General features: G+C 38.1%; 1 protein-coding gene and 1 long non-coding RNA gene across 2 annotated transcripts; one reads left to right on the plus strand and one right to left on the minus strand.

Moving 5' to 3' along the window:
* Positions 1-38,050: 38,050 nt before the first annotated feature.
* On the minus strand, positions 38,051-61,568 carry FMO3 (flavin containing dimethylaniline monoxygenase 3). Its single transcript, XM_045547390.1, has 9 exons — positions 61,373-61,568; positions 60,273-60,410; positions 54,179-54,367; positions 48,295-48,457; positions 47,898-48,040; positions 45,331-45,530; positions 42,162-42,517; positions 40,479-40,551; positions 38,051-39,712 (listed from the first exon to the last, which is right to left on the minus strand). Exons 2-9 carry the CDS (start codon positions 60,402-60,404, stop codon positions 39,373-39,375), a joined length of 1,596 nt encoding a protein of 531 aa, XP_045403346.1. The 5' UTR covers positions 60,405-60,410; positions 61,373-61,568; the 3' UTR covers positions 38,051-39,372.
* LOC123635321 lies at positions 60,100-100,711 on the plus strand. The gene is made up of 3 exons (XR_006734096.1): positions 60,100-60,318; positions 94,180-94,298; positions 100,566-100,711. It is a non-coding gene; the product is annotated as an uncharacterized LOC123635321 (long non-coding RNA).
* The last annotated feature ends 2,083 nt before the right edge of the window (positions 100,712-102,794 follow it).

Below are 102,794 nucleotides of genomic sequence, written 5' to 3' on the forward strand. Positions count from 1 at the left end.
GGATATTTGCCAGCCCCACTCTCCTTTGAACTTCAATTTTTGCCTCATCAGCCCCTTGATATTTCTAAAAGTCCATTCTATCAGCAGCTGTTTTCTAAATGGCACATGCCTTAAACACAAATGAAGTCACATGTCTCATCTTCAGTGAGATTTCTTTCTTCCTTTCCTTCCTTCCTTCCTTCCTTCCTTCCTTCCTTCCTTCCTTCCTTCCTTCCTTCCTTCCTTCCTTCCTTCCTTCCTCTCTCTCTCTTTCTTTCTTTCTCTTCTTTCTCTTTCTTTCTTTTCTTTCTCTTTCTTCCTTCCTTCCTTCCTTCGTTCCTTCCTTCCCTCCCTTTCTTTTTCTTTTCTTTTCTTTTCCTATTGCTGTCCTGATAGCTCTCTGATACTTCAAGCAAATATATATATTTAAAATAATGTCTTATCTAGTTTTTATGGTTGTTCTCAGTAGAAAGTTTGGCCTAATACAAGCTAGCCGGTCATAGTTAGAAGACTTCAATAATTTTCAGCTATTTCTAATAGTTTTGTGAGTTTATATCTTATTTAGGTGAAGAAAAAAAATCAATTCCTCTGCTCTGGTCTTTTCATCTTGTCAACATTCTATTGCTGATGAAAATCTGCGCTCATAAAGAAAGCTCAGTGATTGGAGGCATCAGGAACTGCAAAGATGCTGGTAAAAGGACATACAGGCAGATTGGTTGGAAGTCTGTTTGAGAAAGAGCTCTTTCTCTTCTTTATCCTGCAAAACTACAAGACTGACCTTCCTCCATCCTGGATGGAGACTGGAGATTTGATCTTTGTAGCAATTGAACTGATTAACTTCCAGACCTGGAAATATGAAAAGGATTCCAAACCAAAGCAATTGACCATAAAATTTCAAAATTCCAGAGACAAAAAGATCCCACAACCTTTCAGAAAAGGAAATATAAGTCACATATAAAAGAAGAGAATAGAAATTACAATGGACTTTCAACAATAATACTGAAACTCAAAGACAATGGGGCAATGAGTTCAGAAGTCTAAGGTAATATATGATTTTAAGTTTGTCCTTTTATATACGGCTCAACTGTTAATCAAGTCTGAGGATGGAAGTAATATATTCTGGGCATATGAGAGATATGACACATGCTGCTTATTGGCTACCCAGAAGCCTCCAAGTTCCCTTTGCCCTTTTTACCTTGCACTATAGGCTGGGAAAGATTAATCGTTATTTCAGATGACCTTGCACTTAGAAGTCACCATACAATGTCCATTCTGGCCAATGAGATAAAAACAGAACTGTCTCAGTGGATCTCTAGAAAACCTTTTGATTTTCCTTCGTTTGTTCATTTGTTGATTCCTCCCTTCCTCCCTCCTTTCCTCCCTTTCTTGTTCCCTTGTTTTCTTCTATCCATATCTATCTAGCTTTCTTTCTTCCATGCAGTTTTTCTTGGGTCTGTCTCTACAAAGTCTTAAGACTAGATGAGAAGGGAGGGCACAGTGAGAGATCACACACTATGATTTAGTGATTTTTCTTTTATACTCACAGTTATTTACAGTTTTGGCATCTTCTGTCTTAAAGTTATACTGAAGGCACGTTTTGGTGTAGAAATTACTTCTTCTTTCCAGTTGTTTTAAATAATTTGATGAGGAGATCCTGGGAGTTGTGTTGCTATACAGCCATCACTGTTCTCAGATGCTCCAGACTTTTTGTTTACATGTGTGCTGGTGTATATGTATTCAATTAGATAATAAATTCTTGAGAGGAAAGATCTAGCTGTTTTCTTCTTATTAGCACATTTCCTTGCATGTACTAGGTGCTAAATGATTATCTCCTTCAGTATAAATTAATTTGGAATAAAGTTGTAACTTAATCCACTAGGATGACTTGAGGATTATTGATATGATCCTACGAGTTTTGAATTTATGATACTTTTTGAATTTGAGGTAAAGAGACTGACCAGTATTTATCTTTTAGGGTGTCAGTGAAAATTAAAGAAAAGTTTGAATAATGATTTATTTATAAATAAATGTAGTATGATTACTTTCAAGTGTGGCAAGGACCTTGGAGGCATTTTCTTCATCATGAGATAATCATTTATAATTGTCATATTTCTTATTTTTATGAATTTTGTGTTATAATACTACCTGATTACAGTTTGTTCTCTTATATAGGCTAAGTGTTCCCCATTGAAATATTATTCACTTTATTAGCTTTTTGTAGGTAAAAACAGATGTCATAGTTAGCAAGTAAATTTTAGCTTACACTGCATCTATGATATTGTGAATTCTACATAGAGATTTAGTGAGACTTATAAGGAACTATTATTTTTATAAAGCTTCCTAGAAAGTGAGATGCTGAATTTCTCATCACTCATTCTTCTTTTAGCCATCCTCACTATTAGGAGTTTCCTTATTATATTCAATCAAATCTTCCAAATTTCATTAAAACCTGGTATCAAATCAAAATTGGCCCATGGAGGCCTACAAGCCTCCTAAGTACAACCCAACTCAGCATGTAAGCAAACTGAAAACCTAACTGAGGAACAAATAGTTGAATCTCTGCCAGTCACAGGTGGCCAACTATTCAAACCATGTTCAAATAAGACAGATGTGAGCTGTAACCAACTGGGCTATCTCTGTACTTCGTTGCTGTCTTCCGTATGTGACTTCCTTTTCTCTGGCTATAAATATAACCTGCACATGTAGTGGGGTGGAGCATTCTCAGCCATTTTTGGTCCAAACTGCTGCCTGATTCTAGAATTGCAAAAAAAGGCAATTAAGATCTACAAAAATAGATTTGATATGATTTTGTCTTTTAACACCTTCAATATGACCAATATTTAAGAAAGAAAATGACTTGAATTTTTGCTGACTTTCTTCTCTGCAGACACATTCATAACTTTTAATCCTACTGTATTTTGTGTAATTTAAAGCTATAAGTCAAGGATAATTTCTGGTCTCTTTTTAAATATTTATATGTTAGGATTATAGCTCATATTTATTCTATGAGAATATTTCAGGGATAGAAGACTTTATTCATAGTAACTGGTGGGGTTGGAGGTGGTAAAGCCAGTCAACTGGGGTAATATTTGAATGGCATGTTATTTTTAAGTAAATGACGAATGTGTGTGTTTATTTTATAAATATTCGTTGAGTAAATATTATGTGCCACTTACTACACATACTTGAGCTACTGAACAAATTCCCAGTGAAAGTCTTTCAAGAACATATTTTTAAAAGCAAATAATATTTTATAACTAGTATATTAATTGTGGCACTGTGATTGCTTCCAAAATATTTAAGGTATCTTATACTATATAATAATTTAAGCATTCTCTTACAAGCATTCTGCTTCCAAAATATTTAAGATATTTTGTACTATATAATAGTTTAAGCATTCTGTTTATGGTATTAAATGTTCATGAAGTACTTTTATAGATAAAGGGATACTTCAGCCATATTCTTATCAAAATTGTCATAACTTCTGAATTATTAAAATAAGACATGTATTTTTGCAATGGCTTTTTAACTGGTCTTGTTTCTACTCTTTCCCACTTACAATGAATTCTGTACCTTAAATCCTGCCATTCAAGGCTGCCCTTGATTTCCTGTCACAGGACAAACAATTATAACAGAAGGAACAATAGAAAAGTAGTTGTATGGATAGTTCCCAGATGTTTTCAAAAGATGATCCTTTGTTGACTGGGACGACAGGTGTGTGAAGTAAAATAAAATCTTAACCCCCCAGCTAACTGGATGGACCCTCTCTTGGCCGAGGGGATCTCTGAAATACCCTAAAGCTGAGTTGCTGCCATGAGAAGGGAGGTCAGACAAGCCTCATCGTACCCCCTTCCCTTCTTGGAGATGTCCTTTGTAACTCATTAACAGGCCTAAGGCTATGCAAGACAAAGCTTAAACCACACCTGCAGGTCCTCAGTTTACTCAACAGATCATTTGAGTAAATGTCTGGTGGCTTGTCTCTGATTAATAGACATCCTTATCTTAAGTCAAAACATTCCAAGCTTTTAGACAAGACTTAATTTCTTTAATTGATTACAAATCAAAGAATCTTTAAACTCATCTATAACTTGTAATCCCCAGCTTTGAGATGTACAACCTTTTCTGACCAAAGCAATGTTTGGCCTCCAGAGTCTTCCTTGCAATTCCTGTCTCCATGAATGTATAATACCAAACCGTAACCCAGCCACCACCGTTGGCACCTTTTTTCAGGACCTCCTGAGGCCATGTTGTCTGGCCTGATCACGCATATTCGGCTGAGAACAAACCTCTTTGAATTATTTTACAGAGTTTGGATATTTTCCCATTAACAGGTGTGAGGGTGCTGGGTTGGAGAAGCCAGAGAGAACTGAATTATTCTAATGAGAAAAGAGCAGAAGGTTGGTAGTGATGGAGTTGAAAACACGTTACCCCCAAATATAACACCTTGGCATATGAGAAAACAGCATTCACAGGAATTTCTCCCTGTCTTCCCCTTGCCATTTCCCCCTGAAGTAGGCCACAAAAGAATTCTCTGATTTTCTTCTGAATAAGACCCTCATTTTGAGGTACCCTCCTTCATTCTGGAGGAAAGGAATGTCCTTATCTCTGAAGACACAGGGACAAAGAGAAGAATCTGAAAAAACAGGTCTTGCTAAATTCTAAATTATTCTAAATGCTAAATTATTACCATACCCCTTGTTAATCACAATGAGTAACTGAGGCAAGAGTCTAAATCAATCCAGGTTTATTGAGCCATAGCTTGAGGGCATGCCCTGGAAAAACATGAGTCACAGAAAACCCCTATGACTTGTGTTCTCCAAAGAGGTTTTTAGGAGACTTTGTATTTATAGATTTTCTTAAAAAGGAGGAAAGGCATGTAGAAAGAGGGGGGCTAGGTGGAGGAATGATTGATCTCATCCTGTCTTTGTTCTGTGTGTGGGAAGATGAGCATTATCTGTGTAAAATCTAACAGAGTTTAGTTTTTGGAGGGAGACTTGGATTGTAGACCTAAAATTACAATTGACATGTCTTTGTTTTATGGGAGGACATGTATCTTGAAAAGTTTGGAAGCAAACAAAGAACAATTTGTGAAGACCTTCATCCAGAGATGCCTAAGGCCTGTTGCCCTTCTGTGGGGGTGTGGCTAATGTATAATGCTTTGACACAAGGTTGTGACATAACAGCTATTCATTTGGAAAGGCAGTATTGCCAGACTCAGTCTCCAGGCTTAACTTTCCCTTTGGCATAATGAGTTTGGGGGTCCTGAGAATTTTATTTTTCTTTATACCCTTTTGTCCAATTGTACTTCTCCACAAGTGTCTAATCCTTTATCACCTTTAGCATAAAAATACACAATTTTTCCTGTTTCTTTGGGTCTTTATTTCTGAAGGCTCCTCTGCCATGTAAAACATATTAAATTTGTATGCTTTTCTCATGTTGATTTGTTATAGAGGCCTCAGCCATGAATTTTGCAATGAGTGAGAAATCTTTTCTCTGCTATATTGGGGAGAAGATGGGGGAGGCAGTTAGTCTGGAATCAGAGGATGGAGAAGCTCTGAGGAGAAGGGGTGGACAAAAGAGTAGGGGTGACGAATCATCAAAAAACTTTGAGAGGAAGCAGAGATGTAGAATGAGGACTTTTTATGAAGCTTTGTCTTTTGATGTCAATTGTATTTCTCTGTCTTCCCACAGAAAAAATCTGAATTATTTGCTAACATTACCTAGAATTGGATTTACTTAGGGAATGGCTGAGTCCTGCTTTACACTAGGAACAAGAACAGAGGTTCCCTGCAGGGTTAATTTATTTACTTTAAGCCCAATGTACTCCACACTGAAATCTGAGTTTGCATGTATGTGAACATAGGGAGCAGTACAAGAAGAATTTGGGTATCTTGCAGTTGGAACTTCCCTCTTCTATTCTCATAGATGTTTCTATTCTGAGATATTGAAGACCTAATAACTATAAATGGCTAAGAAGAGGGAGACAATAAGGGTTATTTGTAAGATTTTTAAGTCTTGTAGACCAGGATATACTAGGAACAAGACCCTTCTTGGTGTGTAGCTTGTTTGGAATGTGCTTTTAGAATTGGTGCCAGGATATCCAAGAAGAAGTAATATATGTAAGGGCCAAAGACTAGATTTGGGAGTCATAAGAACAGAGGCAAGAGTTATGGAGAGAGCAGAGGGCTCACAGAAAAATGAGCATTTGGACACATTAAGGTCAGACTTAGGAGGAGGCCTTGCCCTCAGGGTATGTAATTCAGGGATGGTGGGAAGGCTCTGGTCAGAAAAACGCATTCTCCATCTTCTGGTTGCTACTTGAAGTCCCACTCTTGGGTCTTTATCCATTTCATTTAGGTGAAGCCTTTGGTACTTCTGCTTTCTTCCTGTGTTGTAAGCACAGCACCTTACACAGTAGTTGCTACATTGATAAAATCCAGATACCCAGGGGATAAGGATGCCAGATAAAATATAAATATTTCATGGGCTGTATACCTGCACCAAAATATTATACATTGTTTATCTGAAATTTAAACTTAACTGGGTGTCCCGTATTTTTATTTGTTAAGTCTGACAACCCTGCCTAGAAAGGCTCAACAGTGTCAGTGGATGTCAGTCACTTAAAACGGAGTATAAATTAATTTGCCAGATGTTTTTCCCCCTGGATAGCAGATTTTTATGGGAAATGGCAGGTATGTGGGACAAGGATGGGCAAAAGAAGAGTGAGGACAATGGTTTCCAGGAAAATCCACTATGAAGAAAGAATAAAGGTACATAAGAAAGAGCTGGAGTTGTCCAAGGTGGCGGTGGTGGAGACGTGTGGGGTGATGAAAAGTGTCTGTGGCGAGGGGAACAGCACAGACTGGGGAAAAGAGGTGAGAATCAGTATACTATGAGTTTAGGAACTATGACCAGGCCAACACTGCCAGATTATTAAGAGAGAGAAAGGGAGAGGTAAGAACAAGGAAGATTGGAGCCAGATCATGGAGAGCCTTGTTTGCTATCCAGCTCAGATATTATCCAAAAAGTGATGAGAAGCCTTTCAAGGGTTTTGAGGAGGGGCATGCTGTGGCCAGACTTGCAGCAGAGCAGAGGGCACATAGAGGGTGTCAGGGCATTATCAAAACCTGTGGTCATTTCTTTCCAGACCTCAGCATCGATCTGGGTGATCCATTATGAAACATCAATTACATAAGGTACCTGGGGACTTTCATGTATCCATTATTCTTACCTTTCTCATGTACAAGGAAAAGTACCCTGCTACTATTGTTCTGGGACTCTCTGGCCCCAGAATATTTATCCACAGGCTGAGCATTGTGAGTTTACTATTTGCCCACAGCTTTGACGCAACTTTTGTTAGCTTACCCATGACTGTTCTGATTAAGCGCATGCCAGTGAGTACATAACTCACTAATCACAGCCCTTTATGGCAGTAACACAACAAATATTGTTATATAATGCACAAACACAGTCATCTGAACACAGGGAGTGGTAATAGGATACACAGGACAAAGTAGTGTCGTTGAGAAAGCAGGAAAATAATTCGCAATTGGGACTGGAATTCATAAACAAAATCTTTCATTTTCCCTTGTTTTCAGGAGGTTCCCCCATAAGGCAACTTGTAGGTGTTTTCTAGGCTGCCTGGCACTTCTTTTTGAAAAGTTAATTTTTTAGAAAATAAAATATGAGTCACATATGAAAACATCTTCCTTAAAATATTTAAACAATACAGAAGTATATAGAAAAAAAAGTAACAGTCCTTACCCCTCCCTCGCATTTGCAGTCCCAATCCAATCTTCAGAGAAAACCACTGATGACAATTGGCTTTCAGGCATTTCCTTCTGTGTCTAAATAGTATTTACATACATATAGCTACATACATGTACATTTATATAAATGAGAAAATATTTATGTGTTATTTTGTTACTTTCTTTTTTCATTAAATAACATATTTTAGAAAGAGTTCCATGTCAGTATGCATAGGTTGATGTCATATTTTACTGTACCTTATTTTACATTATGGTGGATATTTGAGTTGTTTCCAGTTTTTCATGGTTACAAACAAAACTAAAGGTTGTCCTTGTTCATCCATTTTTGTGCATTTATGCAAAAATTTTTATAGGAAATATTCCTGGAAATAATTATTCCTTTTTCAATATTCAATTAAGTAATTAAAACTCTAGTTTTTTTTAAAAAAATTAGTTGCTAAACATTAAAAATCCAGAAAACAACAGATGAAAATATAAATACCAGGCTTCTCCAGAAAATTTAGAAAATTTGACTGTCTGGGCCTGCAAATTTCTTTGTGGAAGTGAAGAATAATTTGTCCCTGTTTAATTTGTCAACAGAATGATTAATATGCAATCTGTCTGCTTCACTCATTTATGTGTTGGCCTATTCCGTGAAGGCATCTGGGTGTGGATGCTTAGTATGGGGCCAAACCCTAACAGAGCTTAAGGATTTTCTTAATTTAATACATTAAGAAGGCAGGTCTGTAATATGAGTCAGTCTCTTAATGGGTGCAAAGCTCAGAGGATTAGCAGGGTGAGGTAGTGATGAAGCTGTGACATGTTATCGATCCAGATGCTTGAAGGTGACATTTTCTTTTCTCAGAGAGAGAGATTAACAAACATAGGCATTGAGGATCTGGTTATACTTCTTTTATTATAATAAAAGAAAAGGTAGTCAGTGAAGCTATAGCTTATTAGATCTAAGCAGAGGCAGCTGAATGAGCCCAGGTCTCTGCAGTTCAATGTAAGATATAAATTTTAAATATATACATAGGAATTCAGCTATGATTTCCTTGTGGCTTAAATTTTTTTTTTTAGTCAATATTCATTTTGCCTTCAGGTACTTTTTACTAAAAGCCATGACACTGAATCCAGATATACATTCGTTGATTATCATAGTATTATATTACCAAGTTGTGGTTTACGTCTTTACAGAGACTGGTAGATACAGAGCAAGGTGTTACGTCCAAGGGTCTGCCATTTGGTCCATGTAGCTGCCCAGTAAGGCAGGCTCAGATTCTGAGTCCTTAGGACGAGCTTCTCTCCATCACCACTAGAGGTCCTGTTTTCCTCTCCAGTCTCAACTGTATTTGAAACCATTAGGGATTTTCTCCATTTTTTCAAATGTGCCATGCTTTTTCTCCTCTCCAGAACTTTGTGGACAGGGGTCTCTTGAAAGGGACCATTGTTCCCTTTCCCATCTCCTACATTTGACTCACTTTCACTCATCACCATTTGAGAAAGATCACTTTTCGCTACAACCTGCCAACATTGCTTACTTCGTATTAAATCTTTTTTCCTAATCTTATAGGTAGAAATGGCATTTTATTATTTGAATTTACATTTTTTATAATTGAGATTGAAATTTCAAAACTATGTTTATGGTTCATTTCTTTTTCTTCCTGTGGCAATGTTTTGTTTATATCCTTTGCCATTTTTATCCTGTCTCTTCTTCCTCATGAATTCTTACAAACAGATTTTGGAATTTTCATGTTAATGGTCCATTTGTTGGGTTTACTAACTGCTTGAAAGTTTTTTCCCTACATTCCAGCACATTATTCTCTCTTGATTTCCTCTTCTATTTTTCTAATTATTCCTTTTCAGTTCCCTTCTTTTCCTTTCCCAACTGGGGTTCTCTTCCTATTTTCTTTTGGTTCCACACCCTCTCCCTGGCTGACTCCATCCATGTCTGTGGATCCAGTGACTATTTTCACTCATACTAATCTGAAATCTCTCTCTTCTGTCCTCCAGATCTGCATTTTCAACTTCCTTTGTGACATCTTCACAAGCATTGCAAATTTAGCTCATCCTGGTTTGTCACTATTATTTTCTGCTCTAGACCTAGTCCTCTGAGATTACTTTGCTCAGATGGAAGATTTACAATCCACTCAGTTTCCCAATGGAAATATCAGTGTCTTCCTTGATTCTACCTTTCCATTTACCCCACTCACTCAGGTAGACACTAGTCCGTCCTCCACACTACTGCCAGAGTTCTCTTCCTAAAACATTCGAGTCATATAATTGACCTTTTCCTCTCTTGGTTCTCTGAGGTAGACATCATAAACGACAAACTTTTCAGCATGACATGTGAGACTATCATCTGGCCCAGGCTTCCTGTTCATCCTTATTTTCTACCACTTACCCTTTCACACCCTTTATCTTATCACTGACCTTGTTTCATCATGTCTTTGCAGAATCTGTTCCTTCTGCTTAGAATATTCTTTTTTGTCTTCTGCATATTCTTCACAGTCCAGATCAGATGGCACCTACTCTGGGAATCCTTTCTTCAGAAGCCCAGGACAAATTTCCCTGCTCTCTGCACTACCCTCTTCATGTGTCCTTTATACACACACATACACATGCATACACACACATGTAATATTCTTCATATATGAAGTGGGTAGTACTCTTTCATAGATATGATTAAATTCATTGTGCCCATTTTGTATACATATACATGTAGAGTATGTATATACAATACATACATATATACATTGCACCCATTTTTATATATACATGCATGTATTGATGTAGGTGTATTTATATTAGATACATATATATAATAAAATAGGTACAATGTTTTTAATAATATTTATGAAGAGTAATACCTACTTCATATATGAAGAATATTGCATAAGTGGTGACATGAATATATCTTTTTGGTTCTCAATGCCCTCATGTGCTATTTAGAAATAATGATAGTCAAATAGCTCTTGGAAAGAACACTAGATTGTGGAGCAAGAGGCTTAGCTTTGCTTTTATTCCTAAAGTTTCTATTTCCTTGTCATAAAATAGGGCAGGGTGATGTTAATAGAGGAAATGCCATAAAGACTAATGAACATATGTTTGTAAAAGACTCAGATGTGAAACAATATACAAGCATTAGAGAAGAGAATCAACATTAATGAGTTCCTATGATCACAGTGCCATACCTATTATTTTACTTAACGTGTTAATTTATGCTAGGATTTTAGAGACAAGATTGAACATTGAAAATATAATTTCTTTTGTGTCTGATGAGTAGTCCCTTAATTGTGAGACTTGCTACAAATCTGATTGAATATCAGTGATTATCATTGATAATGAACTGGTAAAAAGGATTTTCTTTATTAAATTTGTTAGTGCATTTGCCTGGCATACTTCTTATGCCAGTTCTAGATTCAATCACAGGTACCCTCACACGATCACATGTATACATTTACATACACACAAACATGGATTTCACAGATGGTCAGGCTAAGTACCCAATCAGAATGAAGTGGCCCTGCCTGGCCCCCTGTCACTCTTCAATGATCCCTTCTTTTCATCTTTGCATAGTTGGTGAAGATGGTGGGAAGAGCCACACTTATGTGTACTTGCTACACAGGACCAACTGCACAGAGGTTGTTAGTAGCATTCTATCATATGTAGTTTAATGAAAATTAATGTTATCCATAACATTGAATAAGATGTCAACAAGTGAAATTTACCAAAGAAGTTTCCAGTTGGCCCAAATATTCTAAGTCTGAAGTGATCAGCCCTTCCCTTTAGCCACACTTCCACCAGAGTCTTGGTTGGGGAGAACAGTCCCCCAGTACTGGGTCTGAGAGGGGAGGAGACTCTCACACCCTGAAACATGTTCTGGAGACATAGAGGCCTTTATTCAAAATATCATTTTTTTTTGTTCTTCCCAAGTATCTCTCTTTAAGTTTCTAGATTACTCTTCATTTGCAGTCTCCAAATTGAACAGAGGACTGTTCGTGTGCTTGCCTTAATGGATTTGGGGAGACTTCATTTGGAAAGATCCTGTATGCAACAAACTGTTTATGTGCTTGACGGTCCAAGGACACCTGTTACTCTAATTACCCCTTGTGTTAGCTCTGTCTTCATAGTCACTTAAGAGTTTTCTTGCTTTTTCCTGCACCACCACTGGTTCCGATCTTAGACTCATGTTAAAAAAACACAACAAAACAATCTAAAGGAGGCTGTGACTTCTAGCCTATGCAATTGCTATATAGAGTTTAGCAAACTCCTCATCAGCAACAGAACCCTGTATTGAAGTGGTGTCCCAACTTGGGCATAATCAAAATCACCTGGAGGGCTCCTTGGATCATATATTCCTGGGCCCCAACCCCAGAATTATTGATTCAGCGTGTCTGGAGTGGAACCCGAGAAATTGCGTTTCTAACAAGTTCCAGTGATACTGACACTGCTGGTCCAGGAACCACACTTTGAGAACCATTGCTTGCTGTAAATGAAGTCTGTGCTTGAAGAGTTCTTCAACTCACCAGTTTATGGTATTCAGTCTTCGCCAAAGAAACACAGGAAACTAGAGGCCTTAGAACATGCGTTACATCTTGGTACTTTATTTTAAAGCCCATGTGTAATTGAAAATGGCTTCTTTTTGAGAAACAGTCAAAGGCTACATTGAAAATAAACATTTCCTCTCTGTTGCAAGGGCAGGATAAAAGCTCAAACAATGTGCTGCCTTGAAAATGCATTAAAAAGCTGGCAACCTCTGCTTCCCTAGGTCCTGAAGGGACTCTTGTGCAATGGAGGAGAGGATGGAATGTCATGTTCTGCTGGATTCAAGATGTTTATCTCCCTCCCACCCCAGCTGACCTCTGGAAGATGGAGACAAAATGTTCTGGAAAATTGAGAGGACCGTGTCTTGGTGCGGAAGCAGAGGGGTGGGGTGGGGAGCTGCCTGAGGCCTCAGTGCTTCTCTTCAAGTTGAAAATATATTCAATGGTTGTGGTATTTCTCATAAATATCTAAGCTCAGAGATTTTAACTTCTTTTAGTCTCACTTTGAAATTTTTAAGGCGATCAGAAAAATGGTAAAGGCTCATACCTGGCAGGTCGTCAGGTTTGAGTCTTTCCCATTCACCCATAGCTGGTGCCTTTTGCTGATGTTTGTGAGAAGAGGCGGGAAGGAGGTTTCTCATTTGCTTACTGAAAGGAGGGAGGGCTGAGCTGTGGGCTGGAGACTGGTTACAAAATGTAAGACTCAGCTCTGGGAAACAGAGATAAGGCCTTGGAATATTTCCATTTGAAGAAATCTCTGCTCTGTGGCCCTTGACCCCAGGCAATCATAACATGAGGAGACAAGAGTACTCATGCAATGGCTCCTTGGAATTTTCCCTAAAAGGTTGTTCTTCAAACAAAAGAAAAACAAACATATTACATAACAACAGACAATTGCTCCAGAGAGCATGCATTTTCATGATTTCTACATGAGGTGTGGCTTGAGCCAGTAAGGAAGAAATTCAGCTCAGACTCTGCCTCTGGCTGAGACAGCTTGTCCTAGAACCAGAGATCTAAGTGGCTGTGGGCCCATTGTCACCATCTTTCTTGGGTTATAACTGGGTTCATCTCTCATCTTTTGTGCTTCCTAGAACATAAGTAACCTGAAGACATGGTCAGAGGCTAATTCCAGGATGTTGTGCATGCGTCTTTCACTGTCTGCCTTGATCTTTCCTATTCCGTCTCTGCTTATCAGTCCCATTTCTGCTTGTCTAAGTATACCCTTGAGATCCACTTCAAAAGTTGCCTCCTGAATCATACCTTTCCTTATTTCCCTCTCCCCAACCAGCAAATCATCTCTTCATTCACCAAGCTCCCATTGATTGTCGTTATTGCCCTAATCACATACTCACTTACAGTTATTCTAATACTTGTTTTCTGTCTACTTTTAAAATGCTGGCTGGCCTCTCATCTTCAGCTATGCCTAACACAGTACCCTACACATGATGTACTCAGTGTGTATTTGTTGAGTAAATAAATCATGAATGAGTGGGGGGAAAAGTTTGGATCATCCTGGTTCCATTGCTTTCCCCTTTTGCAATCACAATGATACTAACTTATTGGCTTTTTTTCCAGTTTCTGGATCTAAACCAGTTCTCATAACTTATTGTTTGTTAAGCAATCACATCTTTTGAGGACAAGAGGCCATATACAGGAGTGGATTAAACTTAAAACATGCTTATTCAGCCTGCTAACATTAAGCCCTATTTGGTTTCTTATTTCTCAGAAAAAGTATGTAGTGAAAAGTATATAGTGAAAAGTTCAGAATTATCAGGTTTCTGTCTTCCAAAACACTTCTGCCTAACAAGAGGCTTGCAGGAAGAAAGCTTATGTAACACATTTTTCAGAAATCCCTCTCTGATTGTACCCTGTGCCAAACAACTTTTCTTAGAAAAGAAGGAAACTGCCCGGGCTAAAGTTTGGAGTATTTGTTTGTGTTCACATCCCTACTTGGCCTTTGAGTAGAATTTTGCTTATACCCATGATATTATGGAAGAGAGACATTCCCTCTTGTGAATAACCCAGAGTCCAACCTTATATCTTATTGATCTGTTGCTTATTGCTTCTTGAAATAAACTTTCTGACCTGGCTGTACTGGTTAACTCATGGATCTCTCCCTGGATACATGATGTTCGTTCCCTTTTCTGTGCCTTTCATGGCTTGCTGGTCTCTCCTACTTGGTACTGGCTCACTGCCAGTGACCCCATAAGGTTATGGGGAGCTATTCACAGACTATGATGGGAATGGCAGTCTTTGGAGTTGTGTTACATGTGCTCCTCTGATTTGCTTGTTTGAGGACATCCTTCAAGGCTCAGCTAAGCATTGTCCCTGTAAGTTTCCCTTGACCTGCTAAGATTTCATTAGTTCACTCTCCTCTAAAAGCTCAAGGCACTTGTCCATTGAGTTGACAGTCACCAAGGGATATCTTGTTCTGTAAACTCTTATTTAAAACTCTTAGGGTGGGAGGATCACTTGAGCTCAGGAGCTCGAGTTCAAGACCAACCTGAGCAAAAGTGAGACCTGTCTCTACAAAAAATAGAAAAATTAGCCGGGCATGGTGGCTCACACCTGTAGTCTCAGCTACTTGGCAGGCTGAGGCAGGAGGATTGCTTGAGCCCAGAAGTTTGAGGTTGCAGTGAGCTATGATGATGCCACTGCACTCTAGCTGGGGCAACAGAGTGAGACTCTCAAAAACAAAACAAAACAAATAAGCAAACAAACAAAACACCTCAAAATTCTTAGGGACAGATATATTTTTGAATGTATACATTTTTGAATTTTGCTCCATAACACTCCTGGTGAGATCTGGGGCAGCAACCTGTCATCAAATGCAATAAAATTTCTGCAGTGCAACACCAAGTGAGGCTTAGCATCACGTCAATCCAACTCATGTTTTTCGACCTTATGACTTCAAGACAGGTTTTGCTATCAAATGAGTTTTTGCCCATTTGCTATCAAAGGATTGCAGACTTACATCATGGCTTGCTTCATCAAATGGAGTGGAAACCATTTATATACAATGATTATGTCACATATTTGTCATACCAGTGCCTAGCACAAAAAACTCTGCCAGAATAGGTGTTCAAGGAGCATTTAATCATTACTAATGAGACTGTAGAAAGCCATTTCATGACTTAGTCTAAGGTGGTCACATTTCTCTTAGAAAATATAAATAAGGAAAATTAAATTCTTAAAAAAAACCCTCTTGATTACTCACTAATGAAAAACAAAAATTAATTACCTTATATGTCATATAATACTTTTGGGGTTACAGAATCAAAAATTTAGAGGAAAAAAAGCTTTGCTATGAATACAAATATGTTCTAATTTAGTACTGATATTTCTATTGGAGTAACTTGTTATTGCAGATTGGGCATTAACTGAGACCACGACAGAATATGGTTACAAGAAGAATGATGTGGATATAATGTCTTAAAGCCAAGTGTGTATCATTATAATTAATTACAATGGCTGGGAAATTCAGGATAGAATGGTTAGAAGTTTCGCCAGACCTAGCTTTTGAAATATAAATATTGTGTTTATAATGAATATTCATATTTTCTGATTATATTATTTCTACAACAATGAGCCCAAATAACCAAGACACTCATTTTGCTTTCTGGATTTGGAGCTGTTAGACTATTTAACAACCACACACACAACACATGCAATCATCATCTATAATAATTTATGTCTGCCCAATAAGTATAAGTTATAGAATCACATCATGTTAGAATTGGAAGGCATGTTAGAGATGACCTAATTTACAACCTGCATTTGACCAAAGAACATTTGAGGTCTAGAAAGAAAAAAATGACTTGCTTAAAATCTATATGCCTAGAAAACCTAAGAATTGAGACGTGAACTCAGGAGTTCTGACCTTAGTTCAGATTTTTTTGTCTTTTTTTCAACCGTGTTCCTGAGATTTAAAAGCAATAAAGAATAGAATCCTTTCAATTACATGGGGAAGCAGTGCTGTGTTTTGGCTAATCACTGACATTAGCACCCTTCACAGCCTGGAGATTTGGCCTCCACCAGGCAGGTGACAATGCTTAATGAGCTGAGATGTCATTTTCAGGATAATCCCTGCTGGTGTACAATAGTTTTGAGTGCTCAGGCATTATTGTGATGGGAGAGGTAAAATTTTGCTTTCCAGATCTGGAGTTTTGTGATCTGCCTCCCAAATTTGAATTAGAACTGATCACATTTGATTTGCATTGGAACTTATTTCCCTTCCACTAGTGTCCCAAGGATGTTTCACTCACTGAGAAGTTCCATAGGCCTTTAACATCATTGTTCCTTTCAGAGCAGGTGGGCTCCAGAGCCTCTTCCAAACAGCACTGTATGGTGGTCAAGGCACTGATGCCAGCTCTGAGGACAGCCCCTCTCCTGCCCATGACTGCCTGTAGGAGAGTCTGGAGAGAACCTCTTCAGAAGAGTGTACTTTAATACTTAGAGTTTTTTAGTAGAAATTAGCAGGCAAGGTTTATGTATGAGGATCCTCACCTTAACACGGAAGACATAGATGTACACTAAGAGTTCATGCTCATTATTTTTACTATTTTTGTCGTGATAAGATACTAAAATTGGCTGGTTCTCCTATTATTCAATATGTCAAAAATAGCAGAGTCAGTGAATGCTAGAGCAGGAAAGACCTTGAAGGTCATCAATCCAATGCTCTCAATTGCAAATGAAGCTCTGGCAGGTCAAGATTAGAAATTACTTCTTCAAGGTCTCAGAGCTAACAAATAAAAAGATCAGAAGTAGAAATCAAGCCTTCTGTATGAAATCCTCTACACCAAATCTCTCCTACTCATTTTGAATGCTCTAAGGGCCTTACCTCTTAATTAACCACCTTTCTTTCCCCAGAGAGAAGTTCTCTAAATGTAGACAAGAATGGCTTTTAACAATGTCTTTGATGTAAAAATTGGGAAAGAGTTAGGAGTTATTAATCTTAAAGTAAAAATTCCTTTTTCCTTGTATTTTTTATGGTATAGAGCCCTGGTAAAACCTAGAAGAGAAGGACTGAGTGTGGGATGGATCAGAGAGGAACAGGGGAGGGAAGGGGTAGAGCAAAGAAAGAAAGGGGTGGGGGAAGGGCAAGATCGAGGTCCCTGGTCCTGATTCCAAAAATAAAGCAGTGACTGATGTGGTCACGGGAGCTGTAAGGTGAAACTCTTGGGAGATTAAGGGAACAATGTTATTTTAAACTTATTTTGCTTTGGAAATATAGAATATATAAACAAAGGCTATGCACCTGGACTGCAGTGAAAGGTTGTATTGTGCCAACAGTGAAAAATGACTCGATTTTCTGGAAACTTAGGAGGGCCTGATTTGAGGAGCTGAGCTAACGCTTGTAGGTGATGAATTTGTAAAACTGGTGAACTCAAAGACAGAATTGTTTTTATTTATTTATTTACAACTCAAGGCATCAAAGACAGAATTGTGAAGTCACCGAATCTTATCTCTGGTTCCCTCCCACTTCTATACTGGACCTTTCTGCTTCTATTTCCCTCCTTTCCTTCCTTCCATCATTCCTTGTAATTTACTGAGTGCCTACCATATGTTAAGCATTATATTAGCAATAGTCTTCTGGGAGGTTCAAAAACGGGAAGACAGAGCGCTTTCTATCTAGAAACATGCAGCCTAGTGGCAGGAGAGATGATAAACATCAGAGTGGAAGTATGATTCAGTGTAGTGCCAGTACTCAGGAAGGAACATCTAGATCTATCTGGAAGAAAAATAAGAGAGGCTTCAAGGAGAGTGAGAAGAGAGCTGAGTCTTGAAGGAAGAATAGATATTTGTCAGATAGATAAGGGGCAAGGAATACACAACTGGCAGAGAGAAAATTATGTGCAAACTCACAGAAAGGTAAGAGACCATGACAGAGTGAGCTACAATTGGTTCAGCATTGCTGAATCATAGGTGATGGGAATAACAGGAGATGAGTTAAATGTGCAGGACACAGTTTATGAAGGATATTGAAGTGCCACACTCATGTGTTTGGATACCATCCTCTACATTATGGTGATCCCTTCAAGAATTTTGAGCAAGGAGGTGACAAGATCAGACAAGATCAGATTCACATGGAGGCTGGAGTGGATGGTGACGAGAATCAAGGAAACCAAAACCTAGGATGTTATTTCAATGGTCTAGGCCAGAGATGCTGAGGACCTGAATTAGAGCAGCATCAGGGGAATGGAGAATAGAGACAGGACTTCAGAAATATTTAGGAAGTAGATATTGGAGGACTTGCTGACTGATTATAGGCTTGATGCCTCAAAGAAGATCCTTCCATTATTAAGATTTTATGTTATTATTTATATGCATATTAATCATGATTTAGCACAAGAGGTAGAAAACACTATATTAGTTGAAGAAAGAGATATAATACAGGGAATTGGGTGCTTGCAACAGACAGAAGGCTGAAGGAGCAGAAACCAGGGGACTGCCACAGAACTAGAGAGGTCACAGCACCACAGCTACCACCCTGAGGGCAAGAAACTGCTGCTGTCACCACAGATGCCTCCAACTTACCAAGTCAGGGGCCAAAGGGTGACATGAAGTTCAGCTGATGCAAACATACCTGTTGGGCACTGTGGAGGACCCAGGAGGAGAAGGGTGATCATTCCCAAAGCTCCTCCACCTGCCCTCAGGCTGGGATTCCACCTCCTTGTTGACTTCCTAGGTTTCCTTGTACTCACAGTCCCATGCTGTTCCCTTACAGCTCAGGGCTGCCCAGCTCAGACCACTGAGGTTGGAGGCACCCCATGGTTCACACTAGCCATTTCAAGAAAAGGATTAAGTTTATATTGAGATTATTGAACATCTATAGAATACTGAAAAATATTTAGAAAGCACTTCTCACTTATTATCTTTCAATAAACTTGTAAGACAGGTATTATTATCATCATCTCCAATATACTAATGAAGAAACCATCTTCAAATTTGCTAAACCAGGAGAGAAAGATGGCGGAGTGGAGGTGACCTCCTGGATTCGTGCTCCCGGAGAGGAAGGCATGGATCTCGGCCTGCCACAATGCTAGAGGATCGCTCCCCTGCAAGAACAGCCGTGTGAATCCACGGAGAATCAGCGTGGGACACAGAAAGCAAGAAAAGATTGAGGTGAATGGGAAATGAGGTTGCGAAAATCTGGAGAGTGCGGGACGGACAATAGATAGTGGAGTGTGGAACGGCTGTACCTGCCTCATCAGTGAGTGAGGCAGGTTCAGCCCCACAGGAAAGCAGCTTATTTCCCCATTGACCTCCACACCCACTCAATTAGGGATCTGCCTGAAGTCGGTGCAGATTTACCACCGAGACGTGGGGCTCTGTGGAGAGGAGACATTAGTGGGAAGCATCTTGGACTCCCGAGCTCTGTGCCAGGACTGCGCTTGGCCAGGGAGGGACTGATCTGGGCTGCAGGGGAAGACAGCTAGGAGACGGCAGAACTGTCTCTATCACTCGGCAGGTCTCTAGCCTGGAAGCTGCTACAGGATGCTGGGCTCGTTCAGTCCCTGGTTCTGGCACCTGCCAGACCCTGAACATTCACCCCCAGCACTGGTGAACTGTGGGCGGGCAGTCGCCATTTTTGGGGTCCACAGCCTAGCTGCTGCAGAGCGATAGAGTGCTGGGCAGCTCCCTCCCCTAGTCCGTGGACTCTGGCTAGGAGCTCCGCCCTTGTGTGAACTCTGTGGAGAGGAGACACTAGCAGGAAGCATCTTGGACTCCTGACCTCTGTGCCTGGACTGCACTTGGCAGGGGAGGGACTGATGGGGGCTGCAGTGGGAGGCTGATAGGAGATGATCGAACTGTCTCTATCACTTAGCGGATCTCTAGCCTGGAAACTGCTGTGGGCTGCTGGGCTGGCTCAATCCCTGGTTCTGGCACCTGCTAGACCCTGAGCATTCACCCCCAGTGCTGGTGATCTGCTGATGGGCAGTCACCATTTTTGGGGTCCACAGCCTAACCACTGCGGAGCAATAGGGTGCCAGGCGGCTCCCTCTCCTAGTCCGTGGACCCTTACTAGGAGCTCTGCCCTTGTGGGAACACTGAGTGCTTCCCCAGTCACGAGAGAGTGGAGTGCGGACCTTGTGGACATTGGGGCAGGGCAGACCATCACGGGGGAGCTGCAGCAGCTGGGGTGCTGGGCAAGCGAGGGCACCGCCCATCCCATTAGCCAGTGTCTTTTGTGCAGAAAGAGGCAGAAACCACCTCTAAAGAGGAAGAGGCAAGAAAAAGACACTTTCTGTCTGAAACCAGCGTGAATCCTGGCTGCTAATCGGCAGCCAGGTGACTTAACTTATCAAACCGGTTTTAGGTCAAATCAATTCTCTGGGGCTGGACCCACCAGGAGAAGCCCCCCAACTGAGGTACAAAACCCCTAAACAATACTTAACAGGCTCTCCCTAGTGACAAAGGAAGCAACACACCTAGGCTGCTACACAGCCTAAGAATAGAGCACAAGTTGTGCCGCTATCCAGACTAAAGCTGAAAGGAGATCTAACGATTGATCCAAATGGGAAGGGCTCAGTGAAAGAACTCAGGGAGTATAAAGAATCAAATGGAAATCTTGCCCCCAAAGAGGAATACCAGCTCTCTAACAATTGACACAAACCAGATTTAAAATAGCAACATCTCACAAGAAGAATTTCAAACATGGATTATAAGTAAGCTGAATAATATGCAAGAAAAAAATGGATAACCAACACAAAGAAATCACAAAAAAAAAAAAAAAAAAAAGTCCAGGACTTGGAAGAAAAATTCACTAAAGAAATCGAAATATTGAAGAAAAATAAAACTGAACTCCTGGAAATGAAGAATTTATTCAGGGAGCTACAAAACACAGTGGAAAGTCTCAAGAGCAGGGTAGATCAAACAGAAGAAAGAATTTCAGAGATAGAAGATAACACTTTCCAATCAAATAAGTCAGTCACAGAGATAGAGCAAAGAAATAAAAGGCCAGAGTCTACAAGAAATGTGGGATTATGTGAAGAAGCCTAACGTGAGAGTTCTCGGCATTCCTGAGGGTGAAAAAGATAATAAGTAAGGGTTGGATAAGCTATTTGAAGACATAATTGAGGAAAATTTCCCAGGCCTTGCTAAAACTCTAGATATACAGGTTCAAGAAGCTCAAAGAACCCCTGGGAGATTCATAGCAAATGTGAAGACACCACGTTACACAGTCATCAGACTGACCAAAATATCCACTAAAGAGGCCCTTCTTTGACCTGTAAGGAGAAAGAAACAAGTAACATACAAAGGAAAGCCCATCAGAATAACTCCAGATTTCTCAACTGAAACCTTACAAGCAAGAAGAGACTGGGGCCCCATCGTCACTCTTCTGAAACAGAATAATGCCCAGCCTAGAATCTTGTACCCAGCTAAACTAAGTTTTGTATAAGAAGGAGAAATTAAGACAGTCTCAGATAAACAAAGACTGAGGGAATTCACCAAGACAAGACCAGCCCTCCAAGAAGTACTCAAAACAGAGTTACACACAGACCAGCACAAGAAAGACCCATGAATGTAAAAGTACTCAAGGGCTAAAGACCAAAACCCAGTTACCACAATGGCTCAAGAGAGAAAATATAGCAATGAAGTTCTACCCAACAAGATGAACAGAAATCTGTCCTACTTATCAGTTCTCTCAATAAATGTGAATGGCTTGAATTCTCCACTCGAGAGACATAGACTGACCCAATGGATAAAAAAATACAAACCAGGTATCTGCTGTCTTCAGGAAACTCATCTAACCTGCAAAGATGCATTTAGACTGAAAATAAAAGGGTGGAAATCGATATTTCAAGCAAATGGAAGCCAAAAGAAAGCTGGTGTGGTGGTTTTAATCTCTGATAACTTAGTTTTTAAATCAACAAAAGTAATGAAAGACAAAGATGGTTACTATATACTGGTTAAGGGTACAATTCAACAAGAAGACATAACTATACGTAATATGTATGCACCCAACTTAGGTGCACCCAGATTCATAAAGCAAATCCTACTTGATCTGAACCAAATGATAGATAACAATACTATAAAAGCCGGAGACTTTAACACCCTGCTGGCAGTATAAGACAGATCCTTCTAACAGAAAATAAACAAAGATATAATGGACTTAAATAGAATGCTAGAACAAATGGGCCTGACTGACATCTACAGGACATTCTACCCAAAATCCACTGAATATACGTTCTTCTCATCAGCTCATGGGACATTCTCTAAGATTGACCATATCCTAGGACATAAAGCATGTCTTAAAAAATTAAAAAAAATAGAAATTATACCGTGCATCTTCTCAGATCACAGCGGAATAAAAGTAGAAATTAACCCTAACAGAAATTCTCATTCCTACTCAAAGTCATGGAAGCTAAACAACCTTCTGCTGAATGATTATTTTATAAATGAAGAAATCAAGATGGAAATCAAAAGATTCTTTGAATTAAATGACAAAAGAGACACAACTTATCAAAATCTGTGGGACACAACTAAAGCAGTCCTGAGAGGAAAATTTATTTCCATAAATGCCTATATCAAAAAGACAGAAAACTTACAAATAGACAACCTAATGAATAGACTCAAAGAGCTGGAGAAAGAAGAACAGACCGACCCCAAACCCAGCAGAAGGAGAGAAATTAATTAGATCAAATCAGAACTAAATGAAAAGGACAACAAAAAAACCAAAAGAGAGATTAATAAAACAAAAAGTTGGTTCTTTGAAAAGATAAATAAAATAGACACACCTCTGGCTAGACTAACCAAGAGCAGAAAAGAAAAATCTCTAATAGCCTCCATCTGGAACATGAAAGGAGAAACCACAACTGATGCCACAGAGATACAAGATATCATCTATGAATTCTACAAAAACCTTTATGCACACAGACTGGAAAATGTGGAGGAAATGGACAAATTTTTAGAAACACACAGCCTCCCTAGGCCCAACCAGTAAGAAATAGAATTCCTGAACAGATCAATATCAAGAACTGAAATCGAAACAGAAATTAAAAAACCTTCCCAAAAAGAAAAGCCGTGGACCAGATGGGTTCACACCCACATTTTACCACACCTACAAAGAAGAACTGGTGCCCATCCTACATAAACTATTCTCCAATATCGAGAAGGATGGAATTCTCCCCAACACATTTTACCAAGCCAACGTAACATTGATACCAAAACCAGGAAAAGATGCAACAAAAAAAGAAAACTACAGACCAATATCCCTTATGAATATAGATGCAAAAATTCTCAATAAAATCCTAGCAAATCAAATCCAAGTGCTTATCAAAGAAATAATCCATCATAACCAAGTGGACTTCATCCCAGAGATACAGGGATGGTTTAACATATGCAAATCTATAAATGGAATTTACCACATAAATAGAAGCAAAAATAAAGACCATATGATCCTCTCAATACATGCAGAAAAAGCATTTGACAAAATTCAACACCCTTTTATGATAAGAACGTTCAACAAAATAGCCATAGACGGGGCCTATCTAAAAATGATTCAAGCCATATGTGACAAACCCACAACCAACATCATACTGAATGGAGAAAAATTGAAAGCATTCCCACTTCGAACTGGAACCAGACAAGGCTGCCCACTGTCCATATTACTTTTCAACATAGTATTGGAAGTCCTTGTGAGAGCTATCAGGCAAGAGAGCAGAATCAAGGAAGTCCAAATAGGGACAGAAGAGATCAAACTCTCACTGTTTGCTGATGATATAATATTATATCTAGAAAACCCCAAGGATTCAACCAAGAGACTCCTGGAACTGATCAATGAATTCAGTAAAGTCTCAGGATACAAAATCAATACACACAAATCAGAGGGATTCATATATGCCAATAACAGTCAAACAGAGAACCAAATTAAGGACTCAATACCCTTCTAAGTAGCAACAAAGAAAATAAAATACCTAGGAATATATTTAGCTAAGGAGGTAAAGGACCTCTGTAGGGAGAACTATGAAACACTGAGGAAGGAAATTGCAGAGCACGTAAATTGGTGGAAAAGTATACCATGCTCGTGAATTGGAAGAATCAACATTGTTAAAATGTCTATACTACCCAAAGGGACCTACAGATTCAATGCAATCCCTATTAAATCACCAACATCATTTTTCACAGATATAGAAAATATAATTTTACCCTTTATATGGAACCAGAGAAGACCCCGTTTAGCAAAAGCAATTTTAAGCAATAAAAACAAAATGGGAGGTATTAATTGGCCAGACTTCAGACTATACTACAAGGCTGTGGTTATTAAAACTGCTTGGTATTTGCACAAGTGCAGAGACACAGACCAGTGGAACAGAACAGAAAATCCAGATATAAAACCATCCTCATATAGCCAGCTAATCTTTGACAAAGCAGACAAAAACATACACTGGGGAAAAGACTCCTTATTCAATAAATGGTGCTGGGAAAACTGGATAGCCACATGTAGAAGACTTAAACAGGACCCACAGCTTTCACCTCTCACAGAAATCACATCACGGTGGAGAGCAGACTTAAACCTTAGGTGTGAAACTATTAGAATTCTAGAAGGAAATATAGGAACGACTCTTATAGACATAGGCCTAGGCAAAGAATTTATGAAGAAGACCCCTAAGGCAATCACAGCAACAACAAAAATAAATAAATGGGACCTGATTAAATTAAAAAGCTTCTGCACAGCCAAAGAAACAGTCACAAGAGCAAACAGACAAGCTACAGAATGGGAAAAAATTTTCTCATGCTACACATCCGATAAAGGACTATAACAAGAATCTATTTAGAACTCAGGAAAATCAGTAAGAAAAAAATAAAACAACCCTATCAAAAAGTGGGCAAAGGACATGAACAGAAACTTTTCAAAAGCAGGCAGAAGAATGGCTAACAAACATATGAAAAAATGCTCAACATCTCTAATCATCAGGGAAATGCAAATCAAAACCACAATGAGATATCACTTAACTCCAGTGAGAATGGCCTTTATCAGAAATTCCCAAAACAATACATGTTGGCGTGGATGTGGAGAGATAGGAAGAGTCATACACTGCTGATGGGACTGAAAACTAGTGAAACCCCTGTGGAAAGCAATATGGAGATACCTTAAACAGATTCAAGTAGACCTACCATTTGATCCTCCAATCGTATCATGGGCATCTACCCAAAAGAACAAAAGTCATTCTATAAAAAAGACACCTGCACCCGAATGTTTATAGCAACACAATTCACAATTGCAAAGATGTGGAAACAACCCAAGTGCCCATTAATATATGAGTGGATTACTAAAATGTGGTATATGTATACCATGGAGTATTACTCAGCTATAAGAAATAATGGTGATATAGAATCCCTTTTGTTCTCCTGGAGAGAGTTGGAACCCATTCTACTAAGTGAAGTATCCCCAGAATGGAAAAATAAGTACCACATGTACTCACCAGCAAATTGTTTTCCCTGATCATCAGCTAAGTGCACATTTGGGAATAACACTAATTGGGTGTCGGACAGATGTAGTGGGTGGGGGGAGGGGATGGGTGTATACCCAGATAATGAGTGTGATGCGCACTGTCTGGGGATGGACACGCTTGAAGCTCTGACTCGGGGGAGGGGGGATGGCGGGGTATGGGCAATATATATAACCTGAACTTTTGTACCCCCATGATAAGCTGAAATAAAAAAAAAATGAAAAAAAATGTAGTGGAAAAAAATTTGCTAAATCAGCAAAAATCACTTGATGCTGTAATTTTTCCAATATCTTAAAAAATGGGAATAGTGAGAATACATGCATACTCTAGAAATTATAAAAAAGATACTCGTATTTTAGAAAGTATGGAACTTTCATAGGGTTTTCAACAAATAATAATTGAGCAGTTACTGTGTGCCAGGCACTGTTTGCAACATTGGAGATACAGTAGCAACAGATGAGGAAAGAGCACTCTGGGACATGGCATGTAAAATGTTTCACACTCTGCCTCACCGTCAGGAAATGATGGGGGGAAATATGACTAATAATAATCACTAAAGACTGTGAACTCACTGGTTGCCAAGCACTGACCTAAATACTCTAGGTACATTATCTCACTTATTAATATTTTCATAAGGATCTTATGAAGCAAGTATTATTATTTTCATTTCACTGATGAGAACCTGACACAGCCACACAGCTGACACCTGGTGGGGCTGTGAAGCTGTGATTCCTCCCCTCAAGGGAAGGAAAAGAAGGGAAAAAGGAATGATCACACACCAAATATTTATTAGGTGGCAGGCACTGCATTTGGCCATATAGATGGGAGGACGACACACATGTTGCTAACTGTGATGCAATTTTTACCATGATTCACACAGTAACAAAGGCTTAAAAAAGGCTTTTCAAACCCAGAAGTGTGTGACATTTACTCTATGGGAAGGGCTTGGAGAAAGATTTGCAGTTGCATTAATGTTTGAACAAGGACTTGAAGAATAAAGAAAAATGTGTGGTTAGAGATGGGAAAAGTGTTGTTAGCCCCAGGGACCATGGAAACAAAGGTACACACCTGAGAGAGTGCACAGGGGGTTGGGCATGGTGCAGAATGCATGTCAGATGGCGGGGTGTATGACAAATAAAAACTGTATATATTCAAGGTGCACAACACAATGCACCTTGTTTGGACACACATGTACATTGTGAAATGATAATGATCAAGCTATTTACATATTCATATCCATGACTTCCCACAGTTACCATTATTTTTGGTGGTGAGAACATTTAAGATCCACTGTCTTAGCAAATTTGAAGTTTATACAAAATACAATATAGTATTTTAACTATAGTCACCATGGTGAGCATTATATCTCCAGAATTTACTCACCCTGCATGACTGAAACTTTCTTCCTTTTGACCGACATCTTCCTATCTCCCCCTGGCAACCACCCCACTACTCTCTGCTTCTATGAGTTTGCCTTTTTTAAATGCTACATATAAGTGAGAAAGAGCAGTATATGTCTTTCTGTGCCTAGGTTGATTTCATGTAGCATGAAGTCCTTCAGGTTCACCCTTATTGTAAATGACAGGATTTTCTTCATTTTTAAGGTTGAATAATGTTCCATTGCAGATACACAGCACATTTTCTCTATTCATTTATTCATTGATGAACACTTTGGTTGATTTTATATCTTGGTCATTGCAAATAATGCTGCAATGAACATGGGGATGCAGACATTTCTTTGATATACTGATTTCATTTCCTTTGGATATATACCTAGAAGTAGGAATGCTGGATCCATATAGTAGTTATATTTTAATTTTTTAAGGAACGTCCATATAGTTTTCCATAGTGGCTATATTAATTTACATTTCCTCCGAAAGTATACCAGGTTCCCCTTTTTATCCACATCCTCACCAACACTTACAATCTTTCATCTTTTTGAAAATAGCCATACTAATATGTGTGAGGTAATATCTCATTGTGATTTTGATTTGCATTTCCCTATGATTACTGATATTGAACATTTTTTTCATATGGTCATTTGTATGTCTTCTTTTTTATTCTTTTCTTTCTTTCTTTGTTTTTAATTTCAGAGTATTATGGGGATACAAATACTTTGGTTACATAATTTACCTTTGCACAACCTGAGTCAGAGCTACAAGTGTGCCCATCCCCCAGATAGTGTGCACTGCATCTGTTAGGTGTGAATTTACCCATCCCCTTCTCCCCTCCCACCTGCCCAACACCCTATGAATGTTACTTCCCATACGTGCACACTAGAGTTGATAAATTAGTACCAGTTTAATGGTGAGTACATGTGGTGTTTGCATATGTCTTCTTTTGAGAAATGTTTATTCAGGTCTTTTGCCCATTTTTAAATCAAGGTATTTGTTTTCTCACTATTGACTTGTGTTCCTTCTGTATTTTGATATTAAGCCCTTGTCACATGTATGGTGTGCAGATATTTTCTCCCATTCCACAAGTTATCTCTTCACTCTGTTGATTGTTTCCTCTTCTATATAGAAGCTTTTTATTTTGATGCAATCCCATTTGTTTCTTTTTTTTAATATTCTTTTTATTTTTACTTTTTTAAAATTCTTAGTGTTCTTTTTATTTTGGCATATTACTGGGGTATACATGTTTAGGTTACATGTATTGCTTTTGCCCCACCTGAGTCCATTTGTTTGTTTTTGCTTTTGGGGTTATATCTAAGAAATCATTGTCCAGACCAATGTCAAGAAACTTTTTCCCCGTGTATTTTTCTTTTTTAAATTTAATTTAATTTAAAAAGTTTTTTTATTTCAGCATTTTATGGGGGTACAAATGTTTAGGTTATGTATATTGCCCTTACCCCACCGGAGTCAGAGCTTTAAGCGTGTCTGTCCCCCAGACAGTGCACACCACATCCATTAGGTGCGTATATGCCCATCCCCTCCCCCACCATCTGACCAACACCTGATGAATGTTACTACTATATGTGCACTTAAGTGTGGATCAGTTAAAACCAATTTGACAGTGAGTACATGTGGTGCTTGTTTTTTTCATTCTTAGGATACTTAGTAGAATGAGCTCCAGCTCTATCTAGGATAATACAAGAGGTGCTATATCACCATTGTTTTTTGTGGCTGAGTAGAACTCTATGGTATACATATATCACATTTTATTAATCCACTCATGTATTGATGGACACTGGGTTGTTTCCACATCTTTGCAATTGTGAATTGTGCTGCTATGAGCATTCTAGTGCATATGTCTTTTTTGTAGAATGTCTTTTTTTCCTTTGGGTAGATGCCCAGTAATGGGATTGCTGGATCAAATGGTAGTTCTACTTGTAGCTCTTTGAGGTATCCCCATATTACTTTCCACAGAGGTTGCACTAGTTTGCAGTCCCACCAGCAGTGTATGAATGTTCCTATCTCTCTGTATCCACTCCAATATTTATTGTTTGGGGACTTTTTGGTAAAGGCCATTCTCACTGGAGATAAGTGATATCTCATTGTGGTTTTGATTTGCATTTTTTGATGATTAAAGATGTTGAACATTTTTTCATATGTTTGCTGGCCATGAGTCTGTCTTCTTTTGAAAAGTTTCTGTTCATGTCCTTTGCCCACTTCTTGATACGGTTGTTTGATTTTTTCTTGCTGATTGTTCTGATTTCTATATTGATTGTAGTTATTAGCCCTTTATTAGATGTATCACATGTCATTATTTCTTTATACAAGCTTTCTACCTCTTTATATTTCTTTGTTTCCTATGGGACTGCCATAATGCATATATAGGTTCACCTGATGGTGTTTCATCAGTCCTATAGGCTTTCTTCGCTGTTTTTCATTCTTTTTTCTATTTGTTCCTCTGATTGGGTAATTTCAAATGCAGGTCTGGTGACTGTATCCATTGTGATGGACCTGAAGCTCTGTCCACAGGAGCTTATCTGGCACCAGGGCAGTTTTTAAGCCTAAGTACACAGAGGCTTCCCTGTTTCTGATGTGAGCCTGGGGCCTGTGCCCATGGAGATGTACCTATTTCTGTGTCCAGGGTGGCCAGTCTGGCATCTGTGTCCATGGGGTGGACCTGGTGCCTGGAATCCTAGGGGCAGACCTGGAGCTTGGTCTCTGAGGGCTGACCGGGTGCTGAAGTGGGCCTGGAACCTGGGTCCTCAGTGGCTGGCCTTGTGTCTGGGGCATGGGTGCTAGCCTGGAACCTCAGGTATGCCTGGAAACCTGGGTCTATAGAGATCAGCCTGCAGCCTGGGACCACTAGGTCCAGCATGACACTGTGTTGGTCCTGGAACCTGGGTCTGTGGGGACTGGTCAGACACTAGGGTTTACTAGAGCAGGCCTGGTACTGGAGTTCATAGCAAGATTGGGTACTCACTTCACTCTCCTTCCGCCTTGTGGAGGATATTGCTCTCCACATTTTGCTGCCCAGACTTGGTTGAGAGGTGATGTGGGTGATGTGAAACTGTCCTCTTACCCTTTTCAGTGTGTCTTTTATTATTTCTGTGCTCTACCCAAGTGCTGTAATTTCTCACTTGGATTCCTTAGCTCTTGTGAAAGTATTAATATTTTTCATGTGTGGATAGTTGTTACAATTTATGTTGCCATAAGGGAATGAACACTGAAAACTCCCACTCCACTGTCTAGCTGATGGCCTCTAAGTGTGTGTGGGGGTTTTAACAATAATACAGAATAGTGATTAAATTCATCTGCAAGGAAATTTTAGGCTCTCTGGCATCCTCGGATTTGGAACAGACTTTATTTCTTTCCACAGGAATGCTTAGAGCCATTCTTTCTTTGTTTTAAATATAATGTGCTGTGTTTACATTCTCAGGCAAATCTATGCCAAATACATTTTTTTAATCATTTGTCCTGGCTGCAAAGCACATTCTCTACATTTGTTGTGTTATGGGAAGCTAGCTTCAGGTTTTGGACATGCTTAAATCTGTGGGATTTTGGAATACATCTTCCTTTTGTCATGGTCAAGGGGAGGAGTGAAGGAAGGCGTTGAATTAGATGCTGAGAAGTTTTCTGAGTTTGAGATTAGGTTAATCACTCTAAACAGGAGATATTTTCCTTTGTTTCCTCAAATGACACACTATTTAACCAAGGCATTCTCATATTCAGAATTCCCTAGTGTCACCCAAGTTTGATTTCCCTGGACTGACAATCAATTCTGTTAAATTCATTCAGTAATTCATTTAGTCATTCATTTTACACACACACACACACACACACACACACACACACTCATACACACTCACACACACCCTACTATATACTAGGTCTATTTCTAGACACTGGATATTCACCAATGAACAAATTCAAAACTAGTTATTGAGAAGTAGCGGGAGATATGGACATAAATGAAACATAGTTCCAGCAGCATCCACTGATTTTCTAACATGTGTGTGTCCATGTACAGAGAAGGATGACAGTGGAGAGTGGAGAGATTAAGTCAAGTACTGGCATAACTAAAGTCTGGCCAAAATATAAGTGACACCAATAGGAATTTAAGTTACTATAGTGATTCAAAGGAGAGAGAAAACATACCTATATAGGATAAATTAAGAAAGCTTTGTGGAGGAGGTGGCATTTGAGATGGATTTAAAGAATGCTCCCTGATTAAGTTATTTTCTCTAACTTCAAGCATGTTCTTTCATGCTCTGCTTTATGACGCTGGGGCTGGTCTCTGAAAATTTCATTCTCCTTTGCTAGTTTGCTTCTTATCTGGGGGACTTTCAAACTGTGGAAAGGAGTAACTCACTCCTTCTTGGTTGCTTCCTGCTCCTGTTAGTATTTTTGCAGCAAAATGTCTTCATCTTGGCAACTTGGCAGCCATGCTCGTGCTATATCTATTTCCAATTTCAGTTATTCCACAACTTGTAGAGCCAGTTTCTTCATGTGACCTCAGAGATATCAGCACCAGCAAGCTGGCACTCCCTTCAGAAATGAGATCCCAGCTCTGCAAATTTCTTCTAAGCCTCTATTTTAGTATTTTCAACCTGTTTCTTTGGTCGCTTCAGGCCTAGGAGAGATAGCTTCTTCTGTAGTTACTACTTCTGTAATACTCTGGTCTCTTTTTGCCTTTTAGACTCTGATACTTCATTAAGATTTTTAAATATTATATTCTCAATGTTAAAATAACTGGTAACAATTCTCTCTCCTGACAAGATCTTGACTAATACAGAAGTTGGTGCCAGGAATGATCCAAAGAGATGGACACTCAAAAATGAGATATTGGGATTGGTTTGATAAAGTCTTTGGATTTGAACACACTGCTGAGCTCCTTAAAAATTGTGAATTGAGATGCAGTAACCCAGGCAAGCAGTGGCCTCTCAGTTAACCATGTTATCGTGGTTACGTTTGATTGTGAGAAAGCACCTACTGAAGCAAGTGCCTTGGGGAAGAAGTGGCTGTTGTGCTTAGCTGTACGAGGACAGGGTCCTGATGACCACAAGATCAAGGGGAGGGATGGTTAATTCTGAGCTCACTGAAGCACATAAGAAAGAAAATGACATGCTTCGGTCTTTAGACTCTCAGCTCAAGTTATGCCAGAGAGCCAGAGTGCTCCTATGGTGGGTCTAAAAGTATCTCTTATTTCTTTCAGCTTCAGGCCTTACTGAAAATCAGAACAAATTCTAATTTTGTAGGTTTCAGAATTACAGCATATGCTGAATACCCTGCCTCATCAAGTCTTCAATGAAGCTGAGAATCCTGAACCTTGGAATCACTGTGAGCTCAACATTCTGTGTCTGAGGGTGCCAAAAAAATCATGTAATAACCTCACCTGTGGCAATTGCCTTGCAAAAGGATGGCTATTTTCCTTAAGATCTACCCCATCCACCCTTTGTTGCCATTAGACTCATAAGCAGAGTTGGTCTCAGCACAACCCAGGAGAACAAGTACAAAGCCTGGCCCAGGAAGAAAGAATTTAGATTTAAGATGGGTTGGAAAAATGCCTGGATTCCAGGCAGGGAGATAACCATAAATATATTCATAAAGGTGGGTTTATTCATGGAGAAAACTGTGACTCATACAGTTTGTCTGGAACATAGTTACGAGTAAGACTGGAAAAGTAGGGTGAGCCATATTGGGAGGCCCCTGGCATGTGATTTAAATGGCAGAGGGAGGGAAGAAGAATCAAGGAAGAATTTTGAGCAAGAGTAATGTGTTCAGAGACTTACTTCAGGAAGATGAAACCAGCAGTGGTATACAGGATAGAGTGTGTGACAGGGAGACTAAAGTGTAGCTGGCCACTTAGAGGCCTATTTCAATAGTCTGGGAAATAATGATAGCTGGGAGGGGGGTGGAGATGGCATGTGCCTGTAATCCCAGCTATTCCGGAGGCTGAGGCAGGAGGATCACTTGAGCCCAGAAGTTGGAGGCCAGTCTGGGCAACATAGTACGACCCTGTCTCTAACAAAACAAAACAAAACAAAAATAAAAACAAAGCAAAAAACACAAAATAAACAAATGAGACTACATTAAAACTAAAGAAACAACGATAGCTGGAACTTACTTGCTGGCAGTGGGAAGTAAAAGATGGGGAGAGGCAAAAGACACATAGGAGGCAGACTTTATAAGACCTATCCTTAGAATAAAAATGGAGATTCAGGCCAGGGAAAGAGGGAATGAGGCTGAAATGTTAAGTCTGGGGAGTGGTCATATGAAAAAGTGTGTGTGTGTGTGTGTGTGTGTGTGTGTGTGTGTGTGAGAGAGAGAGAGACAGAGACAGAGACAGAGACAGAGACAGAGAGAGAATGCATAGGTCAAAGGCAAAACTGGGGTGAGAACAAGGAATGAAGATACTAAAAAAGAACATTTTGCTGATTTAGATTGAGATCCTACTGGGACAAAATGGATAGAATTGCAGATGGACTACTGTACTGTAGATTAGAGAAATATGGAACTTCAGAGTACTGATAAATTGGCTGCAAATCTATCAGGTTTGGGGCTGATACATTGTAAGTAATATAGTTTCAGTAGCTTAAGAAAATAGCACACCTGGGCCTCAAAGCGGGTTAGTAACCATTGGCTTTACACATTTCCTGGGTCACCTTGGCTTACAGCTAAAGGAGTGGACTAGATAATATTTTTGGCCATTTATTTTCTATTTGCTATTATTCTAGTATTCTATTTTTCTAGTATTTTCTTCTCTATTAATTCGTATATTTGTTTATTGATTGGTTTCCCCTGATAAAATATAACCTTCTTTAAAGTAAGGATTATTTTTCTCTAATTCCCTGTTGAATCCTCAGGTCTTAGAATAGATTCTAGCTCAGAGTAGGCACTCAAGAACTGTTGGTGGAAATCACGAGTTCCATTTGCTCTCTATGGTTATCATCTTTACTGAAACTTTGGACTGGAAAGCATGATAATTATTCTGGCGCTGAAAACACTGTACTATAACTTGGATATGGTTCCTTTGGCCCCGCCAAATCTCGTGTTGAAAGTTGATCCTCAATGCTACAGGTGGGGCCTGGTGTGAGGTGTTTGGATCATGGGGGTGGATCCCTCATGAATGGCTTGGTGACATTCCAGCAAGAGTGAGTAAGTTCTCACTCTTGGTTCCCGTGAGAACTCATTAAAAAGAGCCTGACACCTCTTCCTCTCCCTATTGCCTCCTCTGCCACTATGTGATCTCTGTGCGCACTGGCTTCCCTCTACCTTCCACCGTGAGTGGAAGCAGCCAGAGGAACCCACCAGAAGCAGATGCCAGCACCATGGCTTCTTGTACAGGGGCCTACAGAACTGTGAGGAAAAGAAATAAAGCTCTTTTCCTTACAAATTACCTAGTCTCAGATATTCCTTGTAGCAACACAAACAGACTTAGCAGCAGCTCAACAGTCTGAAAAATGAACAAATCATGTCACCACCACTATTATCTGCTTATTTAATGTTCTGAAGGAAGAAGACTGAGAAGAGGCTGGGGGAACAACATAAAACACTGGCAGAAGTAGTGTTATCTGAGTGGATGCAAGTGACATGACACAGGCACATTTAGATAACAATCTGTGACTAGCTTGTCGGAAAATTTCAAAAAGTTATAATTTTCAGTTTTGAAGGCTCTGGACCCAAAATCTGTAGTTCAGAGCCTCTCTTTAATTTACATAAGCTTGGGAGAGGAAGATTACTAATTGTCAGTTGTGCCTTCACACAAAGGCACTTGTTCACTTACACACAGAGCAATTTCAATCTGCTGACTTTGCTGCCCCCAATCTCTGAGCCAATCCACACCAAGGTGGAAGGTGCACACTGGCCAGCAGCAGGATCAGGAATGAGCCTTGCTCTGGTAACAGTGGTATCTGGTGTAAGCTCTGCACATGTCCTCTCACTAAGCCTTTGGTAAATCCTACTGGGCTGGTCCCTTCTGGAGGCTGTGAGAACGTGCAGATCCCCAACTACAAGGAGCATATTTGACCAATGGACTTAAGCTGCTCATTGCTTTCTGCCCTTGAACTGAGACTGTACTTGTTTAGTCAAATCCCAGCCAATGAATACAGCAGGGATACTAAGCAGGCCCTGTATATAAGACACAGAACTCCTCTAATGCCCAACTTTGGATTGGGAGCTTCCCTACAGCCTTGCCAAACCATTCTTAAACTCCTCAGCAGGCTAGAATGCTTCCACCCGACTCTCCTCCCCTCTCCTTTGCTTGGGGTCAGAATTACATTCCTGTCTGGTCTGAGAGCTGCTCCTGTCTTTTCCAGCTCCATCCCTATTATCTTTCACAGGTATTTTCCTAATAAAATCCTTGCATGTTTAGTTCCATCTTGGCATATGCTTTTTGGAGGACTGTTCTTAGACATTCTCTATGACTTGACTTTTACCCTCTTTGTCTCCTCTGCAATCAGGAACCAGATCTTTTTTCATGCCATCTGCTTCTGGCTAAAATCTTACTCTGATGTGTTGATGATCTAGAATCATAGTGTTCTTCTGGACTCATCTGCAAGACTTTGTCTATTGCTATGCCTTAGAAGTCCACCACCTTGTCCTCATTGTTTCTATGACCAAAAAATTGAGAAACTCACCAGTTTGTCCTCCTCTTGAATATCAACTATAAGTTGAATCAAATTGGGCACTGGAATTTTGATCACCAGCCACCTTTATACAGTGGTCATGTAAGTTACATAAGCCTATAGCCTGCGTGATTTTGGACTTTGTTCTTTTTCATGCTGGCCTGCCATTGAGGTATCAGTTTCCCATATGTCAAGAATTAGAGTACCAATCACCTATATGAGATGATGAAATGTACTTCCTTCAAGAAAGGTAATATTTTCAGCTGTTTTCAGTCACTCTTAACAGGAGTTAATTACAGATCCTTTATTGAGATTAGTCTAAAAGCAGAAGAGACATGAGTGGCATGAAAAATATTCTAAGGAGCACAAAAGCAGGAAGAGGAAGCTGGTAAAAAGTAAACAAAGTAAACCTCATTGCCTGCATAGTTTTTCCCAGTGTCAGGGAGTTCCTTGCACTTTCTACATACCTGTGTCATGGACTCAACACAGACAGAATGGAAATCTCCACTTGATAGATACTACCCAGTTACACAGCAAAGAGGAGGAATTTACATTTCCACATGGGGAATATTATTACAACTTAATCCTTTTGGCAAACAGAGATGGGCAATTATCCTGACTGACTTATGTTTTCAACGTAGAAAGCTCTTCATTTTCAGGGCTTCATCCACAGTTAAATCTGGTAACCAAGTCTATGAAGAGAAGTTGTAAATATAGTAGGTATGAAAGTCTTCAGGAAAAGGTTTGAGCAGTGTAAGTACCATTTTAGAATTAGAAGGGGGTGGTCAGGGTCTCCTCTCTTAAATGGCATTATCTTAACCCAAGGAAACTGTCAATAGAGAGCACCTAGATTATAGATGTTTCCCTCCTATGTCTTATCATAAGACTAGTCAGTACTCTGGCAAGGAATTGTAAGTTCCCTCGTTCTACCACTGCTTCTTTATTTATTTCTTCATCTGTAATACAGGCATAGAAAATATTCTGGTAATCTTGCTGCTATTCATGAAAAGAGGATGATAAAGTAACTATGAAAACACTTGGAGAAGAATGTTGTGTCCTACAAATACAGGGTAATGTTTGTTACCTGTACAGAGATATTGATAATAGTTAACCAGAGCAACCATGTACTTCTAGACTTTATGCAGCAAGTAGATTAGCCTTGTGGCTTTGTAACATGTTTTTTCTTTCTTTCTTTTTCTTTTTTTGCCATTAGTTGACTATTAACCCTAACATAGCTTCAAAATAAGTAATATCCTTGTGTCTTATTCAGTTTGGGCTGCTATAACAAAACACTATAAATGGGGTGGCTTAACAACAAATGTTTATTTCTCACAGTTCTGGAGGTTAGAAATCTGAAATCAGGTGCCAGCAGGGTTGAGTTATTGGAGAGGGCCCCCTTCCTGGCTAGAGACACCCATCTTCTTGCTGGGTCCTTACATAACAGAAGGAGAGCTAGCTAGCTCTCTGGCCTCTTGTTATAAGAGCTCTAATCCCATTCATGAGAATTTCTAGCCTCATGATTTAACTACCTCTCAAAGACCCCCACCTGCAACTACTATCACATTAGGATTAGGGCTTCAACATATGAATTTTGAAGGGACAAAAACATTCAGTTCATTGCATATTGGTTGGGATAACTGTAACAAAAATGATTGTTTTTGAGAATCTGATTTCCTTTGTCTTTCAAGTCCTCCCAATTGTGTCTATAAACCTGGCCTATTTTAAAACACATTTTCAAGAACAGTAGATTTGATATTAGAAGGAATTACTTAAGAAAACACACATGTATTAGTTTAATATTAATTAATATTTATTATTGATATAATTTGTTATATGTTGATTTTGATACTAATCTCCTTGATAAAAGGCATTGTAATACTTAGGAGCTATAAAGTAAATTTACATTGTATTATCCAAATGTCAGTGGATGTATCATTCTGTATGATGAATATATCACAATTTGAGATTAAGTAATGAACAATATTATTTATTTTACTGAATAAGAATGACTTTAAAAGGAACATTTTAAAGAATTTTATTCAAGTGAATATATATTAAGAATATATAAAAGTATATATTAAAATGTGTTAATAAAAGCCATTCTAACAGGGGTGAGGTGATATGCGATATCTCATTGTGGTTTTAATTTGCATCTCCCTGATGATTAGTGACATTGAGCATTTTTTCATATGTTTATTGGCTATTTGTCTATCTTCTTTTGAAAAGATTCTGGCATGGATGCAGAGAGAAAGGAACGCTTATACACTGTTGGTGGCATTGCAAATTAGTACAACCTCTATGGATAGAGTTTGAATATGAATTTTGGAGGGGACAAATATTCAAACCATAGCATCATACAAAAAAGAATAATATAAATTGGATTATAGCAATTCACTCTTCAATTTTATTTGTGTACTAGCATTTATAACATTAAATGAAATAAACCTTATGGGCTGTATTTATTATAATTTTTAGTTACTTGATTTGATTTACACCACAGGTTTTCAAGAAAAGTTTTGTTTCACTTGGCAATATTTGGGAATATTTCACAGCTAGTAAGAAGACCTTAAAAGCAGAATGTTACTTTGCTACTATACATAATTAGGAGAAGAAAACATTTAAATTGTGTACAACACCCCTGATAAGTTTCAGGTTCCAAGATAAAAATATAAGGAGAATAACAATAGAAAAGAAGGAAGCATTAGATAAAAATGTGATCTCCTTCTCTTAATACATATGTTTGCTCCACAGACCTAAGTTGGAAGGAAGGTGGAGTAAGACATATGTAGCATAACAACAGGTGGAGCCCTCTGATGACTGATGATGCTGACAGATTGCTTTATCTGCTCTATAATGTCAAAATTTAAAACTTATAATAATCAAATTTTAATAATAAAAGGTAATAATGCTAATTTTTAAAATAAAATTTTAGATTGATTCTGGTACCCAGAAGTACAACCTATAAATGTAGTATTAGACTTTGGTCAGAGTTTTGGCTGAATATTTAATTTTTAAAAAGACTTCCCTTCAGCTAAAATGTATGTTTGGTATAATACTTATTATTGCTGTTGTTACTTTTGTTTACTCCTAAATGTTGGAAAATTTTTTTCCTGATTGAGAGTATAAATAAATTGAGTTACTGCGTGTTACTTTCAATATAGACCAGGTCTGGGTGCTATGTTTCTCGCCCAGGGAAGAGGAGGTCTTGCCTGGAGCATGCTGCACAAAACAAAAATGAAATATAGTAGCCAAACCTTCCTCTTTACCCAGAAAATGGTTTGTAGAGGTAGGTTGGGAATATCATATTATAATTATTTGGCTTAATTTGCTCTTCATTTAGATTTGAAATATGTATTTCAAGCATTTTCTAAAGGAGAAAAGAAATTATGTCAAAATGTTTCTGGAGATAATTTAAGTTAGACATAAAGAACATAGTTCTGATTATGAAGTGTTAGTGGAGCCTAAGGAGATATGATTAATGCACTTCTTAGATCATGACATGATTCCTAAACAGGCTTACTTAAGAGGTGTAGGAGGTGCAAAAGTCTTAATTTTTAAATAGCGATGTTTCCACATGGGTACTGTCAATAACTTTCAGAAATGATGATTAGAGGGAGTGATGATTACAACACAAGGAAAACGGCAATTAACAGAAGAGGAATAGCAAAGAGCTTGAGCCAACGGCAAAACAAGCAAGGCTTCTGAAGACTCCCAACAACTCGTGTCTTCATGGGTTTCAGAGCCCGGTCCCACTGGGTCAGGATGGCATTTCTGGCTCCGGGCCACTTGCCTGGACCCACCAGCCTAAACTGGTAGGGGCTGCAAGGGCCAAAGAAAACTTCCACAGCCAACTTGGGGTCTGTGAGAAACAGCCACGGGATGTTCAGCTTTGCTCCAATGAAAGAGGCAAGTTCATCCATGTAAGCAATATAATCCGTCTGTATGGTCTCGCTGTTGCCAAACCTAGAGGTGGGACAGAAAACACCACTGTGGATATCCAAAGTCTATGTACAAACAAGAACGGGGAAAAAGCCTCACGTCTTTTACCAGTGGGAATCAACGTCAATGTCTTCTGAAAGTAAGAAGAATAGCACTCCTTTATCCAGTATTTTGTAGTTTTTTCAAAGAATTTTCATATTCGTCTCATTTGAAAATTCCTCAAAATTCCTACAAGGCAGCTGAGAAAGATATTTTAATCCCCATTTACAAATGGATAAACAGTCTCTTGCCCAAGTGAAGTTACTAGTTCACAGCCACTGAGATAATTAGTGACAGAACTAGGCATGGAGAGCCTGGTTCTCCAGACTCATTCTCATTTTTCTGAGTCATCTTCATTACAGGCATCTGTTTGATGTGTCCCCTACATCATGGAGGATTTATGGGCTAGAGAATAGAAGTTCACATCCACGTGCTCCCAAACTCCTTAGATTTCTAATTTTTTCTGGGCCTCTTTTCTCTGATATACTTGCGGGAGCCCTGGAGGTCTAAAACTGTATAATGCAGATTCTCAGTCCTACTATTCACTGTGTCTTGCACTTAAGAGGATTTAATACAGTGTCAGGTACAAAGTGGGTCTTTAGTTATTATTTGTTGACTGGAGAATGTAGCTCACAGCTGTCATCCTAATGGCTTCATTCAGGATCATGTAAGATTAAAACAGTTCCAAGCATTCCCAAATTCTGACTTTTCCATGGAAATCCTAGACCCCCATTATAATAGGTGCTCTTACCATTTGAGCTTTCTCCCCATTTTCTCATCAATATCATCCATCATATCTTTCTCAGAAGGCAAAGTACAAGTTCCTGAAAAAGAGGGAAAAACATGATAACAGTTAAATGAGTGTAGCATAGGACCAGCCTGCAATGTTCCTTTTTTAATAATGAATTATGAATCACATTAACATTTCCATTTTTTGTGACTGTCCAGCAAAATAAAATCATGAGCAAATGAATAGGCAATCAGTTTGAGAGACATACAACCCAGTCTTCTCAGAGCCGATACTTGTCACAATAATTAAAAACCATTGTCTGAATATCATTGTATCTTTGCTCTCAAACTGGTTACCTGATGTTTAAAATAAGTTTCATGGATTATATTCTGATCTTTCAGTCATATTTTAAGAATGTTATCTATTAAATTATAGTGAAACAGAGGTAAATCAATGTCACTTTATGAAGATTTAAGGGAAAAAGTAACTTCATAGGATATAATCCTGCTTTGGCCAAAAAAGGGTATCTCCAGCAGATAAGACATAGAATTTACTGAAGCCCCTAGTCTTTCTCTGGAGAGTCAACAGATCTTGAATGTAACTGAGGATATGGCCTGTCCATAAGCCACCAAGGACACAAGAGAGCCCCAGAGACAAGATCTGAGTTGAAGCTGCCCCAGGATTTCAAGCTTATATAGGTTTACAGAGTTCTCTGAAACTCAGACAAAAATTTGCTTTTGTACCCAGAGATACTGTAAATTTAGGATGATTTCTTTGGCAATCTTGGAAACACCTTGAATGAGATTAGAACTTCCAGCCCAGATGTGATTGTTAGCGATCTACAAAGCCTTGCCCGATTTCCCATTTCTGCAATCTTTATAGGGAGGGTCACTTGAACAGCTTTTGTAGATATGGTCTGGTTCTAGACCTTGAAACCTGTCTTGATCTTGGGCATGAGAAGAGATTGAGAAAAAAGAGACTGAGTTCCACCAGCTACTGCAACTGGGTTGCTCATAACTAGACCATCTGTCCTGGTACTCTGGTTTTCCACAGTTAGGTTGTTTGCCTTGTCTCCCACTTCCCCTAAGTCTAGGCCTCTGTCTTATACATCAATTCCCTATCAATTGCCTTTTTCCTTTCTTCAGAGTCCAAGTTATAATTCTTGTCCTCACCGAGAGTAAGTGTCCCACCCTTCCTTTAATGCCTGACTTTCTGGGCATGAACTGCACGTGGAAGCCTGGGTAGAATTTCCTGCCATTACCTTCCTGGATACTTGATCTTATGATCAGCATCTGTCCATAATTGTACTCACATCTTAATGTGAATCTGATCCTAGCACCTACTGCTGGAGGATGCTGCTGCCTCCCTTGTCAGATGTCAACTAAGTTTGTTGTTTCCTTTTCTTTTCAAAATATAGGAACTCACTATTCTTATATCTTAGAGACTAACCATCTAGCATACCTAGAGACTTTCTGTCTCTAAGGATCCATTGCTTGTCGTGTCCAAATGGCAGGAAAGAAAATAGTAGTAGAAATACCAATGCTTTTCTAGCACTCACTTTTTCCATGACTGTGGATATGTAAAATTGGCTGGATATTGGCTTGGAAACATCTTTTCTTATTACTCTTTCAAGCAATGAAATTTGACTGAGTCTTGAAGTCAAACTATTCACCTTTCCATCAATGAGCTATTTCTTCTACTTACCCTTTATTACTTGTGCTGCCCAGCGGGCCTGGAGGTCAGCTGTGGGGATGGCAGCCCCAAGGGACTGGACAAGGCCAATTACTGCCATGGTTGACTTCTCCAGTAGAGGAGGGAAGATGCCTTTAAACAAGGTGACCTCACTGTTTCTGCTTTTGATAATGGAGTCATCAAGGAAGGGGTAGGCATAATCATAGCCTGTTGCAAAAATGACATAGTCAATGGCCTCAAACATGGTCCCGTCCTCAAAAATGGCTGAGGTCTCTGTGAACTCCTTCACATTAGGCTTAATGGACACGGTGCCACACAGGATGCGAGCTGGGAGGTCATCATTAAACACAGGCTCTTTCCTCAGGGTTCTGTGTGGAAAATAGAGACCATCACTAGAACTCTAATTTCCTGAAGTCCAAGTACCTGGATATTTGTATTTTTTCTTCGCTACTTATTAACTGTGAACCCTGATAAGATTAAGGTTTCTTAAATTTTTGGTGCCTCATGTTTCTCATCTGGAATTACAATGACCTTTGTACCTACCTCACAAGGTCACTAGGAGATCTAAATAATATGGAGAATTTTACATAGTCTGTCACACATGCATACTGCTCAAAGTGTTAGTGTCTGTTCTTAATGCAGTATACTCCAAACTGTTCATTGCGGTGTAAAAAAAGATCAAAGAGGAGGAAGAAAGTTAAAGGTGGGAAAGCTGCATCTGGCCTCTACAGTGGGATGAAGTATGAGCTCTGTGCAGACAAAGGCCCAAGGCAGGTGAGGGAGGGAGCACCTGGGAATTTAAACAAGGCCAGGAAATGGGGCAGGGTGCAATTTGAAGCTTTAGCCACTGCAAGTCTGAAAAGAGAGAGGGTTTGACTACTTTTTATTCAGTAATATTTCTAAAGGGTGAGGATAAATCTGCAACTAGGGGTGGACTTGAGTACAGTTGAAAGGAAGGGCATTATTCTTGTATGGCTGTGGAAGCTGTGAGAAAAATCCACAGGCAGATTCTGCTGGGAAAGAAACCGAGCCAGACAAGGAATGAGCTTGGCTGGAATCCTGGCTGCAAAGAGCCTGATCTCCACTGCGCTTATCACCTGCCATTTATTTTAAACTCGCTGCCAGCAGGTTTTCGACCCCACTCCCACATTGAACCTGTTCTTGTCAAGGCCATCAGAACCAGGCTGCCAGATCAACGGTGCACTCTCATTTCTCATTTTACTCAAATTATTAGTAGCGTTTAACACAGTTGATGGGCTCCTCCTTCTTAAAACCCATTTTGCTTGCAGGTCATCACTCTCTCTTGGGTCTTTTCCTACCTACCTGGCTATCCTTTCTCTAACACCTGCTGATTTCCTCTCCTCTTTCTGAACAATGGCATACCCTAGGACTCAGCCTTCAGACCTTTTGTCTCCTCCACCTATATTCATTTGTCAGGAGATGTCATTTAGATTTTTTTCTTTAAGAACTACGTATATTCTAATGACTCTATCATTTTAACTTATGCTGTGAACCTCCCCCGTCTTGTGTTTCCCACTGCTGCTCAACCTTCATCTACCTGAATGTTTAACAGGCATTTTTGAACTTTAATATGTCTAAAACTAAACTTCTTCTCCTTCAGTCTTCCACATCTCAGTGAATGTCAACTCCATCCTTGCTGAACTTAAATTCTTGAAGACATCCTTGACCCCTTTCTTATTCTCACATCGTTTATCAGTCTAACAAAGTCCTGTCTGGGTCTACCTTCAAGCTCTCTCCAGAATCTGCCCACTCTGACCACTCACTCTAACAATCCTAGTTCAGGCCATCATCTCCTCCCACTGGGTTTTGGACAATAGCTTCTTAACTGGTCCTTTTACTTCCTTGTCTACATCACATGATGAGCACATTGGCCAGAGTGACCTCTTCAGTGTTAACTTAGGTCTTGTCACTACTTCGCTCAGATGCCTGCTATGGACTCTCATTGCTGTCAGAGTAAAAGCCAGAGTCCTTACAATAGTCTATAAGGCCCAACACCATCTGGCTATTTTTATTTCTTTGGTTTCCATCTCCTGGTACTCTCCCCTCATCCTCTTTTCTCCAGGAAGAGAAGCTCATTGTTGTTTGTGGAACATGCCAGACATACCCCCAAAAAGCAGTGACCTGGTTGTGTCCTCTGTCTGGAATCCCCTTCCCAAGAGACCCTCATGGCTCTCCTTCCTGAGACCTACTCTGAGGACTCTACTGGGAATTGTCCTGATGGCACTTGCCATCACTCTTGCCTGCTTTGTCTTCTTCCCAGCACACATCACCATGTGACCTTCTGCTAATTATTTCTTATCTGTTTCCTACTACTTAGAACATGGGCTCCATGAGGATTTTTGCCTATTTTGTTCAGTGCTGTATCCACAGGGCTTAACACAGGAATTGGCACATGATAAATGCTTTTAAATATTTGTTGAATTAATGCATTCAAGTTGATGTTAGGAGTTTATAACTTGGGTTTTTTCCTCCATGTCAAAGCCATTTCTTATATTACTGGCTTGGAGGATGTTATAGGAGATGGTGAGAAGGAGAATGAAGGTGGAAGCACTGTGGTGTGCCTGTGCCCAGTGGGAGGGCTACATTCAGGGGTGGGTGATGAGAGTGTAGGACAGAAAGTTCTCTTGCCTTGTTTAACTTAACTTTGCCATTAAGTGAGAGGCAATAGGGCCAGTGGCTAAGGGGGAGGGGCTCTGGAATCAGCAGATCCGGGTTTGTTTTGGATGCTGCTTCTGTTACCTGGCTGTGGGACTGTGGTAATGTTATTAACTACCCTGAACCTCAGTTTTCTCATCTCTAAAAATGGGATACTAGAAGAGCCCTCCTCACAGTTATTGTGAGAATAAAATGAGATAACATATGTTAGAGCCTTTGAAAACCTTGCTAGGGCTCTGATATGTATTAAGTGCTTCAAACATGTTAACTAGGATTATCATTATTCTAGGGACTAATTCCTGAGGTATTACACAATGTTCTAGTTGGGTAAATCCAGTAAGGAGGATTGCAAAATAGGAAATCACTCTTAATTTTTAATCCTTTGATATATGAAACGTAATGACTCCACTAATGTTTTGATTTGTTCTGGGGTTACAACACACATTCAAGGTTGTTGACACAAAAGCAAAAGCCAGCAGTCAGATGACATTCAACTCTGCATTACCCATTTAAAGGCATCAGGCCGTAGTTCTCGTGCTTGAATCTTGAGTTCATCTGCTTCATGTACCACCAGTCCGAGATGGCTGTCGGCAAGTTGTTCTTGAGGAAGGTTTCGAATCGAGTGACAATCATCATGTCCCAAGGATAGCCATCGTCCCAGACCCGGCTCATCACCCAGGAGCCACTTCTGGAGCTGATGATGACCTTACAAAACACCAGTTCAACCATGAACATAGTGACTGTTTGTAGCGGATATTGTGATATACTACTGAGATCCCCCTTTAGGAATGGATTTATTACCCCGGCTGCTGAGAGTGGTGCCAGAAGCCATCCCCCAGCTGTCAGCTTTCTTTGTGAGTTTCTTTGGCTGAAGAGAGGGTCCTCACCCAAGGTCTTATGCTGTCTGAGTTTCCTGCTCTAGTGACTTGTTGATGCAGATGTTTACGGGCCCATCCCTCATCTCAATTTAGGACAATGCCAAAGGATCACCCCGTTTCAGAGTAAGGTAAAGGGAAGCTTCCTTCCCTTCATGCACAGGTATCCATGCTGAAAGCACTTCCAAATAAACTTCCTGAACAGGGTCAGCTACCTTATCATACTGTTGTAGGAAAATTTTTGTATTTTCATCAAATCTTTTCTGGCATAGGTGACAAATAGCTGAATTCTGGTCACATTTATCCTAGTGTTTATCTGATTATTGCTGTCTGCATACAAGCAATTATTATCTCAAATAGGCATTGCAAACAAAAATGCCTGCCAGGAAGAAGGCAAGAAATTTGGAATCAGAATACCATAGGCTCAAATCCTGGTTTTCCTATTTACTAATGATATGACTTGGGTAAAAATTTACCTTCTCTAATCTCTTTTTCTCATTCCCAAAATGGAGATAATTGGAAACCACCTCATCAAATTTGTGAGAATTTAATCAATGTGATAACCTTTGCAACATGGCTAACATTACCGGCATATAGCATGTGTGCAGTAAATGTCAGTTTCCCTTCCTTCCCTGTTCTGGTTTGTTAATCTCTAACAGTGCAGTTTTTCAGACTTTCTCTTTTTTTTTTTTAAGATTTTCCCCCCAGATTTCATAATTTAATGGCTATCATCAAAATAACATGCAATAAGGTGTACTCTCAGGAGCAGAATGAGAAACTCGCTGTTAACCAACATTGACAAGGATACGTATATTTTCCATTAAAGATAATTTTTATACACCTTGTCACTTCAAGGCATTTCTATAAGAGAAGCTAGACAAACAAGAAGAGACTGAAAGGTCAGTTAACTTGAGAGTCTCCAAAATTGGTCTTTCTACTCTCTAAATTATCATATATACAAATAATCACATACACAAACACAAGTTTCTTAAAACTATGATTTCCTCATGACTTTCCTTGATTGATAAGCTGAAATGATCTACTTTTATTTATGGAGAAATCCAAGTTTTTCAGTCTCTCATTCAAGTCCTTAAAATATATGACATATCCTGACTCCAATCTTTCCTGCCCGTCTTAATACCTGTAGCTTCTCTGTTCCTTGGAATCAGAAGGCTTAGCTTTTAGTCCTCTAACACTTTGGTGGCTCAAATATTAATTTACTCTATGACTTTCAAGAAGACAATTGACATTCCTGGTCCTCAGGTATCTTTTCTGTAAAATGGTCATAATAAAACTCTACAACCTTCTTCCCACAATCAGAGGAGCTCATATATTTGAAGGTATTTGGGTACCGTACTGCATCACATGAATTGTTACTGTTAAGAACCTCCATTCCAGCAAGATGAATCTAGAATAGTCACATATGCAGGGCTCATTCCTGTCCTCATACCTTTGGTCATACCATTTTCCCTTCCAAGAACAGTCTCTGTCACCTCTTCAATCATATAATCTGTATTTATCCTTCAAGGACTGGTTCAGTTCTACTTCCTTTGTGAGGCCTCCAGGTCTGGAATCATAGCATTCAGTGCCTGAATCACTTGTTTATCCTTCATCCCAGTGGCAGTTCTTGTTCCAGAGCAGGAATCATGTCTGTTCCGTTCACCACTCTCTCTCTCCAGCACCCAAGCCGGTGCCTGGTACATAGTAGGCTCTCAATAAATAGCCATGGAATGATTGTATGTATGAATCAATAAATGCATTTATATTGCTTAAGTTGTGTTCTGATCCTTACCTCTCTAACAAGCCTAAAAAGTAGGTTCAATTGTTATCTGTTTTCCCATTAAGAAACCTGAAGTTCAAGGGAATGAAGGTCTTGCTGAAGAGTCTCAGAGTCATAACCTTAACCTCATAACCTTAAACCTAACTCTGCACTGGTTTTAGAGGTATTGATCAGACACATTAGGCACCAAGTGTCTTGAGATTGTTGTATGACAACATCACTCTTTGTCAGTGTTCTGCCTTTGTCTATTAGGTAATTTAAAAGCTTACCTGTTGCCTAGGGAAGCTCAGCTACAGGAAATAGCACTGAGTTTTCCCATCAGATACCCTCTGCCCACCCATTTCATATACCTTTCGAATGGTAACAAATGTTTCTGTCTCTTTGATGATAGTGCCCCGAGTAACAGGGACGTGGTACCTGTTGAGCTGTGTGGCTGAGTTCCGTGGCAATATCACAGCCCGAATTCCCCAGGCCGATCACCAGGACTCGCTTTCCCTTGAATACACCTGGTTCCTTGTAGTCCCTGCTGTGGAGGTATTTGCCTTTAAAATGTTTTAGTCCTGAGTGAAAAATGGGAAACATATGAGTCAGTTTGATTTCCATTAAAAAAAGCAAACTACTTTCTCAGAAGTGACCTTGTGAGTGGATATACTCACAATAATATGGAATTTTAACACTCCAAGTACATTAGATTTAGAAGAAGTATGTTTAAATTTAACCTGTTTGTATTTTGAGGAAAAAAATAACATTATTAAGATATTCATTCTTGCCAGATGTATAGATGGCAGTTTGAATTTCAGCATTTCAGCCTTACCTGGAAAGGACTCTTTTGGTATGTTGGGGTACACATGATGTCCAGAACAAACCATCACAGCATCAAAGATAGCTGATTCTTTTTTGCCATCTTTTTCAGTGATAACCTCCCATTGGCCAGTAATTGAGAAATTAGGACACTTATTTACACTGGACACAAATGTCTAAAAGAAATATAGAAAGAAACCTTTTTTGGTGGAGGTACATATTGTGAATTTCAAATTCCCTCAGAATAAATTAAAACACTAAATTACACACACACACACACACACACACACACACACGCACACACACACACTTATCCCTGCATGTTTTTTGTGCATGACCAGTATTTTCTGCAGTACAAGAGTGACATCTCTAGGACATATGAGAGTGAATTAATTATAGTGTACAAGAGGTGTGCACCATATGTAGTAAGTAACTTGGTGATCAACAATTTTTGTAACAATCACTTTGTAATACCTCTCTCGCTATTTCTTTGTTTAATATTATTGTTGTGTTAAAATAAAGGATATCCTATATATTCAGGATGTACAATTTTCTCAAACATTAGTGTGCATAAGAACCACCCAGAAACCTTGTTAAAACACAGATTCCTGGATCACATTCCCAGATGTTTTATTTAGTTCAGTAGGTCAGAGGTAGAGCATGAAAATTTAAGTTTCTAACACACTCTCAGGTGATGTTGATGCTACTTGGACTATACACTGTGTAGCTCTTGACTATGTTTTCAATAAATATTTATTCACAGCTAAATAGCTGCCTGCTAATTTACTTCTTCTTTAAAAAAATCTTTTATTTTTTCTGGTTATATTGGAGAGAGAAACTCTATTTAGTATTAATTGTTCTTAAACATTTTATTATATAGTATTTCATACATATTGGAGAGTATAAACACACATGTAACATTTTTGATACTTACAAAATATAATAATAAAATGAGCACTTATGAATCCATAGGATTTTGCACATAATTTATTTAGAATAACTCTGATATTATTTAGTGATGCTATTGCAAATGATACCTTTTTTGGATTATAGTTTCTGTTTGTTGCTGGTTTACAGAAATATAATTGATTTTTATATATTGTTCTTATATACCACCACCTTGCCTAATATTTTTTATTGTTATTAACTCTAATTTGTAGATTCTTTTGGGTTTAATAGATAGGCAATCATATTGTCTATAATAATGATGTCTTTCTTTTTTCAAGTTGTCATTCCCTTATTTTTCTTTACTTATGGCATTGTTTCCTAAATTTCTTAAGATTATTGAAAATACATAGCAATAATAAGGAATCTTTATTTTGTTCTAGACTTTAAGGGGAATGCCTCTAACTTTTTACTATTAGCACAGCATTGTCCAATAGCAATATAATATGAGCAACATATGTAATTTTAAAATTTCTAGTAGTCAAATTAAAAGGTGAAACTATGTATAATTTAATCCAATTCTGATACATTTGTTTTAATATTTAATCAAAATAAAAATTATTAAATCCATTCTGTATTTTGTATGTATAGCACATCTCAGTTTTGTGGCTAGTGGTCCCATATTGAACAGTGTAGATTTAAGATAATGTTTGTGTATGTTTTGATGAGTCAAGAAAATTCCCTTCTAATCTTAGTTTGGTCAGAATTTTCCTTTTTTTGTTTCTTTCAAGCACAAATGAGTATTAAATTTCAGTTAATATCTTTTCTGAATTTGTTAAATAAACATGATTTTCTGCCTGTAACAGTTTTCTGTAGTAAATTATAGATTTATATTTCATAATATTAAAATACTTTCATATCCATCAGCCAAATTCAACGCAATAATCTTTTTTTTTTTTTTTTTGAGACAGAGTCTATTATGCCCGGCTAATTTTTTCTAGATATATTTTTAGTTGTCCAGCTAGTTTTCTTTCTATTATTAGTAGAGACGGGGGTCTTGCTCTTGCTCAGGTTGGTCTGGAATTCTTGAGCTCAAACTATCCTCCCACCTCGGCCTCCCAGGGTGCTAGAATTACAGGTGCGAGCCACTGCACCTGGCCCCAGTTAATCTTTTTTTTTTTTTGAGACAGAGTCTCGCTCTGTCACCCTGGCCAGAGTGCCGTGGCATCAGCCTAGCTCACAGCAACCTCAAACTCCTGGGCTCAAGCAATCCTTCTGCCTCAGCCTCCTGAGTAACTGGGACTACAGGCATGTGCCACCATGCCCGGCTAATTTTTTTCTATATATATTTTTAGATGTCCATATAACTTCTTTCTATTTTTAGTAGAGACAGGGTCTCGCTCTTGCTCAGGCTGATCTCAAACTCCTGACCTTGAGCGATCCACCTGCCTCAGCCTCCCAGAGTGCTAGGATTACAGGTGTGAGCCACTGCGCCGGGCCCAGTTAATCTTTTTAAATACTGTGTTGGGTTTGTTTAGGAAGGATTTTTGCATGAATTTTCATGAAGAAGATTGGCTTGTAATTTTCCTATTTCATATTATCCTATCTACTTCTGATATCAAGGTTATAATGTCATAGAATGAGTTTGGGAATCACACTTCGTTTTCTTGTCTCTGAAAGAATTTATAAAATATCAAAATAATTTGTTCATTGCCAATTTGAAAGTACTCACCTGTGGAATTGTTTATTTTCTTAATGGGAAGATTTTTAATTTCTAGGTCAAAGAACTATAAATCATCAAAGGGCTATTCAGGCTTTCTACTTCTTCCTGAGTGAATTTTGGTAAATTGTTTAAAAAAAGATTTAAAAAATTTAACCAATTTAAAATATTATCTGGAAAACATTTTTATAGTATTTCATCTGCATCTATTTTTGTCTACCTTTTTATTTCCAATATTATTTATTTGTGCCTTTGCTAATTTTTTCTAAAACTGCCAGCTATTCATCTGTTGTTTATTTTATTACAGAGTAAATTTATCAAAAAATAAATTTATCAAAGAATAAATTTATCAAAGAATAAATTATCAAAGAATAATTTAATATGCTTTATTTTCTATTTTATAATTTCTTTTTATTATCCCCTTCATTCTATGTCCTTTGAGTTTATTCTGTTTTTCTTTTACTAATTTCTTAAATTTCCTTACCTTATTAGTTTTTAAGTCTTTTTTACTTCCTAATATAAGTATTTATGTTTAAAATTGTCATGAAAGTATAGCTCTCTATGCTTCTTACAAATATTGATATTAATATATAGAATCTAAATTATCATTTATAAATACTTTTACATTCTCATTGAAATTTCTTCCTTGACCTATATGTTATTTAGAAAAAAAAGAATTTTTAATTTCCAAATTCAGGGATATTTTACACATATTTTTGTTATTGATTTCTTCTTTTTTGCATTTTTTTAATTTTTTTTTTATTTCAGCATATTATGGGGGTACAAATGTTTAGGTTACATATATTGCCCTTGTCCCTCCACCCCTCGAATCAGAGCTTCAAGTGTGTCCATCCCCTATACAGTGTGCATCACAGTCATTATGTATGTATACACCCATCCCCTCCCCACCACATCTGCCCAACACCCCATTAATGTTATTCCCAAATGCGCTCTTAGGTGATGATCAGTGAAACCAATTTGATGGTGAGTACATATGGTGCTTATTTTTCCATTCTGGGGATACTTCACTTAGTAGAATGGGTTCCAGCTCTATCCAGGAAAATACAAGAGGTGCTATAACACCATTATTTTTTACAGCTGAGTAATACTCCATGGTATACATATACCACATTTTACTAATCCACTCATATATTGATGGGCACTTGGCTTGTTTCCACATCTTTGCAATTGTGAATTGTGCTGCTATAAACATTCGGGTGCAGGTGTCTTTTTTATAGAATGACTTTTGTTCTTTTGGGTAGATGTCCATGATACGATTGGAGGATCAAATGGTAGGTCTACTTGAATCTGTTTGAGGTATCTCCATATTGCTTTCCACAGGGGTTTCACTAGTTTGCAGTCCCATCAGCAGTGTATGACTCTTCCTATCTCTCCACATCCACGCCAACATGTATTGTTTTGGGAATTTCTGATAAAGGCCATTCTCACTGGAGTTAAGTGATATCTCATTGTGGTTTTGATTTGCATTTCCCTGATGATTAGAGATGTTGAGCATTTTTTCATATGTTTGTTAGCCATTCTTCTGCCTGCTTTTGAAAAGTTTCTGTTCATGTCCTTTGCCCACTTTTTGATAGGGTTGTTTTATTTTTTTCTTACTGATTTTCCTGAGTTCTAAATAGATTCTTGTTATAGTCCTTTATCGGATGTGTAGCATGAGAAAATTTTTTCCCATTCTGTAGCTTGTCTGTTTGCTCTTGTGACTGTTTCTTTGGCTGTGCAGAAGCTTTTTAATTTAATCAGGTCCCATTTATTTATTTTTGTTGTTGCTGTGATTGCCTTAGGGGTCTTCTTCATAAATTCTTTGCCTAGGCCAATGTCTATAAGAGATTTTACCACATTTTCTTCTAGAATTCTAATAGTTTCGCACCTTAAGTTTAAGACTGTTATCCACCGTGATTTGATTTTTGTGAGAGGTGAAAACTGTGGGTCCTGTTTAAGTCTTCTACATGTGGCTATCCAGTTTTCCCAGCACCATTTATTGAATAAGGATTCTTTTCCCCAGTGTGTGTTTTTGTCTGCTTTGTCAAAGATTAGATGGCTATACGAGGATGGTTTTATATCTGGATTCTCAGTTCTGTTCCACTGGTCTGTGTCCCTGTTCCTGTGCCAATATCAAGCTGATTTAATAACCACAGCCTTGTAGTATAGTTTGAAGTCTGGTAAATTAATACCTCCCATTTTGTTCTTGTTGCCTAAAATTGCTGTTGCTAAAAGGGGTCTTCTCTGGTTCCATACAAAGCATAAAATTATTTTTGCTATATCTGTGAAAAATGATATTGGTAATTTAGTAGGGATTGCATTGAATCTGTAGATCCCTTTGGGTAGTACAGACATTTTAACAATGTTGATTCTTCTGATTCACGAGCATGGTATGGTTTTCCACCTGTTTATGTGCTCTGCAATTTCCTTCCTCAGTGTTTCATAGTTCTCCCTGTAGAGGTCTTTTACCTCCTTAGTTAAATATATTCCTAGGTATTTTATTTTCTTTGTTGCTATTGTGAAGGGTATTGAGTCTTTGATTTGGTTCTCCATTTGACTGTTATTAGCATATATGAATGCCTCTGATTTGTGTGTATTGATTTTGTATCCTGAGACTTTACTGAATTCATTTATCAATTCCAGGAGTCTCTTGGTTGAACCCTTGGGGTTTTCTAGATATAATATCATCAGCAAAGAGTGAGAGTTTGATCTCTTCTGTCCCCATTTGGACACCCTTGATTCTGGTCTCTTGCCTGATTGCTCTTGCAGGGACTTCCAACACTATTTGAATAGCAGTGGGGACAGTGGGCAACCTTGTCTGGATCCAGTTCTAAGTGGGAAGGCTTTCAATTTTTCCTCATTCAGTATGATGTTGGCTGTGGGTTTGTCACTTATGGCTTGCATCATTTTTAGGTAGGCCCCGTCTATGCCTATTTTGTTAAGCATTCTTATCATAAAAGGGTGTTGAATTTTGTCAAATGCTTTTTCTGCATCTATTGAGAGGATTACATGGTCTCTGTTTTTGCTTCTATTTATGTGGTGTTTGTTATTGATTCCTAAGTTAGTGGAATTTTAGTCTAAGAACTCTCTGTGGTCAAATTTTATGAATTTCCCACATATTCTTGGTAAGAAGATGTTAATATATTCTCTAAATCTAGAGTTAGAGAGTTCACACTGTTAAAAATGTTGAGAAAAAAGAAAGGGATAGTGAAAAGAAACAAATGAAAATCCAACAACAGACATGGACTTTCTAATTGTTATGCCAAAAGTTAATTTGTTGACAGCATCTTACCTTAAATTGTATGTATTTCAAGAGGTTCTTTTCTTTGGCAAATGCAGTAATATATTCCTGGATCTTGCTGTTGTGCATAAAGTTGGGAAAGTCATCAGGATATGGGAAGTCTGGGAAACACATCATCTCCTTGGAAGAGTTGGTAAAGACCGACTCGTAAATGCTAGCCCTGCCCTCTTCAGCATGGTCCTGTGAATATATAGTTTCAAGTGAAAGAAAATTGGTAAAAAAGTGTACTGATCATGTTCAGGGCCAGTCCCAATTAATTACTGTCATTCCTTAGTATCCACAGGACATTGGTTCCAGAACCCTTGTGGACATCAACATCTGGGATCCTCAAGTCTCTTGTATAAAATGGCTTGTAGAATTTGCATATAACCTATGCACATACTTCTGTATACTTTAAACCATCTCTAGGTTACTTATTAGTAAAAGTAATGCAATACAAATGCTAAATAAGTAGTTGTTATATTGTATTGTTTCTAAAATTTGTATTATTTTTATTGTATTGTTATTTTCATTGTGTTTTTTCCCAAATATTTTCTATCTGTGATTGGTTGAATCCTCAGATGTGGCACTGTAAATGCAGAGGGCCAAGTGTATACTCGTTTGAGTCAGCCTGATCCACAAGTAAATTCAGTAATATGACATATAAGTTAACTTTACTTAAACAATTAATGCTAATCAAGGGAACTTAGAATATGGAAGAATATACCTTTCTTAATATCTTTTCTAAGGGTAACAAATTTTGAATATGATTATTTTTTTTAGAAATATGTAACTAGAATGATTTTTTCCCTTGAGCTATTAAATATGGTGCCAGATATTTTCCAAAATTTATCTTTCAGTGATTTCAATGTGTCAACTTATGAACATGAGCATCTAATGGTAAATTTATAGAAACAAACAATGACAGATGGCTGCTATAAGATTTGTAAATGTGAGCATTTTAAAACTTAATCTTTAAAAAATTAAGCTTGGAATTTTTTCTACACTATATAAAATAATTAGTACAACCCTTATGGAAAATAGTTGGAGATTCTTCAAAAAAACTAAAAGTACACCTACCATTCAATCCAGCAATCCCACTATTGGGTATCTACATAAAAGAAAAGAAGGCTTTTCATCAAAAAGACGCGTGCACTCAAATGTTTATTGTAGCACAATTCACAATTGCGAAGATGTGGAATCAACCCAAGTGCCCATCAATACATGACTGGATTAATAAAACGTGGTATATGTATACCATGGAGTACTACTTAACCATTAAAAAAGGGTGAATTAATACCCTTTGCAAACATCTGGATGGAACTGGAGAGCATTATCCTAAGTGAAGTATCTCAAAAATGGATATACAAATACCACATATACTCACTATTAAACTGGAACTGGCTGATGAGCACATATATGCACAGAGGGAAGTAAAACTCAGTGGAAATCAAGCACAGGGGAGGGAGGAGGAAGGGAGAGGCACAAACATACCTAATGGGTACAATGAACACTATTTGCATGACGGACATAGCTATAGCCAGGACTCAAGCATTACAAAAGCAACTCATGTAACATAAAATATTTGTACCCCTTAATATTTTGAAATAAAAAATAATAATGTGTTAACTATTATGAACCTAACACCTAGAATTTATAGGCATTAGATGCCCTTTGAGCATTTATGTAGGTAACAAAGATTTAACTTTCAGCTATGTAAAACTATCCGACTTGGCTATACTATCTCTGAGAAGCTATAGAAGTATGCTAATAAAACCTCAGAGGAGATATTAAGTGATGATGAAGAAAGAAAAAGAACATTGAAGAAAGAAGGATCAGCGATAAGAAGATTGGTATGTTATGTTGTGGTTCTCAACCTTAGCCACACATGTGAATACACTGGGGAGCTTTAAAAGAAAACACTTAGGTCTGCCTCTCAGAAAATTTGATTTAATTGGCTGGGAGTTTTAAAAGCTCTTCAAGTAATTCTAAAGTGCAGCCAAGCTGGCAGTCACGGTGTAGAGTTAAACAAATAGAAGCCAATGACCAAGAAACTAGTGTCACTGTGGAAAAGCACACCATACGACACATTTGTTACAGCTGTGAGCTCTGCAAAACAAGCTGTTGAAGTGAGTAAAAGGCATTAAATTAAAAAAAAAAACACCGTGAGGAGCATGATTAGGAAAATGTGGAACCTCAGTTTAGGTCTCTTCAAACCACGAAGGTACATTATGACTAGGCCACAGGTCTAGGTGAAATGACTTACTTTCTCAAGAGCTCTCAAACAATAAATTAATAAGTCTAAATTTTGACCTGAAGTTTCATGATGAAAGATCAAATTGCAGATTTCTACATATAGTTGCTAGTTCGTAACGGAAGCATTGAGCACTAGAAATTTCTAATTAGGGTTCATATAACTCAAAGTTGTCAGGGGCCCCAGAGTATGAATTTTTAGTATATTATTATAATATTACAATCATGTCAAAAGCCAATGTGGCTGCAGACTGATTACAGACAAATAGTAATCAACAAATAATGAATTAAGTTGTTGTCATGCTCATTTCAGAAAACAATGTGATCTTGATCTAGGGCATGAGTGTTCTGTTCCTCACGTGCTCGGTTGGCCCTGCTAGTGAGGATGTGGGGTGGGAAGGTAAAGGAGTTTGTAGCTTTTGGTGAATTGAGCTGTTTGATAGCGACAATAACCAGCACAAGGAGAGAGGAAACATCAAAGAACACATTGATATACAGTCTAGGAAAAAAAGCAGAGGAAGTTAAAAAAGTGTTGTATGCTCAGAAAAAACTTCTATTCATGAAAACCTCATGCTGAAATTCAAAAAATTTATTGATTTATTGTTTGGAGAGATTTTAAGAAAGAAAAACATTTCACCTAGACCTGTGGCCCAGTCATAAATTATTTTATTTTCTCTGTGATCAAAGAAAGTAAGAGAAATATGTTATTCTGACTCTTGATCAAGGTTAGAAGTCAGAACTAGCAGGACATAGGGAAGTGCTGTAGGAAACAGCTTCAGAAGTATAAACTAGCTGCATTCTTTGTGTTTTTCACACTTGACTAATGATTGGATCCCTCTAAAAGAAAACATAAAGGAATGTAAAATGCTGACTTTAGAAATGGAAATTCATGAAAGTACAAAATTAACACAATTTTATAACATAATCTCATAATGTGAATACTAGTATATTGCCACAGACTCCTAATGGTGTTTGAGAAACACTTACAGTTCATGACATCATTTGCAATCTATAAGTCCCATCACAGTGGTAAACTCTCAATAACCAATTATGTTAATTTATTGTGGCTGCTGTAATAAATCACCACAAACTTTGATGGCTTAAAAGAATAAGGATTGGCCAGGTGCAGTGGCTCAGCCCTGTAATCCTAGCACTCTGGGAGACCGAGGCAGGAAGATAATTTGAGCTCAGGAGTTTGAACCAGGCTGAGCAAGAGCAAGACCCTGTCTCTACTAAAAATAGAAAGAAATTAGCTGGAAAACTAAAAATATACAGAAAAATTAGCCGGACATGGTGGCACATGCCTGCAGTCCCAGCTACTTGGAAGGCTGAGGCAGGAGAATCACCTGGGCCCAGGAGTTTGAGGTTGCTGTGAGCTAGGCTGACGCCACGGCACTCAAGCCCTGGCAACAGATTGAGACTCTGTCTCAAAAAAAAAAATAAATAAATAATAATAATAATAGTAAGAAATAGGGATTTATTCTCTCACAGTTCTGGAGGCCAGCCGATGGAAATCAGTATCACGGGGCTGCAAACAAGGAGTTGGCAGGGCCATGTTCATTTCCAGAGGCTCTAGGAGAGATTCCATTCCTTGCCTCTTCCCGAGTATGGTGCATGCCGGCATTCCTTGGCTTTTTCAGTGTCAAGAGGTCACCTATATTCCCTGGATTGTGGCTCCTTCCTCCATCTTCAAGGTCAGAGCACAGCATCTTAAAATGTCTTTCTTCTGAGGTCATCACATCACATTCTCTCGTCTGTCTTTCTGTGTTAAATCTCTCTACTTCCTCTTTATAAGGACACATGTTATGGCATTTGGGGCTCCCCAAATACCCCAGGAAAATCAAGATTTTTAACTTAATTATACTTCCAAATGTCCTTTTTCCTGATAAGGTAACATTTACAGGTTCCAGGAATTGGGATGTGATATCTTTGGCCCTTATTTCATTGTTTATTCTACTACAATCCATCCTCTGGCCCCCAAAGATTCATATCCATCCCACATGTAAAACATATCCACCCCATCCCAACATCTTCAAAGTCTCAACCCACTGCAGCATGAAATAAAATTCCAACTCTCATCAGTATAGCATCAGCTTGTAAGTCCCAAATCTCATCATCTAAATCATCTAAACAAGGTATGGGTGAAATTCTGGGCATGAACCATCATAGGGCAAAGTTCTTTTTCATCTATGGATCTGAGAAACTAGAAAACAAGTTACCTTTTTCCAAAGTACAATGGGGGAAGAGCATGAGTGACATTCCTATTCCAAAAGGGAGAAAAAGGCAGAAGGAAAGGAATCACCAATCCCGAGCAATTTTGAAGTCCAGCAGAGCAAATTACATTAGGTTTTAGGGCCTGTGAATAATCCTTCATGGCTCAAGCCCCTGCCCTTTGGGCCTGAGTTTCTACCCTCTGGGCTATCCTTTCATTTTCTTGAAGAGTAGCACATGTTTGCAGTTGAGTAATAGTTTTATCAACCTATGATGCCAGTTCCAAAGTTTTCATTGAGCAATGAGAAATGCAGCAATGTCTTTGGCTGTGTTTCCCAAAATTTTGCAAAGTAAATTTGAATATGAGACTTTGATTAAGATCACTGTGTAGAAACTGTGGCCAGGCCAAGAGGCCACTTGGTGGAGTGGCACCTAGCAATTTGCAAAGGGATAAAGAATGTAGGCTGCAGAGAAAGGCAATCTGGAACTGGGGTCTTGTCTCCACCATTTACCGGCTGTGTGATTTTTTTTTCTTTTCTTTTTTAAGCTTCAGATTAATTTGTAAAAGAAAAAATTCATAGCTAGCTTCTAGGATTATTGTAAAGCTAGAATTAAATGGGAAATCATTTGACAGTTAGGAAGTGCTCAATAAAATAGACGTAAGAGTCATCACTGCAAATCTGAAGCCCTGTCAGCCATTCCAGTAACATATATTAGCCTCTACAGCATTATACAAGATGCCAGGTGGTTTCCAGAGTCCTTTACAGTGTACAAAATATCTATGTTAATAAGAATAATACATCATGTCTTTATAGTATTTAAAGAGCTTTACAGATACTGTTTCATTAAATATAACCCTTTTATTGAGGTGTATAATATAATACTGATTTTGTATTTGAGGACGGCATAGTGGCTTAAAAGTGTCCTTTTCTAGAGGATCTTCCTTAATTTACATATATATTATTTGGCTTATCAGAAGGAAAATAAGACAGATGGGCCAGGCTTGGCCAGGCAATGTTCCTAAGTTTAGAGATACTGATGGAGTGGAGGGCACAGGGAAACTCCCACACCCGCTGTTGTCAGGCAACACGAGAAGTGATTGAGTGCATATATACGTGTTTGGGGATAGAGTCTTTATTATAAGTGCACAGAAACAAAAGGGAATTGAAGAACTATGAAGCACTATATTCTGTTCTTGGTTCCTTTTACAGCTGTCTCCATTATGTGGTTTCACACAACCAAAGTTAGCACCTGAAACTTTACACTCTGTGGTCTCAATCACTAAGAAGACCTTTGGTAACCTCAACAAAAGGATGGGAAAAGCCATTGATTTTTAAACGACTGACTCATAATTACAGAAACCTAACCACTATTTGCCAAAGATTTTACGCCCTAGTAGTTTTTATTAATGATTTGTCATGGGTGAATTCTGTACACAGAGGGCTGCGAAGCCCATTGTCTAATTCACTTCTGACTTTCAAGGAGGATACTTTCCCGCCTGCTCCTGATGTTGTACCCTGTGGATTCCAAACCTCACAGGGACCGTGACTGCCATGGTAGCAGGTTTGGAAGCCTGTGCTCGAGCAGCATGTTTCTGTACACTTCCCAACTCCCCCGTCTATTGCAACGATGCCCTACTCACTGAGAATTTCCACAGGCCCCCGATGTCATCGCTCCTCTCAAAGCAGGTAGGCTCCAGCCCCTCCTCCAGACAGCTCCTGATGGAGGCCAAGCCACTGACACCAGCTCCGATGATGGCCACTCTCTTCCCCATGGTCACCTGTGCAAAGCCCAGAGAACAATTCAGGCAACAGGAGTGCTGAAAACGTATCTATCTACCTACTTCTATTTATTTATTTATTTGTTTATTTTGGTTTCACTCTTTGGCTTAAAAAGAAACCTCACTTTTGCACCCAAGGAAAAAAATGTTTGGAATTTCTTTTAGTACTTTACATTTTGCATTTCTCTCAAATTTCTGAAGAGAATCCTTTTTTCTGAAAAACAAGCACTTTGCTTTCAGTTAGCTCTCCAAAGTTAGGAGTCTAATGATCAGCATATATATTTATCTTTCTTGCCTTTGGCTTTTTGTCTTTTTTTCTCTGCCAAAGAGAGTAAGCAGGAGAAAGAAAAAGAGATTCACAGCTAAAACACATATACACACATTCACCGACCTAAACATATACATATGTATGGACATGTGAGTGAAGAAACAAATACGAGATATATATATATATATACGCACACACAGACATATATCTCTATCTTCTTTCCACTCTGACACAAGATTTGATGAGGAACAAGATCTGGGGATGTCTATATTTCAGCATGCCACGTAGTCACCATCTTTCTTTCCCTAATAATATTCTCCTCAGTTAAATAGAAAATTCAAGTCCTTACCTAAAAACGTCTTCCCATTAGCTTCCACTCCTAATCTCCATTCCCTCCTAAGAAAAGTACATTTCCTAACCTTTTCCTGTTCCTGACACTATCTGTAGGCTCTAGTGCTACTTCTACTAGTATTTTTTTCTTTTTAGACAAAAATCACAGACTTATGCAAAGAAATAGACTTCAGTGATAACATCATGATCCATGATTCTCACAAACAAATGAAGAAACTGTCTGCATTTTATGTCATTCTCATTCTATATTTGGTACAAAACTATAGCATGTTCCTTCTTCATTTACCAGTCCCACTCTCCTCCCTCTCAGCCCTTTGTAATATCAACTTTTTTCTGTTTTTACCTTTTCTTTGTCTTCCTTTCTTCTGTATGCCTAAGTCTTGTTCAAGTTTTCTGGGCAGTTTGAAAGAGAAAATGCTTTCTGAGCCCACACTCTTGGGGATTATTGGAAAGTGGGAAGAGCTGTTCTTAAAGAGGTAGTCATGTCTTGGTCTTCTACCAGGTGAGCTCGCACCAATCCCTGTGATGGGAGTGGGGTGGGGGGAGTCTGGCCAGTCTCTGTTGCTGTCCGGTTTCTGCTTTTCTGTTGGTTTTGGTAAACACAGTCTACTGGTCACACTGATGGACCCGTGGCCCTGGGAATCAGGTAGTTTCTCCCAAATGATTTTGCAGTTTTCTACTCCATTTCATTATGTGTTATTTCAAAGTTTACCTTATTTTCCTCATTCCTACTTCTTTTGTGGGTACCTCTTAGTAGTTCTCCAAACACTAGCAAACCAGCTACTTAATTGACATAGCCCAGGAGCAACAATGGCTTTTCCATACTCTCTCTTTCCATGTCCTTTCTTTTGACATTTGCGGTCAAAGGCCTGTGTTTCTCAAGTTTGCATTTCTTTGTTGCTGGGGACAGTGTGTGATTGTGGAAAAGATCAAATTCCATAAATTGATCCATTAGTTCCAGGTAGCAGATGCAGTTAATACCACTAGGTGGAAGAGGGGAGGATGATGAGAAATTACATAATTGGTACAATGCATGTTATTTGCATGGTGGATACCTGAAAAACCCTGACTTGATCACTATGCAATTGATGCATGTAACAAAATAGCACATGGATCCAAGTAATTTGTATAAGTGAAAGAAAAAATTAGTACCAGGTAAAATTATGTTGGCAGTAAGACTAAATATACTGCACATAACTCTTAGTCATGAAATATAGTGAAATTTCTAAAAATTGGTCACCAATCAACCATATTCCTATGTCACTTAAAATTATGACATCTCACTCATATTAACCAGTTATTACCTTCATTAAGCAGTTGATATTTAGCATAAACTGGGATATGTGTAATTCTTGAGGAATTGTCCTTTCATGTCTTTTGGAGATAGGGATCTTCATTTCTAAACTGTTGTGAAGTAGAGTCAGAGGGACTTCGAATCACTTCTAGCTGTGTGGCCTTGGGCAAGTCACTTAACCTCCTCAATTCTTGATTTCTTCATTAATAAACTGAGAATATTATACTACTATTATCTGGCTGGGTTGTTGCAATGATTTGAGGATTACAGGGTATAAACACACACACACATACATACAATATATACACTTATACATATTGTTTATAAAACTTGGCATGTAGTTAGAAATTAGCAAATGCTAACTGTGTGTTGTAGGTAAAAATGTAAAAAAACCACAAGTTCATTAAATTTTCCAGGGCTGCAATTGAGAAAACATGATTTTAACTTCTCTCATTTTATATAGAGATGCTTTTTAGTTTTGTGGCTATCTTAGGAAACAATATCATTCTTGTAGCCTTGTTCATCTAAGGGCAGTCAGGACCCACCCAATTCCACCATGGCCTCTGATGTTTTCTCTCCTTAGGAGATGGAAAGGCCACTCTCCTCCTTGCTGCCCTTTGCAGGAATATACTCTATCAGCAGTAGACATTTATTATCCCACCTCTCTCCAGCCTAGCTTTTGCTTTCCACAGTTTTCTGCAAAGCCTGTCTTCCATCTTCAGAATCTCAAATGCCCAGTCCCTAGCTGGGGAAGTAGTCACTCCCTGCTCCATTGTCCCCTCTGAATCTCAAAGCAGCCACAAAGAAACTTTAGTCCATGCATGGCTGCTAAATTATTGTTGCTGCAGAAGGATATGAGTAGAGGACCTCATATTCTGTCATCTTTCTCCAGATTTTCTTTGTATTTCAAAGAAACTTTTTGTTTTTTTGTCTTCTTATTGACTTTCTAGAGGCAGGGCATATATCTCCTGTGATGCTATGTTGTCATGTCTGATAATGTATAATGGTTGAAGTGCTCATATAAAATGATGATGGATTTTGCATATTCGGGTTTTATCACCAAAGCTCCTGTTCCAAAGACGTGGCCCCTTTATGGTTCGTATTCTGAAATAATATCTCAGGAAGGGTCCAGTGCACAACATTTAGTGCAGGCAGTGCTCAATGAGGCTTAGACAGTCCATTGTACTTTCTGCTACAAATTTAAGAAGAATCCCATATGTGTTTAGTTTCAAAGCAAGATGAATGTTGTGTTTATTTTCAAAGATATATCTTTTGTATGTTTTCAGCTGTCTGTCATGTATCTGTGGGCCCTAAATCACTGATGTAAAATTATGTAAAACTTCTTGCTTTAATGGGCTTTTCATTTTTTTCAATAATAATGATGATGGTGATGATTATGACAATAAAAATAGAGTACTTACAGTTTTTCTTAAGAAAAAAGATATCTATTATTTGATCTAGCAATTCCACTATTGGGGATATGTTCTATAGAAATACAAACATAAGTAAGTTTCAGCAGGTTGTGTCAAGAAGTTTATTTCAGTGATGTTCAAAGTTTCAAAAACAAGAAAAAAATGACTGCTTTTTGTTAGAGAAATGGATAAATTATTTCATCTTCTCCATGGAATATTCTGGAGGTACTGAAAAGCATGAATTAGAGCTATAGAAGATGGCTTAGAGAAATACCACATTAAAGTATTGAAAAGGAAAAAGCAATGTGTAGAAAAGGACTCATAATATTATAATTTCAAAAATAAACAATGATTTTTAAAAATTCTATATAAATGTTAACACAAACACAGATAAACACACTCACTCATATTATCTGTGACAGATTTTAATCAGAGGGAAAAACATGAATGGATATATAACAAGTTGTTAATACGTTTTACCTTGAGGGCTAATCATATGTGAGTAGGTGAAAGGGCGAAGACTAAATAAATTAATTAAGTAGAAAAAAAACTATACTAAAAATATTCTGGTAGGGAAAAAAGTAAAATCTAAATGTTTTAGAACTTAGATAATAAAAGATTACATTTCATCTTGGAACAAACATCAGGTGCAAATTAGGAATCTCAGACAAGGTTGGACTGTAATTTAGTGTGATTTTTGAGCCTTGGATGCACTGTTGAGAAATGCTGACTTAACATTAGATCTAATGATAGGCACAGAGCAGTTATCTCACTTGTTCTTTTACAAAGGGGCAAAGTCTCTGTTCCTTACATCGCCAATGTTACCCTGGGAGCAGGGAAACCAAAGGGGCTGTGATTAAAGGAAATAAGTGAAGAAGAGCTTATCTTACAACCTCAGTGCCCATCTGAAAAACTTCATGGCAGTTGATGAGTTTACAAATAACCATAAGTCACCAGGAAAACGGCAGCAAATACCAGAGCCTTTCAGAACAGGAGCCTTATGGAATAAGAAAGATTAGTTTTATGGCTAGTTGGAAGGAGATTCCTGGTCTTGGTTGCTTTGATAATTTGGGGGGAGTAGGGATGAGGGGACAAGATAGCCTTTTGGGCCCCACTTCATTTTCCAGATCCTATCAGCTGTAACTGGATTGGTGTACAAGGGCCAAAAATGATTTCCCAGCCCAGTTTTGGACCCAAGGGGAACAGGGACAGTAGTTTGAAGTTTATGCCAGGGAAGGTGGCCATTTCATTTATATAGTCCACTGCACCTGAGAGTGATGGGTCAGCCAGGAACACACATGAAGGCAAAAGAGGAAGCAAAACAGGAAGCCTATTAGCTAATGTTAGCTTGATGTTCATGTCTGCATTTTAAAACAATAATTTTCAAAATTTACTTTCCACTTAGAATCACATAATTTTAGAACTTGAAAGAACTTTAAAGGTTAAATTTGTGAATGGTCTCACTATGACATTTTGAACACAGCAATTTTTCATCAGGTGGGACTATCCTTGGGATTGCAGGATATTTATTAGTAGCTTGTCTGGTACCTAGACAATAAATGCCAGTGAAAACTCCCCAGCATTAGGAAAATAAAAAAAACTGCCCCTATACATCTCCAGATGCTCCTATGGGCAAGTGTTGCTGCTACCGAGAACCACTTAAAAGATCAACTGACCTATTTTATTTTTAGACAAAATAAAAATGTAAAGGAGGTTAATTTATTTACTGAAATTGTTGCTGACTAGTTCAACAAATATTTATCATCTCTTACCGTATGTCAGGCACTGAGTTAGATGTGAGAATATAAAGATTTATAAGACACAGAGGGCAGAGTCTGCAAAGGAGACAAACACATAAGCAGTTTATTTTTCCAGTACATACACGTGTGTGCACACACACTCTCACATATGTCCAGCATGCTGACTTGGATGACATATTAAATAGGCAAAATATCAAATACGTAATGTTCATGGAGGGCAGCTGGTTGGAATTTATAACAAGGGAGAATGCACATGATACCTTTCATTTGTATGTTAAGCCACATTCATATGCACTTTTCATTCATTAATCTAGTGAATGAGTATCTATTATGTGCCAAATAATGTTCAAAGTGTTAGTGACACCTACCCTCTAACTTATTCACGTGATCTCCTTTGTTGCTACTTTTCTAGTTTTACCTCTAAATGTCTGACAAAAGTAGTATTTATTTAAAATTTAGGGCCCCCTCAGTAAGTTTTGAAAACAGTTATTTTTCCCTTTCCCTTAGACAATACTAAATGAATATTTTCTATTACAATTGATATTCTGAAATCTCAAATATAGATATTCTCTACCTAACCCCGGAATACCATCAAGAGGAGGAGACCCATCATTTATTGGCCCATAAGTAATACAAAAGCCACTTAGATGTTAGCATTAAAAAAAATTAAAGCACTTTAAAATTTCTTTAAAAAATTTAAAGTATATGATAATGTTACATATTATAATAAAAATATTATAGTGATGATTATTGTGGACTTTTAGATTAATCAAGTTGATTTGAAGATTTGCATATATTTGTTTATATGAGACCCAGTATGTTTGTAAACTAGTTTTGTTGGCTTAACTTCTGAAGATGCTGGAAGAGATTAAAATGTTCTTTGATCTTTTTTATCAGAGAACCAAAAAAAACCCTGTTTAAGCACATAACTCACCATTTTCTGGTGTGATAAAGGTTACAGTTGTTATATAATCTTGATTTCACAGTAAAGTGAATTTTTTTTCAGGGAAACTGCTAAAGACCATAATTTCTTCTGCTGTACTATGCTTCTGATTCTAAAATTGGCCCCATTCCTAAAACTTAAAACCATTCAGCAAATAATATGGTGAGAACCCGTTTATGCATAGAGCATTGTGCTGGGTGATTTCACAGTAAAGTGAGTTTTCTTCTTTTAGTTCTAGGAATTACTTAAACTCAAAGTAGTTCCTGTTCCTGTTTACTTTGGTATCTGAACTTTCTCTCTATCCATCATTTACAATGCCTTGGTTATCACTATCACTGCATAAATTTTCTTTCTAAGGGTAGAAGACAGATTCTTGCAGGGTATAGATATCATGCCTTATAGTGTTTCTAGTATTTTACTCAACACCCAGCACAATGCCCTATGCATGAACAGGTTCTCACAAGATTATTTACTGAATGGTTTTAAGTTTTAGAAATGGGGCCAGTTTTAGAATCAGAAGCGTAGTACAGCAGAAGAGATTATGGTCTTTAGTAGTTTCCCTGAAGGTAAGCCCACTTAAATTTATAAAAGTCCAACAAATACTGTTGTACTACTTCTCATTGACCTTTACCCTGTTGATAATATTAACTATCATGATATCTTTCCTAGGGATTATGATCAGGCCTGGAAAAAAAATTGTAACGGAGCTGTTTTCTTTTCAGTTGGAAGGAAAACTTATATCCCTGGCAAATAAATCAATCTTGACAGTAAAATACAAGCGTTAGTTAAAAAATGAGATAAATCAATAAGGATCAGATAAAATTTATGTGCAGTCTTCATAATGAAATTTTAAATTACCAGAAAATAATCTTATTTGTCTTCTTAAGTAGGCATCAGACCAATGAATTATCCATAAGATTCATACAGGAGCAGAACATCTAGTTAAAACTCTACCTAGTGCTAAGGTTGAGAACTTCCTCAGTCCTAAGAGCAAGGAATAAGACTAAAGTATGTTGTGGTAAAATTATGGGGCTCACAATTTGAGCAGGGAATATGGGAGGAGAGAAAATGAAAGAGAGAAAAGTCAAAGTAGAATGATCTGAATCAGACCGACCTAATTTGAAACTCAGCTCCAGTGTTCATTAGGTGCATGATCTTGAGAAAGTTATTTCATTTCTTAATCTTGTTTTTTTCCCTAACTCAGTAAAACAGGGCTACTGCAAAAGATGGTCACAGGGATAAATTAGCTGATGTATATGAAACAGCAATATATACTACTTGGCAGAGGGTATTTTAACACACAGGCTCATTTAGCAGCAAAGCACGATCTCCTTGGAGTAAAGCACAGCTGGTAAGGAAAATACTGATGCAAAAATATACTCTTCTGCTTCTGAAAAGCTTTTCTTAGGTTAAAACAGTATGTTTTGCAGCTTTCAGTAGAGGTAAGCAAAGCAGCTCTAGAAATCTAAAAGTGGCCTTTGTTCAGTCACTTAAGCTGAAGCTAAACCAAATCTGTATTGTCCAGAAACACTTGTTAGAGCAATGGCTCTTAAACATCAGTGAACCCCAAGGTAACGTGAATGGATTACAAACCAAAACAAAACAGATTAACATTACCAGGCCTCATCCTGAGCCTATTGGATCAAAAATGAAGGGTGAAGTCCATGAATGCATTGCTTCCCCTGAAACATCCTGCTCCATCTACCACCCCTCAAAGAAAAGAAAGCAATAAGAATTGCTTCCCTCAGCATGAGAATTGCTGAGTTTAAGCATCAGAGAACACAATATGCAACCTAGACCAGGCCACACTGGATTTGCTACCCTTGATAACGTGGGCTAGGGCTACCTTGGCCACTCCTTAGCAGGAATAACTGTACATCCTTATCAGCACTCTGCTTCACATGTTTTTAGAGCAATGATACTTATATTTATATTTATGCTTAACTTAGCTAAAGTGAAGGCCATCTGGTTTTTATTCCAGAGTGTGGGTTTGAGATACTCTTAAATACTCATGACTTATACAAAGTTTAGAATTAAAAAATTGCTTCTTTTACTTGCTGGATGTTTGATCTTGGGTAAACTACTTCATCTTTCTGAGCTTTAATTTTCTCTTTCATAAAATGGGAATATTAATAGTGGCAACCTGATAGGATTGTGTTGTAGTAAATTTCTATATTAAATGAATATTTTCTATTACAATTGAGATTCTGAAATTGCAAATAGACAAAACTCAGGGAAACAGCATTCTTTATATAATGCTGATTAACAAAGTTTATTTCCATCTAGAAACGCTATAAATTACTTTCATATATTTGTAGAGAGCCTGGCATAAAATAGGTTCTCAGAAATGCCAGTTTTCTTCTGACTCCCTCTCTCTAACTCACAGCAACTTTTTATGTTTTGCCTTGCTTGTTATTTTGTATTGAGTTATTACTGTCTCTTGCATCATTATTTAATTTTCTAGGTTTGTCTTATCTTTCCAATTACCCTTTGAACTCTTTGAGGGAAGGGAATATATCTTACATTCACAGTACTATTCCTAGTGCCAAGCACAGGAATTTGAAATAGAAAGTGCTTAATAAAAATGTCAACTGATTTAGGATAAAAATACTAAAAAGAATGGTAAAGAGGAGAGGCAGGAGTTTGTGGTGAGTGGAGTTAAATGTATCAGATGCAGAGTAACACTAATGCTAGGTATGTTTAATCTCTCCCCACGATTGAATTTTGGCTTCTGTAAAGTCCCGTCTTCATTACCCAAACTTTGTTTATATAATCATTTAACTTGAATACATATGTGAAAACCACTTATATAAAGAAAATATTTCCAAATGATACATATTTGAAGCTAAACTTAAGTTTGACAGATTGGACTCGGGATGTGTAGACCAGTAGATGCATCTAGCCTTAATATCCCTCCAGCAACTGAGTGGCACGGAAGTGTTGTTAGAGGGAGCTAAATCAAATATTTTATTTCAAAGAAGGAGGAGAGCATGACTCAGATAAAATTTGTTTGTGAAATTGGATTATAAATAGTAGGTAGACTCACTGCTAAGAATATTAATTTCTTTTCATTTTAATTAGACTAGAAAGCTGAAAAGTAAAAAGAAAAAATCAACCCATCTTTGAAGGAAAAAGATATCATTTATTCAATTGCATGAATGAAACTTCTCTCATCTCCATTTGAAGAAAAAAACTGCTTCCATTAAAGTGCCTTTATGTCAATGCAAATCAGAGTGATGGAGATACTACACACATTTAGAATAGAACTCCAAGGGTGGCACCACGCCAACAGAAGCCTCTCAAAGACAGGGAACATGATGAAAGAGCAGACAGCAAGGGGTGGGGAGGAGGGCAGGAGGAACGACAGGTGGAGGACCTAAGCTTGCTAGATTTCAAAGACAGGGACTGGTTTTCTAGTTCTATAGAAGAATTCAAACAGATCAAATTCAGAATGCCTTGGATACAATGAGAAGCCCAAACTGAGGACATAAGGGTATAGAAATGATTGAGGATACAGAGGTATAGAAACGGAGTCCTGAGTAGTGAAATAATTATTTGTCAGCTGTATAGCAAGCAAAAACTCAGTGTAACTGGACATAAGAGAGGAGTTACACAAGGGGAGGCTTTACTTGCATCCTTTGGATCTAGAATTTAAGATATACAGAGTATGAACTAAAAATTGAGTGATATCTGATGAACTTTGGAGGTTGCTAAAGACTCTTTAGAAGCCTGATTAAATTGAGCTTACATGTGCTAAATGTGCTGTTTTCAAACCACCGTAGTGAAGTATAATTATGAAATGGCTTAGGCTAGCTTTGGAAGAAGGACACCAGGAAGCAAACTGGGGGTGGGGGGGGTAAATAGCATTTGGAGACACAAGCCAAGAGATCAGGCAGCACTGTTGAGCAACCCAGGCCCAATGTTGGTCAGAAAGCTGTGCCCTCGAGTTCTCCACTTCATCATACTTTTCTCTTCACCCTCAAAAACCCAGGTGGCCTCATACATTTGCAACTCTGCAATTGGTGTGTTGCTTCCAGAGATTGAAGGCCAATAATGGCCAGTGTTGGCTTTTCCAGGAGTGGAGGAGAAACATACTTGTAGAAGGAGACCTGATTGTTACCGTGGATTTTGAGGATTGATTTCTCAAGGAAAGATAATGTGAAGGAATGACCAGTGGCGAAGATGACAGCACCAGTAATTTCCTTTCTGGTGCCATCTTCAAAGAGCACTCACTGCTCCTGCTGCAAATGCCTTCATGTTTGATTTCACGGTAAAACAGCCAGACAAGATAACACTGGGGAGATCCTCACTTGCTATGGGGAACTTGCTGAGCAACCTGTTTGTTAAAATGAAAGAGACAGCGACTGGAATTTCAGGACGTGTTGGCTCTTCATTCCGGTTTAAGTTGTGCCTCACTCACTTAGCCAGTAGGTTCAAATCTTTCCTAACACAGTTTAGAAAATATGCTCTTGTTTTACTTTGTTCCTGCTGCTATAACAAAATACTACAGACTGGGTAACTTATAAATAATAGAAATTTATTTCTCACAGTCTGTAGGAGGCTAAGAAGTTTGAGACCAAGGCATGAGCATATTTAATGTCTGGTAAAAGCTTATCTGTGCTTCCAAGGTGGAGCCTTGTTGCTGCCTCCTCTGGAAGGAATGAATGCTGTGTCCTCACATGGCAGAAGAGATGGAAAAGGAAAAAAAGATGAATTCCCCCAAGCCCCTTTATAAGGGCACTAATGACCTCCCAAGGGTTCCACCTATTAATATCATACCCGTGGGGGTTACATTTTGGAGGAACACATGCATTCAGACTATAGCAGCTCTACTTCATAAAAAGATAAAGCCATGGCCCCCCCAAAAGGCAGGCATTTGGGCAATATTTCTGATAGTAGTGTGCACAGGTTATGTAGATACAGTTGACTACTACCTTGTGTCATATTACAGACATTGGTGGAAGTCAGTGACATTGTGGTGATGATGGGGCAGCCACCAAAAGTAAAACTTTGAGGGAGCAGAAGGGTCTATGCCTTTAACATAGCCCAGGAAGTGAGAATATGAGAAAAAAGTCCCAGTAGCATTTGGGGTAAGGGACTGAGCCTACTGGGTCCAGCCCTTTCCACTCTCTCTTTCAGAGGTAGCTTGCTTGGAAGAAGCCTACCCTCTCTGCTCCTCCATGCAGAAGAACCCTGGACCAAATACCAAATCTATGATGCTATTGTTGCAATAAATGAAACTGAAATAATCTCACTGTAAAACAAAACATCTCTAGTCAAGTATATTGTAATTTTATTATAAGTTTATTATTATTAAATTCTTCCCTTTACTTATTTTAAATTTAATACATATTGATAAGTCAAAGTGCTTCTGTGTGGCAATACCTCATGACTTTATTATGCATGGAATTAGGATAATCTTCTGGAATGGAAAAATCATGACAGGCCATCACCTTTTTAGAGAAGTTTTAGAGAAGTGATTTATAACTGTAGTCTTTCTTCTTGCTATCACTCCCCTGTGGGAAGCAGTGAAATGTTAGACAGTTTGTGTTAATTTCTGGAGAAGAAGATCTGGGGAAAATGAAAGCATCAAATAAGTATACATAAAGCTCAGAGGATACTATTTATACTCTATGGCCTTTGGTTCTCAGATCCTTGGTCCCAACCCATTTCTGGCTGCATTATATATGCTGAAAGCAGAGTATAGATAGTTAATATAAACTTGTGTTCCCTGTTAATACTGCTCTAGAATATCAAAGAAAAACTCTCCAACTCATAACTGTTGATTGTCTAGTTTACAAGATTAAACAATAGAACTTATCCAGATTTTCCACTGGGAGTTTCGAGTCTAAACCTCTGCTACTCTTTACCATTTAACAGTCTAACAGGTAAAGACATCATCACAATGAAAAATAATAATTATAATAAATTTCAAATTGGAGATATATTGATTTAGTAGACTGAACCCTGGAAGTTAGAGTTAAAAGACTTAACTCTCCCTACTAGCTATGTACCTAATCCTGGACAAGTCACTTGGATTCTCTAGACCTCAGGTTCCTCATCAGTTATAATGTACTTCATGCTCTTGTTTTAAGAGTGAGATGAGATATTATACATAAGGCATTTTTAAAAGGTAAAGGCATTAGGGACAGTGCAGTGATATTAGACTGAGGAATCTGCACACGTGGTTCTGGGATCTCTCTGTGATGAGGTGTGGAAAGGCTGTTTGAAGCAGTTTTTCAGGTATTTTTATGTTCTTTGACAGGGTTGTAGTCTTGAAAATAAACACAGAACGTGTACATGTTGAAGGGAAATGAATAGAAAAAACTTTCTAAATGTAAAAAAAAATCAATGAAAACTTTGAACATGTGAAAGATATTGAAGTGAACCTTAGAAAACAGCACCAGATTTTTCATGATAGTGATATATAGATCTGCAATAATGCATGATGAATGTTTAGAAATGTATCCCTTTTCTTGTTTGAGAAGATAGATTTTGGACAATGAATATATGTGGGAGACTGATAAAACACCACATATATAATATAAAAACTCCTCCAAGTTTACAGTTAAGCTTTTTTTCTTTTTCATGTTTTTAACTTCTAACATAACGGTTCAGTAAATTATTTCATGTCTACATCTTTAAGCTGCTGGCTGTACTGGAGATAAAAAGTGATTCATATGTGATCATTTATGAGAAAACTGAGTACAAGGAACTATTGAACATAAAAAACAGGAGATTTTTAATAAGTTTAAGGAAAAGCAGAGAGTGGGAAAACAGCTGAAAAGGAAGGAAAGGCCTTGAAGAATGTCCCAGGGACACCCTGAATCCTCATCCAAACCTGATACAATTGATACCTGGTCTAATAGGCTTAGACTTTGGAACTAAGAATGATTTTTCTGTGGCAGCCACCCAGAAGACATCTGTTTCAAGTGCATATTATGTACACACCACGCACACACACATCCATTGCTCAACTCCCTGAGATAGGTTTTAGTTTGTGAATTAGACTTTTAACTTTTGTAAGAACTTCTGATAGCCTCTTAGGAATGATGAAACATATATATTCTCAGAACCTGATGTGATGTTATTTTATTTTTATCATGTCTTTCTTTTTCTTATTTTAATAGATTGAGGGGTTACAAGTTGAATTCCATTACATGTATACATTGTACATTGGTAGAGTCTGGATTTTTGGTGTACCCATTACTTGACTAGTGTACATTCTACCCCATATAATTTTTCATCTCTCACCCCTTCCCACCCTCTCCCCTTATGAGTCTCTAATGGCCATTATGCTGCTCTGTATGTTCTTTGTATACACAATTTAACTTCCACTTATACATGAGAACATGTGGCATTTATTTTTCTGTCCCTGAGTTACTGCACTTAGGATAGGGACCTCTAGTTCCATCCAAGGTGCTGTGAAAGACATTATTTCATTCTTTCTTATTACTGAGTAGTACTCCATGGTATAGGTATACTACATTTTCTTAATCCACTCATCATTTTATGGGCAATTAGGTTGATTCCATATCTTAGTGATTATGAATTGTGCTATGATAAACATATGAGTACAGGTATCTTTTTGATATAATGATTTCTTTTTCACCTGCATAAATATCCAATTATAGGATTACAGAAACAAATGGTAGATCTACTTTTAGTTCTTTGAAAAATTTCCATACTGATCTCCATAGAGGTTGTACTAATTTACATTCCCACCAACAGTGTGTAAGTGTTCCCTTTTCAGTCAGTGTTCCCATGCACCCCAACTTCTATTGCTTTTTGACTTTTTAATAATGGTCATTCTAATTAGAGTAAGATAGTATCTCATTGTAGTTTTAATTTGCATTTCCCTGCTGATTAGTGATGTTCAGTATTTTTTCATGTTTGTTGGAAATTTGTATATCCTCTTTTGAAAAATGCCTATTCATGTCATTTGCCCACCTTTTAAAGTGGTTGTTTGTTTTTTTCGTACTGAGTTGTTTGAGTTCCTCGTAGATTCTAGATAGTTCTTTTGAGAACACATAGTTTGCAAATATTTTCTCACATTCTGTATGTTGTCTATCTACTATTTTGATTATTTATTTTGCCATGAAGAAGCTTTTTAGTTATCCCCTGGGATAATAAAGGGGTCCACTCAGCAGAAGGCTTAGAATTTTATTTTTAGATCACAAGCAAGAATATCTAGTACTTATCCACTAGACACAGAAGTGACATTGATCACTTTATTATTCTCACTCACATTTGACTGCCAGAATGAGTCACTTGGCCAGCCTAGCTGAAAGGCAGGATAGGAAATCTCATCCAATGTACCAGAAAGGAAGAAGGAATTTCTAAGGATCTAGCCAATTTCTACCCAAAATTCTATTATTAAAATTATTATGCTAATCTAACCTAATATAGAGTAATCATTTTCATCACTATATTAAAAAATTGGATCAGAATACAGGTCTACTCTTGTCAGTCCAACAGAAGAGTTTTGCCACTGTACAGTGAGCTAGACTGTGGAAAGCCATAACTAAGGAACAGGCATATCACCTAGAGGTCAAGAACTGAAGCTGAGAGTAGTAACTGGATGAGACTGTTATCGTCCACATTCTGGTGATGTGGAAGAGTTCTGTTATATTTTTCATTTTCTTCCAGAAAGGATCCTTTTAAACTCATTCATTCAATGACACAAGTAATTATTGCTACCTCATTATGCTAATCTATCTTGAGGTACAGTGTTTGCATTTTTCACAGAGGTGTTTTTATGGGAAAGGATAAAACTTTAGGAGTGTATTTTCAGGTGTTAGAGAGGTGGATTATTTGGTGAGAGGCTGTATTAATTAGGGTGAAGACTAAATCACTGAAATAAGAGATCCCTAAATGCAAAGACTCAAAGAAACAGTTGTTTATTTCTCTTTTTTGTAGAAGTCCATGATGGATATGGCCTGCTTTGAGAAGCTATCCAGGCACCCAACCTGATGGGGAGATGAGAGAGCTCTGCCACACTCCCAGGGGCATATCATTGCCTACAAGGATGAAGCTGAGTTTCCACCTCTGGGTTCCAGCCAGCAAAAAGGGATAGAGCACATATCTAGGGCATGGGATTTCGTCTTAAGCAAAGGTAAAGCTGTATACTTTGTTTCTGTTCACCATCCATTGGTCAGAACTATGGCCACACCTACTCCCGAGAGAGACTGGGTCTCTGGCTGTGTGGCCATGTAACCATGTGGGAGACAATCAACAGTCTCCACCATGAAATGCTTTCCTTTGCCTTGAAATCACCGCATGAGACCTGTCTCATGGAGTTTACTACTGCTCAATTCCATATTTAGGAGTTATACTTTCTCTCCCTTCTTTGAAAGTAAAGGCGATATCTCATGACATCTTTTGCTATGATAGGCATAGCTTGACCCAGGTAAACCGTTCCCTACAGTGTGTCCACAGCCTTGAGAAGTAGCTTGTCCATAGGTTTTGGCTTTGATACCTTCAGTGACTTGCACACTGATACCATCCAAGTACATTCACTGGTGGTTTTCTCTGGGCCTCATAAGGACACTATGAGCAAATAAAACCAGATGTTTTCCCTCTAGTTTAAGTGCACCTAAGGTCATATAACAGGAGCCTGAGAAAGATCCCTCCTGGGACATGGCCATCTCCAGCAGCATGGTAACAGTGTACATTTCAGCAGAGATGAAAACCACCATCACCTCCAGGCCCCTGGCTCAGGGATGGTAGTGGGCTTAGTCAGGAGGTTGGATTGAGTCAACATTACCAGTGCTCAGGCAGAGTAGGATTGTTTTCTATCACTTTTTTAAAAATTGAGCTAAAATTCATATAATCATCTTAAAGTGCACAATTCAGTGGCATTTGGTACTTTTATAATATTATATAACCATCATCTGTATTTCTAGAACATTTTTATCAACCCCCCCAAAGTCCCCTTATCCATTAAGCACTTACTCTCAGTGTTCTCCCTTCTACCTCACAGCCTCTGGCAACCTCTAATCTGTGTCTGTTTTTGTGGATTCAAGACATTTCATACAAGTAGAATCACACAAATGTGGTCATTTCACTTAGCATAATGTATTTGGGGTTCATCCATGTTGTGGTATGTATGAGTACTTCATTCCTTTCTTATGCCAAGTAATATTTCATTGTATGGATACATCATATTTGGTTTATCCATTCATTTGCTTATATTAATAGACATTTTGGTTGTTTCTACCTTTTTTTTTTAGATCACTCTTGACAGAGATGCTGTTGTATAATTATTTTCCTAAAAAGTCCAGAGTTCAGGTACCTTAGACTTGGTTATCTAACACACTAGTTACAAATTTTCTTTCTTTTTACCTCAGGATATTATGGGAGTACAAACATTTTGGTTACATGTTATGACTTTGCCTCACCCAAGTCAGGATTAGAGGCATGCCCTTCCCCCATACAATGCTCACCACATCCACACCAGTTTCATTTGCAGTTAAATCTTTTGGGCAAAATATGTCACACTGCTAGGGGAAGAGGCCAGAGAAACTCCAGCTATGTTCTGGAAAGAGCTAGATCTATGGAATTCTGCAGAGCTGTGTATGAATCCACACTGCCTAACACTAGCTCTCTGTCCTTAGTCAAATCTTACAGAGATTTTCTTTATCTGCAAGCCTGGGATAATAAAGTTTACCTCAATGTTACTAGGAGAATTATAGAAAGTAAAATTTATGTGAAGTAGCTCGTACAGTGACTGATGCACTTTGTGCTGGTCAGTTCCCCTTCAAGTGTATAAACACCTTAGAATTTGTTTTCAGCCAAGACTGGCTACCAAGTTGGAAGATTTGTCGGGATCACACCAACACACCTTTCTGATCTGGAATGTTAATCGCAGGCCCAAAGGCCTAGTCCAGGTGTGTCTGATCTGCAGGAGTTACTGCCATCATGCCATCTAAAACTTCCTTTTGATTTCAGGGTGGCACAAGCTACTCACAAATTTTTATTCCTTTGGCTGAACCTTCTTCTTCTCAGGTCTGACAGTGTGTTTCATTAATTTATTCTTTATTCACTCTTTCATTGGACCAAACCCTCTCCTGGGAGCAAAAAGAATGAGAAAGAGTCCTTTTCTCAAGGAACTCTCATCTAGTGGAGAAGACAGACCTGAAAATGGGCAGTGAAAAATCTGCTGTGATAGGTGTCTTCACTCAATATGGAAACCTAAAAGGGACGCACCCCAGTTAGTCTCCAGAAGCCAGGGAAATGGTGAAGAATTAGCTGAATCCTCAAATCAAGTGGGAATTAGAGAAGTAAAAACATGGAGTCAGACCAAGCAGAGGTGAAATCACTTGACTTTCCTGAGCCTCAGTTTTTAAATCTGTAAAGTAGGGATAATATTAGGGCTGTAATAATAGGAATTAACACTATAGAAATTATGTTTACAATTCCTGGGGGCAGTACCTAGAAATGAGTAGGCTTATGGTAAATGGGAGCTCTTGATGTCATTATTATAAAGGGAAAGGAGAAAAGAGGGCTGTGATGGCATTCCGGCATCTGGAAGAACCTTCCTCAGAGAGAGGAACAATAATCAAATTAGTAATAATAGTGATAGTAATGTTTTTAAAATGCTGATTAAATATGAGACAATATGCTAAGTGGTCTATAGTGAGCTCAGAACAACTTAAATTAATTAAAACAGTCTTCAAACAACTTTAAGAGATGGGTGCAATTATTTTCTCCATTATACAAAAGGGGAAGGTGAAACAGAATGTGTCAGAGATCCTGCCTGCACCCACACAGTTAGCAAGTAAGGGAACCCAGGCTGCCTGATTCCAAACCCTTTGTTCTTTTTTATATTTTTTATATTTTTTATTTCAGCTTATTATGGGAGTACAAAAGTTCAGGTTATATGTATTGCCCATGTCCCCCCCCATCCCCCTGAGTCTGAGCTTTAAGCGTGTGCATTCCCTAGACAGTGCGCATCGCACTCATCACGTAGGTATGCACCCATCCCCCCAGTCAGAACTTCAAGCGTGTCCATTCCCCAGACAGTGCGCATCACACTCAAGTAGGTATACACCCATCCCCTCCCCCCAGCCCCCACCTCTGTCCGATACCCAATTGGTGTTATTCCCAAATGTGCACTTAGGTGATGATCAGGGAAACCAGTGCTTGGGCAACTTCACGAAACCCCTTTCAGCAGGAGACTAGATGATAATAGGTGGTGTGAAGACGATGAATCTAGAAAAGTAAACAAGGATGGAAAAATGAAAGGTATGCCAAGCTAAGGAGTTAGAATTTTATCCTGGGGGCAACAAGAACTCACTAAGGACTTAATCAGGAAAGTGATATGCCTAGATTTTTCTTGGTCAATCCTCTGAGCAAAACAGGACTTCTAGTGATGAACAAAGAATCAGTGTAATGCCAACTGAAGGTGCATAAGCCATGGAGAGAACCTCCTTGTGAAAGGCCTGCCCAGCTAGTGATTCTCTTAGTTTCTGCAGCTTAATTAAGTAGCTGGGGGATAGAGAGGTAAGGTGTATGGAGAAAAACTTCTTCAAATTGAGAAGGTTGCAGGAACAGACAACAAAGTCTGGAAGCCAAATTAGGAGAAATAGCTAGACTAGGAATTTGGCCTTTTTTGACACAATAGCCATTGCCTTATGTTTACACACTTAATATTTGGTAAGATAGTCTTATAAAATTATCTCATAAAAACTTCACAATAATCCTGTGCATACTGGAGGAAATATTAACTCTATATCACATGAAGAGAAATATATTATTTAATACTTAAGGCTCCCAGCTAGTAAGGAGAGAAGCCAGAATCCAAACACATATCTCCTCAATTTAAGTCTAGGTTTTTCCTATCGTTATCTCAGGTGGGAACCATAATAGCAGTGGCCTCTGCATCAAGCCAATGTTTCTCATTTATTGCTAAAATATTATGCAGAACTACCAGGACATTGCTCTGCCAGAAAGTCCATTCTCTACTAAAGTGCCTTCCTATTCTAAGCAAGTGATTATTGCAAGGTGCCTCCTCAAGACCATGGGTGTGGTTCAGTATTTATCAATTTGGCATCAAAGTTTATTTAGATATTGCAAAAAGCAAAGTATATTAGTATATTGGAAAGTAAACAAATTAATACAAATCTCTTAAACTTCTAATTTTTACTTTGGAAGATGCTTGGAATTTTGACTCTGCCAGTCCAAACAGCAACTCTTTTTAGAATTTATATACCTTCTTTTTTTTAGGGAAACAGGCTTTCTTCCCCATCTGCTTTATCCTATTACAGAAGAACTGACTGGCAATAAGTTATTAGAATCATGCATCTAGAAATGCTTAATTTATACCCTTACTTACCCATACAGTGCCTTGCTTACACTAGACCCTAAATAAATGTTCGTTTATGAATAAATAAATGATTGGTTCCTACTACCCCAATAAATTTAAATTTTATGAAGCTTTTCTCCATATGTTAAACAGTGCTGGATGCTAGGAATATAGAAATGTCTAGTCCAATCTCAACGACTGACTAGTACATTGACTCACAATACTGTCTTCTCTATAAATCCACCTGGATTCTTAAAAAAAAAAAAAAAAAACACTGATGCCCAGGTCTCAAGCCCAAAAATTCTGTTGTAAATGGTCTAGATTAAAGTCTGTTTACTGTTTTAAAAAGCCGTCCAAATGATTCCAATGTGCAGACTCAGTGGGGAAAACAGATCGATAAAAAGGCAAATACAGTGGTGTAGTGATTGGCACCCTGGTTCTGGAGTCTCTGAGTTCAATTGTACTACCTTCCTCTCCCTAAGTTGTGTGATGATTTACCCAAACTCTCTGAGATTCAGATTCCTCATCCATAAAATGGGAGCAATAATCATACCCAGCTTCTAAGATTGTTGGGAAGAATAAATTGGATAATTCAAGTAAAGCACTTTGTTATATCTAAAATACAGTAGCCACTCAAGTTTCATCAATTATTATTAGTGTTTTGTTTGAGGTGGGTAGGCTGAGTGTGCTACAGGAACACACTGAGAGTTAGAGAAGGCCTCTCAGTGGGAAGCTGCTTCATTCTCTGATAGGGTGCCACCATGATTTCATTGCATAAAACAGAGGCCAGTTATCATTCCTGGAATAGTGACCTCACCAGGGATCACTTGAATCCTCTCCAGCTACGTGGGTATCAAAGCCAACAGAGTCTATTTGATTGCTTCATCTATATAATGTGATGAAAGTCCCTTTTTTCCAGGGTTATTATGAGGATGAGATGAAACAGTCTTACAAAAGTGCCTATCACATAGTAGGTCTGCAACACATTAGCCCATTTCCCTATACCATGAGCCACAAAAATATGCCCAGTAAAGCTTAGGATGACTCTTCCATTATGCATTTCTTACCAATATATCTAGCCACCTAGTATCAGAAAAATCTCATGTGTTTATTTACTTATTCATCCATCTATGTGATAAATATGTATGTGGCTACAGGGGTGAATCAAGAAGACACAATTCATGATCTTAAGGAGCTGACATTTTGGCAATAGGGTCAGAGTAGAGGCAACTAATTGCAAAATGAACTACTTTTCCATTAATTTGTTCTATACTTAATTATCTTAGTTATTGTGGTAAGTGCTATAAAGATACATAGAGGGTCAGAGAGGCCTCCTTGTGGAAATAACTTTTTAGTTGGATTTTGAAGAATGGGTAGGAACTGATTGGGTGAGGGGGAAGGAAGAGTGTTTCAGGCACAGGGAGAACATGTAAGGAGTTAATGCCCTAATACATGGGGAGACATGGGGAATTGAGAAGGCCTGTGCCTCTGTAGCACAGAGAGTGGGCAGGGGAGTGTCCCATGAGGTTGGCAAATGATACAGGGTCAGCTTCTGCATGGCCTCAAAGACCATGTTAATTATTTCTATCTTCCCCTATAAACAATGGGGAAATCTGCCAAGATTATTATAATTTAAAAAAAATGCACCAAGGGGAAAGGTGCTGTTCATAACCACAACTATCTCCTGAAGAAGGTGGAATCTATTGAAAGGATGCCTTATGTCTTCAGGGCATATGGAAGATCTGGGTATCCAGGTTGGAGTTGGAACCTATGAAGAGTTGAGTGTTTTATCAAATGAAGTGAAAAGAACTCAGAGATCCTGGGGAAATCAGGGAAATGTGAGGTGAAGAGAAGATGTGGAAAGTAGAAAGAGGAGAGAGAACCAGGACATGATGAAGGTTACTCACTCAGCAGGTTGGGAATCAGAGAAAAATCCCTGGTAGTGGGGTAGCCTGAAGGGCTTTGAAGACCATGTCTAATGAAAATATATAAATATCAAACCTTTTATGGAAATCTCAAAATTTGTATAAGGTCCATTATACTGATTGCTATGTCTAACTGATTGATTGATTGATTTCCTTTGTTTTGCATTAATCTAGGTGTGTTAATTTCCTACTGCTGCTCTAATGAATTACCACAAACTTAGGACCTTAAAACAATGTAAATTTATTATCTTGCAATTCTTGATGTCAGATTCCAAAATGAGTTTCCCTGGGCCAAAATCAAGATATTGGTAGCCTCTTGCTCACTATGGAAATTCTAGTACAGAGTCCATTTCCTTGCCTTTTTCAGCTTCTAGAGCTGCATTCCTTGCATTCCTTGGCTTATGGCCCCTATCCCCATCTTCAAAGCCAGCAGTATGGCATTTTCAAAAATCTCTTTTCTCTCTGACCTCCCACCTTACTCTTATAATGACCCTTATGATTACATTGGGCCCACTTAGATAATCCAGAATAATCTCCCCATCTCAAGATTCTTAACTACCCTGCAGGAGACGCTGGTGTCCTTTGTCAACAGAATTAAACTTACCTGCCCCAGAAGTCAGAGAAGCTGGAGGAGGATTTAGCGGAAGAGAGGTGACCCAGCAGAGAAATAAAAACACATGTGAACTGCAAGTTGACACATTACAAAGCCATCACACTTAAATCAACAGAGAAAAAAGTGCTTTCATCTAACTACAAGTAGTTTACTGTGGCTGGAGTGGTTTAGGCTCCGATGTGTATATAGGAGTGGGTGAAGGGTAAGGTAGGAGGAGCGAAAGATGAGCCCGGAGCCTTAAGTCAAGCAAGATCATTGAAAAGGTTTCATAATCCAGGACAAAGTGTTTGACTGGATCCTGATGGCTATGGGGAACACTGACTATGATGGACTATCCAATCTTCATTGTAAAAAGTTTAAACCCATTAGCAGAGCATAATCTTCCCTCCAGTCTCAGCTTTCCCCATTTTTCTTTCCTATTCACAATTGCATCCACAATCTCCTCAGCTTTTACCTACCTTCTTATTGCCTCAATGTCTTCACCTGGAGTACGTTTCCCTCCCCCATTTCTCCTTCCCCTTCATGTTCCAGGTCCTCCCTTGTAAATACTTCCCCAGGTAGTATTCCTTTCAGCAGTATAGAAATGACCACATTGTGTGTCACTAGACTGCGGCCATCCTGAGGACAGAAACTTTGTCTTTATCATCCAATGTCCCTACTGCCTAACACAGTGTCTGGCAGTTAGAAAGACTGAATCAACTTCCAAGAGCCTCTCATTAAACGCTTTGTTTATATATTTTGTCTATTGTCTTAGTGGGTTTGATAAGGTAGGGCTTCTGATCATTTTCAGACATAAAGAAGCACCAGATTTCTCAGACTTTTATATTTGAATAGGGAATTAAGAAGAAACCGTAAAAGCTTCAAGAGTCCTTCAGGAAAGCATCTACAAATAGATTCAAGTTATCAAGAGTGAAAGAAAAATCATTTCCCTTCTAAGGACTGCTCCTGCTCCAAGGAATTATTGAACTTTTCATTCTTTGCTAAAATGTTGCCATCATTCTCTTCTGTGAGGCACTCTTTATCATTCTTGATATCTTTACTCTCCATAGCATTTTCTATCTGGTTTTTGGAGGGCAAGTTATAAAGAGGCTTCAATTTTTTGATGTAGAAGAGCTTAAAAAATCTTTGGAGATTTTGTTTAACAGCTGAGGAGGTTATTGTATGCGATACTTCCTTGATAATGTTGTGGGTTCTTTCTGCCAACTCCTTGATCACAGGGTCTTCGTCTCGAAGCACTCGTTCGATAGCTGTAACAGTAGAAGAGACCTTAGTTCAAGGCATCTCTCCTTTAGAGTCCAAAAAGCTCTAATGCTAAATAGCCTACTACCTTTTACAGTGTCCCCCCCCCTTCTCCATCTCCCCTCCATTTACTTTCCTGTCATTTTGTTACCTTTATTAATAGCATACAGCAAGTTTTATCTTCTATTTCAGTGGTGGGGAACTTTTTTATGTTGGAAGGCTGCATTAATTTAGCCATAATCAAATAAGGCCACATTCAAGAAACTTCAACTAGATATACTTAAAAGTGTACATTATTTTGTAAAAATCTAACTATTATGTACTTAATAATTAAAAAAATGAAAACTACTGGTTAATTTTAAAGCTAACTAACCTTTTAATGACTTTATTTTGTCTGCTTTTTGTTGGAAGGCATTTGACTATTTGGTTGCAGCATAGGGGTCTGCAGTTTCAGTTGATCCTCCAGATGAGTATCAGTCATTTGTGACCTTAAGGCATCTTTTTTTTTTTTTTTTATTTCAGCTCATCATGGGGGTACATAAGTTCAGGTCATATACATTGTCCATGTCCCGCCCATCCCCCCGAGTCAGAGTTCCAAGCGCGTCCGTTCTCATTCTCCAGACAGTGCGCCTGGCACTCATCATGTAGTCATACCTCTATCCCCTCCCCCCCCACCTCCCCGGGTCTGCACCTTCAAGCATGACCATTCCCCAGACGGTGAGCAAAGCACTCATCACGTAGGCATACACCCATCCCCTCCCCCCACCCCCCCATCCCAGTCTGATATCCAATTGGTATCCTTCCCCGATGTACATTTAGGTGATGATCAGGGAAACCAGTTTTCTGGTGAGTACATGTGATGCTTGTTTTTCCATTCTTTGGATACTTCACTTAGTATAATGGGTTCCAGCTCTCTCCAGGAGAACCAAAGAGATGTCGTATCATCGTTATTTCTTATAGCTGAGTAGTACTCCATGGTATACATATACCACAGTTTACTAATCCATTCGTGGATTGATAGGCACTTGGGTTGTTTCCACATCTTTGCGATTGTGAATTGTGCTGCTATAAACATTCGGGTACAGGTGTCTTTGTTAAAGAATGACTTTTGTTCTTCTGTGTATATGCCCAATAATGGAATTGCTGGATCAAATGGTAGGTCTACTTGAATCTGTTTAAGGTATCTCCATATTGCTTTCCATAGGGGTTGCACTAGTTTGCATTCCCACCAGCAGTGTATGAGTGTTCCTGTCTCTCCGCATCCACGCCAACACGTGTTGTTTTGGGATTTTTTGATAAAGGCCATTCTCACCGGAGTTAAGTGGTATCTCATTGTGGTTTTGATTTGCATTTCCCTGATGATTAGGGATGTTGAGCATTTTTTGATACGTTTTTTGGCCATTCTTATGTCTTCTTTTGAAAAATTTCTATTCATGTCCTTTGCCCATTTTATGATAGGATTCTTTGATTTTTTCTTGCTGATTTTCCTGAGTTCTAAATAGATTCTTGTTATCAGTCTTTTATCTGATGTGTAGTATGCGAAAATTTTTTCCCATTCTGTAGGCTGTCTGTTTATTTTCGTGACTGTTTCTTTGGCTGTGCAGAAGCTTTTTAATTTAATCAGGTCCCATTCGTTTATTTTTGTTGTTGCTGCGATTGCCTTAGGGGTTTTCTTCATAAATTCTTTGCCTAGACCAATGTCTGTGAGAGTCTTTCCTACATTTTCTTCTAGAATTCTAATCGTTTCCCATTTAAGGTTTAAATCTGTTATCCACCGTGATTTGATTTTTGTGAGAGGTGAAATCTGTGGGTCCTGTTTCAGTCTTCTACATGTGGCTATCCAGTTTTCCCAGCACCATTTATTGAATAGGGACTCTTGTCCCTAGAGTATGTTTTTGTCTATTTTGTCAAAGATTAGATGGTTATATGAGGATGGTTTTATATTTGGGTTTTCTGTTCTGTTCCACTGGTCTGTGTCCCTGCCCTTGTGCCAATACCAAGCAGTTTTAAGCACCACAGCTTTGTAGTATAGTTTGAAGTCTGGCAAATCAATACCTCCCATTTTGTTTTTATTGCTTAAGATTGCTTTTGCTATACGGGGTCTTCTCTGTTTCCATACAAAGTGTATAATTATTTTTTCTAAATCTGTGAAAAATGATGTTGGAAATTTAATAGGAATTGCATTGAATCTATAGATTACTTTGGGTAGTATAGACATTTTAACGATGTTAATTCTTCCAATCCATGAGCATGGTATGGATTTCCACTTATTTATGTGTCCTGCAATTTCCTTCCTTAGCATTTAATAGTTCTCTTTATAGAGGTCCTTTACCTCTTTAGTTAAATATATTCCTAGATATTTTATTTTCTTTGTTGCTATTTTGAAAGGTATTGAGTCCTTAATTTGGTTCTCTGATTGAATGGTATTGGCATATATGAATGCCTCTGATTTGTGTGTATTGACTTTGTAACCTGAGACATTACTGAATTCGTTAATTAATTCCAGGAGTCTCTTGGTTGAGTCCTTGGGGTTTTCCAGATACAACATCATATCATCAGCGAAGAGTGAGAGTTTGATCTCTTCTGTCCCTATTTGGACACCTTTGATTCTGCTCTCTTGTCTGATAGCTCTCACAAGGACTTTCAATACTATGTTGAAAAGTAATGGGGACAGTGGGCAGCCTTGTCTGGTTCCAGTTCTGAGTGGGAATGCTTTCAATTTTTCCCCATTCAGTATGATGTTGGCTGTGGGTTTGTCATATATGGCTTGTATTATTTTTAGGTAGGTCCCATTTATGCCTATGTTGTTAAGTGTTTGTATCATAAAAGGGTGTTGAATTTTGTCAAATGCTTTTTCTGCATCTATTGAGAGGATCATATGGTCTTTATTTTTGCTTCTATTTATGTGGTTAATTACATTTATAGATTTTCGTATGTTGAACCACCCCTGCATCTCTGGGATGAAGCCTACTTGGTCGTGATGAATTATCTTTTTAATCAGCACTTGGATACGATTTGCTAGGATTTTATTGAGAATTTTTGCATCTACATTCATGAGAGAAATTGGTCTGTAGTTTTCTTTTTTTGTTGCATCCTTTCCTAGTTTTGGTATCAATGTCATATTGGCTTGGTAGAATGTGTTGGGGAGAATTCCATCCTTCTCGATATTGAAGAATAGTTTATGTAGGATGGGCACCAGTTCATCTTTGTATGTATGGTAAAATTCAGGTGTGAACCCATCTGGACCAGGGCTTTTCTTTTTGGGAAGGTTTTTTATTGCTGTTTCAATTTCAGTTCTTGATATTGGTCTATTCAGGAATTCTATTTCTTCCTGATTGAGCGTGGAAAGGCTGTGTGTTTCTAAAAATTTGTCCATTTCCTCCTCATTTTCCAATTTGTGTGCATAAAGATTTTTGTAATATTCATGGATAATGTCATGGATCTCTGTGGCTTCGGTTGTGATTTCTCCTTTTATGTTCCTGATGGAAGTTATTAAAGATTTTTCTTTTCTGCTCTTGGTTAGTCTAGCCAGTGGTGTGTCTATTTTATTTATCTTTTCAAAGAATCAACTTTTTGTTTTATTAATTTCCCTTATAGTATTTTTGTTGTCTTTTTCATTTAATTCTGATTTGATCTTAACAATTTCTCGCCTTCTGCTGGGTTTGGGGTCAGTCTGTTCTTCTTTCTCCAGCTCTTTGAGTCTATTCATTAAGTTGTCTATTTGTAAGTTGTCTGTCTTTTTGAAATAGGCATTTATGGAAATGAATTTTCCTCTCAGGACTGCTTTAGCTGCATCCCATAGATTTTGATAAGTTGTGTCACCTTTGTCATTTAATTCAAAGAATGTTTTGATTTCTGACTTAATTTCTTCCTTTACAAAATTGTTATTCAGAAGAAAGTTGTTTAGCTTCCATGACTTTGAGTAGGAATGAGAGTTCCTGTTAGGGTTCATTATTACTTTTATTCCATTGTGATCTGAGAAGATGCAGGGTATGATTTCTATTCTTTTAATTTTTTTTTTAGACTTGCTTTATGGCCTAGGATATGGTCAATCTTAGAGAATGTTCCGTGAGCCGATGAGAAGAATGTATATTCAGTGGATTTCGGGTAGAATGTCCTGTAGATGTCAGTCAGGCCCATTTGTTCTAGCATTCTGTTTAAGTCTACTATGTCTTTGCTTATTTTCTGCTTGGAGGATCTGTCCTGTGCTGTCAGTGGGGTGTTAAAGTCTCCAACTATTAAAGTGTTGTTGTCTATCATTTGGTTTAGATCGAGTAGGATTTGCTTTATGAATCTGGGTGCACCTAGATTGGGTGTATATATATTAAGTATGGTTATGTCTTCTTGTTGAATTGTGCCTTTCACCAGTATGTAGTAACCGTCTTTGTCTTTTATTACTTCTGTTGGTTTAAAGACTAAGTTATTGGAAACTAAAACTGCCACACCAGCTTTCTTTTGGCTACCATTTGCTTGAAATATCAAGTTCCATCCTTTTATTTTCAGTCTAAATGCATCTTTGCCAGTTAAGTGTGTTTCCTGAAGGCAGCAGATGCTTGGTTTGTGTTTTTTTATCCATTGGCCCAGTCGATGTCTCTTGAGTCGGGAATTCAGGCCATTGACATTTAGTGAGAGAACTGATAATTGGGACAGATTTCTGTTTATCTTATTGGGTAGAACTTCTTTTCTATGTTTTCTCTCTTGAGCCATTGTGGTGGCTAGAATTTGATCTTTAGTTCTTGGGTGGTTTTACATTTGTGGGTCTTTGTTGTGATGATCCGTGTGTAACTGTCTTTTGAGTACTTCTTGGAGGGGTGGTCTTGTCTTGGTGAATTCCCTCAGTCCTTGTTTATCTGAGAATGTCTTAATTTCTCCTTCATATAGAAAGCTTAGCTTAGCTGGGTACAAGATTCTAGGCTGGGCATTATTCTGTTTTGGAAGAGTGAGAATGGGGCCCCAACTTCTTCTTGCTTGTAAAGTTTCAGTTGAGAAATCTGGCGTAATTCTAATGGGTCTCCCTTTGTATGTTACTTGTTTCTTTCTCCTTACAGCTCGAAGAAGGGTCTCTTTAGTGGATATTTTGGTCAGTCTGACGACTACGTGGCGTGGTGTTTTCCTATTTGCTATGAATCTACCAGGGGTTCTTTGAGCTTCTTGAACCTGTATATCTAAAGTTTTAGCAAGGCCTGGGAAATTTTCTTCTATTATGTCTTCAAATAGTTTATCCAGCCCTTGCTTATTATCTTCTTCACCTTCAGGGATGCCTATAACTCTCACGTTAGGTTTCTTCACATAATCCCACATTTCTTGAAGACTCTGATCTTTTTTCTTATTTCTTTGCTCTATCTCTGTGACTGTCTTATTTAATTGGAAAGAGTTATCTTCGATCTCTGAGATTCTGTCTTCTATTTGATCTACCCTGTTCTTGAAACTTTCCACTGTGTTTTGTAGCTCCCTGAATAAATCCCTCATTTCTAGGAGTTCAGTTTGGTTTTTCTTCAATATGTCTATTTCTTTAGTGAATTTTTCTTCCAAATCCTGGAATTTTTTTGCGGTTTCTTTGCGTTGGATATCAATTTTTTCTTGTATATCATTCAGCTTATTTATAACCCAAGACTGAAATTCTTCTGGCAACATGTTGGTATTCTGAAACTGGCTTGTGCCAATTGGAGGAGAGTTGGTATTTCTCTTTGGGGGCGAGGTTTCCATTTGGTTTTTTGTGCTCCCCATATTTTTCCGCTGAGCCCTTCCCATCTGGCTCTATCGTTAGATCTTTTCTCACAGCTTTAGTCTAGTTAACAGCACGTCTTGCATTCTGTTCTTGGGCTGTGAAATAGTCTAGGTATGTTGCTTCCTTTGTCTATAGGGGGAGACTGTTGTGTGCTGTTTAGAGTTTGTTTTCTATCTCAGTTGGGGGACTGCTTCTGATGGGTCCACCCCCAGAGGGTTGGCTTGACCTAAGACCAGTTTGGCAAGTTAAATCACTGTGTTGTGGACTTTCAGTTAGTAGGCAGGATTCACACTATTTGTAAGCAGAAAGCCTCTTCTCCCTCTCTTTTTCTTTCCCTTCTTTCTTCTTCTTTTTTTTTTTCTTCTTCCCCCCCTGACTTTTGGTTCTTCCTCTGGATGTGTGGTTTCTGTCTCTTTCTGCAGGAAAGACACTGGCTAGGCAGAGGAGGCAGTGCCCTCACTCCCTCAGTGCCCCAGCTGCTGCAGCTCCCACGGGCAAGGGTCTACACTGTCCCAGTGTTCCCAAGGTCCGGGCTCCACACTCTTGCGTCTGGGGAAGCACTCAGTGTTCACACCTGGGAAGGGGACCTGGAGAGGGTCTATGGATCAGGGGATGGCGCCTCCTGGGGAGCTGCCTGGCACCCTATGGCTCTGCAGCAGTTAGACCTTGGCCCGCACAATTGCTGCTGCCCACCCGCAGATCACTGGTACTGGGGGGCAATATTCAGGGTCCAATAGGAACCAGAGCTGGGGGTCTGGAGCACTCAGGAGTATACAGTAGCTCCTGGGCTGGAGGGCCACCGGAAAGGAAAAAAAGAAAAAAAAAAAAAAAGAGAGAGAGAGAAACAATATGAATAACAAGGAGAATAAAGAGAAAACAAGAAAGAAAAGAGAAAGAAAGAAAGAAAGAGAGAGATTAAAAAAAAAAATCTCGCTTTAATATTTCTCGCTCGCAGCCCCTCGCCTCGGTGCAGGTCCGCGTCTGTCCCTTTAAGAGATAGGGCACCGGCACCGCGGAGACCCGCCAGAGTCCAAGGTCCTTTCCGCTTAGCTGTGGGAACCGAGATGGCGACTGCGCGTCTGCCGGTTGCAGGCGCCCGGGGAGAGCTTTCAGAGCTCGGCAGGCGCCAGGGCCCACAGCGGCTCCCCGGCCGGAAAGCCGCCGTAGGGGGAGAAAAGAGCAAAAAAGTCCCGCTTTAATATTTCACGCTCGCGGCCCCTCTCCTCGGCGCAGGCCCGCGTCTGTCCCTTTAAGAGATAGGGCACCACGGAGACCCGCCAGAGTCCAAGCTCTCGCCCGCCTATGTCACCTGTCCTCGGAGCTCCAGGTCTCCCGCGGTGATTCTGCACCGATTTCAGTCAGATCCTTGACCGAGTGGATGTGGGGGTCAGTGGGGAGATCAAGCCGCTCTGCTGTGGGGCTGAACCCGCCCCACTCTCTGGTGAGGCAGGTACGGCCGTCCCGCACTCCGCTGTCTGTTTTCCGTCCCGCACTCTCCAAGTTATCTCGGTCTGATTTCCCACTCGCCTCTGTTTTTTCCTGTTCCCTGTGTCCGACGGTGATTCTCCGTGGGTTCACCTCACCCTTCCTGTGGAGGAGCAATCCTCCAGCGTTGTGGCAGGTGGAGATCCACGCCTTCCTCTCCGGGAGCACAAATCCAGGAGGTCACCTCCACTCCGCCATCTTGCTCCTTCCCTTAGGGCATCTTGATTTGGGTTAGGTAGGAGAATGTAGATTCACAGCAATAAGCATGGAAAAGCAAGAAAGCATTTTTTTGGGCATGTTGCCAAAGGCATGGGTATTCTACTGCATTTTTCCATATTTCAATTGGATCTTTCTTAGCATTAAACAATGACTTTAAAATGTCATCTACTGAGAGCTTAACCAATTCCATGTGTAGTTCTTTAGGTGCCTTGGTAATATCAACTAGGTGAGGCTGACATGTTAATTTGAGTGTGATGTCATGATTCTCAAAGTTAGTGACCTTTTCATTGTATTCTCCAATTAATAGGTCTATAACAGCTGCCTATTCTTCAAATGATTCTCATATATCATCCTGCTCATCAATGACCTTTGCTAACTGGGAAAAATGTTCATCTGGAATTTCCTCTTGAAGAAGAAGTGTTTTGAAAAAACAGATAGCTTTTTTCAAAATGCTTGGATTTTTTTTTGCCACATATCATATATAGACTTACTTTTGCCTTGCAAAGAAATATTCAAGTCGTTTTGATTTGACATGATATCACACAGAAATGCTACATTTCCTGTACAAATCTTTCAATAATTCACATTGCTGACTGTGTTCTTCATAAAATTTAACTATATGTTCTGACAGAGATAAAATTTTAGCTAACACCTGTGCCTGTGATAGCCAACGCACTTTAAAATGATATGGCAAATTCACACTGAATACCTAATCCTTCAACTTTAGCATGTTAGAAAACTGACAATACCATGTTGCATTTGCACGAATATAGTTAACAATACTTATAACTTGTTGCAAAGTGTCACTTAAATAGTAGCTTTAGCACAGAGATTTTTGCAAGATTTAATGAAAAGAAATGAGAGCCTAAGTATCTATTAATATTCTTTTTATCTGTGCAACAAAATATTCATGTTTTCCGGTCATGGAAGGTGCATCATCTGTGCATATACTCACTAAATTTACCAAATTCAGTCCAAATTCATAACATTTATCTTGAGAGTCGTTGAAGATTGCTGTGTTCTGTTCACAAGAGTGCCCAAAGTGAGTAACACTTCATAGCAAAGAAAATCTTCTGTTATGACCTGAATGAAGTATGAAACCTGCACCAAGTTAGTAGTATCACTTGATTCACCCAAAGAAATTGAATAATATATAATATATATTTTCCTTTCTCTAAATTTTTTTATTATTTTTTATTTTTCTGGAGATGGATTCTCGCTCTGTCGTCCCAGCTAGAGTGTGGTGGCATCATCATAGCTCACTGCAACCTCAAATTCCTGGGCTTAAGCCATCTTCCTGCCTCAGCCTCCTGAGTGGCTGGGACTACAGGCATGCACCACTACCACTGGCTAATTTTTTCTTTTTTTGTAGAGTCGGGATCTTGCTCTTGCTCAGGCTGGTCTTGAACTCCTGCGCTCAAGTGATCCTCCTGCCTCCACCTCCCAGAGTGCTAGGGCTATAGGCGTAAGCCACCATGCCCGGCCATATATTTTCCTTTTGAAATATTGCATGAAGTTGTTCTGTTAAGTGGAAGGCTAATTCATGCTGCTGATCAGTTCTGTTTCTCCTTGAAAGAGGCAGTTTTTTGTACTTTGCAATGTTATTAGGGTTTAAGCATGCTACTTCATTAATGCATTCTTTCACAATTTCTACATCACTGAATGGCTTCCCTCCCCTGCCCTGCCAAGTATATAAGCTACTTTGTAAGTTGCTTCAGTGGTATTATTTCCAGGTCTTATTGCTGCTTGAAAGAATTGTCTTTGCTTTTGCTTTTCATCCTTTTATTTCTGCAATATGAACTTTCACGCCTCTCCCTCTAATTTAAAATAATTGTGGTCCTTCGGAGTGTTATAATGCTGATGAGTACTGAATTTCTTTAATGTTGATATTGCAGTATCACAAAGCAAACAAATCATCTTATCTTTAGCAGAAATAAGAGCATATTGCAATTCCCAATCCTCATTAAAAAATCTGTTTTCTTCCATCAATGTTCTCTTGGTGTTCTTTGACATGATGGGCTGGTAAGCAGACAGAATTAAAAAATACTGTAGAGCTGTGCAACTATTCACAAATCCCACTTCAAACAGAACAAAAAGCTGATAACAAACTGGCATATTCCACCCCCATAAACTCTCACCAACCAGCCTTGTGAGGTAGTGGCGCCAGTCAGATGTGGGAAGTTAGAAGTAAATCATGAGCAAAGCAGCCATCAATTTTGCCCTATGACTTATGAATATTCTAATTGTGCCAGTTAATCTGAGAGGATTATTTCATTGATACTTATTTTATTCTTCCTTATTTTAAATATGTTCATTTGAAAAAATAAAATAAAAATAAAAAGACGATGTATTAATATAAAAATGTATTAATAAAAATAAAAGTATTTGTTCTGTAAAATTTGGATTCAGTCAAAAGGCTGCACTTAAGGACCTAGGAGGACATATGTGGCCTTGGGGTTGCAGGTTCCCCACCCCTGCTCTATCCCCAGCAGACTCCAGTAAAAGGAAAATGGAAATATTCACTAAATATTTACTGAGTACCTTTCATGTGCTAAGCATTCCACTAGATAGCATAAATATATGTTCATGAACATATATATATTATATTGGTCATAATTACAAAAAAGTTGAAATAAGCCTAAATGTTCATTAATAAGGAATGGCAAAAAATTATGAATATCATAAAATGAAATAGTATACACATCAACATGTTGTGGATCCATATTTCTTGGCATGGAAAGATGTTTACAATATAAAGGTAAGTAAAAAAAGTTTTAAAATGGTTATGATAGTTTAAAATTAAATATGTAATAGCTTATGTTCTTTAAAAGCATCTGGGATAATACATATACCAAAATGCTAGTATCATTATATCCAGATAATTGACTGTGAGAAATTACTATTTTCTTTCCTTCCTTCCTTCTTTCTTTCTTTCCTTTTCTTTCTTTCTTTCTTTCTTTCTTTCTTTCTTTCTTTCTTTCTTTCTTTCTTTCTTTCTTTCTTTCTTTCTTTCTTTCTTTCTTTCTTTCGAGAAGGAAAGAGGAGTTCATTAATTTGCCAGCAAATAAGGAAAATGGCAGACTGCCATCTCAAAGTACCATTTCCTAATCATAAGCAGAAATACAGAGCTTTTAAAGGGATGGTTTTCAGTTCTAGGCTATTGTTGTTCAACTATAGTTGATGATTCTGATTGTCCCATCTCCTGCTATCCTATTTCTGCCCACAGTCCCAGGACTTCCACTGAGGACCTCCACCTGGACAGTTCTGTTGAGCCATCTCCTGTAGCTCAAAGAACAGAAGACATTCCCTGCTCCTTCCAGCCACTGACTTGACACAAGGATACAGGTACTTCAACAAGGGGAGATTTAGAAAAGAATGAGAGGAGAAGCAGCAGAAAGAAGAGGAGGATAAAAAGAAGAAAAAAATTATGAGAAAGATGGAGAAAGAATTCTAGTGCTTGGCATTTAGCAGGCAGTCAAATATGTGCTGAATCAATGAGTGATAAATGAATCAAAAAGGAAGGAAGATAATGATGTGTCAATGTAGGTCCATAAATTGTAACAAGTGTACCACTCTGGTGGGTGATGTTGATAATGGGGGGCGGCTGTGCATGGGTGGGGGCAGAGGGTACATGGGCAATATCTGTACGTCCAGCTCAATTTTGCTGTGAACTTAAAACTGCCTATTTTATAACTAACCTGTTGGTAATTCTGGCCCCAATGGGGCAATGGACAGAGGCTAAGAGAGAGATCCCTAAGACCCAAACAGTCTGATAGAATCATATTACCCTTAAGTTCCTCCTCTGCAAATGTATTGTGCAATTGCTAGCCACTAAAATGTAAATGCACTGAGGGATGAGACTTTGCTTTATTTGCTACTCTATCCTCAACAGCTAGAATAGTGCTGCCACATAAGCGATTCTGAAAACATATTTGTTGGATGAATGAATGAATGAATCCTCAACTTTTTGTAGTTCCTAAGGGCTCTAGGATGATAGTTAGGTCTCAGACAATGAGAGGGACAAATGAAGAGAGTGACACAGGGAGAGAGAATGAGAGAAATAGAATAGAAAGAGAAAAAAGATGCCCTTTAGCCTAGTCCTTTGGTTGTTTTCCCCATAATCACCCACCTACCACTACTACCCTCCCCACATCCGGGACCCTTATGGAACTCATATGTGAATAGACTCAGACACAGTAAATTTATTTATACCTATGCATACAGATTTCATTATAACCTCAATACTTACCCCCAAGCATGACTTCAATTTCATCTGTGAGGAACAAATAGCCACCCACTTTTGTCAAGTATCCTATACACAAAGTAAAATTAAAGTTACCCCAAAATACATTCTCTGATGTTATCTGGTTACCTTCTTTGCTTTTTACCAAAGCAAAAGATCTCTAGATTATCCTTAAGTCATCTTTTACTGATTTCAAACAATTATTTTTTCATAAAGTTGTTTATTATAATACATGTATGTGTATAAACATACATAAATCATATTGGACTGCTCAATGAATGACCACAAAGTGAACACATTAAAGCTATCACCCAGGTTTTTAAAAGACTATTAGTGGCACCCCCAAGCCCCTCTCAATCTCCTCCACCTTTCACAATACTTTCTTTTGTGTCTGCTTTCTTTTGCTTCACATTGCATTGTGAGAGTCATCCATGTTTTTTCATGTAGCAATAGTTCATTCATTTCCATTGTACATGGCAAAGGCTATCAGATAAAGTTTTCTTGAAACACAGCCATGTACATTGACTCATGTTTACATATTATCTATGACTGTTTTCAGTCTACCCGGCAGAGTTGAGTAGTTGCAACAGAGACCATATGGCAATCAAAGTCTAAAATATTTACTGTTGAGTCTTTTTTTTTTTTTTTTTTTGGTACTATTGAGTCTTTAACAGAAAGATTTTGCTGAACCATATTGTATGACAGCCCACCTTATGAATGCAGCGTTTTTGTTTTTGTTTTTTTAATCCATTCTGCTGATATGGACATTTGTGTTGTTTCTAGTTTAGGGCTATTATGAATAATGATGTTATGGGCATTCTTGTACGTGAAGTTTGGCATGTATTTGTATAATTGCTGTTTGCTATATAACTAGGAATGGATTTACTGGGTAATGGATATGCTTATGTCAACCTTAACGGTTACTGGCAAACAGTTTTCCAAGGTGATTGTACCAATTTTTACTCCCACCAACAGTGCATGAACATTTCTATGCTCTATGTCCTCTCCAATATTTAACGCTATTAATCTTTTTCCTTTCAGTCATTCTCATGGGTTTGGTGGTAGTATCACATTGTGGTTTAATTTGCATTTTGTGTTGATTAGTAAGAGTTTTGTGTATTTATTGGTCATTTGGATACCTTCTTTTGTGAAATGCTTATTCAAGTAAGTCTCTTGCCAGTTTTTATACTGAGTTACCTCTTCCTTATTTATTTGTAGGCATTTGTAAATTCTGGATACCAATCTTTTCTAATGTTACATGCCTTACAAATATCTTCTCCATCCCGTGGTTAAACTTGCCCATTTGTTTTTTTTTTTTTTTTGATGCACAGAAGTCCCTAATTTTAATGTAGTCTAATACCTCATCTTTTCATTTATAGTTAGTGAATTTTGGTGTCCTGTTAGGAAATCTTTCCCTGTCTATTCTCCTATATTTACTTCTAGAAGCTTTATTGTTTCACCTTTTGCAGTTAGATCTATAGTCCAGTTCGAATTATATGGCATGAAGTAGGGGTCAAGATATTTTTATTATGTATATACCTGTGTAACTGACCTTGCACCATTAAGAGAAAACTTGTCCTTTTTCTTACTGCTTGGCAGGGTCACCTATATCATAATTTGTGTGTGGATCAATGTGTTGACTCCATTTGGTCTATCATTGTGCCACTACCACACTGCCTTCATGTATTAATATAATGTTTCTTGATATCCTGTGGTATAAGTCCTTCGACTCTGTGCCCTCTTTAAATTATCTTAGCTATTCTCAAATCTTTAAATTTTCACACAAAATTTATGATCAGCTTGTCAAATTTCATACAGACCCCCACAAAACGTGATGAGATTTTGTTTGGGATTGTATTGATTCTGCATAGATCAATTTGGGGAGAACTGAAATTGTTACAATATTTAACCTTTCTATCCATGACCACGATATATCCCTGTATTTAAGTCTTTATAAAATTTTCTCAATATTTTCTGGTTTTCCATGTATTTGTTTTATATATCTTCGTTTAGTTTTATTTCGGGGTACTTGATGATTTTTGGTGCTATTATATTTGGTATTTAAAAACAATTTTCTAATTATTTATTGCTTGTGTATAGAAATCTAATTGATCTTTATATATTGATGTTATATCTAGAAAACTTGGTAAATTCATTTGTTAATTAGAATAATTTTTCTTAATTCCTTCCAAAAATTTAAACATGCAATTACTTATCTGCAAATTTTGAAAGTTTGATTTTCTTTTATTCAAATTTGGGTATTTTATTCTTGCTATTGCCTTATTTTAGTTTTGGAAAACTCTTGGTGATTTTCTCTTCAAATAGTTCTTCCGTTCTGTTCATTCTTTCCCCTCTCTGTTTTTGGAATGCCTGTGTTAGACTGTTTAATCATGTTTTGTGTTATCTTATGCTCTTTTCATATTTTTCATTTTTATTTCTTCATTTTGTCTTGAGGTTGAATATTGTATTCTGACATATATAATTCTCTTTTAAACTCTTTCTAATCTGCTGCTAATTTCATCCATTGAGTTCTGCATTCCTTCTCATTATTTAATTTAATATTTTGAATATAGCAATCATATTTATTTTAAAGTTCATATCTAATAACTTTAATAACTACACATCCTGAATTCCATTTCTATTGATTTTTTCTTGTAATTAAAAAATCTTTATGTATGTCTGGTTATTTTTAATTAAATGTCAGCTATTGTGTATAAAATTTTGTGTAGATAATATGAGTCTCTGGGCAGTTTATCTTCTCTCAAAGAAGATTTATTTTTGCATTTGTCAGACAGTTAGGCTAGAGATATATCTCCTTAAGCCAACTAGGAAATTAGATATTTAAGGCTTCAGTCATCATGAGGGCTGGCCTATTTCTAGTTTTCTCCTAGGTTGGGGCCATCAGAAATCCCAGCTGAATGCCTGGGAGTGTTTACTATGGTTTCTCCTCAATGTTAGTCCACCCCAAGTTTTGTTTCTTTAGCTCAGTGAGACAGCTAAAATTTCTGCATAGTTTCTCAGCCTCTCAACTACCATTTTTGCATTTAGAATTGGTAAAACTTAAAATGTAAAATAATCTCTAGATATCAGGCCTATTTCTTTTGGATTCTCTATTTTGTTCTGGATTACTGCCTTTATAAAAGTTCTCCTAATGTCTTCAGAAGTTTTTAAAATCTCCCCCACCCCCCGACTTTTTAAATTGTTTTTAGCAAGAGCCAGGCCTAAAACTAATAAGCCAATCATTGCTAGAAGCAGGAATTTAAAGTGATTTGAAATATTAGAACTGGGTAAAAACAAAATGCTACAAAGGATTGAACCGCTCCTATATGCTAGACACTTTCATGGGTGCTTTATTTCAATTAATATGCACAGCCATTTTGTGAAGCTGATCATATTATCCTTGTTTTACACTTGATAAAACCAAAGTTAATAGAGATTAAGTAATTTGGCAAAGGTCACATGGCCAGTAGGTGTTAATTCTAGGATTGAATGCAAGCTTATCTATTTTTTTTACAGTGTAATAAGAATATAAAATTTATTTTCCTGTTGTATATATTTAAGGCATACAACATGATTTTTTAATTAGTTTTTTTTTAATTCAGAGTATTAGGGTGTACAAACACTTTGGTTATATTAATTACCTTTGCACTACCCGAATCAGAGCTGCAAGCATGCCCATCCCCTAGACAGCATGAACTACATCCCTTAGGTGTGGATTTACCCATCCCTTCTACCTCCCTCCCACCTGCCCAAGACCTGATGAATGTTACTTCCTATATGTGCACATTAGTGTTGATCAATTAGTACCAATTTAATGGTGAGTATATATGGTATTTGTTTTTCCATTCTTGTGACAGTTAACTTAGAAGAATGGGCTCCAGCATAATACAATATGTAGTTCATCATTTTTTTTTTATGGCTGAGTAGTACTCTGTGGTATACATATACTACATTTTGTTAATTCACTCATGTATTGATGGGCACCTGGGTTGTTTCCACATCTTTGCAATTGTGAATTGTGCTGCTATAAACATTTGGGTGCAGATGTCTTTTTTATAGAATATCTTTTTTTCCTTTGGGTAGATGCCCAGTAGTAGGATTGCTGGATAAAATGATAGTTCTACTTTTAGTTCTTTGAGGTACCTCCTTACTACTTTCCATAGAGGTTGTACTAGTTTGCAGTCCCACCAGCAGTGTATGAGTGTTCCTATCTCTCCATATCCACAGCAATGGCAACATTTGTTGTTTTGGGACTTTTTGATAAACGGGTTCTCACTGGAGAGTGATATCTCATTGTGGTTTAGATTTGCATTTCTCTGATGTTTAGAGATGTTAAGCATTTTTTCCTATGTTTCTTGGCCATTAGTCTGTCTTCTTTTGAAAAGTTTCTGTTTATGCAACATGATGTTTTGATATAAATACACCCAGTGAAATGAATACTGCAGGCAAGCAAATTAACATATCTATTGTCTCACAGTTACTGTTTGTGTTTTAAGTGTTCTTTTAGGTAAGAATTTCCTAAAATCTACTCTCTTAGAAAATTTCCAATATACAATACAATATTATTGACTATATTTCTCATACTGTGTATTAGATCTCTAGATTTATTCACCTTATATAACTGCAAATTTGTACTTTTTTACCTACATCTCCAAATTTCTCCCTCCCCTGCCCCTAGTACCCACCAGTCTGCTTTCTGTTCCTATGAATTCAACTTTTTTCAGATTCCATATATAAGTGAGATCATGCAGTATTTTTCTTTCTTTGTCTGGCTTATTTCAGTTAGTGTTATGTCCTCTAGGTTCATCTTTTTTTGTCTCAAATAGCAGTATCTCCTGTGCTTATCTTACTCTTAAACCAATATTTTATGTTTTTTCTCTGCTTCAGTTAAAATAGTGACTAGGAAATTCACAATAATCATTTCCATAATACAATCTACAGTTAGCAGAGCTTAAGATACTCTTATTGGCCAGTGAAACACGGGCTTAAAAATTTAAGAATAATACTTGTAACAAAAATTTGCATTGTGAGGGTGTCCTTAGTTAGTGTGCCTTTCTGTCTGTTTAATTTTGTATTCCAATGCAATTTCTTTTAGAATTAGATGAGGTTGCAAATAAATGAATGAAATTTTTTTATGCTAGCAAGTATTAATTCCCACTTATGCCAGATTGTTTCTTTTTCTTTAGTGTTCTTACTAAAACTGCTGAGGTTGAGCCAACCACCCAGCTAATGACTAGATTTTTAAGACTTCTTGGCAGCTGGGTATGACAGTATGTCTATGTTCTGGGTCAGCAATCATTTAGCATAAGTGATATTTTCTCTTTAAAGGAATGAGTGTGACCTCTTGATATTTTTTTCTTTCTAATCAGCTGGAACGTAGAAGTGGTTGCAGGAGCTGGAGCAAACGTTTTGGACCTGATGTGGAACACTGTGTGATGAGAATGCTGGCACAGAAAAAGAGCTGGCTCTAGTCTACTTATATTTGGACTGTTGCATGAGAGAGAAATAAATTAATATCTTGTTTAAACCGTATAGTTAGTTGTTTAAGCCATATTTATATTTGAATCTTTCTTCCAGCTGCTGAAACTTATTTCATGAATACAATATTACCACACACACAAAACACAAAGGAAGTGGAGAAATTAGGTAAAAACACCTGAAAATTAAATGGCTCTACTGATATCATGTTTTTGAAAGTCACAAATGAACTTTCAAACAGAATTTGATGCTTTGGAAAACATGGCAGATTAACCAAAATGGCAAGGCCCAGGTGGGTAACCAAGTGATCTCAGGTGTGAGGCAGAATGTAACCGGTGGTGATGGGCAGTGTGGTGAACAGGGGGTACAGGCTCCATCCACAAGTCGTTACCATGCCGAAATGCAGGTTCAATGTAAGTCAATCTTCCTTTTTTTCATGAATAATTGGATTCCCAGATATTTATGTGGAAACTCTCAAATTTTAAGTGTTAACAATTGTAACATACTCCTAGCTGTCAATCCAATATCATTGTCCCCTTCTCACCCACTGAAATAATATTTCCAACCATCTCTTGAACTAATGGTGATCTTGTGACAATTCTGGTCATTGGGACTATAAGATAAGTCACTGGCAGTTTGAAGACAGCTTTGTAAAACTGGGCTGATACAGTTGGAAAACACACCTTTTGTTCTTTACTTTTTTGCTTGTTCCTTGATATAGCACTGTTGAAATGCTGAAGGTAATCAGAAAACACAAATGAGGATAAAAGCCCCATGCTAAGAGTGTACAGTGATGCAATGACTACATATACACATTGTTTCACACGTGTGTGTGTGTGTGTGTGTGTGTGTATGAGGATACATTCTCTTGAGAGAAGATTACTGAGTCAAAAGAATATGCATTTCTCCTTTTGTTGAATGTTACCAAATTCCTTCTTAGAGTTAGTAACAATTTATGGTCTCACCAGTAATATAAGTGCTCACTTCCTGCAACTTTGACAGAATTGTGCAGTATAAAAGTTTTGATCTTTGTCTACTTGATGAACAGAAACATTTCATTTTAATTTGCATCATTTTTTAGATGAATTTGTGAAAAATGCACTTTTAGGACACAAAATTTTTTCATGTTCTTTGTCCATTTTTCTACTGGACATTTGTTTTTTCTTATGGATTTGTAAAGATTCTTTAGAGAATGAGAATTCACCATTTTTCTGTGACAAGTATAAACATTTCATCCCAATTTGGCTTTTGACTTTGTTTACAGTGGATTTGCCTTGCAAAAATGTTTCATTTTTCCATAGCTATCAATCTTTTCTTTATGGCTGCTTTCAACTTTTACTTAGAAAGATCTCCCCCATCCCATGATTGTAAAGAAATTTTTTTATATTACTTCATCTAATTTTATTTATTATTGTAGTTTCATTTTTAGCATTTGAACTTTTGACCATCTGGGATTTATTTAGAGGAAGGAATGAAGTAGGAATAAGATTATTTTAAAAATTCCAGATGGCTCACCATGTGTCCCAATACCATTTAAGGAATATTACATATTTTCATCACTGTAAGTTAAAACCAATGATTCACTTTCTAAAATATTGTGTGTTTAGGGGGTTATTTCTGGATAATATTTTGTTCCATTTATCTGTCCATTCATTCCATGTGATTTTAATTACTGTAGCCATGTTAATGTCCAATAGGGCTAGTCCACAGTCATTATTCTTTTTGGTTAGAATTTCCATTATTCTTACATGGTAACTTTTCTACATTAATTTTAGAATCAGTGTGTCAGTTTTGGAAAAATAAACCCTATTAATAAATTCATTTCAAAAAGAATTGACACACTTTTATTTTGATTTTTTCTTTCCCCAGATAGGGTTTATATCTTTTTATTTATTCAATTCTTCTTTGTGTCCTTCAGTAGTGTTTGCTAATTTTCTTCAAAAAAATACTGTATACATTTTAAAGTTTATTTTTAGATTGCCCTCCCTGCCTTCTCTATGTTCATCCTTTCTTCTTTCCTTCCTCCCTCTCTTCATTTCTTTCTTTCTCATTTCCTTCCCTCCTTCTCTCCCTGCCTCCCTTCAGGAGCCTTTGCTTTTTCTTTTTCTTCCTTCCTTTCT

The sequence above is a fragment of the Lemur catta genome, chromosome 3 (genome assembly GCF_020740605.2).
Source record: "Lemur catta isolate mLemCat1 chromosome 3, mLemCat1.pri, whole genome shotgun sequence".
In the NCBI taxonomy this organism is placed as follows: Eukaryota; Metazoa; Chordata; class Mammalia; order Primates; family Lemuridae; genus Lemur; species Lemur catta.

What these genes read in the sequence shown, in the direction of transcription:
- FMO3 (XM_045547390.1), bottom strand. Translation starts at nt 60,404, where the DNA reads ATGGGGAAGAGAGTGGCCATCATCGGAGCTGGTGTCAGTGGCTTGGCC. An exon ending in TGAAATACATACAATTTAAG is followed by an intron (nt 48,458 to 54,178) that starts GTAAGATGCTGT and finishes TATTTCTTTTAG; the next exon opens with ACATTTGTGTCCAGTGTAAA. An exon ending in ATGGGGAGAAAGCTCAAATG is followed by an intron (nt 39,713 to 40,478) that starts GTAAGAGCACCT and finishes TCCCACCTCTAG; the next exon opens with GTTTGGCAACAGCGAGACCA.